The 121896-nt window shown below is 40.0% G+C and overlaps 2 protein-coding genes across 3 annotated transcripts; one reads left to right on the top strand and one right to left on the bottom strand.

The window, feature by feature from the left end:
* Positions 1-2067: 2067 nt before the first annotated feature.
* On the top strand, positions 2068-19489 carry EBAG9 (estrogen receptor binding site associated antigen 9). Of its 2 annotated transcripts, XM_058024532.1 has the most exons (8): positions 2068-2166; positions 7053-7228; positions 8129-8226; positions 11592-11670; positions 11874-12032; positions 13930-14037; positions 15053-15144; positions 18960-19489. In XM_058024532.1, the coding sequence occupies exons 3-8, from the start codon at positions 8144-8146 to the stop codon at positions 19078-19080; spliced, it is 642 nt and encodes a 213-aa protein (XP_057880515.1). In that variant the 5' UTR covers positions 2068-2166; positions 7053-7228; positions 8129-8143; the 3' UTR covers positions 19081-19489. The 2 variants fall into 2 exon arrangements, with proteins under 2 accessions (XP_057880515.1, XP_057880506.1); XM_058024523.1 differs by lacking the exon at positions 7053-7228.
* A 4744-nt stretch (positions 19490-24233) lies between these two features.
* SYBU (syntabulin) lies at positions 24234-64456 on the bottom strand. Its single transcript, XM_058024499.1, has 7 exons — positions 64328-64456; positions 63963-64149; positions 50565-50762; positions 31178-31280; positions 28593-28796; positions 27442-27591; positions 24234-26272 (listed from the first exon to the last, which is right to left on the bottom strand). The coding sequence occupies exons 1-7, from the start codon at positions 64352-64354 to the stop codon at positions 25174-25176; spliced, it is 1968 nt and encodes a 655-aa protein (XP_057880482.1). The 5' UTR covers positions 64355-64456; the 3' UTR covers positions 24234-25173.
* Between the last annotated feature and the right edge of the window lie 57440 nt (positions 64457-121896).

The raw sequence follows: 121896 nt of genomic DNA, 5'->3' as shown, positions 1-121896 counted from the left end.
CATCTGGGAGCTTAGTTTTGGTGTCTTTTGGTCCTTTGCACTGCACCAGATGTAATCCTGGTCCATTTTCTTGTAGCCACTAAATTTCCCAAATTTCTTTTATTTTCTCCTCCAATTGCAATTCTTTTGATGGTATCTCCATTCCAGAGTGTTTGTAAGTCCTTCTTATCTGTGTTGGCCTTCAGCGGGGATCAATTTTGGGAAGCTTTGCTGGATGTGCCTGCACTTGATGGCATATGGCCTGCCTTTGATGGCTTTGACTTTGGGGAAGATTTTTTTCTTTTTTTTTAAGTCTCCATGCCATGTCCCTCATACCTTCCCCTCCAAGTTATGTCTTCCTCCTTGACTTTTTCCCCTGCTTTTGCAACATCCGTGAGCTTACTTTTGGCCTCTTTTGGTCCTTTGCACTGCACCTGAAATAATCCCAGTCCATTTTCTTGTAGTCACAAAGTCTTGATTTTCTGGATTTTTTTTTTTTTTCAATTGCATTCCATTTGATCCTATCTCCTTTCCAGAATGTTTGTAAGGCTTTCTTTTCAGTTTTGTAAGATTTCACTTCCTGTCCTAAAAGGAAATCAAATTTCCTTTCTTTTTTCATAAGAAAGGAAATGTTAAAATTCTCCCTTCTCATTTTGTTATATTCCCTTCTTAATATATATTTTGTAATGGCATAACCAGTATGTGTTCTGGAAGGAATTGTAACTGGCTACTTTTACAGCCAGACCTTTCCCAGCGTTTCATGCTTTTCAATTTGCTTTTCTGATTTAATGTAGATGAAGGTTTTCTTTCAGTTTCTGCTTAGGTAGAAAGTTATACTGAAAGGTATACCTCAGCTACACTAATACTTTCGAAATGGTTTTGATGTTAAAGCCAGCATTGCATATATGTTTCTCTTATTGAAGCTGGATTCTGCAGGCGTAAGGGTGTAAATCCCCACCTCAACATAATAGAACCGCTTCCCCTAAGCTTGGCCACAATCATGTCCTGACTTGCTATGCTCTCTACTGATCTTGGACCAGTGCAGACTCACTGGCTTGTCCTTAGATCTGCCTCATCACCACAAACCTGCCTGCTAGTCTGGAGTCTGAGCTGCCCCCAGATCACCCCTCCTGTGTCCTGTGTGGCAGGGTCCTTGCCCCATGGTCAGATCATGTTTTTCCTCCTTGTCCTTCTGGGACCTGTTTCCTGATGAAGAGTTGTGGAAATGCAGTCATGGTGTCTGTTAGGGCATGGGAAAAGGGAAATGAAGGAACTCTATCTGATACCAGTGCCTCCTCACAAGAGCCATCATCCTTCATCCATCTCCTCACTGCCCGACACACACAGGGAACACAGCATCTGAGTAAATCCCGTGGCAGGAAGTCTTTATTGGAAGATATTTTAAAACCACACAAAGAACTGAGTGCTACAGCTTGGAGTTGAGTTGAAAGGAGTGCTTTATTAGTGCTGCTCTAGAACTGACTAGATTTCCATGGGAGAAAGAGACAAACATCCCCCTTACCTCACCTTCCGAGTGTAACACAACTGGAGGTTTACACGAAGCTCTGGAATGCCTTAACATTAACCTTAACACCACTTAAGCAGCCATTAAAATGGACAAGCAGTTGGTGAACAAACTGGGACACTGGGGTAGCACCTGTCAGAAGCGATATCAAACCATGTTTGTTTTTTAGTAACATCCAAGTTTACAGCTCAGCATTCTATCGACCACAGAGGAACACCTTTACTGCCACGTGTGCAGCAACCCGATGCGGTTGCAGTCCAACGCCTTCTTCTCGCAGTTCCCCGGAAGGGCAAAGAGCCGGCTCAGACCTCCCCCAGTCCTGTGGGGGCGGGAGGAATGCGGACGGGGGAGGTCGCGGGCCGCTGGCGGGGCGGGCCGCGGGCAGCTCGGCACGGCGGTGCCCCAGCCGCTGCCCCAGGCGCTCGGACGGCCCGGGCTGCCCGCGGCCCGAGCGGCGCTGCCGGAGCGGAGCGCACGGGGGGCGGCGCGGCCGGAAGGGGCGGGCGTGTCTCCCGGGTGACGGGGCCGAGATGGCGGCGCGCGAGGCGGCGGCGGAGCGGCGCGGGCCCGGCTCTGGATGAGGGGCGGCCGCAGGCTGCGGGAGCGGCCGCCTCGGCCCCTGGAGCCCCGCGACCCCCGGCGAGGCCTCCCCGCCGGGGCAGGTGAGCGGGAGGTGTCGGTTCCTACGCTGCCGAGTGCCGCTTCCGCCTTGCTGGGCAGGGGCCCGGTCCCGGCGCCTTTTCTCCCGGGGCAGAGCTGCCCGCGCGGTTCTCCGGCAGCAGCGCCGCCGCCCTGCTCTGCCCCGTGCTCGGGGCGCCCCGGCCCCGCGGCCCTCGCCCAGCGGCGCGGCTGCTTGGCCGGCCCGGGAGCGGCAGGCCCGCGGCCTCTGCCCGACCGCTCGGGGCCTCTTCCGGGGCGAAGTGGGGGGGATCTCATGGACTGCGAAGAACACGATGTGGCAGACAGGCAGCGTTTGGGGACAGAGGGGCTTCGCACCCTGTGGGAAAGGGCGAGGGTACACGCCTGTCAGAGCTCGTGATGGGATGGCATTGCTTGGGGTTACCTACTGTTTACGCTGACGAGCAAATTTAATAATACATAGAGTAAAAATTCCTTAGCATGGTTTTAAATACTTCAGAATCTCTAACAGCTCACAGAAAAATTAAGTGCTACTATTTGGTTTCAGTGCTGTCTCTAATAATATTCAAGACTCGGCTGGTCAGTAGCCGCGGTAGGGCACTGCTATTTGGTCCTGAATTCACAGTGTAAGTGTCCAAGTTGCATCTCTAGTGAAAAATGGCACAGCTTGCTGCTTTATAGCTCTATGGAGCTTTATTTCTGTGGAAATACACATGTGCACTGCAGAAACTTCTTTAGGCCGTCTTGTAGTGTTGTTGTTTGTAAATAGCTGGTGCTCGTCAAGACAGGCATTGCAAGATGATTTTGTAGTAGTAACAACGAGTGTGTTAATTTGTTGTCTCTGGCATTGCATATAGTTACAGAAAACTTAGGTCCGGGATGGCAAATAAGGAGTGGAACAGAACTGGGGTCTCTTAAACTCTGGTTCTATGTCTGAGAACTTCAGTTTTGTGAAGTGAGTTACATGAATTAGGGCATTATGTAAATGACTTGTTGCAAAGTTATGAAGTGAATGAAGTTATAATGTAGTCTCACAAGATTGTGTTACCTCAAGCTGTATTCTGTATGCTGGTTTTCACAAGACAGTGGCATATACAGGTAAAGAATTGTCAAAGAATAATGGTAGACATAAACTTTCTATCTTAACTAATACTGCATTGAAGAGTATAATTTATTGTAATTCAAGACATAAAGCTTCAGGAGTTCACATTAGTGAGGTTGTAGCTATATTCAGTTTCTTGGAGAGGACCTTTCAAAAAATTCTATCCTTACCACTGAAACTTTGCTAGGGTATTGTCACCAGCTGTTCTGGTGACAACACGAAAGCACTACTGAACCAGTATGGATTTTTGGTGCTGACAAATGTAAACACTCAAGGCCATGTTAGTCTTAAGTCCTAGGAAATGAATTTCTTGTTTTGCTTTAGGAGGGTGAAGCATTTCTCATGTCTCCTTATGTAAATTGGAGGGGAGCCTTTCAGTTTCAGACAAATTATTTTAAGCATCATCGTCTGGTTATTTATCTAGCTGTGTTTAATATGGGCTAAAATCACTGATTCCAAGGTGTGTTTTTGTTTACATTCCAGAGTTACAAGTGAGCTGATCTGAAAGAAAGCTGATGTGGCAGTAGAATATGAGTTCACTAGGATGAAAGAAGTTTCTAAAATAATTTTAGTGTCCCAAAGTGACTTTATTTTAGAATTGACTCTGTCTGTAGAGATCCTGTTTAAGTGGTATTTGTGTGTACAGTTAGATATGAAAGAGGAAGTGTTTCTCCAGGTGCCAGTGTGCTTATTGTACAGTGATAAACAGTGAGAGTCTTGCCTATTGCACCATAGTTGGTGAACCAGTCCTCCTGAGGTGGACTATGCTGGCTACGTTCAGTGAAGTCAGAGGTGCCAGGAGTTCTAATGAGGCTGCTGTTGCAAGCTGTAAAAATGTTCAATAAAATTCTGAACTTTGCCTCCCTTAATTCTGTTTCCTTTATGGGTCCCTATAATGTTTGAGTTTCCTCATTCTTCTGACTAGGTTCTAAAGTGTATAACTTCTCATGGCTGTTGTCTTTTAGTCCTTTCTGGGCTCATGTTCCATGTGAATACCTGTTGTGACTTTTTACCAGTGGAAGACAGTATGAGATGCACAAGTCAAACTCCAGCTAAATTTGGTGTCTGTTACAGAATTGCTGAGTTGACCATGAGTATTAAATTGATTAGGATTCATGTCTTGATTTATTTGCTTGTTTATATCTGTTGTAATGGAAGTTCAGTTGACCCTAAGTCTCATAAATGTAACAAAGCAATTCCAGTAGTGGGAGAAGGAAATCTATCCTGTTTTATAGATGGAAAGTTGAGGCATGAGGTGTGATACACAGAAGGATGTATCAGGCTGGCAGACAACCCTTACCAGATTTTCTGAATTTTAATTCAGTATTTCACATTTGCCTCTATCTGTTAAGAAATGTTGTAGGATTCTTGATGTAGCACTGCAACTTTGCATTATGTGTCTTTCATCCTGTGTTATAATTGACTGCTGATACAGTTGTGGTTCCTTTTGGGAATGTTTATCAAGGAAAGGCTTAAGAAAACAAGGACGGTTGTGGCCTGCCATTTAGCATTACACTGTCAGTATTTTTCCCAGGAGAAAGAGAAGGTACATGGCTGTGCTTCTTTCCAACGTCTGAGAAAGATGGACAAGAAGAGGATAAAAAAGTTGTTTCAGTTCAGTTTAGTATAATGGTATCATGTGAATTAAGTTTGCAGTGAACTGAGGAAAATTTGGGTTCTGTGTACATCTGTATTCATACAACTGCTTCCGAATATAAAATGGTTTAGCTTGAGAAATTTAATTAACATTAAAAAACTTCCAAGCACAAAAGAACCCAACCCAGAAGGCACCAAACAAAACTCAAAACCTTTAGCAAACCTTTAATTTTTCAGGTAGTGCTGTTCTTAGAGCAACAATGCTCACATTTCAAGTGCTGTTTCAGACAAAGGGGAAAATGCTTGACTTTTCCTTACCTTAAGACAATAATTGGTTCAAGATTTTGTTTTAAATTAATTTATAAAAATAATATTAATTAAATAAATACATATATATGGCTTCATATCATAAATAGAATAAAAAGCAGGTACATAGAGGAAAGTTCTTTTTAAAGGTAAATTATTGCTAACACTACTATGGCTGGCTGATAGCATATTGTTGACAAAACTGGCTGTGCATCTGACAGTTTATAGTGTAGGGAGCTTAACTGGGAAGACTGCAGTCAATGCTCAGAAAAGAGGTGGGCAAAACAGTACTTACTATCTTAAATCACAAACAAAACAAACTTACTATCTTAAATCACAAATGGTTGGAAGAGGCCTCCAAGGTCCTCAAGTCCAGCCTTTGAAGGGCCTAGTTCTAGCTCAGCTGAAATGAAATCTCTATCACAAATATGTGAACTGGCCATGTGTCTCATTGTAACTCTGAAATCTTTGCCTGACACATGGAAGGTGGAGAGGTGCAAGTTATCTGATTGTCATGGGCATAATGATAGATGCTGAGCTCTGCCAGATGGGCATACTGGTGGTACTGGAAATATAGTCACTCTTACCTGGGAATGACCTGGGAAATGGATTAACTTTTGGTGATTAGTTCTTGTGGACTTCACAAGTCCACTGACTCTGCAAGCCAGAGTTCTTGTGGATTGTGCTTTTTTTCAATTGTTCAACTTTATATTGAAAACTCAATACAGGATACAATTCGATATATGAAAAAATGGTGAGTTGAAAATATATGTATTGGTAAGTGACACACTTGAACATTGTTCTGGTTTTAGTTTTTTGTTCTAGTTTTAGTAATCTTCCTAGTTCCTTGACTTTAGGCACAAATAATATTGAGTCTGCAAAGGTTTTTGGTGGCTTCCTAAAACAGCCATCTCAGTCAGTAGTTAGGAGTTTTTTAAATTCAGGGTCTGTGTGTACTGTCCAGTGTAGCAGTTAGATAGCCTGAATGAGGGAAAAGAGCTTTTACTCTTGCTCATACTGAGTACTGTTCTGCTGCTTCCCTCCTGCCCCCCAAGCTGATAAAAGAGTGAATTCTGGTAGAGTGGAGTGAGCTTCCAAACAGGCTTTCTTTCAGAAAAGATGTACCTTTATAATAATTTCAGCAGTCACATGCTCTTCATGCCTCACATCCTAGGCAGATAACTTCTAGCTGCCTTTCATAAAAATAACATTTTCTTTCACCAATTCAGTGTTAGTTTGCAATAATTTCTACCTTTAGGATAGAGAACTTTCCATCTTACTACTGTTCACTCTTTCACTAACTTCCATTATTTCCTAATCATTTAAATTCTTGACTGATGCATTTTTCTGTAATCTACATATTGTTAACATTGCTCATTCTAAAAGGTAAGGAAGTGCTTGAGCATAATATGAAATAATGGTCCAGTCTTTTAAACTAAAAGCTAAATATGTCTGACAATGTCTGTTCTTGCTTCTTTGTGGGAACTGACTGCTTGCTAATTCTATTAGATAAAGAGCCAATCCAACCTTGTATAAAGTTCTCTACATTTTTAAGTCTCCCATGAAATGAAATGTGATAACACAAATATTGAAGTAGAGGTGAAACGTGTCCTGTGAAGCCTTTCTCCTGAGCTACAGCTTGGTAGTGCAGTCTGTAATTTGGTGATTACTGCTAACTTAAGCCTTTCATTTTGTAGTAAAAGGGCCTGTTTATCAGCTCCCATATGATTTTTCAGTAGCAGAAAGTCCTGTCCTGAACTACATGTAAAGCACTATTTCCAGTACTATATTACTATGGTGTTTAATAATAGTTATGTTATCTAGCAAATGAGCACCAATAAAAATACATCTATGCTCCTTGAAGCTCACAAATCCCATTGTGTACCTTTTTAATAAAATCCTCAGGACAGTATTGGAGCAGCCTACCTAATGATCCACCTTCCTGACTCTTCCTAACTTAAAGCCTGGAATATAAAAAGTGATTTAAATGCCATAGCATATTTGAAATCAAGCTGTCCTTCCATGGAATACTCATGGCCTGAGGAAAATGTCACAGGGCTGCCTTCTCTTCTCACCAGAAGGTATGTTAAACTTGCAACAGAGTATGTTGTTACAAGTGTAGATGTTTATAATGCAAAGCTATTTCTGAAGCCTAACCTCTTACTCTTTACTCTGAAATGTTCACCTATAGGAGAGAAAAGAGATCCTTGAATTCCAGCAGGTTTTTCTGAGTCAGTCTGTAGTTATTCAAGGTGGTATGTTGGAATGATGTGATGTGATAAATATAAATTCTCTAGATTATCAAATTGTCACTGAAAAAATAGCTACAAACAGAAGTGGCTTCAGCCAAAGATGAATTTTTTCTTTTCTGTGTTTGCTATCATGATCCAGTCAGGCAGAGAAATATCAGTAACTCTGTGGGTTAGCTGGTGCAGTAGTTCACACAGGATGAACACTCTTTTTTTGATGATGATTTTTCAGTGAGACTAGTTCTAAAATAAGCAGTGTTCTCATCATACATTTCCATCAAAATGGAAGGCAGATTTAAACAGCTAATTATGGAATTTCACCTAATGACTAAATCTATAATTTGTATATGCATGATATGCTCAAGCAAGCAAGAGCTTCTCTCTGGTGAGTACTCTGTTTTGCACTGCCACTGTTCAGTGGAGTGTCTGGAACAGATCAGCTGCACAGGCACTGCAGATGGTTGCCTACACTTCCCCTTTAGGAGTGTCTTTAACTGTGACTCTACCTGTGATTTGGTGCTGTTTCTTTAAAGGTCATATATAGTAGGTACTTGTATTACATCAGTGAAAGATCCTGATAGTATGCAGGTAGCGTCTTTGCTCCAAGTACTGCTCTCTTTCCCTGCAATAAGTTTCACTGACTGCTCCTTGCTTAGTAGCAACTAAGGCAATTGGCTTTAGGTACTGTATAAAGTTGTATAATCCTCTGCATCTAACTTTTTTCTTTTGCAGGAAGGGTTTCTTACCATGGCCATAACACAGTTTCGACTCTTTAAAGTCTGTACTTGCCTGGCAGCAGTGCTTTCGTTCATTAAAAAGTTAATATGCAGGTAAGCAAGTCTTACTTAATTTGGTTGCCTTTTTTTTTTCAATTTTTTCAATTACAGATTCTTGCACTTCTGCCCTTCCCCCAGCACCAGCCACCACTTTTACCAGCTCTGATTTTACTAATTGCAAAACAATCAACACAGATGAAAACTAAATTGAGTGAATTCTTTAATTTGCTATTTGTTCAGAGTTCCAAAAGTCTGTGTAGTGTATTTGTGAGTGTATTTTGTTGTATGGTGGCTGAATAAGGTTTTATAAACAGCTATGACAGGGTTTTAAAATGGCTTTTAAAACTATTCCATGACAAACTTGAAGAAAAGCTGTGCTGCACAGTTTTGAAAAGTGCTTAGCAAGTGATACTTTGTGTTTCAAGAGATTCAGTTAATGGGAGCATCCACTCTGTCATCCGTCAGTAGGCTGTCATTACAAATGTAGGCAGTTCTCATCCTGTTTGTCAAAAACAATTGCCTGAGACTTGAGATTCTTCTGCCTATTGAAGATTCTTTCAGAAGTTTGGAGGACCGCGATTAAAGTTCAAGGAATGGCTTTTTTTTTCTTTTTAATGATGAAGAATGGTTTATTTTTTACACTCTTTTAAGTCATATGTGGTGTTCTTTTGAGTTGTAGACTCATGAATACTGCAGTGTAGTACTTTGAAGCAATCTAAAAATCCTCAAGAGTGAATGTGGAGTAGTAGAGTTCAGTGATACAGTAGTAGAGTACCTGAGGCAATTCTTGGCACTGTGCTGTCATATGAACTGCTGTGCTTCCTGCCACTTCTGCAGCATGTTGTTTACATAAACAAATACCTATCTAGAGAAATGTATTCTCTTTTTCTGTATGATGACAATTACTTTCCCAGTGAGGATTAAAGTGTATGCAGAATATGTGGTAGACACAAAATAACTGCTTATTTCCTCTTCACCTTTACTTATTCCAAGAATAAGAGGAAGCTCTTGAGTTGTTGGTAACAACTCACTTACAGATCTAGTGAAGCATTAAAAGGATACATTTTAACACTGCATACAGTGATATAGATGTCAACCTTAGTTCTGTGATTTGAATTCCAAATTAAATTAAGAAAACTTGCTGTTCAAGTTCTGAAAGAAGTCAAAACAGAGTTGATCATAACTTCTGTATTATGTGGATCCTTAATTTCTCAAATTATATTTTTTATAAGCAGATAATTGTTTTCTAAGTGTAGTGACAATATTTTCATTCGTTTTTCCAACTTGTAAATGACATATTATCTTGAAATGAACAGCTGAGAAACTGTTTCAGAGTACATTAAGTACTCTGAAACAGTACTTTATTTGCTTAATAACAATTAGATAAAGAAATGAAAATTAAGTTTTTCACATAAGCACTGGATAACATTAATTCAGACCACTAACTACAGATGTTTCTTCTGGTCACTGTCATCTGCAAAGTGTAGTTTGATAAATTTTGTTTTCCTGTAATGCACCCCTCGATATAACTATGACTAATTTTCAGCAAATGTGATTTAATTAAACGTGCATTTTAATTCAATGGATATGAGCTTAGTACTTACTTAGATTACATAGTTTACATTAGATTTTCATTTGAGCAAGTGCCTGTAGAGACTGTGCAACTTTTTAGGCAGCATAGAGCTTACAAATAGTACTAGTCCTTTCTTTAGTTAAATCTCTTCTTGATAAATAACAGACTGCCTGAATCCATCTTTCAGGAAATAAAATGTGTAAGTATAAGAAGAGATGACACTTCCTTCCATTTAAAATATCTAATTATCTCCAACTGAGAAATCTGAATACTACTTATTCCTAAGGAGAAACAAATCCAATAATTTTTGAGGCATTTGGCATTCAGAGCAGTGATCAGTATCTGATGGTGGCTGTGGAGCAGCTGTTCCTCTAAGCATCTTGTTCCCTTCCTAGAGGAAATGGAGATCTGTAGCCTGCCTTGGTGCTGCTCTGTGTACTATATTCTTTCTGATGTTGTATGACAAAAGCTCTTTCCTCCTACCTCCAGCCCTGTTACCATTTTGACTTGATTAATGTTGTTACAAGCTGCTTGCTTGTCTCATAGCTCATATAGAGAAAGTCAGTGCAGAAGTGATGGCTTGTAATAGTATTAAATGTAAATAGTATTAAGGGTGTCTGTGTTGTAGAGATCTGAAGGAAGTTGTTTCCAAGCTTGGATTTCCTTTAGAGATGTCCAGTAAATCTTGTCAACCAGAAGTCTCTAATGTGTTTGAGGGAACAGTGTTCTCACTTTCCTTTACCCCTAAAATCTGTTGCTTTTCAGACTTGAAGGAACAGTTTATAAAGCGAGTAGAGTTAATTATATAAAACTTGAAAATTTGATTATAGCACCTGACCTTGTCTAAGGAGGAATATTGGTCTAGAGTAGAAAAAATATTTCTAGTCACTCACCAGCCTATAGCAGAGGTCATATGACAAGCAATTCAGCTAGTCAGTTGGTAGTATGTTCTCTAATACTAAAACTAATGGATAGAAACTAGAAATTGAAGTTTCCCGGTTTATTCTCATCAGTTGTAAGAAAAAAACATTCAATTTCCCAAGCTACATAAGGTCAGTTTCATGACTGCTTTGCTGTAGGACCTTACATTCTTTGTGGAAAACATAAATGTGAGTCTGAATTGCACTCTGTTGTGTTGTAAGGTGTTAAAATACAGTGAATGTCAGCTAAGAATATTTTAATTATTCTGATCTTTGTATGTCATGAAGTAGATATCTAGATAATTTATTTGCAATGCATTAGTGTTGTTTTAAATTAAAATTATTTTATATGGTTGCTGAAATGCATTGAAATGGTATTCTTTACGTAGAAGCGTGAATTGAAGCTATTAACTTGCATAATCTTGTATTACCTCTGTTTAGAATTTGAAGAAAAAAGAGCTTCAGAGGGGCTTTCAAATCAAGCAGCTTAGAAAGCTATTTGTTAGACACAGCTTAAAGTTTAAGACAAATAGAAAAATTTCTCATTTTACAGTAGAAACGGCTCTTTTGCAAGTATAGATTGTTAGTGCTTGCTTCATAAGCACTGACAGTCTAAAAATTGTGACTGAATTATGCAGATGAGTTAGTCCATTTTCATGTTTCTTAGAAGTATTTCTCTATTTCACTGCAATTAGAAAAGTAAATTGCACTTTGATATTCTTGTGAAAACAACTTTCAATTCATGATGAAATTCCTTTGCTTAGCTGACTTTTAGTGACAGTAGTTAATACAAAGGTAATGGAAGCACTGAATGTTTTAGCCATGACTATTTTCAGTAGTGCTGTTCTCAGACTTCCTTTTTTGTTTTTTTTAAACTTAGTGCTCATATTTTCAGAGCTTGGAGGAATCCTACATTTTTTTTTCAGGTCTGGAAGAGGGCGAAAGTTAAGTGGAGACCAAATAACTTTGCCAACCACAGTGGATTATTCATCTGTTCCTAAGCAGGTAAATGTTAAAGTGGTAGGTGACTTAATCCCATAACAGGGTGATTATAGAAGTCCTACAATATTGAATTGGTATATATCCAAGAAATATATCATATAATGTGATATATGTGATACAGTATTAAGTATATATCTTAGCAAGTTATAAAAAGACAAGATTTTACCTTCAGATAATATTAATTTGTACCATATTCTTACATTCAGCCTGAAGTAGAAGACTGGTCTTCATGGGATGAAGATGCACCTACAAGTGTGAAGATTGAAGGTGGCAATGGTAATGTGGCTGCTCCACAAAATTCTTTGGAACAAATCGAACCTGATTATTTCAAAGATATGGCACCAACTATAAGAAAAACTCAAAAAGTAAGTATTACATTTTCAACTATATTTATGGAGGGTCTTCCTTGCTTTAAAATAAAAGCAAGTAAATTGGCAACTTACAGAAGGTGCTGTTGGTAAATGAGAATAGATGTTTGTGTGTAGTTTATCATGTTTAATTTTAAGACATTTGAGATCTTAACAATTGTGATGCTATCAGATGTTTACATACTTAGTCTTCATGTTATTGGAAACTTATGAATAGTTTCATACTCTAAAAGTTCTTGGAAGTATAGTGGGAGAACCCTCTAGTCATTTGTGCTCATATCCTTATTTGAACAAAGACATTCAATGCCTTGCTCTATTGAAGTCTGAGGGAGCAGCCCTGCTGTTTCAGAAAACAATGGTTAATTGTTTCACCAAGTTATATTGGGGAGGCTGGAATTAGGGAACTGGTTTCAAAATAGTTTGTTCTTCAGATATCCATTTTAACTGGAGACAAGACAGGAGGGCGTCTCTAGAGGAGCATCAAGGTTGTAAATAAATGCTGATTAAAATCTGGTGATTGCAGGTTTTGTTTCTATTTGTGAATCTTTCAGCTGGGTACTTGCAGATCTTTGAATCAATTGGAGAAACCTCACAAGTACTGGAATAGGTTACCAGAATTGTGCAGCCTCCATCTCTAGAAGCTTTTAAGCCCCACGTGGAAAAGCCCTAAGTACTTTCATCAGCTTTAAAGTGACAGTGGTTTGAGGAGGAGAATGGATTACAAACCTCCTGAGGCCCCTTCAAACCTGAATCTTCCTGTGGTCCTGTGAACTGGAGGTGATCCTGGTGTCAGCTTTCTGTACATTCAGAGTCTTCTAAGGATTTTGCTGTCCCAAAATCTGAGGAGTAGAAGAGGGCTAGGGAGAGGTAGATTTCTTCTTCATATCTACTGACATTTTTTGCCTCATAGAATGCACTTCAGGTTCAGAACAAAACTGAGGAAGAGTCCATGCTAAACACTGGGTTTCTATTAAATATCTCTCTAGGGATTACTGCAGGCACTGTAAAAAACATCCCTGTTAACTTGGCCAAATTACCACCATTCAGTATGAATTTATGTTTATTTCCACTGAATGTCTCAATACAAACCCTGAGATTTGAGGTACAGTCTACTCATGCTGTCACTCATCTATACTGATCTATTTGGAAATAGAACCTCAGTCAAAAAACAGTCTGTCATTGACCAATAAGACAATAAGATTGTCTAGTCCTCTTTCCTTTCTTGGATTGGTACAAGCATGCAGGCAGTGGAACTGTGGATCTGCCTCATTGGGAAGCAGAAGAGGCTCGAAGTAGGCTAAACAAAGTTTCTGCCTTGTGCTCAAGACAAGTGAAAAGGTTATGTGATCTTGGCAACTGTTTTGGGAAAAGCACTGCTTTCCAGCCAAATCAGTACAGAGCTTACTAGTAAATGTTGACAGAAAATTTGCAGCTATTGAAACTGCACAGATAGTGGAGTAGTTGAGAGAGCTGACATTACAGTGCAGTACAACTGTGCAGACAGCACTGTCCTCAAAAGTAGTAGCTTTAAGTGACCTGTCACTGAAGCAGGATTTCTCCAAGCAATTTGTCACATAATTGGTAGCTTTTACGAGTACTGGAGATGTGGCTGTTTGAATTGTGATTCTTTGTTCCCATTCTCTGTCTTGATACAGTCACAGGTTTCTATGTGACTAAAGAATATGCTAGTGGGGGGAGGAGGAGTTCTTGTCTTTTGTATTTATCTTTCACTTACAAGTTCATTTTGCTGTGCAGCTTTAAGAACCTGGCCAGGTTTAAGACACAGTGAGGTGTTGTGTAGCTGAACCTTCATGGACAGAGAGTTATATGACCAAGGAATCTCTGCAGTGCTTTAATCTACCACTTCTTTGTTCCTTTTTTTGAATATTTTCAGATAGTTATTAAAAAACGAGAGCCTTTAAATTTTGGAATTCCAGAGGGAAACACAGGATTCTCTAGCAGATTAGCAGCCACACAAGATATTCCTTTTATTCACCAATCTGTAAGTATGCTTTAAGTATTGATCTTGTATTTGTCAGTTAAATGATATTCTCTATGGGAAGGAATAGTCTGCCTAAGGTGTGCATTGTGGGAAGTAATTGGAATAGTTGGGGATGTAAATTTTTTTTAAATGGAGTGAAGAATGAAGTAGTCCAATATGTTCTGCTGAGAAACTTGACAGATCAGTGATAAAAAGGTAGGAAGCTTCCATATACTTATGGACTTGCGAATCTGCTAAAGCAATGAACTGGAAGTTTTGGATTTTACTCAGTAAGTTACTAACAAAAGAGTAGAAGGCTTTTTTGAAAACCTCTATGTTACCTTTGCTTTATTGCTTTGGACCCATTTTTAACCTTCTGCTTCTCCCTTTTTGTGTAGGGATTGTAGTGTGGCAGTCTCCTAATTTTTCCTCCTTAGCCTTTGAAAAATTTGTCTAGTTGCCTAATGACCTGGCCAGTTAGCAGGAGATGCTCTCCCTCCCTTGCCCTTTGCCTTTTTTAACAGTGTTTCTCTTTTGATAAACGTTGTGCAAAAAAGGGTACAGGCAGGAAGCAGTACAGAATGGTCATACCACCTCCTTGCACTGTCTTTTATGAAAATAGTTCAGGAAAGGACTTTTAGTGAGTAAAAGTGTCACTCAGCTGATACTGGACATAAAAACAAGTGGATGTACGTGTTGGTTTGTCCATGCAACTGCCAGAAATCTTTTACATTATCTACTCATTTAATCTGCTCAATCTGTCTTCCTCTTGCTAAAAATGCACTCCACTACTTCCTTCCTGTCTTTGTCCAAAAAAACCCTTTGACAACTGAAAAAGCTCAGTATTATAGCAGAAAGAAAAGCATGGACAGTAAGATGAGAAGCACTGCCATACATCAAATACTTCTGTAAGTCTGAAGCATTAAGGTTAAAAATATGTTAAGGAAACTTTGCTGTCATCCAGGAGCCACTCTGGCAGTCACACACCAGTGTTTTATTTAATTTTTCATGTGCTTAGAACTTCTCTTTGTTTCAGCCTGAACTGGGAGACCTGGATACTTGGCAAGAAAATACAAATGCCTGGGAAGAAGAGGAAGATGCTGCTTGGCAGGCAGAAGAAGTTCTTAGGTAACTGAAATTAATTTAACACTATGTAAAGGTTTTACATGTAAAAGAATCACATTTGTTTATTTGACACCTTCCTGGTGAGTGCCAAGAATTCTTAAACTCCTCTTAAGACAAATTATTTTTATGCATCTAATCTCTGTGTAACTGGTACTCACCAGAAGACATTTTGGATCTAATTAATTTAATAAATGAGATAGTAGAGGACATCTGAAAATCACTGGAACACTGGAACAACACATTAACACATGCACATGCAGGTGCTAAAAAAATGGCCCTCCACCAATCCCAACAATTTATTATGTTCAGATGACATTACTTGATTAGGTAAAATACCACTTGATGTCCTTCTAAAAAGTATCACAACCATGTGCTTAAGGTAAAAATAGTTCAGGATAGAAGGTGAAGTGATAACTATGTTCTTGGAATCCCTGTAGGAGCTAGGCTTTTGTAATCTAACTAAACTAGCTGAACATAAAATCAAAGTCTTGCACAAAGTTAGTGTGAATGCTTCAGCTGTTCAGTTTGTGTTCTTCTTTCCTTTAAGGGGTATGGAGAATAAAGGGATGCAAATTAAGTTTAAGTTAATCATACTCAATGATTTGAACTGGTAGTGACTTACAGTTGTATCAAACTTTACTGCTTGCTACATAGTCAGGTAACCAGCCTCAGACAGCTTTAGCTTCCTAGGCTGTTGTAATTCTACTCATTTCATTACAAGCACATGGCTTCTGTGGTCCACTAGTGAAATAAAGACATGATATAGTCAAAAATCATTCTAAGGAAAATAGGAATTGTGGGGAAAAGAAAAGAGGAATCTGATCAAGTGTTTATTTTAATGTTTTGAAAAATTTACATTTTCAATCTGTGGAATAAGACAACAGGGAAGTTACCAGCTCATTTTCAATGTGCTAATCATAATTAGAATTTATTCAATTTATTATCTCTGTCAGTCTTGCTTTGCAGCAGCTTAACATGTGAAAATAGAGTTGTAATGCAAATATTTTTGTAAACTTTATCCGGTATCGGTGTGTGTACATCTGATCAATATCTTGCTGGTCTTCTTTTTTTTCCTTTTTTTTTTAACTTCATTACTGTTTCAGGTTTTGTACTGAAGTACGAGCTTTGTGATGTGAAAGATGTGCTTTTGGGCTGTTTTGGTTCCACAGATAGTACTTTTTCCTGTAAAGAATATCAATAGACTCAGTAAGATTTTCAATAGCTGTGGTGCAGTGAAAAAACTTTTTTTTTGTTTGTTTTTTTATGGAGAAATGAAACAGCTACTTCTGCTACTGCAGAGGCTGCACTGTATTTACTTAACCCTTGCCACATTCTATTACAGATGGTTTGTCATACATGAATTAGCTATTAAAAATTACCTGGTGTATGTATATGCCAGTTTATTCTTGGAGTGTAAAATTTGTGCAGTGAGTATTTCCAGGATGGGCTAAGTTATATTGTTTGCCAACTGTCAGGTTCATGCTCTAGAATACTTAGGAAGAGCAATCTCTCACATGGTGATAGCAGTGGGGTTTCCCAAAGGCTTTAATTTTTCATAGTGTCATAATATTTGGTTGAACCTATCCTAAAGATTTCAGCCTACCATCTTTACTGTTAAAAGAGTTCAACTCAAATGGTTACTTCTCATAGGGTTTCTTTTTGGCCTCACTAAAAAGTATCAAACTGCAGTTGTTATAGAAGGGATGTGTGTCTAAATACTTGCAGCAGATAAAATATGATTAGAACTCCAGATGTCTATGGCTTACTGCTTGTCCAGCTATGGCTGGCTACCTCTATACAGCTGGTCATTATGTAAGCTGTACCCCAGCTGGGTGAAGTAAAACCTTTGTTTTATTCATGACACAAAAATAACAATGTTTATCTGTAAATGAGTCAAGTCCTGGCTGATTTTTAGCAACATTGATAAAGAAATCCCAACTGGGTTCAGTTTCTCTTGCAGCAGACATCACCGGTGTTTTTAAATCTGACATTTAACATAAAACTTAAGCAAAATATTTAACATAAAACTGGTCAGGCCTGACTCTGTTTTCAACAGAGTGTAGTAAGGAAGTGCAATGGAGTCTCTTAATGATAGAAGTCTGCATCTTGATCTGCAAAATGATCTGAAGATCCTGTGGCCACTATGGTGACTTAATGCCTAAGTGTAACACTTGAAAGAAGCTTGTATAATATTTCAGACTGCCAAATAGAGGACAGTCCTGTAATGTTCCAGAGTGTTAATGCTGACTGTACTCCAGTGGTGCTTTTGGAGAATGAAATGAGTGTGCAGAAAAAGTGAGGGTCTCCCTTAGCCTGCTGTGTCTGGTACCTGTGGGTGCTTAGTAAGACCAGAATAATTTTTGTGTATTAATGGAGTGCTGATCACTTATGCAGAAGTGGGCTGTGTCCTGCTAACTAGCAGTGAAGACTGTCCTGTGGCCTCTGGTGAGTTTATGTATAAGCATAACAGTTGAAATGAGCACATATAGTAAGTCAAATGCTCCCTAGAATTAAGGCATGCAGAAAGTGCTGAAGAGTAGGCTATCAGAGCATGAGAAGTTCCTGTAGTCTCTTTTTTCCCCATTTTCCACAGGTTCTAGGCTGGGATACACTGAAATTTTCCAGTCAGTGGTGAATTGGTATAGTGGATGACAAACTGCGTTTTCAGTTAACTTGAGTTAGTTGGAACTGAGTTTCTTCTGCAAATTTTAGATACCTATCCACAATTCAGACTTTATATTACCAACGAAGTTTTTATCCCAGTGGAAGCAATTGAACTCACACATTTTTAGTTTATAACAGCTACTTGTATTTTTGTTGGCCAGTTGCTGTGTGTGAGGCGAGTTGAAGGTCTGTCTCTGGTAGAACTGAGTGCAGGTTCCCAGACAGTAGAGGGCGTGAAACCACTGCTGTGCACAGGAGCTCTGTGTCCTGTGGGTCACCCTGGGGAGAGAAACAGGAGCTGCCATGATCCCTCCCTTCAGAACGGCTCGTGAACAGCAGCATTAACTACATGGGGCTTTTTGGAACTTTACTGTCTCTGTGTATTGGCTGGTGAAGAAACACAATGCCTCTTCCCTTCTGCATCACTTCAGATACATGGGAAATATAAAAATCTGCCACTGTAATGTGGCAAATATTATTACTCTGCCTATTGCTGCACTGACAGCTCTGTCAGCTGTCAGGTAGAATGTAGAGTAATGGGTGACAAACTCAAAAATATCCCTAAACCAGCAAAAACTCAAAACTTTTGAGCTGCTGCTGAAAGTATTAGATAGATTTGTAGTTTTTCCTCTAGGCCTTGCAACTGTCTTTACTCTCACTGATTCATTTACTCTGAATCTTTGAGAAGCCAGTGGCTTTTAAATTGCTGAATAATTGAACAAATATTACTGCCTAAAGCTAGGTTGGATTGGGTTGGATATGAAAAAGTTATGAAAAGTTATGAAAAAGTTCTTTACCTGGAGTGTGATCATGAACAGGCTCATCAGGGAAGTGGTCACAGCCCCAAGCCCACCAGAATTGTTTGAAGAATGCTCTGAGGCATATGGTGTGATTCATGGGGATGGTCCTGTGTAAGCCAGGAGTTGGACTTTGATGATCCTTGTGGGTTCCAACTCAGAAGATTCTACAATCCTAGATTAATCTGAAAAAAGGACTTCAGCACAGTAAAAGGACTTTTCTGAGCCTAATGACAATAGGCTGATGCTCTGTTTTTATTAGTAATAATAACCTATGTATTGACAGGAACTTAAGGTATGAGCATGCTGAAAATTGCATGTGTGTTATTTAGCAATTTATGTTTTCTTTAATTACAGACAACAGAAGATAGCGGAAAGGGAAAAAAGAGCAGCAGAGCAACAGCGAAAGAAAATGGAGAAAGAGGCACAAAGGCTAATGAAAAAGGAACAAAACAAAATTGGTGTAAAACTGTCCTAACAGAAGCCACACAGCAATGGCAGTGCCAGTGAAAAGAGAATTTCAGCTCCACAAGATACATATTGGTATTGATTTAACTATTTATAGGACTTCAACACACTGCTTGGTTTCAGTGCATTCTTCAGGTCATCTTGGAAGCCAGGATTTTCCCAAAACATCTTGAACTACTAGTATGTAGTTCTTAAAGAAGAAAAGCCCTACAGAAAATCATGCCTTGATGGAATGTTTCCTGCAATAGTTCTTTTCCAGCACCCTTCTTTGCAGCAAGTGATTGACAAGGATGTTGATTGAAAAACACTCTAAATGAACAGCTCAAGCCTAGGGAAAAGAATGTAAATATTGAGTGGTGGGAAATCTACCTGTATTGTCTGTGCTTACCTGAAACATGTAATTAAACAGTTTTAAAGAACCTTTTGTTTCCTGCCTGATAAAAAAGTCTGCTTTTGCTCTTTTATGAAAGTATTTGTAAACACTTGAAAGTTCTCCATGAGAGATCATACTGTGTAGAAGAAAATAATTTATTATGGATGACCTGCAAGTCAAAATGTGCTCCTGGTGGGTTATGCAGCTGAACACTGAAATTGGATTTCTTTGTCACTTGCAGCTTCCTATGCTCCCATTTACACTTGACACTGCATTGACTGCCAGCAGTGGCATCACTACACAGGAGTGGTGCAGCCTACAAAGGGTTGATGCGAATGTAAGGGAGCATTTTAGTCATTTACTTGTATTGGTAAATTTGTATTTCTAGCAGAAATTCTTAAACTTTCTAGAGATAGGAATCCTCACACCTTATAGTTGTTGCATAGTTAGCGTAATTGAGAAGAAAAATTGTGTCTTCTGCTAATAAAGCTAGTGTGAAAATTGTCAGTTCAGTTACAAGCACTTTTCAAACTCCATTTTTTGCACACTTTCTGTATGTGTTTACTTTGTAATTCTCCTGGTGAAGCATGAATGGTGTATGTGCAGTAGAAGGCAACAGTGCTTTAATGAAAAAGTTCAGTGTCTGCTGGAAGGAGATAGGTGGGAGGGCTTGGGGTCTATGTGCTTCATCCAGCCCAGTGCTTCAGTGAATGCTTTTCCCAGGTTCTGTTGTGTGGGTGCTATTACCCTTGATTTGTGGGTTGTATGGATTTCTTGCCTTATGACAGGTGAGTGACATCGGCACATTTTGCACTCAAGACTTGTTTCCTGTTCATCCAGGGACAGCACAGGAAGTGTCAGTTGTAAGAGAATGGGAAGGGGAGGAGGGGGCATGTGACTAGATCTTTCCTGCCTACAAAAATAGAATTTGTAACTAAGTTCTAGTAAGTTCTGGCACAAATTTTGCTTAGAGTGTAAGTAATTTAGAAAACAACACAGTAAGAATTAATTTTAATGGCTTTACTCCCAGAGAAGTTTTTAAAAGTTTTTAAAAAAATGTTTAGTATACTTGTCACATAGGTTCAAATCTTGCACAGGTTAACTGATGTGACAGTAATTTTCAGATGTTAAATTTTGAAATATATTTTGAAGCCAACAATGCCATGCATGATTTCTGCACAAGTCTGGCTGGAGTAGAAGAGATTATTAAGTGCAGACTTCACTGCAGCAGTATGGCAAGCAAATTGCTCCTACTACACCTCCAAAGTATTTGGCAAGGGATGGAAGATGAGAAAGTTTATGAATAAGCTTTAATAACAATCTGTGTTTGTTCTTTTAACAGCACTCAAGAAGCAAGGAGGTACCAGTCACAATTCTTTAACTATTGCTGACACAGGGCAAGGAAACTGGCTATCTACTGCCTATTAAACCTGAAATCATTAGAAGCTATGTCTCATTTTTTAGAAAATTAGTCATTACTGTTGCTATTTTTGAGACAGTATAAAGTAGATGTAAATCAATACTATTTATTAAAAATAACAGCAGGTGGGTGAGTTACTAAGTTGCAAAGAAAGCCCCTTAAGTACATCATGAAAGCACATTTGATCATTGAGCCTTCAGCCATTTTAAAAACCCTTGAGTTCTGCCACCTTCTGCTTGGGACTCCTGCATTGCTTTTCCCTCCTCTCCTGCTGTGTACTGCTTTGCTGTTCTTCCATCTACCTGCTAAATTTGAGCATGGCTGCTCTAGAGATTCCTCCCATCTCTGCCCTGTGTTGACATGGTGCCAGTAGGGAGGACTCTGCTCTTGGAGGAAGTCTCTTGCATGGTGATAACCCATGCATTAGTATCAGTTTTGTCTTTCTCCTGTGGTCTCTTCTTTCCTCCTTCCTAAATACTGATTTTTTTATCCTTGATAAATATGAAAACACTTTTGCTAAGCTTACTGAGGCTGCTGCTGATACCGTTTTTTCAATTGGTTTGAGTTTTCTGAAGATCCTGTACACCCCTTTATGTATTTCTTGTCTTTCCCTTCTACGGCCATATGCTCCTCCTTTTCTCATTCATATTTTAGTTGTTGGCCATGTGTTTTTGTTTTTTTTTTTCTTTCTTGGCTGAAAGCTGGACTTGATTGCTTTCACTGATATTCTTGACTGTGGAGGATTGACCTGCCAGGATGACTGAAAAATCCTTTCCTTGACTGTGCTGTAGTTGTTTGTGCTTGCCAGATCCTGTGCTCATTTGTCTGAAGGGATTTGGAGTGAAATATTCACTTATATAGGGCATATGTAAAACAGCTAAATAAGTTTCAGGAGTTTGGGATTAAGAGAGAGTTGATTTGCAGGGAAAGGAAGGAGAAATGTGTAATTGCAAGTTGGGAACAGCCTTGTGAAAAGGACATAAGGAAGGGTGAAAAGAGTCAACAAGCAGAAATTGATGCACAGCAAGTTCCACCTCAACACGAGGAACTTCCTTACTTGAGTAAGCACTGGAACAGATTGCCCAGAGAGGTTGTAGTCTCCCCACCCCTAAAGATACTCAAGAAGTGCCTGGATGCAATTCTGTGCCATGTGCTCCCTGCTTGAGAAGGGAGGTTTGACCAGATGACCAGTTGTGGTGCCTTCCAACCTGATGCCTTCTGTGATTCTGTGAAGGATAGAGATCAATCACTAGTGGAAAGGGAGTCAAATGCCTGAGCCTCAACATTTTCAGCAGCAGGGCATGTTGGGTACCTCTTAAACTGAATATGAAAGAAAGGCTTTTTTTGTCCCTGGATTAGAAATAAAATGTATAGTGGGATTATGAACATGCATCCCCTCAGCCCAGGAAGAAGCTGATTTGGTTGCCATGCCCAAAGCCCGAATTCAAGTGTTCACTCTTTTATCTATAGTGTATGAGCTGCATGTCCTCCTCACCTGCCTGTTTTGAGATAAGACTTCCCAGTGAGGTAGAGGTGTGGGTATGAGCACTTTCTAAATTTAGAAAAAAAAGGATGAGAGTTTCTGTTGAACTGTTTGGAGGCTGATGTGTACATCACCAGTGAGATATGACTAAGACTTAAGTGTAATATTAGAGGGAAAAAAGTGAACTTGGTATGTTTGGAGCAACAACTGGCATATCCTCTACGAATTGTGAAACAATGACCAAAGTCTGGGACTGGTGCATTATAGTAATTCAGGTGTGGTCTTACAAAGGGTACCTTGAGCTATGTCCTTGCAGTGTGGAGGAGGAAAGGTGCAGGCTTAGAAGTGAGCTGAATTTCAGACAGAGATCACAGCAAAGGCTTTTATCAGGAGTGTGACTGGAATGCTGTCACCTCTCGATGAGCACAGTAGTTAAATGTCATAGGAGAATTGAACTGACTGAAGAATCTTAAGGGCAGAAAGAAACTTTGACATTGTTCTGGTTATGAGATCTGCCTATTGGCATCTTTAATGTAAGTGTAGTTTTTTGCCGCTTTGTTGCTTCTTGCTGCAAAAACTCCCCACAAAGTCAACAGTGAATGCATCTAGAACTGAAGATCACTTTTTCTTCTAAATTATGGTGCATTTCAGTGTCACTCAAAGATCACTTAAACAATAATGGCTGTGAAAGAAAAATCCAACATTGTAATGAAGTTGGTAACATCAGGTATAAAATACTGCTGTCCTGGCTCTGCACAGACATTTTGACGTAGGAATAAAATTTTCTGTAATGTGTTTCAGTCCCAAGAAGAGATATTCAGGAATTATGGAAGTCCATGGTTGTGTAAAATTTATATTGATAATATCTCCAACTGGTAATGTTGGCCCTAGTGTCCCTGTAATGTAAAATCTTTTGAAAGTGACGTTTGAGTAATATGTCACAAGGCAAGCCAGATGGCTGCAAGCAACCAAGAAGGTGGGAGAGCAGGGAAGACAAAGTTATGGCAATGTAAGCAAAATGCTCTCATGTCCATCTCTGTTAGATGGGGTTTATATTACTTCAAATGATATGTTAGAGTTCTCTTCCTTAATGTAATGCTTAATGAAGCCTCTAGAATCTCTGCTGCAAACAAAAAATAATTCACCACTCAGGCACCACAGGGACACGAAAGGTGTGCAAGTCGCCTCTGTAAGCATCAGTATCACCCTGCTGAGTGTTGCAAAAGCTTCCCACACATGGCCAATTATACTCCTTTGTGGAGTACTCATAACTTCCTTCCCAAAAGCTGCACAGCAATACATGGCACTGTCAGGTTTCCCTGGATTCCTTCTTCTCTGGGTCACACAAGGAAATCCTACACTTGTTTTCCTGAAGGGGAAAACAGGAGGCCAGTGAGGTTTAAATGGCCAGAGGTGGGGTTGAAAGCTTGGGTGGAGCCAGACAAACCCCACTGTTTTGCCTATTGGGTAGTATTGGGTTTTGGACATGGAGAATTAATGTTTTGATGGTCACAGTGTGTATGCACACTGAGACCACATGACTGTCAGATGGGTGAAATGCCAGAAAGACTGGTATTGTTCTGGGATTGCAGTGCTGAGGAGTTCCAGGTTTCCAGATGATTACACTGGGTTAAAGATTAGGTCACTTGCATCTGTGAAGCCAGCGTGAGGCAGCAGAGTAGGTTGTGTGTGCAACTGCAGCCCTGCTGGAGCCTTTAATCAGCCTGGTGAGTGCTTACACTTGCAACTGTAGTCAGGTTTTCTCAGTCTAATTCTGATATCCTTGAATAGTACCTGATACAGTACCTCCCCTAGCTCAGCCTGTACTGACAGCTCAGCTAGAATGGGGTACTTTTTTATACCTTTCTACAGTAAAACACTCACACGTTTGACATATCTATCATGCTTTACTGAACTTGTGATTATAAAGGTAATTTACAATAAAGCAATTAAATAAACAATAAGTTAAAACACAATACATTTATACATAGTATTTCAAAGGGCTCAAAAGACTATCTGGTTCCAATACATAAAGACTTTAAAACAACATTAAGAACCAAAGTGTATCCACGCCTATACTTATCATTGTAACAAGCGTTAAGACTCCCAACGATGTACATTTTTGGTTACAGTCCCTGTATACGCACAAGACCAGTGAAATGCTCAAGCAATTGCACAATTGAGAAGAGCACTACATGAGACAGGCACAAACAATGTGCTGGAAGCTGCCTGGGGAACACGGGTTTTATCTCTAAATTGAATTGACACTTGGGACAACAAATGGAAAGCGCTAGCATGCTTTCTGGAGCACAGGTGTGATACCCTAAGGGAAGGTTAGTGCTGCCTAGAGAAATACCCCACCTTTCTCCAGCCACTTGTTCCTTGTGCATCTCACACTACCCTTGAGCCAGTGCCAAGTACTTGTACATTTGCTCAGTGAACCATCCAGGGAGAGTGACTGAACTTACTCCTGGCTCAGCAGTGGAACATGAAAGAGCACTAGGCTTGAATTCCTATTTCTCTGGTTAGGTTCACTGTGCAGATGTGCTGGCACCAGAAAGTCACCAGCACAGGGGAGGGACATGATGCCTGGGAGCAGGGGGACTATTTCTGTAAACAGCAGTATTGTTAAAAACATCTTGTGGAAGTAAGAGGTTCAGCTTATTTTTTTTTATTTTGAAACAAGGAACATGTTTTTAACTGATTTATAGTGCAAATTAAATAGTCAAAAGCAAAGGATGGACTCTGCCAGAATATACAGTAATCTTTTATAATCCATCTCATCCCTCTTTCTCTCTGCCTCAGCCAGTTGGTGCCAGAGTAGACTTTAGGTTTTGATATTGAAGGGTGTTCGGCGTAAAGAGTGCAGGGCCACCAGGCAGCAACCACGAAGCAATGCTCCAATATTGTAAATAGGATCTGTTCCTCCTCTCTGAGTACTCAAAGCCCACAAAATAGTTGGTACAACAGGGGCTGCTACAGCCAGAAGATCCCCAAGGAGACTGCTGCTCCAGTATCTCCTCTTTATTCCTGTATTAACATACTCAAAGGCTTCATCATCATGAGTTTCTGTAAAATCAAGTTCTTTCATGAAACGGTTTTCATTAACTCTGTGCTCCACCTTCCTGCATGGAGACTCCATAGGAGACAAAAGGATGGCAGAATTGGGATCACTTGGGGTTAAGTCCACTATGATACCAGAATCACTGAAGCTTCCAAGAGAAAATTCACCCAGATCCTTCAGTGAAGAAGGTGGGCTTAGAGGACAGGTGTCTTGAGCTCTGAAGATGTTTTGAATGAGCTGCTCCACATCCAAGCTATATGGCACCACATCAGTCTGGATGGCCTGTTCCACCATCATACTGCTTTTTGCTTCTTCCTGGCAATAAGTTAGCTTTCCATCCAGAATGATTTCAAGCATCTCTTCATTTACAGCAGCACTGAAGGGAGCTGGATCACTCAACTCAGAGGTTGTGGTGGTCAAACTCTCTCCAGATGAGTCAGTCCCGGTAGCTCTGTCCTCACCAAGAAGCAGATCACTGTCTGCCACCTCCTCCAGACCTTGGTCCTCCGTGATGGGGCTGTCGGGCAGGGTGGCACACAATGATAACAGCTTCCCCTCCGAGTCGCTCGCATACTCCAGGCACTGCTCATCCCTCACAGAGTGGTTCTGAGCCATCTCCATGCTTTGCAGCAAAGATTCCAGTTTCTTGTTTTGAATGTTTATGTCTGTGAAGTATTTCTGAATTTTTTTGTCTTTCTCAGCCAAGCTATTTTTCATGCTTTCAATAACCTGCTTAAGTTGTTTAATTTCACTTCTTGCTTCCTTTAAGGCTAGCTCTGCCTCCACACGATTGCACTCTTCTTCAATCCAGTCTTCCCTCATCCGTCCCAGCTGAGCTTTAAGCTCTTCTATTTCTGTTTCCCTGTAGCAAAATAAAAATGATGTAACACTTCTGCTGACTGCTCACCTAAAGTCAGTATGAGGCCCCCACCACACAGTGATGGTTCTGCTGCTGAGATGCTCCAAGAAGGAAGCAAATTTCTCCAGGTGCCATTTGTGACCCCCTCTGAGAAAGCCAAGATATGCCAGCAGATTGCTAATGGGAGTGACTGACCTCCCCACAAAACCAGTGGCCTTGTGGGCTGTGCCATGACCCCGGACAATTTGAGGCACCAGTGGTGACCTCTAGGTCACATCTAACCACTGTAGTGCTTAAAATCTCCCCGACTGCCTCACCCTGGAGCAAATGGGAAACAGTTGCCTGGATGCATCCCTGCTCCTGCCAGCAGCTTGTCACATACTGCCAGAGCCAAGTGGCCTCGACAGCCACGGAGCTGAGGACTGCAGGCACATGGCTGGCTTGCCCCAGCAGGGAGCCAGAGGCTGCTGCAAGGACATGGGGAGCAAGTGGGAGAGAGGGGACTCCTATGTCAGTTCCAGGCCTTGCTGATGCAGAGGAAGAGCACAAGGTCCCTGGAACTCTGTCTTGGGCTCCATTCAAACAGCCTTTTCTGACCCCTTGGATTGTCTGTGCTGGAGACCCAGCTCTCAGAGGGCAGTTTTAGTAAGAGACATCTGCTGCTGTGTAATGCATGTTGTCACTTTGCTCAGCATCCACACAAAGGGCTATTGCGAAAAATTAATTTTGTAAGTGACAAAAACACAAATAGGCACAGTGGTTTGGGTATGAACTATTCTTTCACTGGGGAAAAGGAGGATATTTGCAGTTCTACTTCACTGAGAGAGGCAGAACAGGACACTAAGGTAACACACGCTGGCAGGTAGAAACCGTTTTATGTATAAAAGGTTTCAATCTAAATAAGACTTGTAAAAAGTTGTCCTTTAAAAGCATTTTACTGTGAAAGTTCCAAGAAGGAAAAAGAGCTATATTTATAAATAATTCATTGTTTTGCATCCCCTTAGTACACTCTGAAACCTGAAATACTGAAAACAACCTAACCAGACTAATTGTATTTCAATTTTCTTAATGGAAACTTCATTGATCAAGAAATGAGTAAAACCACTCAGGATTCCCACCCCTAAATGTTCCCAAATAAAATCTTTCTGACTGATTTCTGAAGTGAGGTTTACCTTTCTTTGAGTTTGCTTTCAGATTCCTTCAGCTTGGTTTTCAAATGTCTCACTGCCACTTCTTTCTGCTGCAGAGGAGTCAAATACTGCTCTGGGTTTTGTGGCTTAATGCTGTGATTGTCACCACAAGAATTGTATCTCCCTGACCGCCTGAAAAAACCCAAAACAAACCATCACATAACATCACTCTTACAGTTCTTAAATCCTGGCAGAATGAAAAACATCCCGTTGACGGATAAATGCAAAACTTGACTCATCTGGGGCTCCTCGGTGTCCACACAAGTTACTTCACCTTGCAAATCAAAGTACTTTAGGAAACAGCTGATTTGTAGCTATAGTGCAAGATTTACTATTTATTGTACTTGGCTTCAGTGTCATTACGTCAAATGAGGCTTTTAACTTTATTTTGACTTTACAATACCTGGCCATTCCCTCACCCCAAATGGGTGGTGTGCCCAAGAACAGGCAGGGCAAGGGCAGCCATCTACAGACAGCCAGGCAAGGCAGCCCAAGGAACAAGTTCAGCTCCACACAGGATTTATAAAGCTGAGCACACTGAAATCCACACTCATCCTGTCTAGCTTTGGGTGTGTATATTACATGCTCAGTCAGCCAATACACGTGTATAGTGGCTGCTCAGTCGTCTGGGAGCGTGGACAACAGCAGCAGCATGGTGGCCATTTCTTCTCTGCAACACATGTCATATGCTCTGGCAGGTGTCTGTATGCTTTCCTTACAGGAAACTGCACTCCTTAGGGAGGTGCCTAAGGCTAGGTGGGGTGAATTTTCGCCCAAGTGCATCATGTTTCCTACACTACCCCACCCAATTCTCTTTGAAGTGAAAAGAACCCTACAACAAACAAACCAGTAAATCCTCATAAGAACTGATGGCATGAAATAGCCTGCCTTGGAGTGAAAACCAACTGCAAAGGACTTTGACTTAAAGTAAACTTGAATTTTACAGTGCTGAAACAATAAAGCTTTTACACGGTATGGAGAACCTCGCTGACTGTTAAGTCACCTATATAAGGCATCATAACTATGGTGACGAGCAAGATGACCTGCATGGCAACTCCTACAGCTGATCCCACACTACAGTGCAGAGAGAGTGTCAATGTACCCAACACCAGGAGGCTGAAACACAGACTTGCCTCATCACTGGACTGCTATCACTTCCTTTGTACGAGCCTGAGTTGCTGCTGCTGGCTGAAGAAGCCCTGTAACTCTGATGGATGTTAGCAGGACTCAGATGGTTTTTGCACAGTGTTGATGAAGTATCCTTTCCATGTGAAGAAGGTGGACTGGCTCCAGACTTGTAGGATGAGGATCCATTATTCCGACCATAAGGACCACGACTGGAGAAGAACCCAAAACGGTGAAAGCATTATTCTCATCACACAACCCATTATATGTCTTATTTTATACACAAAGTTTTCTAAACAATAAACCAGAGAGATAACTGTGAGTGGCTGGAAAGAAATAAAATTCTGACATGATCAGCAACTGCATGTTCTTTCACTGGCAGGGGGCTCTCAGTCTGAATTATGTGTTCTAAGGAAATCTCAGCCATTTTACATCTCTCTGCGGACAGCACAGTTCTCAGTGACTCCAGCAGATCATCCATGTTCCCTGAATCTTTGACTCGGTTAAGTAAGGAGAGGCCTGTGGTCTGGACTCATGCCAAAAGAACCACACTGCAGCTTTCCCTGGCCAGGCCTGCACAGTGGTGCCTGTGCACGGAGGGTTGCTGTAAGAATGCTTTCATGCTCCTCGGCAAGCAGCCTGAGGGATCACAGTGTGCAATGAAAACAAATTTTGTTTGGGCCACTGTTCTTTTCTGCCTTTGGCATACTGGGTGCTTCATCTGTCATGGTCAGCTATTCATTCACTTGGATATAGCTTGAGCCCCATGGAGAGCAGGCTGAAATAGTATTAAAAGAGACAAAGGAAAACACAGTATTTTATTTTTTTTCTTCCAGTTTTTCTCATACATATTTACCTTTCTTTTTCCATTCTTTATAAAAGAATCTGTCAACTGTGTGTGCTTGAAAGCAACTGGTATCCTCCCTGCCTGACAGCTGCCCAAGGGCTGGAGTGCTCTGAGGCCAGCTTCTCAAGATGTGTCCCTTTCCTGTTCACTTGGTTTGTCATCCTACACTACCACACTGCCACCTCACTCTCCCACTGAAGTTGTTCTTCTAAATGGTAATGAAAGGGAGGTTTAAAAAAACATAAAATAAAAAACAGTCCAAACAAAAACTACCAGAAAAAGGCAAACCCAACCCAGCCAGCAAAAGAGAAGGCATGAATATAAAAAATCAAATACCACAGAATTATGAAGCAACATCTCTTTAAATTGTTTCAATTGGTTTTTTCCCTTCTCAGCAAATGGAACAGTTTATAAGGAACAGATGGTTGAGTGGCTGCTGCGAACCTTCATCACACTGCTGTGGTTTGGGTGATTTTGTAATTATTTTACAATGAACTACAGGACTGTGGTTTGTGACAACATGGAACTGTTTCATAGCAAGAACAGTTAAAAAAGAACATATTGCAAAGGAGATATCTCTTTCCACTTCATACAATGTATCATCAACTCTGGTGTGTGGCAGAACTCGCAGAGACTGTGCTTAACATAGCAGGGCATCAGAAGGAGCCTTATTACAGAGGACTTCTGTCCAATACAGGATGTCAGTATGCTCTAGTTTAAAGTTATATTAAAATGCCCTGTAGTATATGAAATGACACAGAAGCTTACTGAAATTAAGGTGACTTTAGGGCTTCATATTACACTTAGTACCATTTTTTCCCACAGCCAGTAACTTTACTTGTTGAATGTAATCTAGAGGGAACTCAAGTAGTGTTTATTTTTCCCAGAGTCTCACGATACAGACACGAAAGCGCTCTCAAAGCCTCACTGTGACAGCCCCTGTGTTCCAGGGCACACCACGACCTCCAGGATGCCGGTGTGACTCAGGCACATGGGTACCCTGCTGCCACCCCAGCCTGCCTGCCAGCTCCTCCACCACGGGCAGGAAACCACTCCTGTCCCTGAGAACTCCCTCCTCCTGCTCCACAAAATGTAACCAGCAGGGATTGCGTGGGCAGAACACAACGTGTGCTGCTCCATCCCAATGCCCCTGTCTTCTCAATCTGCCTGAATTTGCAATTCACAGATGACAGGGAGAAATCTTACAAAAATCTTTCATGAAAGGTTCACTTAGACAGATGACTATGATATAATTTTTTTTTTTAAACTGCCTATAGGCTAGGCAAGGGTATTTCAGAAAAAAAAAATCCAACATCAAAGGCAATACTGTCTACTTCTTACAACAAAAAATAAGATAATGATCTGGAAGGGTGTAAGCTCAGCTGACAATTTATGACAGAGATAAAACAAATTAAGACCAAAAGGTTTACGTTAACTGGTTAGAAATACAGCTGTTAACTAACACACCCAGCTCTCTCTCCACTCCAGCCAATGCCTTTTCTGCCTTACCTGATTCTATTTCCTGTACTTGCCACGAATAAACAAAAAAAACCCCAACAGCTAGCTGATCTGGCACACTGACAATTTCTGTGCACTGAATACAGCATTTTTTTCTTTCTTATACTGCAGTTCTCACCAGTGTGCTACCCAAGAGCCTTCTGTTAACTCAATTGTTTTAAAATGCAAGACCTTACACAGTAGCGTATCTTTGCACTAGCAATATTCAGGAAAAACTGCTTTGCTTACTTGCGAGAAAAAGAAGATCTCTTGCTTCCAGCAGCCGACATATGGACTTCAGGTGCTGAAATACTGCCTGTGCTGCTTGAAGAGCTAAAATCAGCTTCACTGCCTGGAAAGGAAAAGGAAAGGGTGAAAACATGGAAATTATAACTCAAAGATTGTTTTCAAAATAACAGTGAATCACAAGCATCCTTCCTTTGTCTGTTCTGGGTGAATTTCAGAAGTTGCATGGATTTTCAAACATCCCTGGGGACAGGAGATGGATTTGTTCCAGATTTTCCCTATTTCTTCAGAACTGGCACTTCAACAAGAGCAGAAAAAACACATTTGGACACAAACCCCTCTCACTACAGAAGCCATTTTAGGTCTCAGACAGGAACAATTGTTGTGACAACCTGTTTGCTCCTCACAGACACCGACAGACGAATGAGGCTGCTCACATGGCTCCTTCAGGAGCACAGTGATTAAGAACACACCACTGTAAGTGGGTATTTCTCATGCTTTAAACCATGCAGAAACACTGCTTGCTGCTTCTGTTATGTTTTCTCAGATAACATAAATGTACATATATATATACACGTAAAGGCTAATGTAAATCTATACATTTATCTACATGTGCATGTAGAGTTTCATGTGGTACAGAAGCATAGTGAGGCAGTTGTAATAACCTTAAAATAATCCAGTAATCACATGTAGGTCTCAAGTGCTTCTCAGGTACCAAGTCATCTGATTACTGATTTTCTACGGATCACACCTTTTATTTGACAAGCTCTGGCATATACAAGGAAAACTGCTCTCATTTTGCTAAGGCAGGTAGATGTACTAAGAAAGTCTTATCTGCTGGAAGAAAAACACACCAAAGCTTTAATTTTTTTTCCAATCTGTCAGTCTAATGGTAAGCATCCTATGCCATACACGTCTCATGCTGTTGAGCCATAATAGTGAATGGTGACTTTAGCTGAGGGCATGGAAATAACTCCAACACTTTTTAAGCAGCTGATCAAGACAGCATTTCTTACCTGGGAATTTCTGGATGTTATCCCACAGATAGACATACCCAAGTCAGAAGCTGCAAACTTGCCATTTTTGCTATTTTTTCCACACAGGAGAGATGCAGCTGGAGCCACCATCATCCGCTGCAGCTAGACGTTCTAGTCCTCAATCTCTCTTAAATTCTACACAGAGCTCATGGTAAAAGGTGCATCTTTCACCCTGAACACCTGAGACTGGGGAAAGGCTTTGTCAGAGCCTGGCTTCACAGCCTTAAAGAGGCTGAGACAGCCAGCAACCATTCTCACATAGGGCAACACTTAGCAACCGGCCTTAGGATAAGGTGCGAATGGATTTAACCCAGTACTTTCCCTACCTCATGACATCTGAGACCAGCCTCTATTTCTCTGCGCCTCTGCATCAGCCCATCCTCAGCCCAATTTCAAAGTGCTCAGATACAAAGCTTAGCTCTTCAAAAGGGGATCCCAGGGACCCAGCTCTAGCACCTCTAACCAGCTCCATACCCAGTACAACGCCCCTGAAAACCAGATCCAAGCCATCACACCCATAACCACAGATCAGAGCTGTGTGCAAATTTGCAAGGGGAGGAAGGAAAGCAGCAAAGCCACCTGGTTTCACAGAGTATTTATATTACAGATGTAAATGTGAGTGACCTTCTCCTTGGGAAGCAAAATGATCGTGGGACATGATATTCCAAGACACAACAGTTTTCCTGATGAACAAAATATCCCCATCTGCAAGACTAATGTATACTCCAAATAATCTCTTGGTATCACACTACACCCAAAACTACTTTTCTAAAAAAGACCCAAACAGGTAAACACATCACAGAGATGTCATACCTCTGGTGTTCCAGTCCCCAAAACATCTCTGTGCTTGCAGGACACCAGCAGCTTTCCCAAGGCAAGTCCTGGCTGTGGCACAGGGAGCAGGAGCCCTAGCCAAGGTTCATCTCTGGGTAAGCAGATCACATCATAATCAGATCTTGCTATCGAAAGCATTGCCGAGTAGCAAGGCTTAACAGCCGCCTCTCCCTGACCTGCCTGGCTTGGAGCACCAAGAGCTGCAAGGCTGGGCACTGCTGGTAAGAGCCAGCACTGCCTGAAAACACAACCACACCATCAGCACAGCTTTCTGAGAGACTGAACTGCATCTGAGACCAGGAACCGTGTCTGCAAAGCATGAACTAACCTTTCTGGCCCCAGTTCTAATAACAGCTACACACAAGCTTAACACTTCACACAGGAGACTACTTATGTTTAAAATTAGGCATGTGGCTATTTATAGGATCTTTGAGAACATTTTATAAGTTAAAGGGGTCACTGCTAGTAATGGTTCCAAGTGTACAAATGATGTTCAAACCAGTTTTGTGTGTAGCAGAGTTTGATAGCAATGTTATTAGGAGAATTTAAAAAACATCTTTTCCCATTTAGTAGATATCTCTGAGCAAAATAACATAGCATCTATCCATAAAATACCCACTGCAATATTGTCCTGGGTAGGTGTGACTTCTGTCTTAGACATATCTTAACAAAATATGAAACTCTCTGTCTAGCAGCAGTGCAGGCAAGAGCTGAACACGGCCTCTCGTTCTTCTAATGCCATTCTCCAGGCTGACAGCTTCCTAAGGATGACTCTTGATTATTTTTGTCACTGTGACTATGTAATGCCAAAAAGTCACACATCTAAGCTCCAGAACAGCCCATTAATTTAGGGCTAACAATGAAAGAGACTGACATTTCTCAACCCCGCATTCCTTTGTCCTAACTGGCCGTAACTTGTTTAGCTCCAATAAGACACTTTTCTCTTAAAAGGACTCTTACCCCCTCCTGCAAAAGATGCTACACGTTGAGTCACCAGCTTCAGCAGCATGTCATTTGGAGCTCACGCATTCCTGCCCTTGCAGGCTGCAGCCATCAGTGTCCCAGCCCATGGAGCCAGCCCGGTGTCCATGCTGGGCAGCCCGCGCTCCCCGCTCCGAGCAGCACGCCCACGCTGCGGGAGCAGAGCTCTGCACTGCTCTGTGCAACGGCAGGAACAGCTCAGGGATGGCCAACCAAGCACCGTCACATTTTCCAGGGTTGCTCCTTGCCGGGAATGGGTATCTGAGGAGCCAGAGAGCAATCCTGCAGAGCCCAGAGTTCTTTACCGCTCGGGGGGCTGCGGCATCGACCTGAGAGGGCTCTGCAGGCAGCATCACGCTCTGTGCTGCCTTTTCGCCTCCTTGCTGCCCTGACAGCACCGAGCCACTGGGCTCGGCTGACACCGAAGGGCGCCCGTGCCAGCTGCGGTGCTGCCTCTGACGAGCCGTGCGGGCAGCGCCACCCGGGCACAGGCGCACAGTGGCCACGGTCCGGCAGCGTGTGGCATCTGCCACCACGGCTCGGGAAGCTCACGCTGTACTGTCGCAGCACGGGAATCAACTGGGAGACTCTTACCAATGTCTCAAGGGCGTTTCCCATGCTGCATCCGACGCAGTAAGAGATGTGGGGGCGGGATTGAGGAGCGGTAGAAGGAGCCGCCTGTGCGGAGGCCGCTCCGCCTCCGGCTGGCACGGCCGCGTGTTTATTCCAGCGGCGCAGGGCGGGCACCGCGCCCGCTCCGGGCGGGGAAAAGCCTCACCTCTGACTGCATCCTCTGCCCTGCCCCAGCCACAGCCCGGGGACAGCAGCGGTACCGTTCCTCTTAAAGGGAGTGTCTTACCCCTTCCTGCAAAAGATGCTACACGTTCAGTCACCAGCTTCAGCAGTACGTCATTTGGTGTTCATACATATACATATACATATACATATACATATACATATACATATACATATACATATACATATACATATACATATACATGTACATGTACATGTACATGTACATGTACATGTACATATACATATACATATACATATACATACACATACACATACACATATACATATGGTCATGTACATGTACATATACATATACATGTGGTCATGTTTATGGAGTTAAAAGATACATATTCTACACCAGAAACGACCTAGGAAAGAAAACTACACTGTTCACATGCACTAAAAAATGTAAAAAAAAAAAAAAAAATCTAGGCTTTTCTTCAAATAACACCCTTAAAAATTACATATCTTTATATGTACATTAGTCTTGAAGTACGTTTTGCATATAGCCAGTGAAACAGAGCTGTAAAAAAACCCAGTGCTGACAGAAACAGCTTGTCCTCAAATTGTAAAGCATTTAAATTTACTGACTTTTCTTGCCTTCAAAAGCATTTTGTGATACAGCCAAGTGACCAAAATATGCATACATATTAACCACTTTGGTGCAGTTACTTGAGGAATAAGTGGCATGCTGTCTCTCTAGATAGCTTGATTTTGAGACCCCCCAGAACTTGGGCCTATGTGAAAAAATATCCAGCAAGGTCATTAAAAGCAGCGGGAAAAGTAGAGAGAATTCTGTTGTTATGCTCACTAATGAAAGGACCAGTATTTTTAAGATATTTGGTTCAATTTATCTTGAGAGCTTTAACTCCCAGCTACATCTCTAGCTCCAATATTTAACAGCATAAGCAGTAAATTTCCAGGAAGCACTAATGCTGCTTTTTTTTTTTCTATTTAATATGGGGTTGTTCCTGCAAGATTCTGTACACCACAAATGACTGAGGAAAGAAAACCACACTGCTTACATGCACTGACAAATGTAAAAAAATAAGCTGCAAAGAAGCAATGAAATTTTGCTTTAACATTTCAGGCTGTTCTTCAGATAACACCCTTAAAAGTGACCCATTTTGAAGCAAAGTCTCCTAGTGGGAAATGTGCTGAATTCAAAGTGTCAAGACCTTAGATGACTGGTTTTTGGTTCCGGTCCCTGGCCTTTGACTTATTATTTATTTGACTTAGGATTATCGTACGGGAGACTCTTATTTGGGACTTAACTATTACATTTCTCACTGAACAGTAACTGGGTAAAAGCAGATGTAACCTTGAGAGCAAGGAACAGGTCACAGCTCTCCTCCATGTGGACTGGTGTAATCTTTGGGTGACAAAGGATGTTCTCACATGCTCTGCTTCTGCCGGTGTCACTTTCTCCACTACAAAGAGAGGGGAGGAAGCTGAAGATGCCCAGTAGGTTGCAGTGGTTCAGGAACTCTTAGGATTAGCATAGATTTGGGCTCCTTTGGTCTAAAGAGGGCACTGGACTCAGACCTTTTCCTCAAGCTCTAACTGCTCAGGTGTGACACAGCACAGACTGGTAGCACTGGTGCTGCCCATATTTCAGAGGAATGAAACCTGCTGGATGCCTGCACTCACAGAGAAGGTCTGGCTCTGGTATGGAGCTTCACAGTGAATCCAAGGCATGCACGTGGGCACACCCAGGACTACAGGCAGGTGACTAAGTCTGGGACACGGGCACTTCTCCCTGGCATTCTCCTGTGGGCATGTCTGGCATGCTCTCTGCTGTGAATCTTGGATTTTAGTACCTAATCACCCCTCTGGTTTTATATAAGGTTTAGTCATTGAACTCACATTTGTGAGTTGTGCTCCACTAATAATGGCAGGAAACTGGGTACAGCAACGTCTGGCATCCTCAGTCCCAAGGCAACAGGCATCCCTTCCCCATCCCACTGCACTGGCCAATGGGTGAAACCATCACTCCCACTCCTGGGTGGACATTCACCCAACTGCTCGACAGTGCTCCCTCAGCAGACAGGTCTGTGGTCACACTTCAGCTGAGTGCTTGGCCCAGTAACAGCTGGGACCTTGGGCAGCTGGCAGAGACGCACTTAGAGGGGATGTGGAGAAAAACTTTGGGTGTGGGTCTCCATAAATTGTTCAAATGTGTTGGGCAAGAAGATTTCCAGCTCAAAACCAGACAGACTTTTGGGAAGGACTGCAACACAGATCCTGCTTCCCTGTGTTTGGATCAAAATGCAATTTTACAAATGATTATTTATCGTGATTTCCGCTCATTTTTATTGCTTATTCTTTTTACTTTGAAAGAAGGATTGTTATCAAATAATTAATCTCATTAAGCAGTTTTCTGATCTAAGTACTATAGTTTTAGTAGTAATCTGAACCACACTAATGCAAATTATAAGCATTGCAGATCTCAGCATGAATACATAATGTGACTTATGCATTCTGTGAAACCACAATCAATCAAGCTCTTGTCTCAAAACACAGTCACTACAAAATAATTACTGACATTGGCTGAGAGCCATCATGCATATTCTGCATATCACTATGATCTGGGCTTGTGTTTTTCTTAATTGTTTCTAATTCACTGATTTGTAGAGAAGCCAAAAGTGGATGTGGAACAGACAAAGAGCATAATAAGTTGGAGTTTTTTGCTGCTTTATGCATTTTTAAGGCTGTTTTTCATACAGAAGTCAGCCTGACCTAATTTTTTTTTTCATGCTTCTGTATGGAACTTGAGCCATTCTAACAACACCTTAAAAATGACTCCCACAGTTTCACTCTTCTGAGCCTGAAGTGACCTTTGTCAGGGGGAACATATGCTCATGGAGCAGAAGGGAACAGTCTGGAGAACTTATCTTCATGTTCAAACAAAAAGGCTCTTTGTTATCAGAGACAGAAGGATGCTACTTTCCTACACCAACCTCAATACAAACATTGAGACTGGAGATTGAAAAAATAAACTGGGAGTTTTATAACATAATGCTAAACTTGCATTTGACAGTTTCATAAATTATATCTTTAATCCACCTATGGACAAGTATATTTTATAAGCAACCATGCAGTATCACCTCAGGGGATTTTTTATGTACTGGGCAGTACTATTTGGTCTGTTTGAAGGGAAATGGATAGGCTGGTCAGAAGTATTTTTAGGAACTGGAAAATGTCATCTTTGGCAGGGATAACCTAGCAGTACACAGAGAGCAGCAAACTTCATCACAGACTGGGAAAGGATCCCAGCCCTCCTGTCACGTTGGTGGCAGAAGTTGAACAAAGGGCTTTCATAGGCCCCTTCAACACAAATCTGCTTCCTGTGTGCAAGGAGGAGGGCACAGTGTATCTGTGAGTGCATGAAATTGCAAGCAAAACCTGATTCAAGTGAAAGCTTCTGCACAGTCACCCTTAATATAAGACATATGGTTTTCATTTTAATGTGCATAAAACATTTTAAATCAGTTTGACATGTTTTCAACAGGCAAGGGAAAAACACTGGAAGGAGAAACATATCTGGGGGGTAACTGATGAAACAACCCTACAATTCCAGGATGAAAAGCAAAATTTGTTGTAAGCTAATAAAATATTTACTGTAACACACATGTTGAAATTATTACAAAAAACTAATGAAGTTCAAGTGCCATCTGTTGAAAAGAACAGCAAAACCTTGCGCAACCGGTTGCATAAACTGTATTTTTTACAGTAACAAATCCAAGGTAGATCTGAGGCCAATGCATTTCAAGTTATTACTGCCATCATTTGTTGCTTTTTTTCACTCTTACTGCTAAGAAGCAAAAATGACAGACAAGAAGCCTGTTCTTTTTCAGCTTATTAATCCTTGCAGGTTTGTGGTCAAGCTGTATTCCACCAACTCTAGCAAGCAGAACACAGCCTGCCCAGATTTCAAAAGCCAACAACTTCCTATTATTTACAGAATCTAAGAAAGGTGGAACACAGACCTGTAATGAAGTGCCTCAGCAAGGAAGCAAGACAATGTAATACTCATAAAATATGAAACAAACCTGGCAGAATTTTCATTTCTTTAAAATATATTTTATGTAATGGTATATATAAAATACACTATTATAAAGCAGGTTTGCTTTTTTTTAATGCCATATTAAAGGCAGTACATTTCAGAATCCTTGGGGAACCCATGTCCATCTTGCAGAGGCTGGAGGCTGAATGTACAAAACGAGGCCAGGTCTCCAGCTCCTGGGGGGAGTTATGGCAATTTTGGAACTGGTGCTCTCCTGAACTGCCATCTCAGCAGGTACCACCTCCCACCCATCTCACTCAGCAAAGCTTCTCAGCTCTGCCAAACTCACTTCTGTGCATGCCTGGAAGCAGGTCAGCTAAAAAAGTGGTGAACAGTTTGGTGCCTCTTTCAAAAGACCTGGGGAGGTGTTTCACACTGCACCACATAAATCAGGATCCACACAAAACAAACCCAATGACAGCTCTTTTATGCTGTCTGCTTTTCCTGGGGAAAGAAAGACTCTACCAGGGATTCTTAGGGCCAGGCTTAGCTTTGAACTGGGAGGATGCTGCTCATGATATCCCAGTCACACCCCCAGGAACACAGCATCCAGCAATAAGAACTTGATCAAAAGATGAGGCCCCATCCATGCAGCTTATCACACCCTTCTCCAGCTCCTCCATAAAACCACCTAGTAGTTTGGAATGCCTGTCTTCATTAACTCCTGCTAGATGGGTGAAATCCATACAAGCTGGAATTACCCACAGCTCCCACCTCCATCAGAAGACTCCACCCTGCACACAACACAGCTGAGAAAACTGTTCTCTGCATCTAGAGTTTTAGCAAAGTTGGGAAACTCCTATCTAGTTGTTCTGGCTACAACAGAACAACTAGATAGAAGTTATTCTGTTGTACTCAGGGTTTTGTTTCATGAGTACTGTGGTATATTTACTGGAACAGGGACTGGACATGCATTTTTCCTTTCTCTTAGGCTCTTCCCAAGCTCAGAATTCTTTACTTCAAGAGACAAGCAAAACAGAGTGAAGACATCTAAAGCATAGCTTCATTGGGATTTAGGTATCTATGTACATAAAAGCAAGTGAAATACCACAGCTTAAATAGGCCAGATGTTTAAAATGACACCACTATCTGCAAAGATCTGATAAGTTGTTTATGCTTGACCTTCCTTTTCTGAGCCCAGTCACCACTCACTCACCAATGCCTCTGTAGACAGTGAAATCAAGTAAGTGAGATTTGCATGACTAAAATAAAATTTGCATGACTAAAATAAAGACATTGCTTTAGCTTTCTATCCCTATGTATAAATACAGAGACATAAACACAAGGAATGTATTGATTTATCCACTCAATACTGCTCAAAAGTATTTGACATAATAACTCTGAGGAAAAAAAATGTTTCAGGTAGCAATTTGGTCACCAAAAAAAGAAGATCAGAGAATACTGATCTGTAAGTCAAACTGATCCTTCAGTCTTGATATTTAAGTCAAACATGGCCAGAAAAATGTAAAATCAGATTTTTCTACTTTCTGTTTGAAATGACACTTCAATTATGAAAACTAATAAATGCCTTTCTTCTTTTAAAAATGAGGTAAAACATAAAAATAAATCCCAAAAAATTCAAAATATTTTAGACTGAATAAGGCCTTTGTTCAGTTTGAAACATAGATTTTCTTTAGTGTTTTGATTTGGCAGCAACCCCCAAATCAATTGTTTGCATAGCTCTGCTTTGAACACAGTAAGATGTCAGACAAAAAAGCAATAGGGGATGAAAACAAAAAAACAGAAAAGGAAATAATCGATCAATTCCTGAGGAAACACTGCTCAGAAAACACTTTAAATCCCTCAATTCTCATTTAAAAAGCATTAATAACCTGGAGAAATTCCAAAAAAGGTCAATCATAATGATAACAGCATGACAGGGTACTGTTTATGAAGGGAGATTAAGGGAATGCAATTTGTTTATTCTAAGATAAAAATGCATACTGACAACACAGTTTATCAGGGGGGAGGGAATATAGCTGGAAAACTGTAAAGAAAACGATGTAACAGCAACACAGGGTTCTGGCTGTGATGCATGTTATTTCTCGAAAAATTACTTGAAATAAAAACTCATGGTGAGTGGGAGTTGTGCACAGTAAAATGTATCTGGAGTAGGTTCAAAGTACTTTAACCAGGGAAAGTTAGGAAGCTATTTTAAACATTGGCATAAATAATACAGATTGTACTTTAAAAGCAGAGGACAAAAAAAAATTCCTAAGGGAAGATTCATAGTGGACTCTTTCTCATGCACAGTATTTCATTCTGTGAAGAGGGCTGAAACCCACAGAAAGCAAACACAAGGCACAGAAAACTCACTGCAGTAAATACAAAAATTTCAATGCATGTTCTATGTTGACCTCACATTTTAAAACAAGAACTTAAGAGTGTGCAGTGTGTGTAGCATCAGTTGCTCCTTTCTGGCTCAAATTCCATTCTGGATTAGCAGAGGAGAAAAAACCCAAACAAACCTGCTTGAATATACAAAAAGAATTTTATTGTTTTTACTAAAGATCACAGCTATTGCCATCTTCAATATCTACCTCTAAACCCCAGGGCCCTTCTTATGCCAGGCCCTCAGCTGCCTTTTCCTGATGCAGGAGCACGTCCTGCAAGCCCCAGGAGACCTTCGTTTCTATCAAAAGGCATTTGGGTCTAAAAGATGTATTGTGTGGCAGGGATGTCATCGTGTGCAGCATCCCAGGCAGTCCCTGCAGAAGCCCCACACCCAGGTCCCCTCCTCCCTGTGAGCTGCAGTCAGAGCAGTGGCTCTCGCGTGGACCAAGAGCGAGGTTAAGCTGGAGGCCGCGGGCATCCTCGGGCCACGATCTGCCTGTGACAGTGGCTGTCCCACTTTCTGTGTGTCTGGAGCAGCAGCAGGACAATTAATGGGCCAGGGAGAGAGAGACAAAGGAATTACCATGTGCCTGCTGGGAGCTCAGCTCTGAACCCCCAGGAAAAGAGGAACTGAATGAAAGTGGAGCAGCTTCCCTGGGAGCAGCCACCCCGCATGCCCTCAGCCTGCCCGGCGGCTCTGTACTGCGGCACTCCTCTGCTTTGTGCTAAAGTCCATCCCCCAAAGGCACACCAAGACATCTAAATCTAAGTTTACTTTCCATTTACTGAACTAAGCAACAAGGACATCCTTTTATTTATGTATTTATTTATTTATTTGTAAGGAAGGAGGTTTGTAATTGCAGATTTTTGCCCAAGGTCTGAACTGCAGGAGGCCTGTGCCACCAGCCCAGAGCTGGGCAGGTCACTGTGTAGAACAGGTGGGACTCAGGCTTCCAGCTTTTACTTCCAATTTCTCCTTTACAACTTGCTGGCTTCTTTTTTGGAACCTCCATTTTTGCTGTGACATCTCAGCACTTGCTGCAGCCTGAGTATCTTCTGAACAAAGAAATATATTTTGAGAGGCCATGGCCTTTCCACTAAATGCCTATGTCTCTACTAAGCAACATCTAAAATAATGTTTTAGAAAGGGCTGGATTATAAAATTTGTGACACAGATGGTTTTAAAAGATGGTTTTTCTACGCCACTTTAACAGGAATTTGTAGATCTGTGTTAAATACTATGAAACACTTTGAAGCTGAAGCCCTACTTGTAGCTTCTATTTTGCTTATTCATGTTTATAAGAAATGTTCGGGTATTTGAACATGTTCTTCTGCAGCAATTCAAGCAAATTTGTTTAAATTAAAAGTTTAAATCCAAAATACATGTAAATCTAAACTAAAACCCTACTGCTATGCTAATAATTTTTACCTTTGTAAACATGTTTTGCTTAAAATATTTAGATTCTGGTTATATTCCAGTATTATTTTTCAGAAGCTACAGAGCACTTATTTCACTTCAGTGTATTTAGTTAGCTTTAGGACTTTAGTTTAGTCCTAAAAATATTTAATTTCTGTGAATCCATAGCACAAAATGGGATTCAGAATCTTCCTTTGCAATGCTAGGTAGCTTGGGCAGCAGTCTTCACAAAATGGGCAAATGGAGAATGTCTAAGCTAATCAGGGATGAATGGAAGAGGAAAAAGCATCTAATTAGAACTACTTGAAGGTCCATGTGTGCTCTTCAAGCACAAATCTTCTTCCACAACCGAATGCCTAAGAACTTCCCTTTCCATTAAAAAAGAAAGAAGCCAAAAAAGAGAAAGAAAGCCACAGAATCCTGATTGACTTCAATAAGAGCCAACAGCAGAGGTGTCAGAGGCCTGATGAGGACACAGGAGAGGCAGGTAGGATTCATCTGACTAAACGTGGAAGTCTTCTGTGTCTGAGCCAACCTTGGTTCCATTCTCAGCCAACATAACAATCCTCAAGTAAATGCCTTAATATTTGGTCAGAAAGATCGCACACCAAATACAGTGGATTCATTTGTTCTACCTACTTTTAAACAAAACAGGACCTTAGTGCACTCATGCAGGCAAAGATAATTAATCCCTACACTACAGATTGGGAATTGAGGTCAGATAAATTAGGGGCCATCTCTGCTCTAATCATCTTGGATGAAGACCATGAATTCACGTCCCTCACCTCCAAAACAGCTCCTGTAACCCCTAGAAGGGAAATGGCAGGTTCACCTGTTAAAGCTCCTTTGTGTCCCTTGAGCAATGGAACCAGTCACTAGGACCAGAAACTGTCAGACCCCATGTGCCACTGAAGGTTGTCTAAGGAGGCAATTAAGAGTCCAGCTTCACTTCCTCTGACAAAGGAGCTCCAACTAAGAGAATCTGCTGGCTGTGCTGGGTCTAGAACTAGAAGGAAATGTTCAAAGGGGCCATAAGAATCCAGATATCCTGGCATGTGTGGGGGAGGCTGGGCTTTGCAAATGCCAGACCCTCAGCAGTGTCACCCCCACCACCATCCTCCAAACCTCACAGGCTGGCCACCTTCCAGCCCTTACCGACTGCTACAACCACCAAACTCCTGCAGGGTGATGTCCCTCTGGGCTCAACTGCCCAGCACAAGCTCTGAGGAAGGCATGGGCTGGAACCCAGACACGGTGTCCTCACTCCTGGAGGGTGAGATGTGCATCCCCCCAGAGCACACCCTGCTCCTCTGGGACCCATGGAATGGAGGCCTTAGTAACTGCCTGTGCTGGCAAGTGAGGCAAGCAAATCTGCACTGCTCCATAGCAACAGACATGAAATTAAAACACTAAAATATGCAGGAGGACTCAGCACACAGAATTACTATCCAGAAACGTTTTGGTTTTTTTTTTAGAAAATCAGTAGCAGCTATTTTGTGTGGCAAAATTAAATGTGAAGGGAAAGAAGAAAAGCAAAAGCAACTTAGGAAAATGAAGAGGGTCAAAAACTGCCTCAACTGTATTTCCTAGATTCTGTATTAGAAAAGGTCTCAGAAATTGCAGTGTCACAAATGGAATTATGACATACACATAGTAGGAGGGGAGAAGACTGTGACTGAAACCGTACAGGAAACAAATGAGGCATATGGTTGGATTTGAATGTCAGGATGGTTATAATGGCTGCTGTCAGGTGTGGGATAGAGGGGAGGCATTCAAAGCATGTGCTTACATCTGAGAAAGATGCTTCCTGCCTTTTTATTGTCAAGGTGATGTTTTAAAAAACGGATCAAGAGCCTTCCAGAAGCACAAGCACTTGACCACTGTGTATCTGCTCTTTGCCAAATATCAAGTAGTTTCAAGATATAATGCTCAAGTTAAAGCCCTCCTTATCTGGTTTCAGTTACTCGGGGAACCTGGACTTTTGCTCTTTCTCTTTTCACCTGCAACCTCCTCTGTACTTGTTAGAGAATCTATGCTCTACACTTATCAATAAACACTGTCAGATCAAGAGATTACTTGCTATTAATTCAGATAATTTAAGAGAAGAACTAATGGTCAGTCATAGGCAAGAAGTTCCATGATTTGGTATCAACTCAATTCACTTTGTTTGTTCTATTATTTGTTATTCTATTATTTGTCAATTCTATTATTGTTCTATTATTTAAAGTACACTGAACCTGGAGCAGCCCATTTCCTAATTTCAGCATTCTAACGCATGTGACACCAGCCACATCTAAGTAACTGAATATTACTAGGAATGGAAGCATGAGTTTCCCAATTTCACCACTCGTATGGTTATCACTGGTTGCAGGATGGGAACATGGTGTTCACTAATTAAATACTGCATTTGTAACTGGGTTAAATGTTCTTTGCCATACCCTTGTTCTAAATTACCCCTCCCACAAGAAAAGGGGCAGTCTTGGAATGTGGGTTATGAGGTGCTGTTAAGTAAGTTACAGCAAAAAGACAGACATCAGTCTTCTTATTGCTCTTACCTTTGTGGGATGGAATTAAGAATGCCCATTTGTTTTAGGGATCGGTCAAGGCACTTTTCTATCTCCAAACAGAGGTTTTCCATTGGTTTTGGTGTGGGTTTTTTTGCAACAATCAAACAGTGTGACTTTGTGTTAAAATACACAGTACACCATCAGCATTTTAAGAAGTGTTTCAACATAATAGGTGGATGTCCTAGCAAGTAGTTAAAAAGATTCATTAATTTCTTTGTGTGCCATAGGAATTGTTCAAGTTAACACATTCTGTAACTTGGATTTTGTATTCTGTACTGCTGCTCCTGAGTAACTGGGACAACACATCTATTATTTTCCAACTGCTTGTAGAAATTTCGTACAGAGAATAAAGAAAAGTCATGCAAATACCAGATACAATGTTCTTGGATAAATGTGCTGGTACAACATGTCTTTCTAATGTTTTATCAAACTTTCCAAGATAAAACAAAGTCCTATCATTGAAAAATGATGCACTCACAAGGAAGTTCTTGACAGTGAAATAAATTTCCAGAATCACCTGTAAGACAATCCTCTCACAGAACTTACACACCAAATCATGTTTTCCAAGTGAAGCACATACCCACACATACATCAGAGTCAGACATTGCTATTCCCCACACTGTCAGACTCAAATAAGGGAATTTGTTGACAAAAGACCTGTAGAACAATACAGCCAGATGTCAGGAATATAACCTAAATCAAAATATTGTTTTGTTTTTAAAATAACCAAAGCGACTGACTTTAGAATACAGACAGATAAGGAGGTAAAATAGCAATATGAATTAATTTATTTGCTAATTGTATACTAATGGATTAACTAGTCACTACTCCTTGCTTTCACAGAGGACTCCCAGAAATAAGTTCTTGGACATTCAGTGTCCTGGGAATCTAATCCTCCCACACAAGAAAATTAAAAAAAGAATAAAAAACCCCAAAAGTTCAGGAAAAGCATTATGTTTTAACAGCTAGACATTGTTAACACATAAAACATGTTCTGCAGCTAACATCTGCATTTCTTCTCTGATCTGTCTGGCTTATTTAAGTTCTAATCTTAGTATTTCCAGTTGTCTAGGGTAATTTTCCTTGCCTCCTTTTTGATCACTATCAGCTCCAACACTGACTAAAAAAGCACCTGCACCTATTGAATACTCACAACCAAGTAAGGGCAATACATTCTGCTCCACCTGTCTCCCCTAAAAGTCCTAATTGTCCTAAAGCCTTCAAAGATTAATCTGTTCAGACTGGGACACCTTATCCCAAGGCTCATTTATGGTGGCTTAATAAATTCACTGGGAAAAAGTAGGAAACACATGTTGAATACAAAATTACTTACTTTGCCTTGTACTTACTATTTGTTAAATAACATTTTTAGTTGAACAGTGATTGTCCAAAGATGGTCTTTTTTTTCAATATACCTTCTTTTTTATGAACTTAAGTAGCCAAGCAAGGGCAGGAAAAACACAAATTGTGCCTTGCAACTACTCAACTATAGATCAGGCTGAAGCACTATATAAAGGACAAAAAAAAGGTCCAGCAACACAGGATTAGAAAATCGCTGGGAGATAAAAGGGACGTTTAGCAGCCACCCAGCCCAATTCCCCACTCAAGCAAGTCTAGCTGGAACAGGCTGTCCATAGGACATATCCAGCTGAGTTTTGACTATATCAATGGATGGAGACTCCACAGCTTCTCGAGGCAATGTGGGCCAGTGTCTGACCACAGACAAAGAAAGTGTTTTCTTGTGTCCAGATGGAATTTCATGTTTTTCAATTTGTGCTCATTGCCTATTGTCCAACAAATGTAGGTGCTTTGTGTAGTGGAAGCCTCTGAGATTTTCCCATTAATCTGAACAGAAAAAAGTTCTAATGTCCAAATTCCCAGTGATGACCCTTCTTGAAATATAATCTGTAGCAGTTCAATGACACTTAAATCCAAAATATTGCTATTTTAGCCAGATTCAGTAATAAATGGCCAGATATTTTATTAGCAGTGAAAAAAACTAAACCCATTTTGCACAGTCCTCTGCTACCTGGAATATTTATTATTGTACCAAGATGTGAAAGACAGCCAGTCCTTACAAGGGCTTCTTTTGTGCCATAGTGTTTACACATCTATTCTGCAGGATTCTGAAGGTGCTAAAAGGTCTGGGACAGCCTTAATGTTTTTTTTCTTAGATAGTAATAATTTCATGTGAAACTTCAGCAATTTCATGGGTTCTAAGAAACAGAAAACAGCTCCAACAGCAAACATTCATTCAGTAAACTGTCCCAAGTGTGCCTGTAAAACCAAAAGCAAGAAGATCCAAACTTTACAGAAATGCTGAACACAGCTGAACAGATGGCCTTCTCAAATTCTGATGCTCACAGAGATTTAAATGGATGTCTGTGTTAGTTTAAACATGCAAGATTTTTAAAAGTTATTGACACAACTTCTGCTAAAGATTCTTTTCTTTATCCATGTGTTTAAAAGAGGCAGATTGTGAATACTTTCACGAAGCATTCTAATGGAAGTCAAAAAAGCAGATGAGAAAGACTCTCAAAGGAAGCAAAACAATTCCCACAGCTCTCAACAGTATGTGGACATAAACTACAGGAATTCAGGAGGGATCTTTCTAGGAGGAATACACAAGAATGTGAGCATGTAGAAGTGCTTATGGTTCTGTTTATTCAATTACAAAAAGTGTGGGATTCAGTACAGCATCTTGATAGAAAACTAAGACCAATGTTACTTAAGTCTTTTTGTGTCTTTTTGTGAGGACATTTTCTGCAACACATTTTGTATTGCTTTTAATATCATGTAAATGAATCACATCTAAAAGAAGGACTAACTTCAAAAATCCAGAAATTAAAAGGCTTGTAGCTATCTCTAAGAGTGGATGTTCTATTATTTTCCTTAATGTTCCTGTTCTCTCCATCCCTCCCTAGGAAAGCAGGCACAGGTTTTAAACCAAATTCACTTCTACACTGCTGTGATTCGGATTTAATGCACAATATAAACCATTTCCATCTCTCTCCAATGAATAATTTCTCCATTATTATAAATATTTTATAGGTCTAGCAAGAGCACTTCAGGATTATATATGGTTCTCTATGCAAACTGCATAAAATATGAATGATAGCCTAATCCATTTTGTTAATACTTCAAGAGGTGAAGATGGCTTAGACTCACATAACAAGGCCTTAGGCTGTTTGAGAGGAAGAAAAGGCTATGTGTATTTTGCATTCTGAAGTACAGAAAAGAAAGATGAAGTGATGTTACTAGAGAAGCAGAAAAGTATCAAAGCTTGGGAACAGCGCAAAAACATCCCATGGTTCATTCTCAGTGCCATCCCTTTCTGACATTTCCTGAATTATCTAAATATTTGTGTAAGTGTTTCTTCTGAGATTCAGCATGTTCCAAGAAAACAATACTGGAAGCAGACAGATTTCAGCAAAATGACAGGAATTTTGAAGGTCCACAGAGACGGATGTAATTGTGTAAAAAATGTAGTGCGGGACATGGTAAAAAACAGTGGAAGGCTAGATTTTTGTCTCTCATATGTGACTCCTGCTATGTGGTCATTGTCACAAGCTATTTCAGATTAAAACGAAGTAGATATAATCTCTATAAATCAAGAAGGGCTTTTGGTAAAGAGAAAATTACACACAATTTCTTTTATATATGACAAGGACATGTTGCTGTTATTCTCCTCCATATCCCACTTCCCTTCTGCTGATCCCTGGTTACTCTCTGCGTGTTTTACTACATGGTGATGCCTCCTCTTTGCACAATGGCTACATCTTCTTAACTGAGTCACCAGAAATTCATGTGCAAGTAGGTCATGAGGAAGAGACTGGGTCCACCTGAAGCTATGGAATGAGATAGCAATGGAAGAAAATCACATTAACCCCTGTGGCCAACACTGAGGAAAATGAACCACAGCTGTCCCCTGGCATCTACGTCTGACATGCCCCACTTGTGTCAGCTCTCACACTATGACATGATTTTGAACAGCTTTTCACAAAAGAATTGTGACATATTTGGCAGGAGGAACTTAGAAGTACTCTGTAAAACAGACCTGGTGCTGAATATTGCAAAAGGCTAATAACTTCATATTATAAGGCAATTAAAGTGTAAAACTGAAAACAGTGAATTAATTTATTGAAAAAGGTGCATAACTGTTCTCCATGAGCATAGGACTCTTCATAAGAAAAAAATTTTTGGATTAATTATTCACATTTTGCTAAGTGACATTCATATTCACAAACAAAATGGCTGTGGAAGCCACAGCTGCAGATCTGACTGTCATATACCACATTCACAGCAAATCTTGTACAAAAGTATTACCTATCACCCCTTATGCACAGCAGTGGGAGACTGAGAACACTCAAGTAACATGGTGCTAAGAAATGAGCCAGATAACTTGTAGAGATAGTGGTAAAACAGGTTTAATCAACCCTTCCAATGACCAAGCCAGTGAAGAGATTTTGCAACAGATTTCCCACTGTTTCTGGATTAAACATGGTGCTGGCAAATCTGAGCAAGTTTTTCATGGAAGTATCTAAATTGCTTCCAGAGATAAAATGACTCTGGAAACAATAGAGCCAGGAGGTACCTGAGCTCATAAACCATGTCAGTTCTGCCGCTGGCTATGCACAGTGCCAACTCTGTCTCCATGATTAATTAAACAGCAGCACAAATATCCTGACCATTGTAATCAAGAGCTGCCTGTATATGAATCAAATTATATTAAATATTTTATATGAACTCACTAAAATTACAGGAACCATTGGCACATCTGAGTATTTGGTCTTGGATTTTGTGACAAGCAGGTGGTGATTTAGCTGGGGGTCTGAGGTGGCCCATTAGCCCAAAGCACTGGGAGATACACTCTTGATTCAGCCATTGCAGTACAGGTCCAAATCTGCCCCACTCCCACACACAGGCTGCCTGTCAGACATCTTGTATCCCCAGGGCTGTCAGAGCCTGGCAGCACAAAGTTTAGGCAGGATCTAACAATAAATTTAAGGATATCACAAGACTTTTTTCTTATTTTAAGAGTCATTTCTCTTTGGACACTGAAATATGAGTGCAGTTACTATGAAACAGAATAAAATCCATTTCAGCTATTTGACATCTCCATCGAGCCTCATAAAAAAAGAGATGTCAGTTGATTGTATTTCCATGAACAGGACAATAACAATATTGTTTTCATATCTTTCAGGTGTCTCCACAGAAAGAAGCCACCTATTTTATTTACTATCAGCATTAGTGATATGACAGGTGGCACAACACAGGTGTCTATGTATGTGGGCACCTGTAAATATACCAGTCAATCAGAAAGTGTAATTAAGGAAATGCAAGGAATTTTACTCACCGGGCTTTACAAGGCTTGTCTTTGTCTCCTTCTTGTATCGAGCCAGCTGCGTATTTCCTTCACTCATTGACCCTGGACTGAATTTCTTCCTGGAAAAGTCTCCATCACTACCAGTGCAAAAACTGATTGGACTGTTTCCAGCATCAGAAGGAGTCTTAACTGGAGATACTGACTGGCTACTGGGACAGCCAGTGTCATCTGAAGAGAAAAGTAAAACATCAACATTTCTAACTAGTAAGTATATGAAAGTTAGCAGATTAAAAGAAAGAGCGTTAGCAGAATAAAAGAGTGATTGAACTACAACTCTTTACAGTAAGTGATATGTACAGCCTTGGCTGAAGCCTGGTGAGAAGCTATTTGTTTCACGCATTTTGTGAAGAAATCTTGAATACCTTTTGGCAAGCTGAAAGGCAAATACTTGTACTCAGTCTGAAAAAATACAAAATCAGGGGCCACATAATGAAAATTCTTAGCTAAGACAAATTCCTTTAGCAAGGTTAAGGAATATTGCAGCATGAAGTTACGCATGAGACACAAATGTTGTGTGGTGCACACTGGCTGCAGAGCAAGCATGGGCCACATGCTCTCCTTCAAGAAATGTTCCCATATCTGAACAACAAGACAGCAACCTACAGCCCACATGCACAAAGTCAGGAATTTCATGTAACTGGAATTAATACAGGTTCCTCAAATTTGTCTTTCATTTGAAAGCAATCATGATCATAGAACTCTTCCATTCTTGACAAGTGGCTGTGAGGTACCTGGTTTAGAAGAGAGTGGGTGATACACAGATGGCTTTTGTTTAAAGCTGAATTCCTCTGAGGGCACACCATCACTCCAGGGCATCGACAAGCCACCCTGGGAACAGACCCAGGTTCCTGACCTCCAGGGATACAAACACTCCAGCCCTTAACAACTGACTGCAAAGTAAGCAGTCTGAATTTAAATTAAATCCACAAATCAAACTCCAACTTCATGTAATCACGTTCCATGTAATCTGGAGTAATTGCAGTTCCCCTAAAAGTCATGGTGGTTTAATTGATACACAACAAAATCAAACACACTACCCTGACTCTCCTGCAGACATCTAATTGTTCTTTCCCAGGACAAAATGAAAGCTGCCATCTGAATTATGCCATTGCACTCTTCTCCTGAATGCATTATCTTTAGCTAACATGAAACCCAGAGAAGTACCTGCAACTGAGCCAAATAATTTGCATGACTGTTTTGCATTACCTCTTCCACCCTGTTCATAATGTAGGTCAAGAGTCATTTTGTACTGAGCTTTGCATGGGCATATTGATTTAAAAGTCAGTGCATGACTGCATGTTTATGAGACAGAGGGGACCACCATATCTAAGACCTTTCTGCCCACCTCCCCTCAGCAGGAAAGAACAGCTTTTGCTTTTTTAAATTATTGCTCCCTCAATACAGTAGAAAAGCTTCTTTTGTGTGATCCAGTTTTCCTTTATGCCTGGGCAGTTTTTCTATCCTCACTCATCTGTCCCAAGGTTCTGCTTCTCATTTTTCCATGTCCTGCCTTCAGTCCCAAGTAAGGTACCCACATCTGATGACTGTCCAGAGCCAGCTGTGTGTATTAGGCAGCAGGAGCAGCCAGCAGCCTGAGGTGTTGCTTCCCAGGCCTCTGCCAAGTGCCAGGCATGATGCCAAGCCAAGGGGCAACCCAGCCTACTGCCAGAAACACCTCCCAGGGCACAAAGGGCAGTAACAGTGCAAAGCACCTCATCCAGTTTAATCATATTTAATTCTTTCAAATAATCCAAATCAAGCCAAAAAGCGTATCTTTTTGCTGTCTTGTTGCTGCTTTCTGTAACTCAAAATTAGTTCCTAGCAAAATAACAGGAAAGAGAGAACTGCTAATAAGCTGTTCAGCCTGTCCTTACATTCATCCTGACTAATTCAGGATTGCTGCCCACATGACTTTAGCTTACTTTTTACCCTTTCCATTACCACTGACATCACAATATAACTCAACACAAGGAAGAGAGAAGGTGGCGATTTCCTCCCAGATCAGCACCTGTTTCTCTTTCTCCAACTCCAGTTTGGAGTCTCTTCTGCAGGCTGGGTGAATATTACCTGCAGGACAGTAGATCAGCACCACTTAGTGAGATCCTGAATTGCATTTAAGCAACGGCTTCAGCTGTGTCCAAAGCATCCTCTCTTTAGAGGCACACAAACATTTATAATCAAGTATATTCAGAAATAAGTGACAGCTTGCACAGTTTGTTTTTAATTATGACCTTTCCACTTAGATATTTCTGTATGTGGCATTAGTTTCCAAACTTTGTTAGAACAAAAACCTCCTCAAAACAAAAAGCAAAACCCAAGCAAAGTCCCCTCCCAAAACCATCCACCCAAACCCACAATAAACCATTTACCTCATCTCTCCACCAATACACTTATTGCAGTACCTGCACAGGTTCTGCAGACCTCACAGATCTTTTTTTTATGGGAGAATTTATGTAGAAGTAACTCCCAAAGCTATAGAGATGCAGCCTGGAAGAGCCACAGGAGCTGATAAAACTTTATACAATGAAAGAACTAAACTACAGTGTTAAAAACTGGGGCACTAAAACCCTAAAACTAACAAAAACTAACTACAATTAGGAGAAAGGTATCTAAAGAATACATACTAAAATAGCACAAAAATGTTTTCTTTACCACTCCACAACATTGCCTGTGATATCACACTGATCACACTGTACCATCAGATTATGCCATATCTACATATCCTTGTTTTACTGTTTAGAACTTCAGCTTTCAGTGCAACAGGGTATTTTTAAAAAGAACCAATGAGCTTGGCACAAAGAAGAATAGCTCTTCTCTACTCATACCCCTCATGACCTTTAGATAGACCAATAACAATAATAACCAGGTGAGCACTCCCACTCCAGCTACAGTAAATAAATTATTTTATAGTATTCCCTCTCCTCTGATAGTTCATTTTATGTAATGTAAAACTTCTAATCCTTCTACTACTATTATCCAGAAACATGAGCAAAATTATAAATTTTCCAGAACTAGGGCAAGCTGTAGAGAAAGATTTTTCGTGTCAGCCTTTTGAATAATCTGCTACCACAGAATGGAAGAGCTGCCTATGAAACACTGGTGCTCACTGTCAAAGCAAGCAAAGCTCTGTTGTACATTGTGGAGATCCACCCAACCCACAGCTCACCCTCCTGGCACAAGGAAAAGTCCTGGTGAAGAGTGAGATGCTCTCCAGCTGCTTAGTGCCAGTCAATTGCCTGCCTACCTTCATCTTTCCCGCTATTGAAACCTTAACAGGCCATGGATTTGTATTTAATACTGTGGGTGGACTCCCCACAGGAGAGCAGCAGACCTGCCTGGGGACCCTGGGGAGCTGATTCCCCCTCCATCTCCAGACAGCCTGACCACCCTCCCTGCTCTCTGCTGCAGGGCCCCTCTGCTCCTCCCCTCAAGCAGAAGGTGACTGTGGCACGGTGTGTTCAGTGCTTCCCCCAGACCTGCAGGCTCCTCCTAAACCCTGCTGGAAACTCTGATGGAAGTAAAGACCTCCACCTGCCCAGAAATGGGCTAAGATAAGGAATCTCTCTCAATAAAGCAGGTAAGGAGTAGATGAGCACACAATGGGATTCACTTTCTGATATGATGTGCATATAGTTTCCAGCAAGGTCAGTTAAGGATTCAACCCTGTAACTCCACAGGAGTTTTGCTCCAGCAAGGACTTCAGATCTTAGACTCCTCAAGAGCAGAGGCAGATCTTATTTACCTTCTCAGGCACATCAGCACCAGGAAGACAAAAAAGAGAAAGCTGGTAAATAGACTGTACTTCTGATCTTGCATGAATTTACTTGCACAAGAGGTAAAATCACATGAATTTATAACACACGATTTCCATTGCTTTCTTTCACAGTGTCTTTTTTCCCACAGGGGCCTCCTAGGAGCATGCTGGGAGTAGACTTTTCCTTTGAACATCAGCTGGATTTCATCACTTGAAATTCTATGTCCAAGTCCTCTTCCAGATCAGACATGCCTGCCAAATTTCAAAGCCAAGCACAGGATAGTGTCTCCTCAAACAAACCATTAGGAAAGTTGCTCAGAGGACTCTGACATTTGCATGCCCTGACTAACCTTTAAACAGTAAAATCAAAATATAAACAACAGTATTAAAGATAATAATACTGTGAACAATTGACAAAAATACAGTTCTTGTAGACTTTTAGGCTATATGTTAAGATGTGATGATTTTCTCAGCACAGATATCTTAGAAGGTTCACTAGAATATGCCTTAGAACCTTCTTTAAAAAAATACTGCCTTTCCCAAAAGGCTTCAAGAAGCTTTGAATATACAACCTCCTTATATAAAACATGTAAATAATTAATGATGCCCTCACTGAGGAAGCACTGACTTCTTTTTACTTTCACTCCTAGCTGCCAGATCGAGTTAGGCACTCCTGTGACACTGAATGGTCCAGTTCCTGCCTGATCCCTATTTCACTGCTCAACATCTGCCTCCTAAGAGTCCCCTGACCAGTGTTCAGGCTTTACATATTCTGAATTTCCACCAGGAAATGTGGATTCTGGAATTGAACATGTAGCTCTAATGAAATCTGAATATTCAGTGTACCAAGACAAAAGCAATTTCCTGGCTTGTACCTGATGGTTATGATTGCATTCATCCCAGGATCTGTTAGTCTGGGTAGCCACAGCTCTGCCAGGAAGGTGCACTGCAAGCTGGCTATTGGCAGCGAGGGTACCACAAAGGGTAATTTTTCAGGGTAATCTCCCAGTCTGCTTGCCTGCCTCATCTGTTTTAACCCTCACTTTTTGAACTGTTTTGGTCTTCTCTTCATGACCAACCTTGTAGCACAGGGGTGTTTATGCAATTATGGAAGTTGCTGACAGACACCAAAGGGAATACAGCACCTGCCTTCCACCCATAAGTCTCCTTCTTATTAAACAGAGAGAAAGAGGCTCCTCTGGAGGGCGAGTCAAGAAGGACACTCCCTTCAGGCTAAGTCACCCCAGTACTCTGAGTCACTGCCTGCAGGGTCACAGCTCCCACCAAGCACCAACACAGTCACTGCTCTGACCTGGGCAGCTGAACCAGTCAGTGCAAGGGCCCAGTGCCAGGCAGGGAAAACGGCAAATGGGAGAGTGACAGTGTCATTCTGGAACAACTGGGAAACACAGTAAAAGCAGCAGAGTATGAAATTAGTAGTACACATAGAAAGGCAGAGGTAGGAGCATATTCACATTCACACCAGCAGGGCATCAACAGGCATAAATCCTACCTCATACCTCTGGAGATACCCTCACCTTTCCAGCAACCACTGAGGGAGCACAGCCTAAGGTAAGAAATGGGAATATTCTCCTCAGCTCCTGAATGTACTAAAACCTTTCATTTTTACAGAGGCCATTCCAGTATGTGATTGTATGTACTCTGTAAGTTTAATAATTTGCTAATAGCAATTTGTTGCTTACAAAATCACACAGACTTTAGAAAAATACATTTATTAACTTCACTAAAGGTAGAGTCCTAAAAACGCTATTAATTTTGGTCCTTCTGATCAATTTAAAAGTAATTTCTTAGCTATTTTGAAGTTTGGCCTGGTATTTAAGAAGATGCCCCAGAATATGACATACTTGTGAGGCAAGTCTCTTACCAGAAGTCAAACATAGTAAAGCAGAGCTGAAGCACAAGGACAGCTACAGCAGTGCCAGGAAAAGACAGCAGGCCTACTTATGCAAAATCCTACCATGCAAATAATTTCCACATTTAATCTTGGTGTCTCTGCAGGCAAAACTCGAATTAACTATGCTCCATTTTGCTTGTGAACAAAGGCTGGCTAGCAGCTCCACCACTCCCTGAGGTCACCTACAGAGGCTGTGCAAACTCCTGTCCTTGAAGGGTTTCTAGACTCCAACAAATACATGGCTGCTGGGATGTGCTGGGAACAGTCTGGCTTCAAAAAAGAGGCTGGATGAAATGATCTCTACAGGTCCCTCCAACCTACATGCTTTTCTTTTTGTCAGATATTCCGCATCTGGAAAACACCCTGCTATTCACAGTCCATCTTTCAAGCGAGAACTTTTGACTGTAATGTTCTAGTTATAAAATCTAACCCAGTAAAATCACAACTAAACATCTTCAACTGCTTGCTGAGGATCATCAGTGCACAGGCAACTTTCACACCTGTTGCTCACCAGCCCCTTTGAGCTGGCTTCTGTCACACCCACAGGCTGCCCACTAACTGCTGAAAATTTAGTATGAGAGCTGCTCGCTGAATTTGGAAAGAGGCCCTCTCTGCTCAGTCACAGCATGGCAGGAATGCTGACAGGCTGAGATTGGAAGTATAAAAGAAGAGAGAGGAAGGTGAAAAAAGATGGACTGACCTGCTCCTAAGCTTGGGCATCTTTTGCAGTGCAGGATTTCACATAAACATGTCTTTAAAGCAATCTGCTCTTGATGTCTGAGCTGTGCAATTGCTAAGTCATACTGAAGTAGCTAATTTTAATTTGGCAGCTAATCTACTAATGTTCCTTGTACTTGAACATTTCACTAACAAACAGGATTGACATGAGCTCTCTCAAAGCATATGAAAAGAAAGAGGACTATGTAATTGTGGTTTACTGGCTTTGTCATTACATTTATAGCCCTACTAATGGTGTATTACAGAAAAGAAGCATAAGGGCTTACTAGTAAAAATATCAATAAAAATGGTACTGTTACTAGGAGAGCTGTGGTCAGGAATAGCACAGCTCCCTGAGTTTCATTATCACATCACAGGAAACATCTGGATAAGGGGTTTAAGGTGATAAAGGACTGAAAAATCTACTTGAAAATTTTATAGAATTTTTTAAACTAAATGTAAGGACAGGAAAGAATCTAAAGAAAAGACAAAGAAGAGTCTTTTCTATTTGATATGGGTTTAAGCAATTTAGTAGATCTCATTAATCTTTCTGAGGACAACAGCTGGAAGTGGAACCACTGCTGCTACCTCTGGTGGGAAAGCATTGACTAAATCCAGTGTAAGAAATACTATGCATTTATTATTACCATTAAGTGAAATATATATGTATATATAGGTAGGTTTCTGTTGGGTTTTGTGTGGTTTATTCCATTATGCAAAAAAGAAAGAAACTAGAAATATTCTTTCCAGTTTTGAAGGCACCATTTTGAGAAATAAAAATTTTCAATAGACCACAAAGAATTTTGTACCTATTCCTCAAATGGTGCAACATGTTATACTCACTTGGTCTCATATATCTCTGCCTCCATGGCTAACAGCATACAACTGTGACCCTCACAGCTTCAACATCACTTCATAAGGTTGCTTTGCTTACCTTCTCATGGAAGGAAATAATATATATTCTATCCATTGTTGTTTTATACATATTTTTCTTTTATCTTTTAACTATCCTCAAGCTCAGAGTGGCACTGAGCAGCACCACAGAGTCTAGTCACACACACTTCAAAACATTGCTTGAAAATTTCAGGGGTATGTACTAATCCTATAAATGTGGGGCTAAAATATGTAATGTTGAATTTCTCTGAAAACATCAAGATTCTCTTTAACAAAAAGTAAATTGAAGACTTTTGATTCAAGTTTCCTTCCTGCTACAAGTTGTGATTTTCTTCAGAGAGCATGACAATATTCAACTTAACAAAAAGTTGCATGAAAAGCACTGTAAAAAAAAAAGTATTGGATTATGCATTTGTGGTGAAGAAAATACCAGATGGTGTTTAGAATTCAGCCCATAGTACACAACAAGCTACCACTAAAAGGGCAGTAGAAAGGCTGAGGTGTAGTAGAAAGGGTGACTGTTCTCAGAACACCATGCACAATGTTCCAGGGAGAATGGGAACTGTCCTACTGACCCCAGGAGGCTCTGGGTTGGGTTTAAAAGGTTCACAGTAATGACAGACACATAAAAAGGTAACAAAAAACATCCAAAAGGTCAAATATTTTGGCTTCCAGATGTTGTTGTGTGGCAAAAAGAACAAAAGGATTGTTACTTAGGGGTAAAAAATACTGAAGTTGAAAGGGAAGTAGGGAAAGGCCAAAAACTGGGGAACAAGCAGACTTGCTCTTTAGTACCTAGGCACTGTTCTTATTTCCAGGTTTGGAACAGATCTGTGCCACAGACACAGAACTGGTGGATAATAATATGAACCAATAATAAATTATTGCATGTAAGGTGGTCCAGCAGGAAATTCTCTAGGGAAGCAGCAGTGAGAAAAGGAAGCATGTCACCAGTGCCACTCCCATGAAAAAAGGCCAAATGTGTATTTTTGAAAACAGATTTTGTTTCAATATTTTTGTAAATTAATATCACAGTCATCACTGAACTGCCTTACAAAGTGCTGCAAACGAAAGTGCTAGAAGAGTCCTCCAGAAAGTCTGAAAAAAAGGCAAAATGACTGTGGGAAAGCATAGCAAAAAGGACTGCAAGAAAGAGAATCTAACTTTCAGTATCACATTCTTGAGAACTTTTAAGCATGTTTATGTGAATCAGTAACTTAGAGAAAAAAATCAAACACATAAACCAGTAAGGAACTATTTTAAATTTTTTTTTTCTTATAAAAAGAAACAAGAAGAATGAGAGAGCTCACTGTTTCCATAGCAATACATATATACAACATATATACAAACAAATACATATATACATATACATATTTGTTTGTATACATCTATACAAACAAATAATAGGAGCAATTACTTTCAGTAATTTGAACTAACTGTCTGGCCTCAATCTGTTGACTTGTTAAAATACAAAAAAATTTATTTTCTGTATCTATTTCTATTTAGGAATATAAATTTACATACTTATTTTGTGTAGTCTCCAAGGCTGCTGCTTTATAATGCAATGTGCTTCAATGCTCTTAACAGAGAAATTATTTACTGGAGTGCAAGAAGGTACAGCTTTTTTCTTCAGTAAGGGTTGTACAACCTCTTCTTGTCTGAGGCAAGCAAAATGGGTTGTGCATTCACATGGACTTAATAAGCCTGCCTAAAGCCTACATGCTTTTTTGGACACAAACTGTGAACTCAGCCCCAGCATCCACCAATAGCTGGGCCAACTGGCGAATAATCTCTGAGATCAAGGGCACAGGAGCAAGTGAGCAAGGAATGGCAACACTGAGGTTCCTACTGCAGCACCCACACCCCAGGCTTACAGTGCAGCCGCTGTACATGTGTACATTTATTGTGCCACACTTGCAAAGGGCAAGATTTAAATAAAATCTCAGCCCCAGAAAAGAGCAAGTTATGAAACAGAGATTGAATTTGAATAAGTGTTAAACCAGATCTTGAAATTTTAAAGAAAAAGCAAGAACAAAGCTTCAATTCCTATTTTTGAAGACTGCGTTGGAGTGAGTCACAGTCAGTGATGTACAAAGATACTGGTTTTCAATAGCACTATTCAGTCTAATTAAAAAGGTGATTTACAGGTAAGCCCAAGAAAAGAGGAACTGTTTGCTACAGCTATAAACCAAGTCCTCTGGCTCAAAATTTCTTTTGCTAAACTAATTATTAAATATACAAGAGCTTCGTGGAAACCTACATCATGGTTACCAAAGCTTCACTGCATTTCCTCATGAAATTCTGGCAAGTTGGCATCCTAGAAAAGGCTGAAAAAGGATTTGGGCAGCGTTGCAAAGGTACTGTGGAACAAGTCATCTTTATACAGAGAAATTTAAAATCTGAGTTATTAAAAAAACAAAAGTAGAAAAGAAATTATATCCCAGACTAAATTCCTTTTTAAAAGAAAAGCTGAATACGTTTACTGAGCTTTGCACAGGCTGATTTCAAACCAAGGACTCCAAAACCAAGGACAGTGCTCCGCCCAAAGTATCATATTTCTTTCAAAGCAACCACTAACTGGAATGACCAAAGGCCCAGCAGCTGCTCCTCCATGGATCCCTCAGCAGGAGGCTTGTTTGAGATGCTCTGGGTCACATTCTCTGCACAGCTGACAAGGTAAGTGCACAAAGCCACCTGAAAGCCAAGTGCAACTCAGGAGAGAAACACGCTTGACATGGGCAAATGCTCAGTGGCAGCTGAGCCACACAAAGCTGCTGGGAAAGTGTTCTTCCATCCTTTGACACTGCATGAGTTCTGTGGCTAACATCCAAGCCAAAGGAGAGAAGTGCTCCCATATCAAATGACAACCAGCACCCCAGATGTTCTAAGGTTTTAAGGAAGGGTTGAGCATGGTTGAGCATGAACTCAGGCACCAAAAGCTCAGCTTGCCTACACAACATCCAGACAGCATCCACATTCACTTAGCAGAAACAAAGAATATTAAAAACACATATAAAAGCATATTAAAATTTTGTCAGGAATTTTCCAGATATGACGAACACTCTCACTGTGTTCATATGGACTTACGAAGCAAAACTGACATAAAGTCAACTGCAAATAATTGACCAACATGACCAAGTGAAGCTTAGATTCACTCTAACAAGACAAAGAGGGAGCTGATCATGCAAATTTAAACCAATTGCAGCCAGAACTAACAACTTCTTCAAAAGAAACTAAGCATTACAAAAGCTGTCTCTTTTCTGTTGCCAAGAGATATTTTTTGCTGTTACCACCATTCCTGCAGCACTGCCATGGTTCCCAAAACCAACATTATTAATACCTACAAGATTTACCCTCATTTAAAATGGAGGAACACCAAGCCTTCACTTAGGCACTGACACCAGTGTAAGCACACGAGGAAAATGGACAAGATCAGAAGCTCTAGGGAATGAAGCAAAAAATACATATTTAATGGATGAGGGGAAAAGAGTAATTTCTATTGGGCTAAAAAGAAATCTGCACATCATTACTTGGTGTCAATAATAATGGAAGAAAGGTAGAGAACAATCTGACAAGAGAAGGGTAAAGAGGAAATGAATCATTCCAGGGATGAATTCATACTATGTTCTGCTTATCAAAAAAATTTTGGGGCTTAACGCTCAAAAGAAATTACAAAAGAGACATGTATCCAAATGCTCACAAGCTTTCTCATACTGCTACATTAGTGTTCCCATATGCTCTCATCTTCCAAATGTACTACTTGCTAATTTTAAATAACCTGTTTTGCACATGCTACTTCTAAATTAAGAAGCACCAGAAGAGGCAGGTTAGGGCTGTGGCCCCTCCACTCACCTCTCCACACATCTGTTCACCATCCCCTCCCCTGCTGTCCCTGGGGGATTTCACTCTAAATCAGACAAATGCTGATAAAGAAGGATCATAAGTGGAAGACATGAGAGAGATGTCAAAGAATGAGGAAATCAAGTCAGTGACTGTTGCCATACCTGCATCCCAGTGAAAAATCCATCAAACCTAGCAACAACTGAACCAGGGTCTAGGATGAAGGACAGTGCCTTGGCTGATCCATGGCTGTGTGAGGTCTGAAGACTCACAGCAGCAAACCACGTAGAATGTACCTGTATGGGTGCTGCAGACAGATCTAGGAACACAAAGTGCTTATGTGGAGGAAAAAATCAAACTAAATCATTGCAGCATGCGCGAAATAATAAAATATGAATCAAATAAATAAAAGAGATGAGTGGTTGTGCTTAAGATGCCAGTTAAGAGACCAGCATTGCATGCTGCAATACCTCTGTGAAAGGTGCCTTAAAACTGTCAAGCCATGAGATCAGACACACCCAGAATAAAAAAAAATGTGCTGCTGGGACTCAAGACAGCCTATACAGTGCAGTGGGACAGCAAGGGTATATGACAGTGACAGCTACTTGTTGAGTAGATCTGAAGAGCAGGGTACAAAAGATGAAAAAACTGTCAGTGATCAAGATGAAAGGCTTGTCAACTCAGAACGAAAAAATTTAGGATGAAAAGCAGCCATTTGGGAGAGATCATAAAAATAACGTTTTTCTAGAAAGCTTCAAAAGATTTTGTTTCTTTGGAACACGCAAACTCAAGCAGGTAAGGTGGAAGGATTAAAAAGGCATGGGAAAAAGACTCCAGCATTCTTCCAATTCTATGATGTTTGTTTAACGCTCTGCATTGTTCATTAAACAATAACCAAATAGATCATTCCACTGAGCCTGAATTGCAAAATCTGGCAGAGCTAGACTCAAACATGGATACTGTGTTTCTCATCTAAGAAAACTTGCACGCTGTGTTCAATACACTGCTTCTCATGAAAGGAGTTAAAAAAGTAATAACAGTAATCTAATGCACTGTAGTGAAGACCAAGATAAATAACAGCGTTCCTGTCTATTCCCAGGAACACCTCTTATAATTGAAAATACTTTATAAACTAAAAAAAAGAAAGCTTGAGAAGTTGCTGTGGTACTAACTATTGCAAAAAGACTTCTTATAATGCAGATTTTTAAATAGAGAATCACAGAATCATAGAAACACTTAGGTTATAAAGACCTCTAAAGTCATTGAGTCCAACCACTAACCTAGCACTTCCAATTCCACCACTGAAATTGTTATGCTTTCCATAAAACTGACTATTGAAAACAAATTTCTCCACACCAGAAATACCTTTTGAATTACCACAGGCATATAGAGTCCAAGGTGTTCATGATGTGACCCTCCATTTTTTTATTCATGTACATTAATGTCATTTGCAGTGAAGAGTTTCACTGAACTAAAAAATTACTCACCACTAGTAGGCATCTGAGTCTTTCACTGCCAGTTGAGGCATTTAAATTGTGTTAAACTCTACACAGGGCAAATATTCAACATAAAAAAATCTGGTTTTGAGTTGCCCCTTATGTGATATTTTGAAAAGCAAATTACATTTTTTTGGTCTACAGTTGGAGAGGAATAATTTCTGATCAAGCACGGATCCATTTCCCTCTCTGTAGAGAAGCCATCATGCCCAGCTCATATCTGGTGACACACTCATTAGTAGAAGCCTGAATTCTGAAATAAACAAAACTTATTTCAATATGACAGGGAAGACTTCACCTACATATTCTGTTCCAATTCATGGAGATCACTGTCAAAAACCCAAAAGGAATTGCAGTCTGATAGCAACTCCCCTGTTTTACCAACTTTTGATTTAAGGGCTTTTCAAAATGCCTTAATACCACACTGCAGTCGTTAAGGCAAATATATCTCTTTAAAGCAACGCTTCTGCCGCAATAAAACCGCCAACTTTTTTAGCAGTGGATAGCAGAACTCGGAATGGAAACATCTGGTGTCGCTTACAGACACATATTAAAAGAACAGATACTAGATTTCCCTGGAAAAATCAATGGTTGCCCTTTTTCATCGGTAAAACGGGCTGCTCATGCGGGCTCGATGGGAGCCCGGCTCACAGATGCTGCGGCGCGGATGGCAGCGAAGCCTCGGGGGTGGCCGTGCGGGGCACACCGCGCTCCCCAGAGACCCCGAGGCTGGGGGGATCTCTCTGCGGTACCTGAGCAGAAGCTGTTGCTGCTGATAGTCCTGCCGGAGCCCGCGGAGGAGCTGGGCGGGTTGAACTCCCGGCTTTCCTCTTCCGAAAAGGGCGATTCGGAAGCGGGAGATACCTTCTGCTGCGGCCGAAGGACCAAGCGGGGGATGCGGCTGCGGGACACCTCCTTTTCCAGCTGCGTCCTCTGCTCCTGCTCGGGAAGGGACACCCCGTCAGGAACCTCTCGGATGCGCCCTCCTCTTTCCATCATCGAGGCAGGGGCAGGCAAATCCCGGCCCCTCCGCCCCCCCAGGGCGGGGGCAGGACGCGATTTGCCTGCCCCTGCTTCTGCTCGCTCCCCGCCGCGCCGTCCGTCCTCGGCTCCTCACCTTGCCGCTCTCCCGCAGAGGCCCCATCGCTCCTCAGTCACGGCGCAGCCCGGAACAGGCACCTGGCATGGGCGAGAGGGATGCGCTGAGCGGGGCTGCGCTGCCGCTGCCGCTGCGGCGCTGGGGGTGGCGCTGCCCGGCCCGGCCCCGCCGCCGCTCCCCGCCCCGGCACGTGGTGCCGCCGCAGCGCCCGCGCCCGCCCGCCTGCCCTGGGGCCGCGGGCAGGTGTGGGGCTCGGCCGGGCCGGGGCAGTGGGGCTGGGCCGGGCTGGGCCGGGGCAGGTGCGGGGCTGGGCCGGGCTGGGGCAGGTGCGGAGCTGGGCCGGGCCGAGCCGGGGCAGGTGCGGGGCTGGGCCGCCCCTCGGCACCGCTGCCAGGCAGCCCCCGCCGTCCGACCGGGCTTGCCGGGCCCTGGCCGCGAAGGGCGAGAGGAGCGCGGGCACAGGAGACAGGGGCAGAGGGCAGATGATGTCGGCACAGATACGGTGGGTGTATGGCCGCACACTTAGCAAAATGCACCGTCAGACTTCTCTGCTTCTTAGTCATAGAATCATAGACAGTTAAGCGTTTGGGAGGGACCCTAAATATTATCTAGTCCTGTCCTCCCCGGCCATGGGCAGGGACGCTTCCCACTAGACCAGTTGCTCAAGCCCTTATCCAAGCTGGTTTTGAAGACTGCCACTGCCAGGGCATCCACAGTTTCCCTGAGCAACCTGTCCCAGTGTCTCACCACCCTCACAGTAAAGAATTTCTTCCTAAAGTAAAGAATTTCTTCCTATTATTTTTCAGTAACCCATTTATGGAACATGTAGAGAGACAAAAGCTTACTTGATTCTGACATAAAAACGTACTTGATTCTCAGATGATACATTGCAATATATTTAATTGTAGCATTTTCTCTCTTACCATTCGTCGTGGTAATTGTTGTTGACCCTCCTATTGATTAATGCACATGTGGTAACCTTGTTAATCTGCTCTCTAGGGAGGATCTATTTAAAAAACAAGCATTAGCAGGACTGCATTCTGGGCTATAAGCTTATGCACATAATGGGTGAAAAGGACTTCTTTTCCACAAGAAGGATGATGAAATTCTCAGTATGAAACTCACCTGATGTTGCACATATGTGTCTGCTTATGGGCCCTAATGAGCTTGCAGAATTTGTACTTTCAGCAATCATATTTTTGGGCAAAGATTCCCTTTACATTTATGCTTCCTGCTGTTCTGCTTTCAGCTGAGATCTAGTTAATTTTCCCATGACACCTATGAATGGCCCCAGTTTTTCACTGGAACTTCTGTTTGCTATTAGACCATAAATATTAAATACTGTCTCAAAAACAATTAAGAGCAAATGTGCCTTTAATGTGTAGTGCAGAGAGCATAGCATCAGTAACAGGAAAGGTGATGCATTCATCTAGACCTCGAGGAGGAAAGAGGATACTGGTAAGTACTGACGCACTGATTGTTGTATATCCAAAGAGTCATAATTATTAATTTATTAACCTGGCATCAGAATTAGATCCATTAGTTATGTAGAGCTCCAAGCTATGCTTTGCCAAAAAGATGATACCATCCTTCCCTGGCAGTGACAACACATCTATAATTCAGAGATGTGAGGTAGTTACAGCTGAAAAAAAAAGCCTAAAATTCCTGTAATAAAAATTCTATGCTTATAAGATATCTTCTAAGCACTAGCGCCTACCTTCCTGCCACAAAATATCAGGAAGAATTCTGGACCTTTCCCTACTGCTCCAAGACTGTTTCCATGGAAAATGGCAAATTGCATATTTTAATCACACAGATTTGCTCTTCTGTACAGTAGAGATCAGGGCACCTGAGACCGTGGGCTTCTCCTGAGACCACAGGCACCCGTGGCATGTGTGGGGTGGAAATTTCCCATGTACATTTGCAAAGCTGCTGTACCAGTAGTAAGAGTAAGAAGAAGCTGTGCAGCAGCACTGCCATTGCCATAGTAACTCAGCTCCAGAGCTGCTGCTGCTGCTTCAATTCTCAGAGCCTGTTTTATCTTTTTCATTTCAAGCTCAAATTTTTGCCTTGCTAAGAAATGAGATACAAGAAGTGAAGTCTGCAGGCTGCCTTAGGACTCATAATGGGATGCGATTCCTTTTGATCTTCTCTCCTCTTGGCATAGAGATTTATAGCCTTATCATAAATCATAAAACAATCATTAACCTTCAAGCAAACATTTTTCCCCCTTACAGTCATGTATATCTTATAAATATTGAGGAATTAAGTCACTTTTCAGTAATTGATGAATTAATTAACTTTTAAGCCACTTATTAAAATATTTTTAACTTGCACTAGTTAATCATCAGTACTGGGAGAAACACATATTTGATATGAACATGTGAACTCTTACTCCTCTCATGTCTTTTACAAACTGCCAAGATCTCTGACAAACTGTATGACCTATAAAACTAATTTCATAACCAGTGTGTAACTGAAGAAGTCTGTGTTTGCTGGAAAGAAAAAATGTTACGCATTCATAAGGGCCTCAGAAAACCTACAGAACACAGTATCTTCTTAGCCTTTCCTTGCTTTACTCCCCCCTGAAAAATAGCAGCTCTCCAGGAAGCTGCAGAGGGCTGCAGATTCAGCAGAAGCTCCCGGAGCTGCCAGGGGAAGCTGGGCGCTGCGCCAGTCCCTGGGCTTAGACCTTATGTGCTCCTGAGTGGGGAACAAGGTACATGAAGCCGTTTTTATTCCAGGCTTTTCTACCAAGTTCTTCATTCTGGTAGAGTGCTCTTCCAGAGGTAAGTTGTGGGGGAGAGAAGATGTGGTGAAACACAGAGGATCACAGAGTATGTTTTGCTGCTGCCCCTGAATTTTCTCAGTGGGAGGGGGAATGGGATTCTAATTCAACAGAGTTTTGCTGGCCAGCAGTTAGCTGTGTCCATCAGCACAGTCACAAGGATCTCATTGCATTGACACTTCCACTTCCGAACTGCTGAGAAAAAGGCTTCACCTGATGTATTAGCAAAGCTTTCTGTGAAATTTGTTTTTCTAAGTTTATTTGTTCCATCTGATGGAATATTGTTTTGCGACATGCACAAATGCTGTTTTTCAGTTTGCTTTCTTGCAGTGCAGTAGTTTTGCTCGTGAGCTGCCAGAACAACAGCAGGAAAGCAGTACAGTAAAAGTCTCAATATCTTAATTAAGTGTCCAAATACCTCAGTTTGGAATTGGGCACTTCAGAAGAATAAGCAGAAACCATGAGATACTCAGGAGAGAATTGCCTAGAGCTCAGCAGTATGTACAAGAGTACCTTTGCACCATTCCACACAAGTGGTTTATTCATGCTGCTAGCAGAGACCAAGTCTCAACTGCAGCCTTCTCTGTGGTATACCTTTAATGTTTCTTTCTGTTTCCATGAATTTTCCTTTTCTGTGTAGTAGCTGAGCTTCAGCAAGAAGGCTTCAACTCCTCACTTTTCTTTTGACCAGTCCTTCAGAATGGAAGCAAGCAGGACTTGCAGGAAGTCAGAGACAGCAGTCATCCCAGGTGGCAGAAGGAGTGGAACTTTTTTGGTTTTGGTTTTTTTTCTATTTTTTTTTTTTTTTGGGTTTTTTTTTTTTTTTGGTTTTTTTTTGGTGTGTGTAATAATTAAAATAATTAAAAGGCTGAACAAGGATTCCTGGGTGATGTGAATTCTTACTCAACAGTCACCTCGTGCATCTTTGCTATTTTTATGTTGTTTTGTAGTTTGTAGTTTCATATTGTAGTTTTCATTTTGTAGTTTCATATACTTGAAAAATTTGACTTTGTGGATTATCATGCAAAGAATGCTGGTCCAAAACCAGGCTGGCTCATTCCTCATATCAGGACTCTTTCAAATTTTTGCAATACTGTAAGACTTGTGGGCATTTGGGATGGAAACCAGAGATACATTTTGTGGTCTTATGTTCATTAGGTTTAGATGGCTTTCTTGCAAAGTTATTTTGAATTAGTTAATTTTGGTGCCTAAATCTCTCTAGATTCAATTTCATGGGTGTGAGTTTTTCTTTTTCTTTTGGCACTGGGCTTTCTCAGGTTGACAAAGTACAGGCAATACCTGTACTGGCCATAGGCCATGTTTTGGTTTTGAATTACATCACCCTCTGAGGTCAGTGATGAATGAGGCAGAGGGCAGAGCTGGGCCCTGTAATCCCAAGACTATATGATCTCATTAATGCAGGCACATTGCTGATAATGCTTCTGTTGGTGACTTAGAAAGCATCTCTACTTTGCCAGCTGAGACAAGTTTGCTTATCAAATGTGTCGATCCTGTTTTTCTATTCAGATGGGCTGTATAATATCAGCAGATCTCACTCAAATGCTTCACAAATGCTAAAAAGAAAACCAGCTGGAGCTAACCATTTTCATAGCAATAGTTTGCATTAGAGGCCAGCAGAGAATTACCTGGAAAAATTCTTTCATCTTCTTTCAGAAATACTAGAAAATGAGAGAAAGATGAGAAGACTATGAATATCATTATAAGACAGGGAAAACAGAAAAGAGGAAGGATTGCTTCACATTGGTCTTGAGCAAAATAATGGAATAATTAATTTGGGACTCTGGCAACACAAAACATGGGCTAAAATATTAAATTATTAGATATTAAATATTATAGTAACAGGTATCAGGACATCTTTATAGGAAGCATATCTTATAAGAAAGGCTCATTGGAGTGGGTAGTGACATTTTAAAACTTACAGCCAAATTTAAAGAAAAAACATCTGGGACAAATAATAAAGCTCTGCCAACAGGAGGGGAAACTGTTTTGGAAAGCAAATTTGAGAAAATTACTTTGAGCCCTTAGTAGCCAATATCTCAATATGAGTTCTTAGACTTAGACTGTGGTTAAGAGAGCTAATGCAGAAGAAGTGGAATATTTAGCGTAAATAGGGGAGGGATCTTGCCTGTGTACACAGTGTAAGATGTCTGCTGGAACAGTGTGTTCAGTGCTATTGGGAAAGAGTTCAAGGGAAATACTACTTACTGCAAGACATTTATTTAATCTGACTTCTGATAAGAGTTGTGTGATCTTTTTGTACTAGTTAGATCTCTGCCAGTTCTGCTCAGTGAAATGCAAGCCAGAAGGCAACCTAAAGCACTGTGCACCCTCAGATGTTTGTGAGCAGCCTATATATGTAGAAGGGACTTGGGCTGACTTGTCTCACTTCAGGCATCTGAAGATACTGTGTGAACTTATAAGCTATAGAGAGGCAGAGGCATGGCAAGCAGGCACATCTGTGCCTGTGCCCACACTGGAGATGGAGGTGCAGGGAGGGATCTGTGGCCAGAAGCTATCTGGATTTAAGCTTCTCTCCCCAGGGGTCCCAGAGCTCTGCCAAAACTCATGACTCAGCTCTGCATCCAAACAGTTTGGTAAATATGTGAAATTTGGGTTAAAGTGCAGATTTAATCTGCTTTTGAAATAGTGTAAACCCATTAAAAAATTTATCTAGAAATTATTACGATTGCTTATTGTAACAGGCACTCCCACCAAAGTCTGTTAGTTTGTAGATGTGTGGTCTAAGTGGCACAGAAATATTCTGTGTTTTAGACTTCAGCTGTGCCTGAGCTGTAACAGAACAAATCTGTATTGCTCTTTAGGTCCAATTTTTTCTAATTCATAAAATGGTTGTACATAACAGGACAACCTGACATTATTTTGATAATCTCTGAGAAGATTACTGCATGGTCCACTGTAAAAAATTAGGAGTGGCCTTGTTATGATTCCTAAAATCCAGGCATCTAAGCTCAATAATGGTATCCTACCGCAACATATGGATTTTTTATATAATGTAAATTCTATACAGATTTGCACTAGAGCTTGGGATGCAGCTGTAGTGAGGTCCTGAAAAAGATGATGGTGTGCAGCTATTTCTGGTAGATGAGTCCTGGTGTAATCTTCAACCTTAATTGATTTAGGTTTTGGTATGATATTGCTGAAACCTGAATACTCAGAGGAAACAGACTGGTCAGAGACAGACACACATAATGGCTTTTACCTCATTTTGAAAGCTTTTCTGCTTGGGGACTAGTGCTCACTTTTATCTTGGCTCAGTGGTATCAGCCAAGCATTATTTAAGCTGGAGGATACAGACATGGTGGATCTGAGAGATATTTTTTATATATTAAGTCAGAATAAGTGAGGCCGTAAGTAGTGGTGGTATTCAGCAGTTAATTATTTCTGAGTGCTGCATCTCTTAGGGTTGTCAAGGAAATTATTTTAGTATCTTGCTTTATTTTCTTCAGTATCTTATGTATGAAATTATGAGATATAGAGAGACTTATAGGATATAGCACTTGCATCATAGAGTGAAGAGAAAAAGCATTTGATTGGGAATCTGAAGTCCAGCTTGGATATTTTTAGTTCTATCTGGAAACAAGTATCATTTGTGAAAGGATTTTTATGACCCCAAAAAGGTGTCTGAGAAGTGTCTGCTCATTTAACTTGCAGACCCAACTGGATTTCTATGTTCTGATGAGTAAAAATTTTATTTCTGACCTACTTTTATTCTGTTCTTAGTATGCAGGTAGAGAAGAGTCTGATTTTGAATCCTCGTCACTGTGGGAAAGCCAAAGGATGCAGTGAAATATGTGTATCAGAAAGTTTCAATTCAAAGGAATTGAAGCACATTCTTGCAGAGCTATTAAGGTGAGCTCAAAATTAGTTGAAGACATTTAATATGTTTAATATGTTTAGACACTGACCTGGTGTCTAACATGGTTCTTAAGATCTCTCTCCTTTGAGTCAAAGTAACACCTTGCCAATTACCACACGCTTCTGCCAAAATGTAATGATTGGAACCAGTACAAATTTCATCAGTCTATACAAACACTCAGCCAGGAAGGAAAGGCAAAATGAGATACCATGATGGTGCAGAAGGAAATGGCATCTAGAGTGCCCCAGGGGCTCCTCTGTGTGAGCCAGAGAGCCCTGCATGTGCTGTAGCCAGGTGAGATGTGATGCAGGAGGTGGCAATCACCTCTAAGCCCCTGGGAGGCGAACACAAGGCAATGGGGGAAGGATGTCAGGGGTGCACATGGGATCTGAGGCACTACTGGTCAATAATGATGTGATTTCCCATGCTCTATAAATGAAGCACGAATCCATTTCAACTGCAACTGAAGTAAGAAAACCAGCATAAACTGTACATAATTGCCAATGTTAGTAGCTGTCCAGCTTCAGGGAAGAGCAGAAACTGGATTAGCAGAGCATTGTAATTTGAGCTCTGGATAACTAAATTGAATTTACCATATTTCAAAGGCAACAGCAGAAGAATGGTCAAAGAAGCTTTTTACCTTGGTCCTTTCAAATGGCAAAAATATGAACGTACTTTCCCCCTCCCACCACCACCAAGTAGACTAATAACTAAAAATCTTGTAAAGTCTTTTATCTTCTTATTAAGTACTCTGTTAGTCATTCTGGGGTTGCTTTAAAAACAAGATTTGGGATATATGTGAATTTTTCAGTACTGAGGTTCAGTATTGAGCAAGTAGGAACTTATATATGGGTATTCATCTGTATACTAGTACATGAAAACTTGAATAGCTCAGAAGAAGAGCCAGAAATATGGGGTTTTTTTTATTTATTCAACTGATGTTATAGTATTTATAGTTTGATCTTATTTTTAGATCCTGGTCTTGCTTCCATTAACTTCGCAGTATTGATGTAGTATATAAGCCAAGGAGCATAACACAGTTACTGTCCTACTCCTGCCCCTGTTCCTTTCACTGACATTCTCAGCTAGACACTTACCCAGCAGGGTTGTCCACAAAGGCACTCTCTGAGAAGGTTTGGAGGTGGAATTGTGAACAGGGACAAGGTCTTTTTATCTGTTTTTTCAATGTCTATTTCATGAAATGCTACTTCATATAAACAATGGATGATAATAATAATATGAGTAAATGGTTAAACTTAATTACTTCAACACCAGAAAGATTATCAGAATGCCAGTTGGGCTACAAATTCTTAAAGAGTCAAATGGAATGATTACTAAATGGACTCAAAATCACTGTAAGGGTTTTGGAGCCACATGTTTGTAGTTCACAAACTACACTAACCTGTGTATGGTTCCTGACAGGTAATTTCTGCTTGATAACATCCACCCACATAACATGTGAATAAGGTGTGTTGTTACCATCCTCTCATTCCCTTTCAATAAGATAAGCCTGGCATCTGGGACATTTGAAAGGCAAATGCCACGCCTTTTTTTTTTTTTTTTTTTTTTTTAATTTAGGCATCTACTTTAGACAATGGCAATATCACATTTTCCACAACTGTCAATAAATTACAAAATAATAGTGAGACTGAGATTCAAAGCTTTGTGAAGTTTCTGAGAACATTAAATACATGAAAGGAATAAATAAGAGTGCCTCACTTTAAAGAAGAGATGTTTATGGGGCTGCTGAAGATTTTTAATGTCTATAAATGTCAAGAAGAAGAAATGAGAATTTTAATCTTAATTTTGCATCTGTTTTGATAATTTTATTTACATTCTAAGTTTGTAATTTGATTTCATTTTTCTCTAAAAGAAGACAAGATAAACATGAAAATTTTTCCTACTGATAAGGAATTGTTGACTGTGTCAAGTGTACTGTTGATTTATAGTGTGGTTATTGAGCTGAAAGAACTGAATGCAGTCTGAGCCTTGAATTATGGGTGAGTGCAAGAGTACATCAACCCCCCTTGCCTATTTGTTGGGACTCAGCTGTGTTTTGCAGGCAGTGCCCTTCTCTCCAGAGAGGCCCTTGGCTGCAGTGGGTGAGGTGGCAGAGCTCCTGCTGAGATGTGTGTTGGCTCTCTCCGTGTTGTTCCAAACTGGCTGGAGGCGCCCAGCCAGTAATCCCCAGCTGCACATGTCTGACACCCAGTCCCTCGGCTCCGTTTAATTGCTAATTGCAGCAAATGCCTCCCAGAATTCGAGGGCAGGGGCATCTGTGTGAGTGTAGGGACAGGAAGGGATCGTGCCAGAGCTGATTTCATACCCCATTCCCCTGGGAGCTGCCCTGGGTACCATGCCACCTGGCACCAGTGGATTTCAGCACACCCTGCTGCAGCACACAACAGTGTTGGGCAAGCTTTAGTTCAGGAAAGAAAAGGGATTGGGCTGAAATATTTCTGAAATATGATTCATACCCACAGTCCTTGTATACTCGTAATTACCTGCACAGCTGAAAGGTTATGTCCTGCCCTGCAGTTTCTACCAAAATAAGGCCTAAGCTTTGAAATCACCTACTGAGGAATTGCTGTTGATGGTAAGAGGGACTTGAATTAATGCAGTCATTGAACACTTACTGATGATAGGAATTTCAGAAGATTCCAAATGCTTATTATTAAAATATATGTTATTAAAAATTGCCTATTCTACACATTAGTTTTCCTGTTTTCCTTGTACCTTGTTCTCTTAATCTAGATGTCAAGTGATCAGTGGGCCTTTTAAATTATTTGGAGGGAGGGGGTAACCAATGCAGATTCAGACTTCCAAAAGTGTCAATTTTTCTGTTGATTGGTGTATAGAATGTATTTAAGTATGGTAAACGGTAGATTCCTTTTGTTATTCCATACAACTCTGATTTTTTTCCTACCATTTTAATTCTAATATAGATATTTTATAAATCATTATGAGAGACTATAATGATTGTCAGCTGTGGGTTTCAGTTGAGTTTAAGCAGTCAAGAGCACCCACTCAACCCACTCAGAACATTAGTTTTGAGTTTTCATGGAAGGCAGATTTAACCCACATCAACACACAATGCCACAAATGCAGGACTTTGATGCAAGGAGGACTGAAGTTCTGCTCATGGCAAGTCTGCAGGATCATTATTAAAATTGTATTACTGTTGTAAGTAACTTAAAATCTTCAAAAACAATATTTAAATAAGACACAGTGTTACTTTTTATGGTATCAGTAGAGTTAAAAGAAACATACTTTGAGCCTGGACTCAAGAGAGAACTTGTGACAAAATGAAATATAGCCTGCTGAAACCTACTGTAAGCAAATACCACAAGCTGTGCCAAACAATTATGTTAGTTTCACATTAAAAGTAATACCAAATGGAAAGAGAGGGTTTACAAATTCATGTCACCACTGTTTTTAAGTAGTACACCCACAAATAAGGCTAGCAATCATCTGGCAAAAAAGGCCATTAAACCATAAACTGTTTATACAAATATCCCAGACAGAAATGAGTTTTAAAGACTTGTTTTTTAATAAGGAAGAAATTGATTTGAGTATCAGAACTGCTTTCTAATACTATTTAGGAATATTAGAAACACTGTTGTTATTTAAGAATTTAGTTTCCATTACAGTTTAAGTACGGGTTGGCTCCTCTGATCCTGTATACATACAGACTAATTTTTTACTTTTCATTGTGAGAAGTTATTGTGTAATATCTGCTCTTTGCAACAAAGCTGCAAATAGGGGATTAGTATTCAGTTCATGCCTGGTACATGGCAACACTTGTGAGTTTATAAATGGATTTTGGTGGACACCACTGAAGTGGTGAGATTATATCTACTTAAAACATCAGGTGAAGGGCTCGTGTCAAACCCAACAATTTGTGGTGTATTCCTGTCCAAAGATACCCAGATTTGGATGCTGCTGATTGGTGTGGGATCTCCTGCTCCTGCTTCAGGGACATGATGCAAATTCTCATCAGATACTCCAATGCTTTTGCAAACAGTCTGTATCTGTGGCCTGACCTTGACCTCTGGAGGAACTCCCTTCTCCACTGCAGCAGATGGAACTGGATGTGGATGTGGCTGGAGAATACAGGGTTTCATAATGAGAGGGCATTTTGTCTCTAGAGGTTGCCAGAACATGCTAACAATTTTGATTTCAGAGCTGAGTTCAACTTTTTTTTTTTTTAAAGAATCCCTTATTTTTGCCAACTGGAATCTTCACAAATAGGTTTAGCAATGCCTCAACAGAAATACAGATACTTCTAGGTTTTATAACTATATTTTTCAAAAGTTTGTATGTTGGTTTATTTTTTGTCCCAGATATGTACTGGAAGGCACCTTTCCCTTAGACCTCACAAAACTTCTTTTCACAGTCTATCACGAATCAAAATTATCTACATATCACTAGTCCTACATAGTCTAATCTCACCAAAATGACTGTACTGGGCTATATTTTTTGTATCATTTGGCAAATCATTCAGTACATTTTCGGGGTTCCCTAATTCATCTTCTCCCATGTACTGTACAATTTTTCCTTCCATCTTCTCTGTTCTTCAATATCTAAGAAATAATAGTTCAGAAGTCTGAAGTTTGTTTTAATCTACGATAAGAACATTTAGGGATTTCAGAAGTTAGTGGATTTTTTGTGCTTTGTAAGGTGGAAAAATTCACTGACAGGCCCTAATAACATTGACAGACAACTAATAACATCAGCAGAGATGATGTTACTTCTTCCTTCTCCAATTAGAATCTCATGTTCTGTAGACATAGGGAGGGCAATTACATCTCTTACTGGTTTTTGTATAGTGTCACAAATGCTGTTCATACTCATGGCTTTTTCACAGTTCTTAAATGATGAGATACTTTTCCTAGTTTTTGTTAATGATCACTTACTTACTTTTATTGAAGACATTGTGGGTTTTATCCAGCTTCTTGTTAGAAGCCACTATTCAGTTCCAAATAGGACTAGAAAAAATTATGAAGAGTATGAAGTCATACTTGGAATTGTTCCCACTCAGAAAATGCTTTTAGATTAAGAGTGCAACCTCACTCAATATTTAAAATAGTGGCAATACTAAATAAACCTGAATTCCGTCCTATGGAGTGAAGAAGTTAAATGATACCTTATTCCTCAGAGTAATTAGGAAGTTTGCATGGAAGTTGGTTTAGTGTTTCAAATAACAGAATTTTTTTATCATTATCTGGCAGGTTCTGGATCTTGGCAAATATAATTGTCTTTGTCATAATTATAAATGCATTTGAAATGTTCTAAGTGGTAAAATGGCATTTTATTCTATTGCTTCTATGGGAGTGTTGGAGCAGCTTGAGAGAAGCCTTGATTCTGCCGAGGCCGTCGTGTGCGTGTGCCTCCCCCAGGCTGTGTGGAGGCTCAGGCATGTGCTTATCTGGTGACTCTCAGAGTTTTTGTTGCTGAATGTAACAAATCATGTTCCTTCCAATCATCAGCCTGTATGTGGTTTGGTTTTCTCTTCTGTTGAATATGTAAAATAAAAAATTTGTTCTCTAGATGGTAACAGAAATTTTTCTAGGAGTAAGAATTTCAACTACACCTATATTGATTCTGGTCTATACATGTCTAACTTGCCCTTAGAAGTCTCCAGCAATGGTTTCCATAATATTCCCAGCTACATTACTCTTCCACTCTTAGTTATCTTTACTTGGTGTTGGAACTTTCTGTGCTGAAGTGTTAAAGTCATTACTCGTCCTGTTCTCCACAGCCAGGAAGAACAGAGTGTGCTGTTTTTAGCAACTTTTTATGCACATGAATATTGCCCCCTGCTTATCTCAGTTCCTCCTTATTCTGTTCAGCCCATGATTCCTTCATTTATTTTCATTTATTCTGTTTAAAACAATCATTGCATTATACACAGATGATATAACTTGTTAGGGTTATTATAAATTCTAACCATTCTTTAAAGATCTGACAGTCCTATTCAGCTTGGAGTTGTCGGCACATTAACAATGTGATCCTTATTTCATTATGCAGGCCACTAATGGAACTGTGCCAGACCCAGGATGCATCCCTGAGGACCCTACTGAAATACATGTTGCCCTTTTTTTACAATGAACCATTGATAATGCTACTCCTGGTATTATTTTGTAACTAGATGTTTCACATCTAGTAAAAGATAGTTCCACCTCTATCACGTGTTCCTAGTTTGCTTTGGGAATGCGCTGTCAGTACAGTGTCACAAGTGCTAAAATCAAAATATATGACTTCAGCTGTTTCTCTCTCACCCACACGCCTGTGACCCTGTCACAAAGCAATTTACATTGGCTCAACATAATTTATTCTTAACTAATCCACACTGGCTCTTAGTCATCTCCTTCTCTGCTGGGTGCTTACAGATAGTTTGTAGAAAAATTGTCATTTTGGTTCAGACTGGGAGTGGGGAGGAATTGACATGAGACCATCACCATGGGTGGCTGTCAGCTGAATGTCAGTGGATAACACCAGAACAAAACCTACCTCTTTGGACTCTTCACCCTATTTGCCCTCCAGACTGCAGCAAGGATCCTTGCTGCCTGGGAGTCAGTAACAGGCTGTGCTGTGCCAGCCAGCCCCTGTGCCAGGGACTGCTCCTGGCACATTCACTCGACTCCTTGGGATGCAGCTTCATTCTTCTTAACCTCTTGCATCCCTTTTCAAAACTGAAACCTATCACAGTTCTCACCAGTGGTAAGCACTTGATTGGCAAATGATCTTTTTAGTGAAAGGGAACTTGGCAGCATGATTTGTTCATACTCACTGAATGGTAGACTAACTGTTCAAGTTTTTCCCTTATGATTGAAGTCCTCCAAATGTTTATTGCATCAGTTTACTTTTTCCCTTGTATGAGAGTAATAATTTTGTCTTGAAGTTAAAATCTGTTATCTGATAGCCCTTTTCGAGTGAATTTTATTGAAGTGTTGGCTCAAATGCCTATTTTCACTAAAATGTGGTAGCTTAATAGCTGTATTCATCTCACTACATCTTAAAATGATGTCTGTTGTTGTTTTCCAGAAAGTGAACACGTCGAACATGAGAACAAATGACATGAACCTATATATATATTTGCATGCATTATGTATAATATAATAAATGTATTTATCTAGGAATAAACTTTATATCTGTGCATTTAAAAAATAATATAATCATCAAAATCAATTTAATTACGTTATTTAATTATCTCATACCTGTAGCACAGAAAAAATGAAACAGACCCCGGATGTTGCTGGCACATTCCCTGAATGCTCCTGCAAGCAAGTTGCAGCACTGCCAGGCAGGGCATTCTGGGGGAAGGATGGCTACAGGACATGTTTGCATGTGATGGGTAGAAAAGGTGCCTTTGGGAGGTTGTAGTTGTTGTTGTTGTTGTCCCCTTCCCACCAACAAGATGACCTTGCTGTCTCTTTTCTTCCCTTTTGTGACTGAACCAATGATTTATACTCATTCCTCCAGTTAGGAGTTTGTTCTGCCAACTTGATGCAGAGCAGTGGCCTAAATTCCTCTGTTTGAAAACTCACATGCTTTTAAAAATAAGCAAGGATAATTTCAAAAGCAAAACCAAACCAAGCAAAAAAATAAAAAAAAAAACCAAAAAAACCCCAAAAGTCAGGTGAACTTTGGAAAACAGTTTTCCATAAGTGATAGAGTAAATTAATAATTCCAGAAAAAAATCATTATGCAGTTAGCATTAACAATATGGCAAAGAATTCTCTTGATTTTTTTTATGGATATCACACAAAGGTGTTTCTGCTATTAAGGCTGGAGGACATACATGACTTGCAAATCTGAAAGCTTCTGCAAATAATTAAAGCATGGGAGAAGGGAGTTCACAGGCTATCTCTGCTTCTCATAAATAGTTATTAGCCTGGATCTTTTGTCTGCTTGAATGTTTTTATTTATGTCATCTCTCTTGTTTTTATTATTTAATTACTGCTGCTGTTTGTCAAATTATGGCGTTAGGGGATCATAGTAGCATTTATAAAAGTAGGAACACCATGTACTAGTGTACATGCATCTAAAAATATCAGAAACATTCTAATTTAAAAGGTGATATAGTACACTATTTTATCTAGATGCTTCCCATTCCAAGAGACTTCTGTTTCCTAATTCTGGGCTTAAGAAAATTGATAAATTTGCAACTTGGACAAACTTTTGATGTATAAGGAGCTTGTTGGATGGCCACAGTTCTAAACTAAAAGAGATTAGGTGTAGATTGGACATCAGGAAGAAGTTCTTCACTGTGAGGCTGGTGAGGCACTGGAGCAGGCTGCACAATGAAGCTGTGGATGCCCCATCCCTGGATGATCATCTATCCAAATGATAATAGATTTTCCAAACCAAATGACTCTATCATTCTGTGATTCTATGACTTTATACATAACCTTTAAACTGGTGCATAGCTGAGATATAAATTCATATTCAGCATTAGAGGATGTTAAATCTTTTTCAAATAACAGGCAAATCCATCCAAACAAAATTCCAGACCTGAAAAGATCTGGATGTAATTTGTCTGCACTTGTAATACGCCATTTGAAAGGGATAGAGTGGATACCAAGAAGCTTCAATTAGTAAGGGAACGAATTAACGAGATGAGATGACAAAAAACATAATAACTGTAATGGACTTTGGTTTGCATTTTGGGGAACGAAAGTACCCAGGGAGCTGTTTGCAGACTCTGTTCTCCAGCACCCTCTCCTGGCTGGCTCAAGGGTGGCCGTACAGCCTCGGAAAGTGCCAGGTCTTCTGGGGAAGCAGAAGGTGACACTACACCTACATTTTCAATGGAAAGTTAAAGTGGAAATGAAGTGGATGAGAGAAACAAAATTATTTTTGTATTTCCTGCAGGTACCATGAGCCTATCTGCAGGATTGAAGAGTTGTTGTGTTTGCCATAAAGTCTTATTCATTTGGGAAATGAACTCACACATTTGCATTCTCACATGCTCAGGGACAGACCCAGAGCAGCCGCCTGTGATGTGTGTGGTGAAGCCACGGTGCTGGTGCTGCAGAAAGGTCACTCCAGTGGGTACAAGCACATCCACCTCCCCTGTGCCTTCCCAAACAGTGCACCCACGGCTTCCAGGCACAGCACAGTGTATCCCAGGGAACACAGTACAGGGCTTTCAGCTGCAGCTCTGGAAGGAGGAGAGCACTAAAACAAAATCCGTGTTCTGTCAAAATGGGTTTAATGCCTAACATGAATAATTTCTTCCAAGTATGCAAAATGGAGAGAGAAGGAACACTTTCTAACCAGGTCACCACTTACTTCAGTTGCAGATGTAGTCCTAAAATGCAGTAATTGCATAAGTCTTAAATTTCACTTGATGCACATGAATGTAAGATGTTATGAAATTAAAGGCAGGGCTCAGTATCAGGCTGTTTTATGAAAATGTTGACATTCTCTTTTGTAAGAATGTCTCAGATAAATGTAAGTTAAACATTTTTCATGCCTTAAAGAGATTTTGGTAAGGATGTTCATACTTAGAAATATATGCAATACATAAGAGTAAATTAATCTTTTATAATATATACGTATATAAAAATAAATACATGTAGAAAATATTGTATCTAAAAGAAAATATATTTTTAAATTACTATGAAGATGTGAGTGATTCCCAAGGCTTTTGATAGCCATTTTCTCAAAAAAAGTCAAAATAAGCCAAATACAAGGTGGTAGTTCATTAGAGATTTGCTATCTTTGATCAGCAGGTATGTCGTGAAGGTACACAAAAACAACTTCACATTGATAACAAACTCAGCCACACTTCATTTACAGCCAGAGCCAAAGTCCAGATCTCACACACAAACTAACTTACAGCGTAAGCGCAGCGACGCCCCAGTGACAATTCATGGGTTTGGTGTCAGTTACCAGTCAGGGATATTAGAACCAAAGAATCATGGAATCACCAAGGTTGGTAAAAGACATCCTAGATCACCAAGTCAAATCACCAGGCCAGCACTGCCACCATTTTCACATTTTCACCAATCCTGCACTGCCACCATTTTCACTTGAGCACATTAAACCGTGTGCTCAAGTGCCATAGCCACATGCTTCTTGAACATTTTCAGGTCTGGTGAGTCTTCGCTTCCCTAGGCAGCCTGTTGCAATGCTTGGCAACCCCTTTAACGAAGAAAGTTTTTCTGATATTTGATCTAAACCTCCCCTGGTGCAACTTGAAGCCATTTCCTCTCATCCTGACACTTGTTACTGGAGAGAAGAGAGTGACACCCAACTCATTTTAACAACTTTTTTCAGAATCATTAAATCAATCTTACACTCAGAGTAACAATAGTCATGCACCAATGTCTCCATCGACATGAATTTGACATAAAATCCCACCCCTTGTGCTCTATGAACAATAGGAAAGAAGAATTTTTTTTCCCTAATGCATCTATTTCTACTGGTAGAGAAATTGCCACTATCTGAATAAGAGCAAAAATTGGTTGGAACTCGATTATTAGTATTCTTTTCATTTGCCAGCTATTTTTAGGATTTTAGAGAAAGTGCATTTTTGGCAATTGTGCAGAGGAAGAGAAAGTCCCTAAAAGATTTACTTGGTCCAGTGTTAGACAGACAAATGCAACTGTCCAACCTGTGAATCACAGAGGGGTCTCGAGGGACAAAGCCAGTAGCAGTGAACCTCTGCATGAAAACCTTGGCACCCAACATCTCTGCCTCTGTGGGCTTCATCTGGCCTGTTTGAACTGATGGCTTTTGGTGGGTAAAAGCACCTTTCATTCTTTTTAATAAATTCTGAAATATCCTATGAATAGTGCTAGAAATTTTGTAGAATGTAATGATGACTCTTACATGAAGAACAACATATAGATAATGGAAGTCATGTTGATAGTCTAGACTGCTGCAAAAATTCCTGCAATATTTAACATCCATTTGCCAAAACATTCAGTTTTGAGGTAATCTACTTTCAACCCAAATGAAATTTAAGTAAAAATTGTATTGATATAATTGAATTAATATAAACATAACTATCAGATTGTATTTTGAGTTTTTTAAATATAAGGATCAGATCTTTTGTACTTCCCTTCTAAATCCCACATCTGCACTCAAACCAAATACACTAACACCTTCTAGAAATGCTGCAGAAAACTAGGTCAGGAAAAAATGCAGTGCTACACTCAATTTTACAGAATTTTATGGTATTACAGAAGTTTCCAGACCCAGTTTTTATACCAATTCACTGAAGTGGCACTTTTTGAGTGACCCAGTCAGCATAGCACCTTGTAGCTGATGTAATTTGAATTAACTCTTACTATTTAGGCTCAGAAACAATCTTATTACTAATATTTTCAATTCTATTTTTATTGACATTTAATGACAAGTTATCTTCCAAATTTTAGTATTCTGCAGATCTGTAGTAAAATATCAATTTATATTTATCATATCAGAATGCTAAATTCTTTTATTGTATAAATGATTTTAAAGAATGTAAAACTAATTTACCATTCTGCTGCTCTTCTTTTAGGCAACATGAGTTAGTGACACAACCTTTGAAATGCACATAAAAGAATTTATTTCTTTTTGAGGAAAGCACAAAATCAAGACTTTGCTGAATATATACTAGGAGTGGTGCTCTGCTAACAATTAGATAGAGGTTATATATGAACATCATTTGCAATTGCTAATCAATTATTAGTAGTATTTATATAAAAATCCAAGTGAGATTGGGACCCAAAGTGTTTTAAATTACTTAATTTAGAAAGAGAGAATCTGATAAGAGATGTAGTGTTTCACATCCATGTGTCTGATAAAATGTTTCTTCAGTATCTAATGCGAGAGATGGGTTGGCCTTTAGACTTGCCTGTACGAATGAGGGAAGGGGCAGTGCAAGAATGGAAAATGAACTCATGAATATAAAAATATGATGTCTCCTGCTTCTTTGTTTATGTTTCAAATTTAGATTTATTCACACAGGTGTGTTACTGACACCACTATGGAGAGCCTCTTGGGTAATTGTCTGTTTGGAGATGGAGAACATTTTCTTGATGTGGTCGTACCTCCTTTACCTCAGCTGAGAATTTGAGTCACAGCCAAGAAGAGGACAACACCTGAGGGCTTTGATAATTCTCAGGTGGAGGTCTCCCAGCCTACTTGCTATAGCCATTCAATCAGTTGCAAATTAATTTAATAATTAATTATTTTAATAATTATATTTTAATAATTATAATTAATTAGACCCAGAAAAATACTAACCTGTCTGAACAAATCAGCATAATTTCCAGAATTATTTTCCAAGCTATTTATTGTCTTGAAGAAGACTAAAAACTAAGGGTCAAATTCTTTCCATGAGTAGAGAACGGAACAAATTTGTCCCATTATCTGACAACTTTTCACAGGGGCACTCAGGGTCTCCTAATGGGTTTTAAGTGTAATTTGAGTCAATTTACAAATTACACTTAATGTAATTTGTGCTAATGTTTATTGCTGCATTTTTCCAGCATTTTTTCTGAATACTCAAAATCTTCATACACACACATGAAAGGAAAGAATTTCTTTTGCCATTTTCTGAATCTATGGCATACACAAATGAGACATGATATTTATTAATTGCTCAGCTTTGCATGTATTCAGCACATCTTAGAGAAAAGCAATTATAATTAATTTTTTCACAAAATTGATAACTTTAGTATGGTAATTCTATGAGTAATAGCAAGCTCTGAAGCAAATAACCAACATTTGTAATCTCAAAGCCCATTATCATCAGGTGAATTATCTCTTTAACCACCTTTGGTCCAAGAGGATCTATTATGTTTTTAGTGATATTCTTTGTCATTATACAAAGCAATTTAATTAAGTTCATAATAAATTCCACCTCTCTTCCCTTGCATAGTTTATGTGGAAAATGCAATTAATTTATTTTTGCAATATAGACACTTTAATAAAGACAAATGTGTAATTTGTCTTTATATTATAGAAATAATATATATTATAAATAATAATATATATATAATATATAAATAAAATAAAGACAAATTGTCTCTCGCAGTTGTTTTGCAGCCCTTTTAATTAGTTTTTATTACAGTATTTGTTATGGAGAGATCAAAAATTAGTGAATTTCTCAAAAACTCCATAAGTCTCAAAACTAAGACTGCATTCACCTGTAAAAGCACAAAAAGACTGACTTCAATGAAGTCACCATGTTCTGTTCTAAGCATGTTTTCTAAAGTTGCTCCAGGTGCAATGGAAAGTTATAATTTCATAGCCTGATGTGTTGTTCTATTCTAAGGTCAACACAGGCTGAAAATCAGAGAATCTTTCTTCTGTCAAACCTGTGTGTGCATGCACAGCTGTACAAAATTACTGTCATGTTCCTTTTTCACAGCTGATGAAGCAAATAATCCATATAAAAAAATTGGTCCTTGAGTGATCCTAATAAAAGAAAGGAGTCTGGCACAAATCTTCTATAATATAGCAAGATAAATTTCATCAATTGAGCTATAGTGATGGGCTCTATGCTTATTTTTATTACAGATGCAAATTCAAAATGCTTTGAATTACATCACCCTTCTTCCAGACTAGAAAAGTTCAACCTGTAATTCAGCTGATACATTTGAACACTTGTTTAAGTTGCCTTTTTTTGGAGTATTTTTTTTTTGCATTTTCCTTGAATAAATTAAGATACTTTAGAATCTCTGAATTTTTCTCTAGAAAATCTTAACTGAAAGTTAAATTTAACTTTTCTGAAGAGTCAGGATAATTTATGCTTAAACACATATGCATGCTGTTTTATTTACTTCATGTCTCTAGAGATTTAATATCTAATAATAATCTTGGGTGTCTAAGACTATTTTGATACTTATAAAATTTGATAAATATAACCAGTGATTCAGTATATCACAGATTATACAATTTATTATGAGCTTTTCCATGCAGAAGATGTTGTAAGGTGAACTAACACATCAGCCAGCTCCTGTACATCCGTAGCTTTCCAGCAATTGGCTTTGGAATTGGTTGCTTCTCTGGAATGAATGGAGAAGAGCCTTTCAATCTACAAAGGGTAAGCTTTCTTAAATTACTTCACACTTTTTAGGAGATAAGAGGGCACGTGGAAAATTACTGTGGAAAAAATGCTGTATGGTTCCTTATTCTGTGCACTCAAACCCCAAGCGTGGAATTGATGGTAGAGTGAAACAGTATCACAGCCTTCCCTGTGGACTGTTGACTGGGAAAGAGAAAATTACTGTGAATTATTAGGGGAATTTAAAGCAAATAGGCATGGCAGATCAGATGGAGCACCTTTCCCTTCTTAATCCCTAGCCTAGATATTGCTAGAAGCAGTTTTTTCTGAACTGATTCTGAGAATCATAAGTTTTATCAAATAAACTGGAGACAGAATAAACTAATTTTATATAATTTCAATGTAAGTAAAAATAATCTACAGAGAACCATTCCTTAGGTATTCTGAACAGCAAAGTTTATGTGTGGCTTTGCAACAAAACTGAAAACAATAAAGAATTGAAAGAATATCTTATTTCACAGATGTCAGCTATATTGATGTATCCATTCTTTATAGCATCCAGAACCAAAAACCTGACTATACAGAAACTCTATATGAACTCTATGTATGAGTCAGATAATTCCAGTAAATTTCAAATGAGACAGAGTGCTTCTATATTGGAGTAAAAGCTGTCATTCAATGTCATGCACTTTATTTATGCTGACTTCAGCAGGGCTAACTGAGTGCAGCAGAATGTGAGTGTGGCTCTGTGAAGCACATGGCTGTGGGCATCCTTGGCACAGGGAACTTAAAATAAAAATGGGAATTTCAGCTTTCATTTTCCTGTGAAGACAGCACAGAAAAGGAAGCCTGGCTATTCCTGTGTGCAAGTTTATGACAGCAAAAACTAGGGCACCTGTCTGTGGTGGTGCTGCCTACATTTTATTCAAGATCATAGGCTCTTCTTGTAAAAATCCGTTGCTATTCATTTATGCCCTGTAGCACATTTACTACTTAACACCAAGGAATAAAGTAACAGTAATGAGCTTCAGTGTACACTCTCAACAGATCAAGTCAGAGAGAACAGCACACGCCTCATGCTGCTCTCCTGAAGGCACACTGAGCACCGTGCAGAGCTCAGAATCAAACAGAGAATGATGTGCTCTGCTTGTGAGTCCACACCTCCAAAGGAAAATGTGCTGCCTTGGCAGTTAGGGCAAAGTTGGGCCTCATGAGTTGAGCACAGTTAGCGTTCTCACTTAGACATTTTGACCTCCTGAGATAATGTGAATTTAACACTTCAATGTAAAATATCAAGATTTCATTAAAAAAAAAGGATAAAAAATTACATCAAATAAAATAATTATATAGACTAGACCAGACTAAACTTGTTCAGTTGAAGGGGAACTACAACAGTCATTTATCCAATTGCCTTGCAGCTTCAGAGCTGACCAAATGGTAAAGGATATTAAAAGCATTGCCCAAATGCTCTTGAACATTGACAGGTATCACAACCTCTCTAGGAAGCCTGTTTCAGTGTCTGAGTACCTCATGGTAAAGAAATATTTTCTGTATACACTTCAAAATTTAGGAAAATTTACACACATTTTTATGTCAGATCTTTCCAATAAAGTTTTCATTTCCAGAAAAATTATAAGGCTAAATAATAGTAATCCTTAAAATATATATATATATATATATATATATATATATATATGGGATCTGCAATCAAATTAATAACTATTGTTTGTCTGTCAGACACTGTATAGTTACGCAGAATTGTAAAAGATAACTGGGCTGTTTTTCACTCATCTCAAAATGCTGCCTATGTTGATAAAGATTACTAAAATCAGCTAGTCAGCTAGTATGAAATGATCTCTAAAGGCTAAAAAGTATCAAAAGTAATATTTTAAGGATTATTGTAACAGGGATTAAGATTTATGTGTTACTTTTTGAGATGAAACATGCTGATTTCTTGATTGCTGTATCATTTTGAGCTATGAACATGAAGAATTTCCAAAATTAGTTCCCTCCCACAGGCATTATTTTCTTAATCGTTTTAATGCTGCTGCCTGGAACAAGTCCTGTTGATTTGATTCAGGAAAGCAAGCAGAGCTTCAACCAGCAGTGTCAGTACAATAGGAACAATAAATCTCCTTCACAATTGAAACAAGAAAATACTTGCCTTTTGAGAAGAGATGAGACAGCACAGCAACAGCTGTGTTCTTCTTTGAGAACCCTGTCTTGGACACACTGGTAAAAGAATTTTTCCTTTGTGATCTGGATCCAAAAAATAAAGCTGTTTAAATACACTTAACATGCGGCTGTTGCACCCTTTCCAAACAGAAAACAAAGAGACATGCACTAAGTCCTTATTTGCTGAACTGCACCTTTGTTCTAGGCAGAATGCTAATGGAAAACCTGCTACTTACACTGCTCCTGCTACTTTGCAAAGCAATGATTTGATCTGACAAAGAGCTTCTAGCAAAAAATATCCTGTTAATAAAATCAGAACCACTGTGCTGCACCCTTTCAGAGTGAATGTGGGCAGAAACCAGCAGCAGTTCAGGGCATGAATAAGTGAAGCTGAAGGGTATAAAAGCCTTGGCCATGGTAGTGCATGGTAGTGTTTGTTGCCCTTCCAAGAAATTCTTGTGCAAGCATATTCAAGCAATGAAAATAAGATTTGATTGTTGACTAATTCTATCAATTTCTTAATATGCTTCTATCAACTCCATTGAGGCTGTCTCAAAGACAGTGAGAATCAAACATGTCAGTCCTTTCCTGGAGTACTATATCCCTTTTGTGAAGAACACAGATTGTTTAAAATGAAAAAGATGTAAAACCAGCTGTAAGATGATGTGAATCAAGGAAAATACAGTGTAAAATTAGGAATACTTTTTTTTGTTTTTGTTTTTCTTTTATTCATTAAGTCCATGATAGTATTTGAGTAACTTAATTTCTATGAGGCATAAATCAGTGAATTCTGGTTTGGACAGTGCCATCTGTCCCATTGCAAGTGTCACAGCTGGGATTGGGAAAAAATATCCATACTTTTAATGAATTTACTCCCATTCTTTGAAGATTGTAAGTAGAAAATTGATTACATTGACATTCAGCTTTTTCACTCATTAGTAAATATTCACAAACTCCTAAGTAAGGGGGGGTGAAAAGGTATGAAAAGTAACAGTTAAATCATAGAATAGCAGTGGAGTTAATTGCTATCCTACTCTCTGCAGACACTCTTATCTACCCCAGTTCCTTGGGGATTTTCCATGTCTATAGTATAGGCAGCCCTTTCTGTTTTGGGGGGATTTCCATCTTGTTTTCATTGTCTCAGGAGTGCTTTCCTGCACTGCTTATGTGTGTGACTGCTTTATTGCCCTTTTTTATGTGAATCTCATTCATGTCCTTCTCTTCTGGCCACTTGCCAGCCAGAGAACAGCTTCTCATATCCCATTTATCTTCCTAATAAGTCTCTTCTTGAAACTCCTAGGGTCTCCATATAAATGACTCACAATCCCCCTGTGGAAGTAGCTGCTGTCTTAAGTGCTTTGTTGACTCAGGTGTTTGATCTCATCTTTCTCAGATCTCTTTGAAGTACTTTATTAATTCCAGAGGGAAAAGAATATCACCTGAAATCCCGGTTTCTTCTTCAGCTCAGCTTCGATGTTGTTCTGTTTTCAAGAAGGAGCATGGAATCTCTTGAAGTGCACTGTTAAAACCAGCTAATTGCTGACACTCGATCACAAGAACCCTTCCACAACGTAAATATGGTTATTTAGTTTAAACCTACAGCAGATTTTGAAAAATCACTGGGAAAAACCATGGCAGTAGGTGCCTGCACTTATGCTGGAGAAAGCTGGTTCATTCCAGTAGCACTGATATCAAACGGGCTCTGTTTTGGAAAGGGATTAGCGCTGTTTTAATCTCTTTAATATTCATAGGATGGTTTGGTTTGGAAGGGACCTTGAAAGATCATCTAGTGGGTGAAAGGACCTTGAAAGATCATCCACCCCATGTGAGGCAATATCATATCAAGATGTTTATATATGAATTAATGTTCTGCCAGATTGTTTTGGGTTTTTTTTTTTTTTTTGTATTTTTTTTTTAATCATCGCGGGAGGGGCTGCCGGAAAGGTTTCCCTCCTCCCGCCGCGGTGCCTGCGGGGCGGGGCGGGGCAGGGCGGCCGCGGCCGGGCTCCGTCTCCAGCGCGGCCGGGCTCCGTCTCCAGCACCGCGGACAGCGCCCGCCCGCCCGCCCGCGCCCTCCGCGCCCGGAGCTGCGCACGGTGCAGGCCGGCCACGGCCGGTACTCTAATGGGATGCAAACCAGACTCCAGTCTTACGGGAACCGCGCTTATGCAAGGAGCGTGATTGATGATAATGGGAAATGGACTCGCCCTTGGACATCCTGAGTAGGAGAGCTGAGTGATTTGCACCTCTCTGAGTGTAACGTCGAGAGGGCTTTGAACAGCAGAAGACACATAACATAGCCAAGTGTATTATATACACACTGAGGTCCACTCGGTGTTACATTAGATAAATTTTATCTGTGGCATAACCTGAGTACTTCACTTAGATGAGTCAGAGGATGTGCTTCATAAAATTTATGCTCCAGGGCAGGTGGCGTGAATTGCAGAAATGAAAAGGTATAAGCAAAATATTATTTACATCTTATGTTGTTTAAAGGGTTGAGTCTATATAGAAAATAACACAATTCAACAAAGCCAACAAAATTACAAGCTGATCAGATTGTCTTTCTGAAGTTTCTTGGATCATTCCAGTGCTGCTCTGTGCTTAGCATCTGGGTAGAAGGACTGATGTTTTCTCAAAAAGCTCTGCCTTCATTGCACATGAACCTCTGGCTGTGGAGCACATCCACGAGAAAATCTCCTGATTTTCCTGCTTGCGAGATTTTGGCTCTTGATGAAAGATCAGAGCTCATTGCTGTTATATCATGCATGCAGAGTGATTTGAGCCCTTTCATCTGAACTCAAGTATTATTCAGGGAAAGCTTAAAACAAAGGGGCAATTCTTAAAATTCCATGCAGGCAAGATTGTTCAGTGGAAAGAAAAAGTGATTTTTTTTTCAGTGTAAAAACCTGAATATATAGTAGTCCTAGTTAAGAATAAATGGTCTTAATTATGTGTATTTAAAGCAGTACTTGATATTATTGTTGAAGTTTTCACATGCACATTAAATTGGTTTTTTTACACATAGGGTTGTAGCTGCTTCTCCAATCTTGAAATATGAAATGGCTTTCAAAAAAGCAGACATACTTCTGAGCAAGTGCAGCCTGTCAAGTTCTGTGCATAAAAAGAAATCATCCCATGACCTGCTTTTCTGTTCAATGTGTTAGCTAAAATGTTTTTGGCACAACAACAGGAGAGATGGCTCCTTGGCTCCTTGCCATATGTGTCTTTTTCATACCTGGAGTCATCAGCTTCCTGACTCCTCTCCCTTTCTTCCTCACTGTAGCCCTAGAATACAAAATACTCCATAAATGTACATTTGCTTGTACATTAATTATAATGGTTTTCACACCTCAATGTTAAATTGAATGTATGTATATATGAAGTTCTCAAAAATGGGTGGATAAGATATCCTATCTGCAGGCTTTTGGGCAGATATGAGATAATTCACAGTAGTATTTTTAGAGGTGCACGTGTTTGAAGATTGTGGTTTTTTTCCCTTGAGCTTCACACAGTCCTAGGATGCACTGACACAGATATCCTTAAACCAGCAGCGATCTTTAACAAGCTGTGATCTAAGCACAAGCAGAACAACAATCAGTTTGCCCCGCAGTGTTTGTGAAGGACAGCGGAGGTACAGGAGCAGGGCACACGCACCCCCCCAAGCTCCTGTTGCAGCTGAGGAGGATGCAGAGCAATCCTTGGAGCAGCCATGCCATCTCCATGGCAACAGAGAGCAGGGATGACGATGCTCCGTGTTGAGCATGCCCTGTTCCTATTGCTATGCAGCCTCTTGCCGCAGGAATTTTTCCGTGCTGTCTCCAAACAGAACCTTGCTTTTCACTCAACCATCTGGAAATACAGAGGTTGCAGAGCAGGCCTGTACTGCTAGACAAGACTGAATAAACAAAGGCAAATTTTATGTCAGAAGGCTAAGCCACCACAAATGTAAAAGCCGTAAATCCACTTGTTGAGGAGACTGTGGAATGAATTCTGCACTTATTGAATAAGTTAGGTGACATTGCATGCTTTTAGATTCCTTCTGTTCCCTCCCCACTCAGGAAGCTCAGCTGTAAATTTTCCTGCTGCTCAGTGAAAGGAGGTGGGTTAGACAGTATGTTACCCACAACCACCTCTGAATCGCTTGGAAAAACCTGTTCTTTTTTCCTCAAAGAGGAAAGCAGAAATGGGTTCAAATTAAATTACCGGAAAATATCAATGGGGGAAAGGTATTTTCTAAACAATATTTTAAAAGCATCCAGTGATTTGGAACCCAGTTATTGGTGGATGGCTCCTTGTCAGCAGACTGAGCCTGCTCTATGCACACAGCAGATTTCTCCACTTTTCTCCAAGCCAAGCAGCACCCAGATAACTAGTAGTGTGAATGTATGCTATGGTGCACCTCTCATCAATGTTTTATAGCACAGACTTACTGTCATGCTCACCACGACTTCTGGGGTGCAGACAATGTGAGCTCAGGGTTACCATGGACAGTTGAGCAGATATACCACAAAGACTTTCATACATTTTGTTCCATGGTTAGTGAAGTAAATTTGTAAGCAGGCACCACATTTCACATAACACATTCCTGAGATTCAAGTTTGCACACACCAAGGGCTGAACATGATGCAACGCCCCACAGCTCGAACCATGACCTTTCTCTTTGCTTATGTTTCTGAATATAACACTTATATTTAGAATATAAGGAAGTGTGACTCATTAATCTCCACAGATTTTGTCCTTCTGTTGGCACCTTTCTCATTTCTTTCCCCAGCAAATTAATCTCTTTGCTCTCTGTGTAATGTAAGGTTTTTTTTATTTTACTGTTTTCATTGCTCCTTTTTCTGGGATTTCCTACTATGTCTGTACAGAGAATGTTGGCATGGCCAATGGGCAGAAGGATTGGAATCCCTAAGGCAGGAAAATGTAATCTGATTTGCATAGCATTTTCCTGTAATGGTGAATCTTCCACTGAAGCATCAAAAAGAGGATTTATACATGGTCAAGGATTTAACCCATAGTTCCTAGATATGATGGTGATAAATATGCCAGAAATTCACCCCCAAAGACATTTTTGTTAATATGCACAGGAAATGAAGGATGTAGAGCTGCCTGTACTTGTTTTTTCTAATGACTAGATTCTGAATTTTTTCCTGGCTTTAAATGAAATATTTTAATTACTTTTCTGTTTTAAACTGTGTGTATTTTTTTTTCTGAACGTACCAAGTGGTGACACATGAAACGGCATATCTTAAAAAGCGAGGAGAATAAAGACAAGGTTTCTGAGATGCTGTTTTTGAAACTAACATTTACTGACAAGTTTGTTACACTACCCAGCAGTGCTGACCTTATTATGCCAGTCTCATCTTCAGGAAACCTCCATGCAGCAATGGGAAAAGAGGGTAGCCTATTTTTATAAAATACAGTGTTCACAGATCACAATGCTCACTGAAGCAAACACATCTTATGATGACTTTAAAGGAATAATAATAATAATATTAATAATAATAAGGTAGTTTTTTCTTGTAAGAGAAAATCTTCTACTATTCAAAGCACTGTGCTGGATTATAACCAGGACAGATAGGCAGCAATTTTGCCTGAGAATTCAATGGATAAGGCATTTGAGAATAAATCTCTAAGCCAGATGTTATTAGCAGTGGTGTGTTTGTTTATGTGCCAAGGTTTTGGGAGCAGGGGGGCTGAAGGGCTGGCTTCTGTGAGAAGATACCAGAAGCTTCCCCATGTCAGACAGAGCCAGTGCCAGACAGCTCCAAAACAGCCACTGGCCAGAGCTGAGTCCTTTAAGCTTTGTTGGTAGTGCCTCTGTGATAATGTGCTTAAGAAAGGTTAAAAAGTGCTGCACAGCTGTTGTGAGAGACAAGTGAGAAAATGTGAGAAAAACAGTCCTGCAGACAGCAAGGTCAGTGAAGAAGGAGGGGGAGGAGCACAGATTCCCTTGCAGCCCATGGAAGAGACTCTGGTGCTGCACACTGTCCCCCTGCAGCTCGGGGGATGTGCCCTGAGGGCAGCTGTGGCCCATGGAAACCCTGCAGTGGAGCAGGTTCCTGGCAGGAGCTGTGCTCTGTGGGAGAAGATCCATGCAGGAGAAGGCGTCACTGGCAGGATGTGAGGAGGGCCCACCCAGGAGCAGTTTGCTCCCAAAGGACTGTTCTCATGGGAAGGATCAACACTGGAAAAGTTTCTGAAGGACTGTGTCCTGTAGGATGTGCCCCGTGCTGGAGCAGTGGAAAAGCATGAGGAGGAAGGAGCAGCAGAGGCAAAGTTATGAGTTGTGAACTGTCTCCAGCCTGCATGCCCCATCTCCCTGATCTACTTGGGGCAGAGACAGTAAAAGAGTCAGGAGGGAAGCTAAGCCTGGGAAGAAGGGTTGGTGGAGGGGAAGGTGTTTTAAATTTTTTTTTATATTTCTCACTTTCCTGCTGTTATTAACTGACAAGAAATCAAATATTTTTTACTGAAAGTCATGTTTCTTTTGCCCATGATGATATTTGGTGAATCATTTCCCTGTCCTTAGCTCAATTTATGATCTTGTTGCAGTCTGGCTCACTGCAACCCCGAGTCCGATCCAGCTGGGGGGAAAGTAGCAAAAATAGAGGGATGGGACGATGGACTTGCCTGAAAAATAAAGAACTTTTATAGCAAAATAACAAATGTAGAAACTGCATGATCTGAGGGGCAATATCCAAAGACCAGGGGGCGTGGTGAACATAGCAAAATATATGGGGGTATTCTGAGGGCAGGGCACAAACATGAACTTGGAACATGACCTTGTATGTGACAGGTCCCAAACCAACAGAGAACTAGAACCTGAAACACGACCTATTATAGAATAATCCCATTAACATACCAACTCCCATGACCACATTCTTCTCACCATAACCTGGTATCTCCATTTTGGTATCCTGCTTTCCATGGTCTCAGGTTGATGCCTCCTGTATAAACCACCGAGGCTAAACCACCATTCATCCCAGCCAGTTGTGTTCTTACACACATTTGCTGATAATCCCAGTGGAGGTGACATAAACAACTGCCTTCTGTCACCAAAGAGGATCACTTGTTTGGATTAGTGAACCATGCTTGAGAGAAGCTTCCCCAGTAATGGCTTACCTCATATTTCAGTGGAAGAGCAAGGATTTCAGTTTCCACAGCTGTCAGTCTGATATGTGTTTCGATGTCTCGTATCTCCTGAAGGGAGTAGCCCTGCAGAGCTTTCCTGTTTCAGTTTGACTCAGATCAAACTGATGTTACTGACAAGGAATGAGATCTTTAGAATATGACCTTCTGCTTTGTGAGCTCATTTCATTTGAAAGGGAATCATAGAATCGTTGAGTTTGCAAAAGACCTGTAAGATCATCAAGTCCATCCAGTAACCCAGCACTCCCAAGTCCACCACTAAACCATGTCCCCGTGCACCACATGTCTGTTAATTACCTCCAGGGAGGGTAGACTCAACCACTTCCTTGGGCAGCCTGTTCCAATGCTTTACAATGCTTTCAGGGAAGAAATGTTTCCTAATATTAAACCTAACCTTCCCTGGACACAATTTGAACTGATTTCCTCTTGTCCTATCACTCGTTACTTCACAGAAGAGACCAAACCCCACTATACTGCAAGCTCCTTTCAGGGAGTTGTAGAGAGTGATAATGTCCACCCAAACCTCCTTTTCTCCAGCCTAAACACCCCCAGCTCCCTTAGCTGCTCCTATCAGCTTCCAGCTGTCAGCCTCAGCGTCAGAGTAGATTTATACTGTTTACACACTAAAGAAAAGAAGAAAACTTGATTTTCTGGAGACTTTGATCACTTGCTGTTAGAAAGCTGGGAAGCTTCTTGTTATCAATATTAGAAGTTGTGCACTTCTTTGAATCAGTCAAAGTGAACTTTGGTGCTACTGTAACCAAACATTTAAAATCAGATAAATGAGGGATAAAATGTTCTAAATTCCCATAAAGCACAAGCTGCAAAACAATATGTGAAAATATTATGAGTTTAATGAAGGTGCATGCATACAAAGAAGGTATGTATTTGCTGTAAAGTTAAGAACCAAAGTAATGAGAAAAAAAGTCTTCCTTTCTTCAATGAAATATTGAGTTTACTTAACCTTCTATTTTCCCAGCCCCTTTAGAATTAAGGAAAACGTGGTATATGTTTTCCTCTGATGCCAAATACTGCTGTGAAGTCCTAGTGAGACTTTGTGAGTATTGTTCAGAAACAAATTTCCCCTCCTATTTTGTAAGTAGAATAGAAAAATACAAAGCTGAATAAATTTACCTTTTTGCCCGGCAGGTGGATGGATACACCTTACCCTAAGTTGCAGTCTGTGTGAAAGAAATATTGCTTAGCTTATCTATAATTTATCATGACTAGTCTGGATTCCTGTGCTTTTTACATGAAGTGATGGTGATGGCATGCTAGGAGTATGTTACTGAACTTCAAAGAAACCAGGCAAACAGAGAAAAGAGAGTGAGAAAAGTTGAACGCTGATCAGACGTTCTACCTGTCAGCAGTTGCATTTTAGATCAAAGATTTTATTTATGTGCAAAAACTGTAGTCCATCTCAGTAATCAAAACAATTTCTAACACCGCAGTGAAAACAAAGCCATAGAATTTCCTGCTGGTTTTTCCAATGTTTCCATAGAATTTCATCGTCTCCTCTCCACTGACAGGAAACAGGAACCCTTCAAGTCTTTTCTTTTTACTTTATCATCAACCTACAAATGTCTATGGTCTGTGAAGAAAATCTCTAGATCCACCCTCGTGCAATTTCCATTGTATTCATAACTGAAAAATCAAAAAATCTTAGGTGTGTGGATGGTTCTGTCTTTCTTCTCATTAAACCCTTTTGTTCAGGTGCTGTGTAACAGAGACCTCTGAACCTGGTAACTCTTGATGTGGGTTCTGCTGTGTGAGCTGATCTGAAGATAGCTTCACACAGAGAATTTTGTTACTGATTCTTCTGAGCTGGTTTTATCTGTAGCCAGTTTGTTTCAGCAGCACTTCTATTTCTACTCGTAAGCATATCAGTTCTGTATATTATCTGCAATGTTATTAATTCCAGAATGATATGTAGCAGGTATTTTGCTTTTAGACTAAAGTGTATTTTAAAATATGTGACAGCATTTTTTTTAAATTTGAATGTGGTGGCCATCCTTGATATAGGGTTCTTCTGAATCCAGTGCTGAGTACTTCTGTTCTTACATTCACAGTTAATATGAGAAAAGTAGGGTAGCAGTTATCAGACCATAAATTTATCTATAAAATCCTACTCCAGTGCTCACCCTGTAATCTAAAAAGTCCTAATGGAAGACAGAAGTAGCTGACAGTAAGAAAAGGTCACAATCATTAAATCACATTCCATTTGTTCAGGCAGTCTGGCTTTCCTCAAGCTTGTTGTGGGGGCTGTTTTTCAGCAGAGACTGTATTTTCATGCACTGTGATGCATTGAGGAACACCAGAACTCAGTAACTCACTTTAATTTTCTCACTGAAATTAAGCATTTATGCTCCTTTGCTGCTGAAGAGTATTATAAAAAATTCATCACTACAGGCAGATCCTGAGAGCTGCTCAAAGCAACCTTGACTTTCCAGTCTATCTCTTTGGTTTGGCTGTGAGGTTATTATGGACTACTTATGCCTTGCTAAAGGCATTTAAACAGGTTTCCAGCAATTCTATGACCCATTGATCTCATAATACAGAGCCATCAGGCTTGTCAAGTGTGAGGCACCCTTGATATATCTGTGCTGGCTGCTCTCAGTCAAATTTTTGTGCCTGGAAATGTCCTCCAGGAAAGTTTGTTTCCTAATTTTCTTATGGACAAATATTAAGATAACAGGCTTCTTCTTATCTTGCCTTTCAAGATGGGTGCTACATTTGCCTTTATTACAGTCACTGGGGATTTCACCTTAATTCTGTGACCTTACAATGATGACTTAGAGTGGCCTTACAATAGCAAATGGCAGCTCTTGTACCCACAAACACATCTCATCTAGTTCTATAGGCTTCTTTGCACTCACTTTTCTGAAGTGATCTCTAATTTTGTTCAAAAAGTCATAAATAGCTGCATAGTGGGAAAGTGTCTTCACAGTTGATCTTAATATGGGAACAATTGCACCATTTTCATTGTACTTGGAAGTTATAAAAGTATCTGTAAATCCAAACCAGCTTAATAAAGGATTGAAAGGGGGTAAATTTGTTGTTTTTTTTTTTTTTGTAAATTTGAATCTTTCTTCTGGCAGATTTATATAGACAAAACAACTGTGCCTGACAGAGTTACTCAGTAAATGTCATGCATTAAATCTGATCTGAAAACAAGTGTCTTTCAATACACAAGATAACAGGGGCTTTTGAATGTTCTCTCTTTCTAAAGCATTTATTGTCTTAGCATACATCTGAATGCAATGAATAAAAATTGAGGAAAATTTCATTAATTCCAGCCTAAAACTGTATGTCATGCTTCAGGGGGCAGCATTCTAAAAACCTACTGTGTTTGTCAGATTGAACTGGTTAATGTATGGTGGTATGAATATAAATTCACATGGGACAGGGCCACTCTGGTTGGTATGCATGAACTATCACTTATTTTTATTTTGTCAGGAAATTCAGTCTTAACTAAATAACTTCCTTGCAGAGATTTTTGGTGAGGCCAGTTTGTTTGTTTGTTTGTTTGTTTTTTGCATTGCAGATTATTGGATTTTGCATTGTACTGTTGGATTCAAGCACAGCATTGCCATCTGGTCAAGGGAGGTGATTGTCCCCCTGGTGTGTCCCCACCTTGAGTGCTGTGTGCAGTTTGGGGCTCCACAGCACACAGTTTCAGAGTGTCCAGAGAAGGGCCACCAAGGTGGTGAAAGTCCCCAGGGCCAAGAGTCACAAGCAGTGTCTGAGGTCACCTATTTGGCACAGCTTGAAGAAAGGAAGGCTGAGGAGTGACCTTACCACAGCCTGCGATTTCCTCAGGGAGGGCAGCGGAGGGAGAGGTGCTGATCTCTCTCTGGTTACCAGCAACAGGACACAAGGAAATGGAGTGAAGCTGTGTCCCAGTAGGTTCAGATTGGACATTAGGAAAAGTTTCTCCATGAAGGAAGTGGCCAATCACTGGAAGAGCCTACCCAGGGAAGTGGTCATGGCACCAAGCTGGCTGGAGTTCAAGAACTGTCTGGAGAGTGCTCTTAGTCATATTTTTAAAATTTTACCTAGTCCTGCAAGGAGCAAAGAATTGGACTTGATGATCCTTATGGGTACCTTCTGACCTGAAATATTTTATTATTCTATGTGTCAAAATGTGTCTAAATAATAAGCAAAATCTTCTAGGCAGACAGACTTCCACAGGATATGCTTATACCCACTTCCTGGGATCTGGAGAAATTTTGGCAATACCTCAGAGCTCACACACCAGGAGCTACAGGAAAGCAGAGGACTGGTCCCATGGGGTGTTGAGCTCCTTCAAATCTCTTGGGTGTCTCTGAGATTTGGGCGTTATGAAGAACCCTCTGTGACTGAGCCTACAGAAGCCAGGCTGTGGCCCCACAGGGTTGGAGAGCTTACTGTGTGCACCAGGAGAGAGACTGAAGGTTTGCTGCATTGGGTAGGAATTATGGTCCTTCCATTTAAATAGTCACTGTTCTCTTCCTTCTTTACTCTGCTGCTCTTCCTCCCCATGATGGCCTTGACTCTGACTTCACTGGTGAAGAGCAAATGGCCTTTCTATAGCGTTTGTCTCCACCACCTGGCCATAATGACACCTGGAATAATGCAACCACATGCAGATCTTGTCTCCAGAGGTAAGCTTTAGCTTAAAATGAAAAGCTGTGTAAAACTTTTGCTTATCTGATAGCGTATCATCTGTAAGTGGGTAGCATGGCAGCTGCTCAAACCTGTTCTATTTATTTTTTCATTTTTTTTCTTTTTGTTTGTTCAAGTCTTGCAGTCTGAATGTTAGGGGAAAAAAGTGAATTCAGAATTGAATCTCCCTTTCACCTTAGAAGTGAAATCCTGGGGAAAAAAAATCCCTTCTCAATCACACAGAGAATATAATTTGCTGATTTAGCTTGATTATTTCAGCTTTCTTGGAAATTCTCATAAGCCAGATCAAACTGCTCAGAAAAATTCAGAGTGATAGCTGGAATCGGTCTGGCTTCATGGTTCTTTAGAGACAAGTGATTTTAGGGACAATTTCTAAATGTCTCCAAATGAGAGCAAATGCTGACACCCAGAGGCAGGATCATGTAACACTTTACGGTGGCTCATGCAAATGTGAACACCGCGCCTCGAAAGGAGCGTCAAGAATGGCTTCTGGGGAACCTTTTCACATACTTAGCTGTAGTTCGGGTTAATATTTGTATAAACCACTTTGAGCAGGAGGTCAGACTAGAGACTTCATGAGGTTCCTTCCAGCCTGAATTTCTCTGCAATTCTGTGACTGATTTCACACAACAGTATTACATGTTGAGAAGAGTGTGGGACTGGGGACTACTTGTAGAAAACTTCATTTAATTAATTTTCTTAGCACCACTTTGAGACAGAGATAAAGGAAGACCCAGCTACTTACATCATCACATAATTTTTTCTCATTCTATAGTATGAGGTAAGAATAATCTACAAAACTACCTTTTAGTCTGAAATTCAGTCAGGCTGGGAGGCTGTAAAATATGAGGAAATATCAGATCATAAACTATGAAGATATTTTATTAAAAAATACATCTGTCCACAGTAACAAGGCTAAAAATAAAATACCTAATGACCATTCATTGCTTTTATAAATTGAAGCTGCTGTGGTTTTGTTGGTCTGCAGAAATATTTCTAAATATTGAACAGATCTTGCCTTACAGAAAAAGTGAGGGAAGACTGATCTAAGGAACAGCTTCCTATTGTCATAAGGGGACTGAATGATGATTGCCATTGCTCAGAAGTAAATATGCCATCACGTAACTCATAATTCTGTTATTATGCTTCAGTGCTGGCTTTTTTTAATTTCCAGGTGCTTTTTTTTATAATATTAAACATGCTATCACATAGGATGAGTGTAATGAGTGTAAATGTTGGAGTTATTAAATTCACTGCAAAGACTTCAGGGATTTTCTCTTCCCTGCCTTTTTCTCAGCAGAATGGTAATCCTAAAAGTATTCAACTTATATATTTCTGGTTTCAGTGCCCTATGTGCATGAATCCAGACCCTAAAGACATGAGTTGTGCTCAGTCTTTGCCTGCCCTGTAAAGGAAAATGATTTCTTCAATAACTTTTGCTGACACTGGCCTGTGTGGGTGGTGCAAGCTCCCACTGCTAACAGGTAAGCAAGACGTGTGTATCTGATGCCAAAAGCTCTCCAGGGATCTCTAGCTGGGATAAAGCAGGCTGGTGTGTGAGACTGCATGCTGCTGGATGCAATAAGCTGTTTCTAGAGACACATCTTCTGCTGATATTCAATACTGCTTGTGGCTGAGCTGGAGCCAGCACATGGAGTCATAGCTGTGGTGTGTTTGAGGAGAGGCAGCCTCTCTGCATGGCTGAGCACATTATTGTACACTCCCAGCCAGTACTGTGGTGTCTGGTGTACTTGAAAGACTCTCCTCTGGAGGTGGGACAGAGCTCTTCATTGCTGCTCCAGCCCTTTATTTCTGCCTTTTTGTTCTCCATGAAAGCTGTGTCCTACCCTCATATTGGAAATAGGAAATTCAATTTTTTCCTACTTGCTGTGAAACCTTGGGTAGGTTCTGCTCCTCTCTTGCACCACAGCTCTTTTCTATCACTGCTGATCCTTATTCAGTGTTTCCAAGTCTGCCTGTGGCTGCTCCAGGTTTCTCTTTGCTTGACATTGTCCCTTCCACTCCATATCACTGTATCATTCCCTTTAGAAAAAATTACAGGAGGAAAATAATCAGTTATTCTAGACAAGTTTTAATTTCTGGTTTGGTACATTGCCCATAAAACATATTTCTAAACTAATCTAGTCTTCTGCTGTCAGTCTGAACATCTTCCAACCTGTTGACAGGAACATTTTATTTCAGACTTGTCACCAAATACTGGAAATGGATGGAGCAGCTGTTACTGTGTGTGTTCTAACACATAATCATAGAATCATTTAGGTTAGAGAAAACCTTTAAAGATTCGACCATTTCAACCATTTCAACCAGTTCAACCATTAACTTAACACTGCCAAGTTCACCCCTAATCCATATCTCTAAGTACCACATCTACATGTCTTTTAAATCCCTTCACAGTGGTGATTCCACACTTCCCAGGGCAGAGACAAAAGGTGACTCTGAACATCGAGAAGGAGCAAGCTCATAAATGTGGGATGGGGAGTGACTTGGTGCTTCGCTGCACGTCAGACTGGGACAATGGCTTCAACTAGAGTAGAATAAACTTTTAGGGCCACAAGATGGCAGAAGGGAACAAGGCAAGGCTGCAGGGAAGGGATTTGCGCGGCTCTAGATTTTCCTCACCTTTGAGCCAAATAATAGTTAGGAACAGTGATTCATTTACCTTCTGGAACACAACAGGATCTCCATAGCAAACAAAGGAAGTGTCTTCACTGATGCTGAAGGGAAGCAGGTGACAATCAGGACACAGGTGACATTGAAAAACCTGCATAGTAATAACTCAGACACTAAAGACATCAAGAGTCAAGGAGCATTCCGGCTTTTATAATGATGGTCTTTAAAAGAAGTATATTCCATAGGTATAAATTTTATACTCTCAAGTATGAGTATGACCATAATAAAAAACCCCTTTCTTTTCCTGATTTTGTGCTTTTCTCTTTTTTCCATTATTTTTTTTTTCATTATTGTCTTTATATTTTTTTATCATTTTCATTATTGTCTCCACTAAATGTACCCATCAGGGTGCAATCCCTGACTTGATGCAGTATATGTTTATCACATGCCATTCATTTTTCCCTAATTTAATGCAAATAACTATGTCTCCTTAAGTGGCCAAAAGCCTGAGCAATCTTTTCTCCTGGGCTCTTCCCTGTTTGGGGCAGATAATGTTCCCACCAAAGCTGAGACTTTGCTGCTCTGAGCAGCTCTGGGCACCCTGAGAGCTCATGCCCTGAGGTGAGCCACCAAGGTCCCTGCTGTACACACTGCCACAAGCAGCGGTCCCCAGGAGCTGCTCAGCTCTGCTCTTCTTTGATGTCTGAATCTATGTACTGCAAGCATGGTACACTTAACAGCGCTCACCAGGAGCTGCTTAGCTCTGCTGAGTGGTTGTGACTCTTGCTCACAGTCCTGGAAGCAATTAACAAGTCACTTTTGCATCCAGTGGATCTGGCCTCATGACTTACCAGTACTTTTTGATTGTTTATTTGAGAGGGGGTAGTGGTTCTGTGCAGATTTGTCACCTTGCAATGTAAGCCATGTACAAATGACACAAATACAATGTGCCTTAGCAAGGAGCTAAACAGCACCAGCCTGGCAGCTCTCCAGGGCACAGGCCCACTGAATTACAAGTGAAAATCAGCTTGTAAAAGCTGTAGAGCAGCTTTTAGCCATTGCCCACCATGAGAAGCAGCCCTGTCTGTGGGCCCCTGTCTTTGTGTCCCCCATGCCCTGCATGAGCAGTGTACAGAAGTGGGGGAAGAGGGTGTAGAGGTGTCCTGGCTTGTTTTTTAGTTAAAGAGGCGTATTTGGGATGGGCTGAAGCCAGGCCATGTGCTTGCAGGCAGGCCCTGTGGCTGGCCAGGGCTGGGCTGTGGTGCTCTGGGGGCTGTAGCTCATCCATTAGAGCACAAGTTGAACAGCAGCTGCCATAGGCCAGGCTGGGTTATGGGCAAGCATTCCCAACGGGATCGGGGCTGTCTCAGCTGCTCCAGCTCTGAGCTGGCCCTGAGTCCTGAAGACAGCCCTACTGCCCTTATCACTGTAACAGAACTTGATATTCCTATTGCTATTTTAGTCCTATTGTTTCCTGACTGGGATTGTTGCCTCCTGGCTTTCAGGTAGCACTTTAAGCTTCTGATTTTACCAAGCAAGTCCTAAAAAGTCAGTTTATGACAGTTTGAGGGATGACCTGTGTTGGCACATGTAGTGTGGCTGGGAAAATGGATCCTACCTTCACATATGGAGGCTTGGCACTTGTTTCCAGCCAGGCAGAGTGGAAATTAGAGTAGTCTTTTGTTTCCCAGCAGAGTGATCAAAAGTCCAGGCTGGAGAGGTCCCTTTGGCTTGTCTAATTGGGCTGATCTACTATCTGTAAGTAATTACACATACCCTTGACTCTGTAGCACTTTCCTGTTCCCCATTCTGTATCTTCATTGGGTGAGAGGCTGGACTGTCACTGGTTGATTGCTCAAACAATCGATCACTTAATTGCCCATCACCAGAGGCTATAGTTGGATGTTGAGTGAGATAACGGAACAGGCTGATAAGAGGCAAATCCAATGAAGTTGGATAGTGCTTTTTGTCATGCCAAGGACCTTATACAAGTGGCTCAGCCATGAAAACTCACCTCTGGAAAAGTATTGGCACATTCACATGTAGCCTGACAGTTTTCATCTCTGCTGGCGGGTCATAATGGGCTAGAACTGACTCACTTAGCTGATGTAAGAGGCATCTTAAAAGGTGCCATAACCTTCAAAGACACCCACAGTGTCCCATGATCCAAAGTATTACATCATCCAGCATAAAACTTCCTGCCCTAGGAGAAGTACCTGGGTGTTCCCACCTGGACCTGAGCAAATGTAAATCCAGTGGACTCTGTGTTTCATGGACTTCCTCCACTCCCAACGGATCAAGAACAGGACCCTTACCACCAAGAAGACGAGAAGAAGAGGACCAATAGGATGCTGTCAGGATTCATGTAGTGGTGATATTTTTTCTATTTCATCTGTCTCTCTGTCACTCTCATTTTCTCCTCCCACTCTGATTTCCTATTTTTTTCTCTCGCTCTATGTCACATTTATGGTTAAATAAAAATCCAGTGTTGACTTCAGCACATGGTCTCATTTGAACCCTAATTTGGACAGAGGCATGTCTCTGATAATTTTAATAACCAGTGTACACTGCACTGGTTCTCTTGGCTTGGCCTCTCATCTGAAATCTGAACAGATTTAAGGAGTCCATGCAGAGATGCTCCTCATGAAGCTGGATACATTCTGAAGGAACATGAAAGTTTTGATGGAAGTAATGAAAGATTGTCCACCTTTCTGTAAAACAAGTTAAAAATATTTTGAGGATGTTTTGACAGAATGGCCTTCAGATTAAGAGTTGGAGAATGATGACAGAATTATCTCTCTTGTCTATTAGGCTGCCTTGGAACCATTTTAATATTTAGCTTGAAACAGATGTAATTTCTTGGTCCTCAACACAGGCTTTACTGCCTAGCCTTCCTGTGCTGTAGTGAAAGGGCAAGAATATGGAAGGATAGATGATTTTGTGGAAACTGAGAATGAAACTGTTACTGTTTTATTTGGAAATAAAACAGTTTGTTAAAGATAGCTATAGCCTCACTGAATACTGGGAAGTAGAAAAAAGTGTTGCTTTCTTTCATCTATAGATGTCCATAAAGATCATGCTTTTCTGACTGTTCTCTTTCATGTTTCCTATTTCCCTGAATATTTCATGTGGGATTTCTCCACAAGAGCGGTGACTCAGTCCATGCAAACCACCAACTCTCCCACTTACTCTCTTGTGAAGGAAAATTTATTTTAGCTAAAATGGGTGATTACAGTCAGGGAGGAGAAATATTTGCCTTTTCAAGTGGAGGAGAAGTCAGAGAACCCTCAGAGTTCTTAAATGAGTTGAATGGCATCACCTAGCTGATGCCCTTGTACCCCCAAATTAAAAAACAAACTTTGGACCAGAATGGCTGTGCTCTGACTTCAAGCCAGGATATGATCACCTACCAGTGCCAGGTTTCCTGCCTTTGCTCCTATTTACAACCATGTTCCTATATAGCAGGGAAAATATGACTCAAAACACTCTCTGGCAATTTAGCAGTCATGAGATACGGACATTGCAAGACATTGAAACAGATTAGACATCAGTCTGCAATGGGTTGGCCAAAAAAAAGAAATATATAATATTTCTTCTTTGATGTCTGAATTTATGTACTCCAAGCATGGTGCACTTAACAGTCATCTAAAACTATATTTGCATGCAAATACAGGTGGATGTATATATATGTGCATATATATATATATATATATATATATATATGCACACACATATGAACACAGACATGCACACAAATCTTTCTCTATCTGCACACATATGATGGGAGCCACATGAAATATCTGTTCTGGTATATGCATGTTATGCATTTAATATACATATTAAATGTACCTATATCTACCTATATGGACGTGTCTGTCCATATATATACACACATTTTACACATATGTGCATACTCATATATATATATATATACATCTATGTCTTGTGAGTACAGATGATATAACTGTATGTATACATACAGTGCTTATGTGATTCCTAAAATTTAAGCCTTTTATGATAATATGTTATTCAGTCACCATAATTCAGCTCTTTGTTGCCTAGAGACTGATGTCAAGAATGAAAGCACACTGCTCTTAGTCTCTTTCTTTCAGGCCTATGGGAGAGTGACACAGTACTGAGGCAGAAATCCTGATTTTTGAGACTCCACACAACTTTCATACCAGATACTGAATATTGAAATGTTAGTCCCAGCAATCATCCCAAGCATTGTACTGTAAACAGGATATTTGAAGCCACTGTGTAGACTAGTGCTGATAGTAGTCACATTCTACTGAAATTTAAACAAATATGATGGGCGATGAGGCATTTCTTCTGTGAAAATTTGTGCAACTGTACCAATCCTGAAAAAGCCAGGCAATGCCATTTCATGTCATCATGTCCACCTGACTTAATGCCAAAACATATCCTCCTGATGACTTTTTAAATACCAGGACTATAGCTAAAATGTTCCAGCAGTAGAGCTGATTGAGAATCAATTTCATGGCTTTTCAACAGCAATGTGTTCCGGCACTTCAGATTTCCTGCCAAAAAAAGAAAATGGAATTTATTCCTCCTGGGCATGCAGGAAAAAGAATATTCTAGGTTTTTTTCCAAAAGAAAGATTGTGATGAGATTTCTCTGTCTGTTACTTCCCTTCATTGCAGTAGATTTTAAATCTAAAGTTTAATTTCAATCATATTTAATTAGTTATTCTCGTCCTAAAACTTTAATGAAAAATGATGGCAGGGAAATGAGAGAGATAAAATTAGTGTCTCTGATGAGAAAAAGGCATAAGTCTGAACTCAGCTGATATTTCTTTTGTGGTTTGCAGGTTAGTAATTCAGCATTTTCATATGGCAAGTCAGCCACCATGGGCATAGTTGGAATTAGCAGGGAATTAGGAGGAAAAGGAGAATAGTGAGAGTTCAGATGTGGGGAAAATGTACATGAATTTTCAGTTTTTAAATTAAAAACATTGTCTGTTGGACAACAGGCTTCAGTAACTACAAATATTCAGGAACATTTTTTCCATATGTGATTAACTCAAAGATTTGTTTCATCACTAACCAGCCCCGTGAGTGCTCTTTGCAGCATAAGCTGGACAGAGATGCAGCTTCAGCATTAGGGAGCACTCAGGGATGCTGTTAGGCCAAACATGAGACATGCTGTCATGCCGCTTGCTATAGTTAGCCACTGTAAGTGACAGTATCCTTTGTGCTATTTTCACATTCTTTTGCAGGTTCAGTTTGTTAGCTGCTTCTGGCAAGTCATACAGCAGTGGCTTTAAAACACTCCTAACTTTTGTCACCTTTTCACAGCATTTAGCATAATCTAAACTCCCTTGACTGATGTTCCTTAATCAATTATGCTGGAATACTGAAGTTAATAATCTACAATGGAAGTGCCCTTGAAATTTTTAAAAATCAAACTATCTTTCAGAAACTGTTTTTTTGCTGATATAAAAAGGCAAGGGTCAGATATAGGTAAAATTTAGGGCATTAAGAAGCTTACAACAAACACCAGTTTACATGGGAAGGATTGTTAGCAGAAACTCCATATAAAATTACTGAAAGGCTACGATATTGAAACTGTTCACTGTCAGTGAGGTCTAGCTAAGAGGTTTTGCAGTGGTGCCACAACTGTCCCAGCTGTCATTTAGAGTAAGATTAAGGTTTATAAGTATTTATCAGGACAATTGCTTCTATTAAAAGCTGTAGTATCCACTTAGGAGCATAAGAAAGACAATTCTTTATAATTAATCTGATTTATGTGATACCAGCTCTTTCCCATTTGAGTGTTTATTTATTATAGGCTTCTTCTATACAAGCAGATCGTGCAGGCCAAACTTCATCCTTTGCTTGTGAGGGCAAGCAGCATTTCATAGCCCATATCTCTTCATCTAAATGATATCCCCTCATAAGAGGATCACCTGGTTTATGCAGCTCACTGGAGAGGGTTTGTGTTTCAAGCTATCCCCTGAAACATGCTCAGACATTCCTTTCTGGTAGTGTTGCCAGGTGGGATAAACCAAAATAATGCAGAGCATGTGTTAATGGTTAAAGAATACAGTCACATTTGACTGTTTTAGTGAGACTTTGACATTATTAAGTTTAATAGCAAACACATAGAAGCTGTTTTTCAGCTAGGTACCCAACACCCAACATATATCAACCACCTTCAGCCTGAAACACAGACCAATATAAGCTATAGTCAATACCCACCATCTTTCCAGAGGACATTTAATGTGGCATCTTTGTTGCATGACAGGTGTATAACTGGTCACATGATGAGCACATCTTGATCTCAGATTGAAGAGGGCATTTCTGACATGCAAAGTGCATGAACTTCTGTCCTCTGGTCCTGAGAAAGACCTAGACCAGCTCTCTCCAAGAGGAGTGCAAAGCAGAATTATGTCCTAATAATGTCACAAAGCTGAAATACATTCAGTCAACTCATAGACTGGCACTAGTTTGGATATGTTAAATATATGACAAGCACAGTGCTGTTAAATATGGGCTTTAAGTGTGTCTGTAAATGTCTGCAAAGTTTGCTGAAGAGAAGGATTTCTAGCACCATTTTGTCTTGGCCATTTGGATTTTGTACAGAATAGAAAGTGCTTGTGGCTGCAAGATGCCAACTGAAAAAATAGGGGCTAATCTAAGAAACAGGTTTTATGTATTTCAGTTATTATAAATAAACAGATAATGAAACAAGATAGACAGACTTTCGTATTTTGGTGTTTGGGAGCAAAATCACCATTATCTAGGTTCACTCAAAGAACAAAAGAGAAGTTTATTTAAAGATTGCAAAAATTTTGATGCCACCTCGGAGTAAGGAAAAATCCCCTTCGCAAGGGATGAGGCAGCAATGCTCTGAGGGGAAACAACTGTTATGGTAAAGGTAGTTTGAGGGGCCTGCTTAATTCATAGTATTAATTGAAGGAGTTGTGATCACAGGGAGATAAAAATAAAACATTTTCTCAGCTGCTGCCTCAGATGTGAATCTTCACGCAGCAAGAACACTTTAACTGGTAACAAACAAGTACAGAGGTGACAGCAAGTGCTTGGAGCCTTATTTAATTGAGCAAGAAGAAAGAACCTCTGGTACATCTGCAGGGTACTGCAAGGTCAAATCTAGTTCCTCTGTATGGAGTGTATTTACTGCCAGGAGATATTTTTCAAGCATGAAGGATTCAGAAGGGTAAAGTTCCAAATATTAATGTCATTCTTAGTACATGTTTCATTTTAGCCCAATATGAGACTCATTAATAAGATGAGTATTTTTTTAGTAACCAGCCTTGCAGGAATTCAAAGAGAAAGCCACATCCTGGATTTTAATTCCACTCAAATGTTATCTCTAATTACACGTGTCAAAATTCCAGAACATTTCTATTGTAAATGTGTAATTAATTTGCTTACTAAAAATATTTTAGGTCCTAAAAAAATATCTTAAAAATTAATTATTGAAAGACCATTTCAAGAAATGTGGGATTCAGGAAATAGACAAAGCTGGATCAGAAAAGTATTATCAAGAAAAGTTTTAGTAAGATTTATGTTGAATAACTAAACACCCATGAGAAAAAAACAAACAAACAAAAAAAAAAAACCCAAAGCCTCCTTAGTGAGACTATGCATTCCCTCATGTTTATTGCTCTTTATATTTCTGTAGGGAAGAGGCAAATTATAGACATCACAATGCAAGGGTTTTTCAGGACTTTTCTACTGAAAAATGATAAGAATATCTGAGTATTTCTAGCTCTAAATATTTGAAAGATAGCTGAGGTCTGTGGTTCCTTGCAGGGCATCCTTTCCATACCTAACAGTCGCACCAATGGCAAATCTGTATTAAACCAGAGACTGATTATTCTGTCTGATGAATAAAATTATTTCCCCCCTTGAATTGCCTGTCATTTGTGATTTTTTTCCAGCTAGGACACAGATAGAATGTTGTTTACCTTATTTCCAGAAGAAACATTATGTTGGCTTTACTTGGATGATGTCTGTAGGAATACATACACGAGAAAGAATGATCAGGGCACCCCTGAACCTAGAATGGTTCAATGGAGGAGACAAATTAACTTCCTTTCTTGTAATGTTTCTTGTAAAGTGCTTCTGGTGGCACTTAGAAAATATTTCCCCTCTGTGATGGGTAGTGTGAAATGAAGGCCTGCTAGAATATAAAAGTAGTGAAAGTCACTAAAAAGATTTGTAGGGCAAAACTCATGTACTTCTGACCCCATTTTACCTGTGGTCTTTTCACTCTTTCTCAGGAATGGTGCAATGAAGATTTGTGAAGTCCTAGACTTATTTCTAGTATATTTCTTCACATGATTCCCATTATTATCTAATGGCATTAGTGCTTATATTGCTTGAATGTTGAGACCTTCATGGATTTTTTGAATAAGGCAATTTCTCCAAAGGTCAAGATCAAGAAACATCTTTACATTAGAATTTAAGAATAAATTTATGGCTGCTTAAACTGAACTTCTGAAGAAAGTAAATAAGGTTTAGCCATGCACTTAGGAGATAATTACCCTTAATGTTCTGCAGTGAGTGCCATGATGTTATGCCTCAGTGCAGCCCCATCAGCACTTCCTGGGACTCTTTCCATAAACCTTAGCTTGAAGCTCAGTGGTTAATTTTCATCCAGATCTGCTGGATAATGTTGCTGAGGTCTGTTCTGCAGGAAGCAGGATGCCAGCTCATCTTCTTCTGGGACAGCCAGGTGCTGAACATCCCCTCTGAACTGGAAACTGCAGCATGCAGCAGCTGCTCTCTGAAGGAGCAGATACAGAGCAGCCTGCCAGAACTGAGAAGCTGAAACTAAAGGGCACTCCTAAAGTTTAGAAAAATTCATCCTATACTCCTTTTTCAGACCTGGACTGTAACTCATCACATGAACAAACTTGTTGCAGACCAATCTTAAAGTACTTAAGTTGATCATTAAAACCAGAAGAAGCATAGGCATGCAATACCACTGATTAGATAGTAATTATTACTGTTTGTTACTTGACTGACTTTAGAAACAGGCTACTGAGAACTGTCTCTTTTTAAGAAACTAAAAGCTGGTTTCTAAGGAACATGCAAAAAATCTCAGTGAAAGTAGGTGAGCTGCTTTTCTGGTAGCCTTCAGTGCTGTTAACCTTCAATGGGTGCATAGCATCTCCTCACATGTCTTCAAATAAAATCAACTAGTGCCATTTAATTCTGCTATGCAATGAATCAGAAAGGCAAAGAACCCAGAAAGAAATCAAGTTATTGCACTGAGAGTTGCTTGTTATCTTAGTGAGAAACTCTAGTTTTATGTCTTTTCCTTAATATATTTAGCTGCAACTGTCTGAACATGGCCATTTAAAATCTGCAAGTCTTTGGTAAGAGCAAATGTCCCATTAATCATATTGATGAGGTCTTCTAGGCATAAAGAAGTGCATAATTCTAAAGATGTGCATTCAGAAATATTTTCACATTAGCGATTTGGAATTTAATTCCCCCTTGATAAAACAAAATCAAATTCAGAGAGATCTGACTTGAACATATTTTGCTCAACAAAAATATCCTTTGTTCTTATTAGATGAGAAGCTTGGCTTTGTTTTAATTAAATGTCATTCAGAAACAAAACTGATACAGTTTTATTATAATTTTCTTTTCTTCTAATTTTGTACTAGGAGAAAATATACTATGATAAATTCAGAAAGAGCTTAAGGTAACCTGATCTTTTTTCTTCCTGAAATGGCTTTAGTACTCCTGCCAAAGACATATCAGCCAATTACAGTAGGAAGTACACAAATGGTCAAAGCTCTTTAAGTGCCCTATTGTCACAGTTCTGAAATGCCTAGCTTTTAATTTCCTTAAAAAAGTAAAAGGCAAAATAAAAGAAAATCATGCAGCATAAAACGGTTTCTTTGGTTATAGTGGTGAAGGTGTTAAAATCACATATGTTCAGTTTGTTTCTGATGCTTTGTCAGATGATGTACTTTTCAACATCTCCAGGGGTGGAGTATTTCTCCTCTGCTTTTATTTTATTGTTGTCAACTTAAGGAATATTATTCATGTAACTGCTGCATCTGCTGCCTGTATAAATTTGGGATATTCCCCATTGATAGGGAACTTTTGTCTAATTGGCTTTTTAATTGGAAACTGAAATCAACAGTCTCAGTTTGTATTTTGATTTGCTGAAACCAATGTGAGGGGAATAGTTCTTGTCCTTTCTTTAAGATCAAAGGCTTAACCAGGGAACTGTAAATTACACTGGAAGTTTGGAACAACAGAAAAAACCTTGTCAGAGGGAAACTGTCATGGCCATCTCAAATAGTGACATGCACTCAACAACTTCTAATGCATCAAACACAGTATGACGCGTGGGGTAATAGAGGGGATTATCCCAAAGTGTTCAGCATTGGTGGGACCTCATCTGGAGCACTGCGCACAGTTCTGGGTCCTTCCATTTAAGAAGGATGTGAATGTCCTGGGATGTTTCCAGAGGAGGACAACACAGCTGGTCAAAGGGCTTGAAGGTGCATTCTGCATGGAGTGGCTGAGGACTTGCTCCCTACAGCATCCTAAGGAAATGGAGAGGGAGGTGACAAAATATGTGAGAGTTGTTCAAATCCATGTCAGGGGAGGTTCAGATGAGATATTAGGAAGAATTTCTTTACCAAAAGGGTAGTCAAATGTTGGAAGAGGCTTCCTAGAGAAGTGTTTGATGGTCCAAGCCTGAAAGTGTTTATGAGGCATGTGGACATGCTTCCAACTTTGATCAGCTCTGAAGAAGTGGTCAGGCAGTTGAACTAGATAATTGTTGTACATTTCTTCCAATTGAACTCCTCTCCTCTCCTCTCCTCTCCTCTCCTCTCCTCTCCTCTCCTCTCCTCTCCTCTCCTCTCCTCTCCTCTCCTCTCCTCTCCTCTCCTCTCCTCTCCTCTCCTCTCCTCTCCTCTCCTCTCCTCTCCTCTCCTCTCCTCTCCTCTCCTCTCCTCTCCTCTCCTCTCCTCTCCTCTCCTCTCCTCTCCTCTCCTCTCCTCTCCTCTCCTCTCCTCTCCTCTCCTCTCCTCTCCTCTCCTCTCCTCTCCTCTCCTCTCCTCTCTCTCGGGTGATAGCTGTGGATAAAGGAACATAAGTATATACAGCTCTGGATCCAAGGTGAGGGCTACCACCTTGACTGTTCCAAAGGCAGGAACTGCAGAGGACTCTGGGAGCTAAATAGCCGAGGTTGCCCAGGTGTGCCTCTGCTTATGGTCTGCTTACAGCATATGAGGAGAAATAATTCTCTCTCAGTGGGTCTAAAAGGACATATGTTGATCAGGGAGCTGCCTGAAATCATCCAGTCTGTAGATAATGTTAAGTATATCCTAAGTCTGCCTGAAGTTTCTTTGTCTGAATAACAAGCAATAGGGCAACAGGAAATGGCCTTAAGTTGTGTGAGGGGAGATTTAGATTGGGTATTATGGAAAATTTCTTAAGGGAAAGGATTGTTAATCATTGGAACAGGCTGCTCAAGGGAGTGGTGGCATGCCCATCCCTGGAGGTGGATAAAAGATGTGTGGATGAGGCACTTAGGTACACTGTTTAGTGCAGACTTGGCAGTGCTGGGTTTGTGATTGGATTTGATAGTCTTAGAGGTCTTTTCTAACTTCCATGATTCTCTTCTATGGTTCTATGCTATGGTTCTAGGTCCTGTTTGCCTCTGGTGCGTGTGTTCCTCATTGAGTGGAAGAGATGTGAGCCTTTCTTCAGTTTCACCTGGACATCTCTGCTGAAGGTGGATTTCTGCAGCTTGAAAAGCAGGAACCACACTTCTGTCTTGTAAACTATAATCCAGGCTGGTGATTAAGGCTTACATTTAGGACATGGGAAGATGATTTCCTAAAAATAATCTTATTATGAATTGAGCCCCTTTTTCCCTTCTCCAGAGGGAGCCAGAATAGCAGCAGAATTACCAGATCCATTGGGTCCAGAGGAATTATGTGGAAGGCATGATGAAATTATGAAGACCAGTTTTATGCCCCTTATGAGCATCATGTAGATTTAGACCTATACATTTGATTAGTAATGGTAATAGTATTGAGAACCCCCCATCACAAATGTGTCATCCGAAGAGGGAATTGCAGCCAGTCTTTTGTAATTCTTGTGACCCAGTGATTCACATCCACATTTCTGCACAGTAGCATACAATTGGCAAATATGGTATCTAGGATTTTAACAAGATAGTCGTGTTTAAAATTAGACTTTTGGTGACCCAAGACCAACCCTCCCTGCTTCATCACATATCTGTACCTCTGCCTGGACTACACAGAGCTCAGAGTATAAATTAAAATATCCACACTGCCACTGTGAACATCTTCATGCAATGACTTGGAACTTTTCACTCCAAAACCCTGTTGCAGATGACATAAAACAAGAAAAAAAGTGCAAAATGCTTATGTTTAGTCTAACTTGTAAAAATAATTAAAAAAAAGCTGTCTATACATGGGAGTGCAAAGTACCTTCACTGGAATAAAAATGAGAGTAAAAATTGATGCTTTTCTGATTATGAGTCCTTTCTTATGAGAAACTCTTAAATGGAAATAAATTTAAATCACTATGAAGAGTCACTGAAAACACTAGAGTTTAGAAATTCACACTTGTCACATTTTGTTAATACTATTTTATTATCTTTCATAGAGAGGGAAAATAAATACTGTGATGTAAGGTAGGAGGTCCTGCAGGTTATTGTCCTATTCTGCTTTCCTATAGCAGGGGTACTTTGATATGGATCTTTGATTTTCTTGTTTCCAAATCTGATTTCTGAATAGCTACATGAAACAGGAGTGTTTATTTTATGTCTGAACTGTTCTGTAGTCTTTTTGTTCAGAGGCTTGTAGGGTGTTTTTTAATGCACTCTCTGAAGTCTCCAGTAACTATAAAAAGAATTGGATTTCTTTCCCATTGACTTCATGGTGAAAAAAAGAGCTGTAATCAGGTAAAATCTTCTTAGCAATGCAAATGGAAAATAAATTTAGCAATTGAGGAATGGTTTAAGATGATGGTTTGTAGGCAGGATACAAACTGAATTATTTTATCTTATTTTCTAATGAAGAATTCTGATATACAGTCCTTATTTGAAGTGTAGGCAAGAGTATCACTGCTGTCAAGCCATCATTTGCAGCCAAAGAATTTATTCCCTGTTCTAGAGGGCATGTGGTCCATGAGTCATAGTCTGCTATAGACATGCTCAAACTTTGAAGAGGTTTTGGGAATAAGATTATCCTCAGCTATCCTACTGACCTACTTTGTTGGCTGATTGTGCTCTCTGCTTTAAACACGATGTGAAATCATGCCTAAATCGAGACCTTACCTAAATGAAGATGCTGACTGACCATGTGCTGGGGCCTTTCACACATCTTTCCTAAATTTTTTAAGCCTATGTTCTCATCTTTGTAAAGGTAAATTAGAAGTTGACTATATGACAGAAGAAATAATAAGAAACAAGAAAATGAGCAAAAATATTTTTGTTCACAGTGCAGAGACAGATACTTGTGAGTCCAGGTCCCCATAAAAAGCCTGCACTTGATATACCTGTGCTAGGTTTGAGACTAAAAGAATTTATACAGTTCACTTCCAGGGGAATGTGAAAAAAGAAAAGTTTTCATCCAGAAAAAGAAAAGGCTCAGATTTCAGAGAGAGTACTTCAGCTGTTGTTTTGTACTTGGTAGGGTGTAGAAATAACCAAGCAAATGAGAGCTTACTTTAAAAGCAGATGAAAGATGGTCAGAACTGAATATGCAAAGACGATAAACTCGGAAAGCAAAAAAGCCTGATTGACCAGTACACTTATGTGAGGGTATTCACAGGAGTTTTTGGATGAGGGAAGAGATGAGGATCTGACTCCATGTTTCAGAAGGCTTGATTTATTATTTTATTATACATATTACATTAAAACTATACTAAAAGAATAGAAGAAAGGATTTTATGAGAAGGCTAGCTAATATTAGAATAGGAAGGAATGATAGCAAAGGCTCTGTCTCAGACTCTCTGTCCGAGCCAGCTGGGCTGTGATTTGTCATTAATTAGAAACATCCAACATGGGCCAATCAAAGATCGACCTGTTGCATTCCACAGCAGCAGATGATCAATGTTTACATTTTGTTCCTGAGGCCTCTCGGCTTCTCAGGAGGAAAAATCCTAAGGAAAGGATTTTTCATAGAAGATGTGTACGACACACTTACACTTCTAGGCACACAGGTAGATGTGGAGTTGGATATTTAAGTTACCATGACACAATGTACAGCATTAATAGCCATTTTCTACCTCACTGTACATCAACAAAAGACTGACTTATATATAATTCATTAGGGTGCTCTTGATGCATTATGTGTATCTGTGTTGTCTTTACTGAACTGCTCAGATTAATCAAGGAGAAGACAATAAGCAAGATGTCAGATAAGGATTCTGCTTGCAGGAACTGTATCAGAATTTGTAATTTAGCAATTTGTAATAAGAGTGGCAAGCCCATTGTGTAGTGATATTTATTGCAGACACCGTTATCAGTAGTATTGTCCTTTCACTCAGATAGAACAAAATACATCCTTCATCCTACTGATATTATCAATTGTTTAAAATTTTAAACAATTTAAAACTGTTTAAAATAAAAGAATATCAGGATTGAATTTGGCCTGTTAAATTGAAAAAAAGTTAAAAGAAATTAATTAAAGAAAATTAATTTTAAAAGAAAATGTAAAGGCTAAGCAAGAGTAAAAAGCGTACTTATAAAAAAATCCTGCTAATACAGATAAAATATTATTGGAATTAATTGTATTTAGATAATATTGAAACAGATTACAGTGGTAGTTGAAAACTGTTTGCCCAAATTAATGCTACAGAAAATAATAGATAGTTGGAGAAATCAAGGCTGAGCTTAACCAAACTGAAAGTAGAGCAAAATTAGAGCATTACTCCTATGCATTAAAAGTAACACTGCAAGCATGCTAAAATTCACCTATAGACATTTAGAGTGAAGATAAATTGTCTTTTTCATAGCAACTAATGGCATTTATCTCTTCTTATAGAGCTTCATTTTTAAATTCAATGATGAGTGACTTGGATGACAGTGTTCATACTGTTTAATGCGCTGTAGGGCCTGGATGGCTTCTACATCTAATTGGAGATTTTAACAAAAACTCTTCTGACACAAAAGACAATAGCAAAATGAAATAGAAGCATGCATTAACTAATAAGCAAGAGTTAACTTGAAGGCTTCAGAGATAAAAATCAAGTGTAGAGGAATTGTACCAGCTCAAATCCAGTCAGGCAGTGAGGAAGGATGCTGACCCTTGGGCAATGTGTATACTAATGAAACCAGAGGGGCCAGTCTCATTCTCTGCTTCTGATGGCAAGTAGATATGTTTATATCCCACAGTTTATATCTATACAGCCAAATTCTTTCTTCTAGAACAGAATGGTTGGTCCTTTGTGCCTCCTTTGAATGGTTGCTGACTTTAACAAACCCAAAGCTACCCCAGGTGTTGCCTGTGAGAGTGCTAAGGGGACAGACCAAAACTATGGCAAGGGATGGTGCTGTTAGTGTGTGAATAAACTCTGTGGTTATTTGAGAACTTGGAACTTTTGGCAAACCAGTAAAAATATAAAATAAATTTCCAGAAAATAAAAATATCTATGCAGACCATATGCAAAGAAAGGAGATAACTGCTGAGAAAAGCACAGTCAATCAAGGAAGCAGAGATATATAATCTGGCAATAGCAATATTTAGGGGATTTCTTCTGCATACAGGTGAAACAGGGGTCTTATTAGATCTAAGCCATAGAGGAAATAATGCTAAAAGTATAAATTAACTTATAAAACAATGAATTTAAATAAATAACGGTGAAACAAAAAGAAAAAGAAAACCCCAGTGTATGTATGAGTATGTATTTGCAGTTTAAAGTTCATCAAGATTTTCAAATTGGACACCATTCTAGCTCCTGCATGCTGAAAAAATATTTCCCTTTATTTATGTGGTTAAATAACCAAATAACAGGTCTGCAGTGAATGTTTCAGGTTAATGGACTTTATCTAAAATCTGTACTGGATGATTCATGTAAGGATAGACAGTATTACACTGAGTCTTTCTCCTTGCAAGACAGGAGGTTTTGCTTTGTCTCAGCCCTTCTGAAATAAGGAATCCCAGTGTTCTTTCACAGAAAGCATGGCCTCCAAGAAAACAGAATATTATTAAGTGGACATTTTTCCCTTTTTGAGAAGTACAGATGCACAGTACTCTGCAGGAGCAAAATTGTATTCCATTTTTTACACACAAAATCTACTTTACATTTGCATGTTTGGCACAGCAGCACTTAGAGGTGCTATGATTTCATTCAGGCCACCGTCAGTCTCCATTCTCCCTTGGATTTATGCACTGGCCGTGTTGGACCCCTAAGGGGTGAGTGAGTCTTGCTGTCCACTCCGAGGCTCTCAAGTCCGCAAATCATGTCATGAACGGGGGTGATGGAATCCCAGAGGGTGGAAACCCCAGTGAGGGGTCCTCTGTGGGACTAGGCAAGGTATTTATCTGTCTTAATTTTCTGTGTCTCCACAGCAGTTATTCCAAAAGTCCAACAATCCTCTTTTGGGTTTTGAAATACCCTCTCCCAAGCTAATTTTTGCCAAGGATACCTGGCACCTCTAGGCCAGTCACAATGAGTTTTATTTGCCATTCATTTTCCATCAGGCTCACTTCAGTTTTCAGTCCAGACAGCTTTTGGGATCCTCCTGCCAGCCCAGAAATAGGATTCTGTTGCCACATATCTTGATGGCATGAGTTTTGTTTTTGTTAAAATGTTTTAATAAGCTAATGTCACAGTGGCTAAATTGGTGCTTGTTATTGGGAAACAACTCCAGTGAAAGATAGTGTACAATAATGCTTCAAAAAACTTTGATAAGTGTCAGATGGTGTCTAAAAATGACTGGTATCAATCAGGTGGTTAGTGACTTGTCCCATCACACTTCCATTTTTCCACAGGTCTTCTGTGATATTGAGCTGAACAATTCCTCATTCAAAGATGCCTCAAGAGCAGATATTGCATCTGGCACCTGATTATCTGTTTTCAGAATTTGTTCCTTTTAACTTACTTTCTAAGGTGGGATTAAGGTGGGAATCTGGAGTGTGAAAATATTTTTCATTTGTTTTCAAGGTAATTATTATTTCTGTTTCAGATCAGATCTAGAGATAAAAATAAAAAAAAAATTGTCTCCATGGAACAAAAGTACCTGACATACATCTTTAGGTGGCACATTGATGCTTTTTTAAAAAATCAAGTTAATAGTAGGGGATGTTAGCATTTCAGCTCTTCTCAAGTATGAAGATAATGCACCATGAGTCTGAGGCTTCTAATCAGTACAAAAGCTGCTGTTTATTTCAGTGCTTGTTACTTTAATCTTAGACTTGTGATCCAGAATGAGGAACAAACACACATTTGTACAGAAAATCCTAAGGACGTTTGCTTATGGTTCCTTTAAACAGGTAACTATAAGGTTTGAGCCTTTAAGTATTTATTCTGAACTCAGGAGTTTAAACTTTGACAAGAATTGTGCAAGACTCATTTTTAACAAGTGAATATTTAAAAAATGCCCACTGAAGTTAATGGAGCTGTCCATCAATTTTCTTTACCTTGGTCTTCTATGTAATTTTTAGGGAAGTACTTCTCAGACTGCAGATGACTCTTCATCCTGGCCTAAGATTTTCTCTCTTTTCTTTGGTTATTGAAAGAATGTAAGCAATTACCTCAGACTGTTTTTTACCCTCAGATAACTGAAAGCAGATGAATTCCATCCATTGCATTTGAAGATTCTGACAGTTCAGACACACACTTTGGGTTTGAAAAGAGCAAATTGTGTTTGTTTTCTCAGGCATAATCCTTAATATTTACAGGACTGGTAGGTGTGCATTTACTGACAGGCAAGTAGCATCATACTCTGCACTGCTTTCTGTAGCATTACTTTTCTGTATTTTAAACACATCAAAGGTAATGGAAATTATTGAATAGAGAGACAAATCAATAGCAATTACATTAAAAATAACACTCCATAGAAAAGATCATAAACACAGTTCAGAAAGCAAATCTCATTGGGCAACCTGGAACATCTGGTCAACTGGTTATAACAGTTTTTTCTGTGTTTTTCCTGTTGAGAATTCTTCTAAATCCACAAGCAAGGAGGTTAGGCTGCTAGCTGTGCTGTTTAAAAATTCCATCATTAGCATTCCTGAAGAGTTCATTTTGACTCACTGGAATGGATACGCTGATTTATCAGCAATACGGAATGGAGTCTGAAAATCTGAATCTCCATTTACTTTTGGCATAGGTAAAGCACTATCCATTTACACAGCTGAATTCCCCATGTGAGCACTGTGACTTGAGCCTGGTGGAGATGTGCCCTGCATTGCCCTCAAGCTTTCCTAGGGCAGTGTAGAGCAATTGCATCTGGCTAGCACAAACTACTGTAGATAAATGGGACCTGACCTCAATGATGCTTACAAAAAGGGTGGAAATGTAAGTTCAGAGGAAGTAATGGGCACAGTCACTTTACACAGTGTCTGTAAGGGTGGAGAGAGAAAAAACAAAAAAAGATTTAAGAAAATCTTCCCTAAGGAAGACGCTACCATTCCTCAACCACATTCCCTTCTCTGGTCTTTTTCTCCTTATATTATTCCTCCTCACTTTTTCTTTACACATACATGGCTGCCTCTCTGTGCCACATACTGGTGTCTGGGTAGAATGCAAAACCGTGATTTTTTCATTTAGACTCAAGTTCTAAAAGCATATTTTATATCTTTCAAGCCTTTTAGGTCACTGAATGTATATTTTATGACATATTTTTGTGTTGTTGAGAGTCTGCATCTCCAAGGGTATCATCCAAAGTCTTCTAATCAAACATTCATGCCGCCAAATGTTCTCTTTGATATAGCACTTTGAGACAGCAATTTTATATTCTGAAAATAAAATTGATAAGACCCTTTAAGAAATTTTAGATTTTTAGCTTTATCAGGAAAAAAATAACCATAAGTGTTGAAAATAAAGAAATGTGAGTTTCTTGTAATTCAGTGGATGGCAGCACTGTACAAATAGTGTAGATGTGATTGTTGGACTATTTGTACTCTTATAAGTACATGTTCAAGGTAATCTTTTGATTTTTTTTCCTGGAACTACATTAACTAACCTTTATCAGACCAAATTTAAAAATAAGAACAACATTTTTACAACCTGAATTTTTTCACAATTTCTCCAGATTTTTCACAATGCCTAATAAAATGCAGAACTTGCTTAGCAAAAAGGAGAATATCTTGTTCTTTACTCTCACTCCAATACGTTTTCAAAACACAGATTAAATTATTTTGGGCTCCCAGTGTGTGTCCTACTTACTTTATTGATTTAAATCACTTCATTGTATTCCTGGAAACGGGGAAGGCAAGATTTAATGTCTACAAATAAAAAGAGGCTGGTGAATTATTCCTGGCAATTAGAATTGTTTTAAATTTATACTGTTACAATAATTGCGGATGGACAGACAATATTAATGCACACCACTTCAGATTGCTCCAGCCATAGGGGATACAAAGATTTATTGCCTGACTAAATAAAGCAGAGTAACAAAATATCACGTGTGATACATGGAATGACTATGAGCTTTACTTGAGGGATCCATTATTGTATCTAAATTTATTTTTATGTATCTGCCTTACAGATTTAGTGTACTTTGGAATAATGCAAAAGCTATACATTTTACCATTACATGTCTCTAACTGCATTATGCATTTTCTAGACATCAGTGCTGATATTTCACTTAACTTGGTCAAAAATCCAGTGTGGTGGAGTTTGTTTCCCTTTTGCACCCCTGCTTCAGAAGAGAGGAAAGCACCTGAAAAGCTCTACTTGCATTAAATCTAACTGTTGCTATTTCAGGAGAAAAGCCTAAAAACTATGAATGGATGCTAAAGATCTTATTGGGCCCTAAGAACTATTTAAACCCATTCTATTTCTGTGTTATGCAATGATTGCTTGCATGTGATCTATTCAGTGGTACCCACAATATTTCTACCATATCCCAGGTAGGTACCCAAGCCTGTGATTGCTCTCTCTTGCACATCCTTTTGTCTGGCAGGACACTTTCACATGCACTGTGGAGAATTTGGTGCTTAGTTAAATCAGAGTGTCTGGGTCCAGCTTATGGCATTTCATTTTAAATTTTTTAATAACTCCTTTGGCTATTTTAAACTTCTCCAGGTTAAATTTAGTCAT

The sequence above is a fragment of the Melospiza georgiana genome, chromosome 1 (genome assembly GCF_028018845.1).
Source record: "Melospiza georgiana isolate bMelGeo1 chromosome 1, bMelGeo1.pri, whole genome shotgun sequence".
Classification (NCBI taxonomy): Eukaryota; Metazoa; Chordata; class Aves; order Passeriformes; family Passerellidae; genus Melospiza; species Melospiza georgiana.
The sequence above is the reverse complement of the archived record's forward strand: the minus strand, read 5'-3'. Positions and strand labels throughout refer to the sequence as shown.

Bases quoted from the DNA above. Each gene is read 5' to 3' on its own strand.
- EBAG9 (XM_058024523.1), top strand. From the start codon at position 8,144: ATGGCCATAACACAGTTTCGACTCTTTAAAGTCTGTACTTGCCTGGCA. The intron at 12,033-13,929 runs GTAAGTATTACA...GAATATTTTCAG, and splicing joins CTATAAGAAAAACTCAAAAA to ATAGTTATTAAAAAACGAGA. The intron at 14,038-15,052 runs GTAAGTATGCTT...TCTTTGTTTCAG, and splicing joins TTCCTTTTATTCACCAATCT to CCTGAACTGGGAGACCTGGA.
- SYBU (XM_058024499.1), bottom strand. From the start codon at position 64,354: ATGGGGCCTCTGCGGGAGAGCGGCAAG. The intron at 31,281-50,564 runs GTGAGTAAAATT...TTTCCTTTCCAG, and splicing joins GACAAGCCTTGTAAAGCCCG to GCAGTGAAGCTGATTTTAGC. The intron at 26,273-27,441 runs GTAAACCTCACT...ATTTTGCTACAG, and splicing joins GAAAGCAAACTCAAAGAAAG to GGAAACAGAAATAGAAGAGC.